The sequence below is a fragment of the Episyrphus balteatus genome, chromosome 1, assembly GCF_945859705.1.
Source record: "Episyrphus balteatus chromosome 1, idEpiBalt1.1, whole genome shotgun sequence".
NCBI lineage: Eukaryota > Metazoa > Arthropoda > Insecta > Diptera > Syrphidae > Episyrphus > Episyrphus balteatus.
Genome location: NC_079134.1, coordinates 47140337 through 47264617, shown reverse-complemented (window position 1 = coordinate 47264617; position 124281 = coordinate 47140337). Strand labels below are relative to the sequence as shown.

General features: G+C 30.0%; 7 protein-coding genes across 12 annotated transcripts; 5 read left to right on the top strand and 2 right to left on the bottom strand.

The window, feature by feature from the left end:
* The first annotated feature begins 2390 nt into the window (after positions 1-2390).
* On the top strand, positions 2391-18134 carry LOC129906716 (neural cell adhesion molecule 2). Its single transcript, XM_055982604.1, has 7 exons — positions 2391-2985; positions 9531-9725; positions 12636-12752; positions 12897-13028; positions 13281-13430; positions 17179-17676; positions 17826-18134. The coding sequence occupies exons 1-7, from the start codon at positions 2925-2927 to the stop codon at positions 18029-18031; spliced, it is 1359 nt and encodes a 452-aa protein (XP_055838579.1). The 5' UTR covers positions 2391-2924; the 3' UTR covers positions 18032-18134.
* Positions 18135-22353: 4219 nt separating this feature from the next.
* Positions 22354-24359, bottom strand: LOC129906387 (uncharacterized). Its single transcript, XM_055982135.1, has 2 exons — positions 22586-24359; positions 22354-22523 (listed from the first exon to the last, which is right to left on the bottom strand). Exons 1-2 carry the CDS (start codon positions 24212-24214, stop codon positions 22428-22430), a joined length of 1725 nt encoding a protein of 574 aa, XP_055838110.1. The 5' UTR covers positions 24215-24359; the 3' UTR covers positions 22354-22427.
* Positions 24360-27011: 2652 nt separating this feature from the next.
* LOC129905078 (transcription termination factor 4, mitochondrial) lies at positions 27012-28054 on the top strand. The gene is made up of 2 exons (XM_055980453.1): positions 27012-27145; positions 27195-28054. The coding sequence occupies exons 1-2, from the start codon at positions 27083-27085 to the stop codon at positions 27993-27995; spliced, it is 864 nt and encodes a 287-aa protein (XP_055836428.1). The 5' UTR covers positions 27012-27082; the 3' UTR covers positions 27996-28054.
* A 12432-nt stretch (positions 28055-40486) lies between these two features.
* On the top strand, positions 40487-47529 carry LOC129905646 (mucin-2). Its single transcript, XM_055981176.1, has 3 exons — positions 40487-40793; positions 45599-45718; positions 45778-47529. Exons 2-3 carry the CDS (start codon positions 45613-45615, stop codon positions 47340-47342), a joined length of 1671 nt encoding a protein of 556 aa, XP_055837151.1. The 5' UTR covers positions 40487-40793; positions 45599-45612; the 3' UTR covers positions 47343-47529.
* A 2939-nt stretch (positions 47530-50468) lies between these two features.
* Positions 50469-79560, top strand: LOC129918116 (diacylglycerol O-acyltransferase 1). 4 transcript variants are annotated; one of them, XM_055998476.1, is made up of 12 exons: positions 50469-50619; positions 56709-56848; positions 56917-57045; positions 57109-57200; positions 57270-57322; positions 77998-78106; positions 78183-78329; positions 78392-78545; positions 78603-78768; positions 78825-78991; positions 79055-79160; positions 79221-79560. In XM_055998476.1, exons 2-12 carry the CDS (start codon positions 56730-56732, stop codon positions 79455-79457), a joined length of 1479 nt encoding a protein of 492 aa, XP_055854451.1. In that variant the 5' UTR covers positions 50469-50619; positions 56709-56729; the 3' UTR covers positions 79458-79560. The 4 variants fall into 4 exon arrangements, with proteins under 4 accessions (XP_055854451.1, XP_055854443.1, XP_055854470.1 ...); XM_055998468.1 differs by having other exon boundaries at positions 56706-56848; XM_055998495.1 differs by lacking the exon at positions 50469-50619 and adding an exon at positions 50626-50753.
* Positions 59529-71363, bottom strand: LOC129918106 (exportin-2). Its single transcript, XM_055998456.1, has 9 exons — positions 71089-71363; positions 70849-71000; positions 64554-65261; positions 64008-64491; positions 63745-63943; positions 63576-63679; positions 60843-60999; positions 60477-60777; positions 59529-60415 (listed from the first exon to the last, which is right to left on the bottom strand). The coding sequence occupies exons 1-9, from the start codon at positions 71171-71173 to the stop codon at positions 59696-59698; spliced, it is 2910 nt and encodes a 969-aa protein (XP_055854431.1). The 5' UTR covers positions 71174-71363; the 3' UTR covers positions 59529-59695.
* A 3239-nt stretch (positions 79561-82799) lies between the features above and the next one.
* On the top strand, positions 82800-98720 carry LOC129921421 (aspartate--tRNA ligase, mitochondrial). 3 transcript variants are annotated; one of them, XM_056003235.1, is made up of 12 exons: positions 82800-82828; positions 82967-83042; positions 83229-83334; positions 83414-83634; positions 88805-89054; positions 89124-89302; positions 89368-89457; positions 91127-91704; positions 91763-92246; positions 92305-92484; positions 92557-92685; positions 97732-98720. In XM_056003235.1, exons 3-12 carry the CDS (start codon positions 83250-83252, stop codon positions 98494-98496), a joined length of 2961 nt encoding a protein of 986 aa, XP_055859210.1. In that variant the 5' UTR covers positions 82800-82828; positions 82967-83042; positions 83229-83249; the 3' UTR covers positions 98497-98720. The 3 variants fall into 3 exon arrangements, with proteins under 3 accessions (XP_055859210.1, XP_055859211.1, XP_055859208.1); XM_056003236.1 differs by having other exon boundaries at positions 82821-82833; XM_056003233.1 differs by lacking the exon at positions 82800-82828 and having other exon boundaries at positions 82892-83042.
* Positions 98721-124281: the final 25561 nt, after the last annotated feature.

The following is a 124281-nucleotide window of genomic DNA, read 5'->3' as shown; positions in this document are numbered from 1 at the left end:
GCAACGTAAACTAATTTTGGTCCATTAATTGGTCTATTTTCTTGATCTATTAATTGATCCTTTATTTCGCTTATCTTTACGTTTGTTATACTAATTATGATTGAAAAAAAGTCAACTGTTTATGAGTAGAAAGGTAAGTCCTAAAAATGTTGAATTGAAAGCGCCTTTTATGGGGGGAAGGTAAATTGATTTTGATTGATATTGGTTTTGAAAAAAAAAATTGAAAGCAAAAGAGATGAAATGTGTATGATCTAAAAAAACTAAAACTTCGAAAAAATCACAGCTTATAGAGTTTGAAAAAAAAAGCACACATACGCCCGAGTGATCCCACCTTTAATTTATCATTACATGTAGAAATATGGATACATTATATGTAGATATTTAAATAAAAGAACACTAAATTTGATTTGCGGATAACGGTATTTGAAAACATAAAAGTAACAAGAGTGTGAGGAATTGGGGTCAAAATTTTGCTGGGTCAAAATTCTTTTTTTTTAATCCTTCTTTACATAATTCTGTTTTACGAAATTTTACAAAAAATTAAAAAAGGGTTTGGAAACTGTTAAAAAGCGCGTGCTTTCTAACATTTTAAAATCGATTTTATAATTTTTTCAAAGAATTTCGTAAAATCATCTTCTTACAAAATTTGCTGCTCATTTGATTACCTACCTACTTTGATAAATTTTTGATTTTTATATTATATTTTATTACAACGGTTGTATATCATGTAAAAATTCGTACTATGCATTTAAAAAAATATTTGACACAGCTAAACAAACAGTTGGGAAAGTTGAATTACCTACACATTAATGAGGTGTAATTTTAATGTCTAGTTAGCGCCTATTCTATAGAAAAAAAAAACCGAATCTTTGTTCTTTGTGCTAGCAGAATTTTGAAAAGCATAATTTTAGAAAGAAAGAATAGAAAAAAAAAAACAGAATTTTGAAAAACAGAATTTTAGTTAATAGAACAGAATTTTCAAAACCAGAATGTGAGATTTACTTAAGAACATTTTTTGTGTAAAACTCTTAAAATAAATAATAAAAAAAATAGTTTTGACTTTTTTTAAAGTCTTCTAATTCTTTTTGATATGATAATAATGTATTTCGAGACGTATTCGGGAAATATTGGGACATGTAAGGGACATGTTTGAGACACATTCAGGACATGTTCGGAACATTTTCTAGACATGTTCGGGAAATTTTCAGGGACATCTTCGGGACACGTAGCGGACATGTGCGGGACATGTTTGGAACATGCTAGGGCTATGCTGCCCATAATTTCGTAAAGGCCCTATCTACAAAATTTTCGATTTTGATTTTTTTGCATATTTGGAGTTAGGGCATTGTCTCTGATTTATCCTCATTTATTTTTTTAGCCTAGGTCTTCAAATACGGCAGAAAATTGAAAATGAACTTTTGATTTTTTTCATTTTTATATGAAATTTGCGATATTACATTTACTATTTCCCTCTATAACTCAGAACTAAGAAAAGTGTAGTTAGGGCCTTTACGATATTATGGGCAGTATGATAGGGACGTGTTCGGGACATATTCGGGAAATATTTGGGACATGTTAGAGACATGCTAGCGATATGTTAGGGACATGTGCGGACAAGTTTGGGACACGTTAGACACATGCTCGGAACAATTTCAGGACACGTTCGGGACACGTAGCGGATATGTTTGATACCTATTTGAGATGGGTATAGGTACAATTATAATAATTATTATAAGTAGGTGGTGCCCGATAACAAATTTTCGAGAAGAAAGTTGCCATAATTTGTCAGTTATAGCACAATTTTCAAGGTTCTAGTTTAAAGTAAATCATCCCATCCTCTTATACCATGCCTGCAGCAAGAATTTAAATAGCACTTTTAGCAAAGTTCTTAGACTTACAAAATTGTAAAAAAAAACGCCTAAGCTCACTTTTCCACAGTTTTCAATTATTGTTTCAAAAGATGCAAAAAACTTCGAAAAATGAGCTTTGCAAAACTTTAGCTAGAACCCATCCGATTCAACAGCATGATGTGTAAATGAAATTTCTCCTCTTACTGTCATTGAGAAACCACTCAAAAGCCCTTTTTAAAGTAATAACCAAAATTATTTTCAGGAAGTTGTTACATTATAACAGTTATTCAAAAGTACTCTTGTTTTTTTTAAAGAAACTTTCACCTCAAAAGCTCAAAGCTTTCAATTTCGAAATTCTTTCAAAATCCTTTCTTGAATCAACATTTTGCTATCAGATACTTTTGTTGATGCAACATTGTTGTTCCTTAAACTCTCTCTTCGATACTCGAAACAATACAGTTTTACTAACTTCTAAAATACATCAACCTACAGGATGCTAAGAATACTTCATTACGATGTCCTTTCAGTGTGATTCAGATTTTCGAGATACTTTAAACGTCCCGATTAAATACTTCCCACAAAACATCCGCATATGAGCAATCCGCACTCGTAAACTAGTTCACGTGATAATAAATTAAATTTCTTTTGTCGTGTGTGCGAAGTTCCAAGAAGAGTTTTCTCATTTCTTTAGTCCTTGCGGGTTTTTTAGAAGCTTTCTTTTTTTTTGGTCGAGTTCTTTTTTTTTTTTTGGCAAGCTAAGTATTATGCCATAGTTTTATTCATCCGTTAGTTAGTAATGTGCGAGATATGATGTCATTTTTCATGAGATTTACTTTACATATTATTTACGCAAAAAATATCATTTTATGAAAAGAAAAAAGAAAAGCCGGATAGTGATTCAAATATTTATTTATCCTTGTGTGTAAGGATAATTAAAAATCTCACAACTTGTTAAATTAAAACAAAATTAAATATAAAATGTTATTTTAAGCTTATAATTAACAAATTGTATGCACAGATTTTAAAGGAAGGATATGAATTGTTCAGAGTAAAAGGATTACTTTTTATGGAATAATGGATACAAATATGGATAATTTACTAAAACTTGTGCTGTTAGTTTTTCTAATATTAATTGGTAAGATAATTTCATGGAGATAGTTACTTGATGTTTAAATTATTTAACTAAAAGAAAATAATTTATTTATGGAACTACATAGGTATTACTTAAAAAAAAAATTAATAAATTTATTTTAGAAGAATTCCCGATTTTATTTGTTATATTGTTTCTTTTTTTTAGTTTTTTAATTTTTATTTTTTTTTTTTAAGTAAAATTTATTTTTTATACGACTTTCGTAAAACTTTTTGTAAAAATAGAATAAAGATAAAGTTAAAACAAAATTGAAATGCTTTTATCTTAAAACATGTTGGTGTTTCGATTGATGGTGTCTTTGAGCAATTTGTGTGGCTGATTACACAATGAAGGGTCATGGCTCGATTTGCTTTTTCAGTTTGTTTTAAAAGTTTAAGGGTGTAGCCTAGAGGCACTCTGGAAACACTTGTACTATTTTCCAAATTAATATACTAAAGAAATACTCGTATCAATGGTTTGAATCGTGTTTTTTGTTTTTTTTTCCTTGGTAAACTATAAATTGTTGTGTTAGGTTCGGCACATAGACCTTATAGTAGGTATATTTTTATTGGCCGATCTTAGGAGATTTGTTATGACCATTGAAATATCAAGAATATAATGAAATAAAATGCACTACTGTGTCGCACGTACTTGCTCTTGCAATTCAAAGCACTTTTATTTTAGTAGATTATAAGAGCTGCCTCCATATATACATTTTAAAGAAATTTCGTTGATGTGGACGTGGATACCAAATTTTTAATAATTTTTTTTTGCTATTTGACTTTTTTGCTTTGAATATTAACGTAGGCAAAATTTAATGAAAATCTTTAGAGTCGTTTTCGAGTAATTAGCTACAGATGGATTCGGGCTTTTCCATCATCGTAATATGGGTTTTGAATAAACCTCAACTTTTTTGACACAAAAGCAATATTTGGCAAGTAAAAATGCAGCATTTGTGATTGAAAAATTAAAAACGTGGGTTAATTCAAGGGGTTAGTTGAAAGTAAAAAATTAAGCATGAATATGAAAAACAAAGTTCATTAAAATATTTACAGTGAAAAAATTTTAGTAAAGCAAAGGTTTAGAATTTAATAAATTGAAGATTAGTTTGTTTAAATGAATAATTTAGGAATTTGTTCTAGCTAAAAAACCATGTTTTAACTTGCGATATAGGTACTGTAAGGCAGGTTTAAGATTATTAAAAAAATGGAACTCGGGATAACAATCAGACATGATAATTACGAATGCCCTATCTCGAACTACTTCCCAAACGACTGAAGCGATTTGGTTCAAACTAAGAAGTTAAATGCTTTAGGTGATTCTTCAAATGGGAAATTGTTTTATTTTTTTTTTGATCAAAATTAATAGTAGGTAGGTAGGCTACCATACGACAAATATAGAAATGCATGGTTTTCTCAAAAACGGCTCCAATAATTTTGATTGATTGATTTGAGCCGGTTCTTTTAATAATTTTTTAATTTTTTCAAAACTTTTATTATTGATTCATATTTATAAAAAATATCAATTAAGACCTTGTCTAAAAAATAAAATTTGATTATGTTAAAAACCCCTCTGGAAAGTCTCTAAAAAACGCTCCATACAAAATTTGTTGCTAATCGATAGACAGATGGACTAGCCGGGCCCACTTTTTTGCATTCTTTATCATTGTAATGTCTGATTGTTACCTCAGCGTTTGTTTTTTTGTGAGTGCATAACTTGATTTTATAGTTCCTATATAATATGTATACCGAAAATAAAAAAATATTTTTGAACCATTATTAGCGCTTGATTTCTGAATTTCTCCTTAATCCAGAAGCGTTTGAGTAGCTGTAATATTAATGTAATATTTTTGGGTTTTTTTAATATTAAAAAAAAAATTGAAAAATGGCCCTGTGATTTTTTCTTAATTTTGTTTTAATGTGTCAGATAATAATTTCTTAAAAATTACGTTCCATAATTTTATTCGAAAATATTTGAAATTTTGTATTTGTAAAAAAATATTTAAAAAAACGGTTCTAACAATTTCCAAAAATAGCTTCTATAAATTCTTTGGTAAACATTTAATCAAATGGCATAATGCGTTCGGAGAGGTCTTAATAGCTCCAAAAGATGATTTTGCAATTTCGAAACCAAGTGCGACCCTGTCGTGCAATTCTGTTTTAATATGCTTTCACAAATCATGCTTTTTTTGGAAACAATTTCTTTGATTCAGTATGCTTTTTGTCTTTTGAGTACCTATAGTTTTTTAAAGTATGTATTTTTCTGTACTTGTACATACTCACTGTTGCATAGAAGTATACCCAAATAAAACCCGATTTTATTGGTGGCACTGAAATGCTTTCAAATTTGAAGTTTTTGAAATAGAATTTGAAAGCATTTCACTGCCACCAGTAAAATTTTATTTAATTATTTTAAAATTTGTATTTTCATGCATTAGGCAACAATTTGGTTATTTTATTGCCAAACGCAGAGAGAATTCTTAGTTGGATTAAAATAAGGATTAAATCGCTCAACAATGTTCCAAAAATTATATGCATTATAATCGTTTTTTAATTCTTTAAACTGAAAATTTAGTTATGAAAAAATCGCTAGTAATTTGCTTAGTTGTAGTTGTTTTTGTATAACAAAGCTGAGTGAATAATTGTTATTGTTGTTTTTGTATAACAAAGCTGAGTGAATAATTTTTATTTTTTATTTTTCATACTACCTATAAATTTATATTTATAAAAGCTGGTTTTATGTTTTTAATTATAATTTTTGGAAGTGGAACGCTTCGTGGGCTTACACAAATTTTATATATCTTTTAGCTTAGGGATCATGCCAACTCTCTCAACTTCGTTTCTCCACAAACGACAATTAAGGCCATTGGGCGTATTTTTTGTACTATTTTGTTTAATTAATTGTAACCATCTTAGTAAGATTAATAAACAGAATAAAGTATAGAAAATAAAAATAAATCCTATTTTATCGCAAAAATATGGAAAAGCATTCGACATGAAATGCCTTTCCGAAAAATAAAACCACGCCATTGTACTTCTTCATGGAGTCAATAAAATAGCACCTCAATCCTAAGAGCGTAAGATCCGGTCGTGAATTTTATTTTTTTGTGTATTGGTGTATGATTAAAAATTGTGCTTAATAATTATGAAAAACATGAAATCAATTCAAAACTAATTCATTGTTTTTTAACAACGTTTTTCTGGGTTTTTCCCGGCTTCATCAGGGGATTCAGATATATTAATACTTAAAAAAAAGCAATTAAAAATAAGGGGTTTGAATAAATAAAATCTAATGATTATTTGTACATTTGATTAAGTTAAAATATTTAACTAAACTGATACACTTACCTTTGCTGTTTTAACATTACATTAAGGAACAAGAATTAGGTATCAATTTTTTTTGATTTGCTTTCACATAATTTTTAAATTTTCTTACGAAGTATACCGACTTTTCAAAATTTATCTACAGACAAGTATTTCAAATAATTTTAAGGGATAATTATTAGGGTGGGTCAAAAAAATCGAATTTTTTTTTTTTGATTTGGTACTCCGAAAAATCGATTGCTAGACCCCTCTAGAATATACACACCAAATATGAGCTCTTTATATTAATGGGAAGGTCCTCCGCTTTGCAATTTTCCATTTTTACATCAAGCTTCTACTTAAAAAAAATAATTTTTTTTATTAATTGACTTTTTAGCAAATTTCTTTTCATATTCTTGTAGGAAATTAAACGCTCTACAAAAAAGGCGTTATACACTTTTTTCGTTTATCTAACCGTTGAATAGATATTTGAGGTCCAAAAATCAAGAAAATCTTTAAAAATTCGTTTTTTGTTCTTAATTTTGTAACAAATTGAAAAATTATAATGATCAAACGCGCAAGACATATTCTTGTTGGAAATTGATTGCTCCACAAAAAAGGTCTTATTAACTTTTTTCATTAATCTAACCATTCTAAAGATATTCGAGGTCAAAGTTAAAAAAAAAATATAAAAACTTTTTATATTTTAAAAAAAATTCCAATTCACTGAAACTTCATTATTTTAAAATTAGCAAGATATATTCTTGTAGGGGCTTAAACGTTCTACAAAAAATTCTTTGGAATGAAATTGATTGCTTTAACCGTTTAGAAGATATTCGTATCCAAACCAATGCTCACTGATTTCAATAGTTTTCTTATGACCCGTATACATTGCGATTTGGATACGAATATCTTCTAAGCGGTTAAAGCAATCAATTTCATTCCAAAGAATTTTTTGTAGAACGTTTAAGCCCCTACAAGAATATATCTTGCTAATTTGAAAATAATGAAGTTTCAGTGAATTAGAACTTTTTTAAAAATATAAAATGTTTTTATATTTTTTTTAAACTTTGACCTCGAATATCTTTAGAATGGTTAAATTAATGAAAAAAGTTAACAAGACCTTTTTTGTGGAGCAATCAATTTCCAACAAGAATATGTCTTGCGCGTTTGATCATTATAATTTTTCAATTTGTTACAAAATTAAGAACAAAAAACGAATTTTTAAAGATTTTCTCGATTTTTGGACCTCAAATATCTATTCAACGGTTAGATAAACGAAAAAAGTGTATAAGGCCTTTTTTGTAGAGCGTTCAATTTCCTACAAGAATATGAAAAGAAATTTGCTAAAAAGTCAATTAATAAAAAAACTATTTTTTTTTAGTAGAAGCTTAATGTAAAAATGGAAAATTGCAAAGCGGAGGACCTTCCCATTAATATAAAGAGCTCATATTTGGTGTGTATATTCTAGAGGGGTCTAGCAATCGATTTTTCGGAGTACCAATTCAAAAAAAAGAATTTCGATTTTTTTGACCCACCCTAATAATTATGTATAATAAAAAATTTTACTTTTTATTTACTTTTTTTATTACTTTTTATTAAACGGCTGGACCGAATAACATCAAACTTTGTGTGTAGCTTTTTCTGGCAACTCTCCAGAGAGGTTTTGGAATTATTTTTTTTTTTACCAATAATAACGGAAGGAACTTGTCACACAACAATTTTTGAAAAGTTTAATTTTCTCAAAAGCTTCTCCAACGATTTTGTTAAAAAAAAACATCATAATGAAGTTTTAAAAAAAGATCTATTTTTGGTGACATTTTCTTTTTTTCAAAAATCATTATTAACGGTAGGTACCCGTCATAGAACTTTTTTTTTAATATAACTTTCTCCCAAACTACTAATTTAAATTCAACGAAATTTTTTATACAAAAGCATTTACATACATATGTATATAATTATTAAAACAAGCCAAAAATAAAATTTTGTAAAAATAAATTTTTGGATTTAATTTTTTTTTTTTTTTTTTGAAAAATTTTGGTTTTATGCGATTAATAATACCTACTTGCTACAAATAGCATACCAACTATATTTTAATTATAGCACTGGCCAACAATTTTTAACTCTTAAAAATTGTCCAGAAAGATTTATATCTAATTTTATGGATTTGGGTCCAGTGAGCTCAAAAATCATATTGGTTTTTTTCTAGCAGGTCTAGTTTTTGAAATATTTTTGAAATATTTAATTTTTCATATTTGGGGAATATTCATACTAATTTTTCGGTTTTCCTTATTTTGAGCGTTTATTAGAGTTTTCCAGAGAAATGTATATTTCTAGGACCTCTATTTTTTTAAATATTTAAGTTTTAAACATTTTGGGGGTAATTTTCGTACTAATTTTAAAGTTATGATTATTTTAACTGTTTGTTAACATTTTCCAGAAAATTTTTTGTTGAACCTAATGCATTTGGGTTCACTAAGCCTAAAAATCACATTGGTTGCTTTCTAGGAGCTCTAGTTTTTTTTTTTTGATATTTTCATTTTTCACATTTTGGGGGTGATTTCATACTATTTTTTTTAGATTTTTTTATTACAAGCGTTCTTAAAGTTTCGTTGGAAAAATTTGTTTCAATTGTTATGTACGGTTCAGTAAGTAAAATAAAAATTAAAAAAAAAATATTTTAAATAAAAAAAAAATTAACAAAAAAAAATTGTACGAATTTCTATGCCTTTTCATATAATAATAATTAAAAAACTAGAGCTGCTAGAAAAAAACTAATGTTATTTTTGGAATCAGCACCCGAAATTTAGTAAGAAATTAAGAAACAACGGTCTGGAAAATTTTTGTGTGTTGGGCAGTGTAATTAGAAATTAATTAATAATAATTAGAAAAATCATAAAACCTAGTTTTGATCCATTGAAGTCGGTTTTGTTTTTGATAAAAATGATTATTAATTTTTTTAATCTTTACATAGGTGCTTTTACCAATTGTGTATAAAAAAGTATTGAACATTTTAGCAATTTCAATTCTAAGAGCAAGTATGTGCGACCCAGTCGTGAATTTTATTTAAATATTGATTTACTTAAAGAAAAAATATTTAAAGGTCCTTTACATACTCGTATACATATTTATACACTTAAAGCCTAGTCAACAGTTTAAAAATATTTATCTTATTAAATAAAATATGTATTTATGTAGATATGTATGTAAATTATTATTGGATGCCATTTCTTTAATTATTAATTTCAGTCTCAACATCTGGATCTGACCAAAGCAACGTACTTACTCTCGCTCCATCTTCCGATGAAATCAGCCATTTTGTAAATTCTTCCTTCATTATATTTTGTAGATCTAATAATACAGATTTAAAACCTCAATGGAAAGGTCCATTGGGTATAGAAATAGATAACTATAAAGGACGAGTACACATTGAAGAGAATCCTGGTAAGTTTTTTTTTTTCTTATTCAAACATATCTTATGCAGGGTGTCATTGAGAATTAAAAAAAAAAAAATATAGTTTTGAGTAGGGGAGAGTGGGGCAGTTTTGAACACGGGGCACATTTGAACACCGCATATAAAATTTTAGTATATCAATCTTTTTTAGAAGTATTTCGATATTTGAACCCGTCAACACGATATCCATAAATGTCAATGACTTTCCATCGTTATCTCGGTTGACTTTCAGATTTATAGGTGGAAGGTGATTTTTATAGTGATTTTGCATTATTTCAGTTTTTTAGTTGTAAGAGTTTAAAAAAAAATTGGTACGTGGTGTTAATGGTTAATGAATTTTAAACTAATTGACGGTGGATTTTTGAATGAATATATTAATGTTAAATTTTATTCAACATTTGTTGTCGTTGACACAGTTGGGGCAGTTTTGAACAAGTATGGTGGGGCACTTTTGAACATGTTCAAAACCGCCCCGAGCAGTTTATATCAGACATTTTAAGGACACTTGAATGTGTTTTATTTAATAAATCGTAATGTTCTTATAAAAAAATATAATGAAACTAGCATTTGTGGGCAAAATTAAAGAAAAAATGGAAATATGTACAACATAATTGAAGATTTAAAAAAATGCCTGAATTCTTCAAGTTCTGCTAGACTGTTCTCGATGAGAACTCGATTATATACCGCTTAAGCGTTATAGAAATTAAAGTCAAGCTACCTACACCAATTAATGCTCCTGGTACATGAAGAACATCCGCTTTGTTAACATTTGGATTTAATGTCTAGAAATATATCTATATATATTGAAAGTAAATCTATTTTACTCTGCGAAGCATAAATGGTATGAATACCATTTTTCTAAGATATATTTTAAATGAATTTTTCTTGGTTTTTGTTTTTCTTTTGAACTTATAAATGTGATAAACTGATAACTATAGTTTAAATTTTAATGTTATTTTTTCTGAGTTTTTATTATTTGTTGTTTAATTGAATATGATATAATAAATCAATTTGGAGTTTTTGTATGTTCTTATTAAAAAACTAATAAAAAGTTAAGTATTATTTATTCATTACAACGAAACTAATACTGCTGTTCAAAAGTGCCCCTTCCATGTTCAAAACTGCCCCATACATGGGGCACTTTTGAACATAAGAGCCTATATTTTTAAAACATCAAAATTCAATATAAATAATTTGTTTAACTAATAATTTGTTTAACTAAATGTTCTTTGAAATCGGAGTTCAATGTTACTGTTCAATGTTAGTTAACTTTACAGATCAAGAAAACGAACATATTTCGTTCAAGCAGTGGCGAAAGCAAAAAGTGTTCAAATGTGCCCCACTCTCCCCTATGTATTTGTTTTTCATTTATTCAATTATTTTGCAATAAATAGTTAAAGCTCCTTGATAGTCATCATGAAGATTGAAAACTTAAGTGTTAAGCTATAAGAAATGACTAGTAAGTTTAAGGGATTGCGTTTTCTTTATTTTATATTTATAAAGTACATACGGTTCTCATAAAAATGTGTAGGATGTACCTAAAAACGAAGGTTATGTGAAGCCCCGTAGAATGGTGAAAATGTCTAAATATAGAATAAAGAAGAGAATCGTCAGCAAAACAAAGGACTTTGCATTCATTAAGGTCTTGTTAGTTTTTAGCGTAATAACCACAAATTTTGACGTTCAGCCTTTAATGTGGAATTATGTCCCATATCCCCTTCAAATACAACAAAAATATTTTAATTTCCCTGAGCGTTATGTCCCTGAATTTCTTTTTATTGTTACTTTTTTATTAACTTAACATGCAGCTTTATTTCTCAATTGAGATTTTGAGACCCAGTGGTATTGTTTCACTTTGACAAAGTGCAATTAGGATGGATTGTAATTCGTAATTTCGGCGTTACTTAGCTTTCATAAAGTGAAATAAGAGCTTATTTAAAAATCTTGCGTTACCTAATCGAAAATCGTCTTCATTCAAAATTCGGCGATATTTCACTGCATCGCCAAACCTATTTAAACCTATTGAAACAGAAAGTCTGTTTTACTTGAGAAATGAAATAATAGTTTAATTCGTGGATAACTTCAAAATATGTACCTAAACACTTTTTACATAACTGTATTCAAGCTCTATCAGAAAGATGGTAAATGTCTCGCTAGTAATGATTAATGCTTTGATTAATTCATTGAGTTTTTTTTCACATTGAAGTTGCATTTTCATAAAAAAAAACTTGAAGAACTTAGTTGGTAAATATTATATAAACTTTACAAACTTCAAGTAGAAAGTCAAGGAGTAGTTTAAAAGAGCATATAACCCTATAGTGTGCGTGCAACTTATTTTGAATTCTTGAGTGACTGAGTAAAAATCTCTGTTATCGACACAAAAACCCAAGACTTTCGCTTGTCAAGCTTTACTTCATATTCTACCCTTAAACACACAAAGAACGCTTCTTTTCACCACTTAAATTTGGACACCCCATTGTTTTTCAGGTACGTATACCTACTGTGAATAAAGCTTGGCTTTAAAAATTTTTGTTTGTAGGTACCATTCAATCTCAATATTACATATTTATTAATATCTGTAGCTAGAAAATATGAATATTTTCTTGAAAACTTTGTTGTCAAGTCCATGGTTATGTAGGTTAACCTCAGCCAGCAAACTTAAACTTATACTGATACCAATTTTGGGAATTGCTCTTTATCAAATTCTGGGTTCAACAATTTATTCTATAGAACTAGGATTCCAATTTATATTTTCCCAGCACCCTTTCTATTTTAAAAAACGAAATAAACAACCCAATGCTCAGTACAGCTTTTATATTCATAGATATATTTCTTAGAAATTGGTCAACCTACAAATTTCTTTATTAAAAATATCTCTGTTTTTTGTCCTTATTCTTTAGGCCAGTTGGCACTCGTTTTTGAACATATCGATGTCATTGACAGAGGTACCTGGGCATGCCGTACTACTGAGAGCGACAATGACTATTATCAAAAGTCCTTCCAACTCCTTGTAAATCGTAAGTTATCTCTTACAAACTATATAAACCTTATTTCAAATGAAAATTTATACCTAGTCCTGTTTTTTTTTGCTGTTCTTTTGAATCCTTGTATATTTACAATAAAAACCTTACTCATCCTACTGAATTACTTTTAACCATCAGAGAAAATATCCTTTGAGGAAACTGAACAAGTGCAATCGGTAATGGAGAACAGAGATGCCACAGTTTCTTGTAAAGTAAGAGGTGACCCAAAACCCACAATATCCTGGTACAGAAATGGTGATCCGATAAAATGTGAGTTATTTGTATTGTGTAAGTTTTTTCCCAGATAACATAGAGTTATTTAATATTAATATGAAAAACAGTGCTGATGTTGACAGGAAGATATTTTTACATTGCGTTTGTTTTTCTGCATTTATTTCCGCATGTTGTTCTTATTTTTGTGTAAAAGAATGTAAAAATACATGCATATAAATTTATCTGACATAAATAAATGACAACAACAAAAATAAAATAAAAAATATATTTCAATAAATATCCTTGCAGTTCCAAGTACGAAATTCAAACAATTGTCTGATGGACTTTTTATTAAATCAGTTACGGAAACAGACGATGGAGAATACACCTGCCGGGCTTTTCAAATCTCAGAAACCGTGACAGATGTTCAGGATAAAACTATTTTACTTCGAATTCAAAGTAAGTATTTTTCATAAATAAAAAAGAAAAAAAAAAAAATAAACAAAAGAAAGTGTTGGGTATTTAGTTGTTCATGTTATAGCTAAAGGGCCTTTGTTAAACCCTCTTCTGCTTTATATTAAATTTGTTGTAAAAGGTTTGGACAAAAGAATTTCTTTTTTAAATTAAGAATCTGATGGATGTACATTGTGCATGTCATATAAGATATTTTTCCTTTCGTTAGTCAAAATGTTTGTGAATAAAAAAGTTGGGATTTTTTCATGGAATTTTATTAAATCCAATAGCTTTGATGAAAATAAATAGCCAGTAGTCTTCAAAGGAAAAAAATATTTTTAATAAATAAAACTTACACTTGCATTTGCAGGTAAAACTCTTTGATTCTAATACTTGGAATGAGTGTTTTTTTTTTTTTTTGAATCTATAAAATTATTTTGAGATAAAATTTGTATTATTTTGAGATAAAAACTTTTTATGATTAATGTGTGAGGAAAAAATTTCATGTCAAAATTTTGAACATTTTTATCAAAGTGGGTATTGAATCGAAATAATCTAAAAAAGGTTATATGTTGGAAGTATGCTGTGTGGGGAAGGTGCTTAGTATTATAAGTTTTTTGTGTTTAACTTCTGGAACTTTGATGTCCTTTATCATCTTGAGCAATTAATACAGAACGTCGATTCTTTGCCATTAAATTTTAAAAATGTTTGCGAGTTTTTCCCTCTGATCAATAGAAATCGAAATATGTATATAAATTTTTATTTGAATTTTAATAATAATTATTGATGGAGGAGGTGAGTAGGTACACTAATTTTCATTTTGTGTGTCTTAGATTTCAAAAAACAATTAACCCTCCGTTGAAGGCCTTGACGAGAGCACTGGTTGAAATTCGGCTTTACAAAATTCTACTTTTCGAAATTCTGCTTTTTCTGTTTTGTCTTACAAAATTTTGCATTTCAAAATTCTCGCATCTCACGAAAAAAATACTTAGTACTTGGGCTATGTGAAGTTGGCAGTTGGCACCCCCAAAAACCTGCCTGGTTCGGTTGATAAAGGATAGCCCAGGATAGCCCAGTGGAGCCCAAGATTTTTTTTCTAAAATTGTAATGGAATTATTTTTTTGCACCTTAAAAATCAAAAAAAAAAAAATTATTTTTGTGTTCAGTGCAAAAATTGTTGGTTTTGAACTATGGTTCGTTTGCCCAACGCAACGTTAGCGCTTGGAGTGCCAAACTTTTTTTTCTTTATTCCACTTTTTTTTCAAAAGATACAACAAAAAACTTTTTTTTTTCAGAAACCGAAAAAAATGTGATTATTTTTCCTCTGAAAAAAATCGTTAGTTTAAACCCGTGGTCTGTTTGCCCAAGGTTAGCACAAGAAAGACCATTTTTTATTTTCGCTATCCTACGCTTAGTAAAAAATTATAGAAGCATTAGTTTTTATTTACCTCACAAAAAAAATAGTACGCATACACCACAGTGACCTTTTTAATTTATAATTTAGAAAAAGTAAATCCACTGGTGTAGGTATTGCGCCTCAAATGTTATTTATTTGACTAAGAATTTTTACTTGATTAATGTAGTCCATTAAAACCAGACATAATTTTGATATTTGTTAATTTTCTCAAAATATAAATAAAGTTACCACAGAAACACTTAACAGTACACTTTTATCAGATGATGACCAAATACACTTAATGTGCACTTAATATACAATTTTCATTATATTTAAAGTCGCCATTAAAAAATTGAAATCCGCCTTATACAAATTTTAAAGTTTTAAAATAGCTACTTTAAATAACTTACTGTCATAAAATTTGGGATAAGAGATTTATTTTACTAGATAATGGTAAATTCTTTAACGTTTTCTAAACCTTTTTCTATTGTGCGCTGAATTTTGTAAAGCAGAATTTTGTTGAAAGAATTTTGACCCCACCCCAATTTGACATATGATTTTTATTAAAAATTCTATTTAAAAAATAAAAACAAAACTTTTTTCTCCGATTTTATTAAATAAATACTTTAATCTTTACTTTAAAACATATAACTTTAAAGGTTTTCGAGGTTGTTAACACATGACATTATTAGGGTTTTCGGATTATCCGCACCAACAAAAATTTTATGGTTTTTAAAGATAATAAATAGGAGAGTTCCAAAATGGTTGCTGGTTGATATAAATCTGAGATATGCCCTAATAAAAGCTTTAAAGTATGTTTTATTAATTTTACAACTTTTGGACTTTCTTTAAAAAAAAATTGATATTTTATAACATTCGTACCTAAATTGAAGATCGAACATCTTTTTGACATCAACCTTGCTAATTTTAGATTATATACTAATTTGAAAAAAAAAAATTATATTTAAACGCTTGTACCGTCCGACATTTTAATGCTGCAATTTTAAACAAAAAAAAAGCTCTCAGCTTCTTCGCATTCGCCATACTAATTATGCTTCTGTGCTGTCTACCACATTTCAGAACTTTTCGTCAATAAATGGTCGTGCAAATGTTTTTTGAAACCAAGCGATTAACTTCAAACTGCGTAAGAGTTTTTGGTTATTCCTGAGAGGGGGAATTGATTTTTGTTAGGACTAAAATTAATGGTATCACTAGTGGAGTAACTAAAGCAAATTATTAATGAACCCGGCCGAACAGCTCTGATTTTAATGATCCTTTTTTTCAAACTTCAGTAATTCAAAATACTTTAAAGTCTTTAGGCTAAAAATTGCCGATGTTGCCGTATTGTATTTTAAAATTAAAACTAAATTTTTTTTGAACAAAACCATTTTTTGCTTAAACTTCATAAAATAAATGATACCAAAAGATTCTTTAGGTAATTTAAGGAAAAAAATGTATGGGAGTAAAAGACAATCTGACTTCAAACACAAAAAAAAATATTTTGGACACAACGGCAACACCTACAATATTTGCATACACGTTCTTTAAAAGTCAGAATCACATCTCTATCTGTAAAATTTAAATCCACTTAATGTAATCAAGAGTTTATGAAAGAATGGTCCTCAACTCAGAATTTTGGGAAAAAACGTTATTAAAAATTTTTAAATGACTTTGGCCATAAATATTATCAGATGAATTCCGAAGAGGAAAAGGTAATATCTATTAGTTTTGAAAAAAAAAAAAAAAAAAAAAATTAGGTACTTCAATTTCATTGGATTTTTTGATAAAAACTGAATTTTTTGCATTGAAATAATTGATTTTCTCAAAGACTCTTGCAAACAAGAACATTAAGTTTTTGCTATTTAACTCTCAACAATGAGGGCTATTGAATGAAGAAAAAATAACTTATATTTAACTGTTGAACTTCAAAAAAAAGGTCTTCGAAAATGAAATACTTTTTAGTTTTTTACATAAACTGTATTACATATTGACATTTCCTTTTATAATTTCAAATCATAATAAATGTGGCCAGAAAAATTTGAAAAATAAATGCATTTTATATTAAAAAAAAATAATTTTTTTTTTTCAAAATCTAAGTTTAATTACCATTTTTTCATAAATCTTTTCCTAAACGGCAACAGCGGCAATTAAGTAAGTAAGTACCTACGTGAGACCCAGTCGTGAATTTTATTTTATTATATTCTACTGACTCCAAGATGATCTGCTTTTAACTTTACATAACAATGCAATTCTCTTCAAATTTCTTCGCTTTCAACTACCAGTCAATTAATTCAAAAAATTTTTCATCCTACAAAAGTTGATAATAGTTTTATTTATTTTAAATAAATTTCTTTTTAGAAAAACCGCATTGGTCTAGCAATGAAACAATAAATAACTATTACGCCTACTTGGGTGGCTTCGTTAATTTATCATGCGAAGCAATTGCCGAGCCACCCGCATCTTTCACTTGGATTTATGACAACAAGGCAATCAGTAGCAACATCAAATCGGATTATAGAATTTTTTATGAATTGCACAGCTCGGTGTTGGAAATCAATGTTAGAAACGAAAACCAATTCGGTGAATATAAATGCAAAGTTGCAAATCCATTGGGCCATCTGGAACGTACAATTCGGCTTAAAAGAGGACACAAGCCAGTTGCACCATCCAAGTTTCAATTACGTCGAGTGTTTTCGGATGCATTTGAATTGGATATACGTTCGGTAAAATACACGGATATTCCAGAAAATATGAATACCATGGGATATAGAGTGGAGTACATGTCGGAGAATGAATTCAAATACGCTGCCGGTAATTGGACCTTTGCTGCAAGGACAGATTTTAATTTTGTTAGAGGTGAGCAATCTGTCATGCACCTATATTGCCTGACAAAGAGTGAAATTGGTTTAGAGATTTTGGGATTTTTTTTTGTTAAGAATCTATGCAATTTAACAAAGAACTTAAAACATCTTTTTATCAAATAATATTTTAATTCAATCTTTTAGGAGTTCGATTTGTAGTCAATGGATTAAACAAAAACACAACATATTACATGAGAGCTGCTTGTATGAATTTGGCTGGTTTAAGTGATTGGACGAAAGTATCGATATTTACAACTTTAGCAAATGGTGCAGCAAAGACAATTGTGTTCACAACAAATATGTCCATTATTTTGAGTATGGTATTGATTTATAATTATTTCAAAATGTGAAATTGAATTTTTATTTCGAATCTTAATTTTTATTTTAAATTTCTGTGATAAATTTTGTACTAATTTATACTGAAAATGTTAATTAAAAAAAAATCAATTGTTAGAGATTTCCTTATTAAATGTATTTATTTAAAATTGATATGTATGCCAAGTTATGTTTAAGCTTCATATTTTATTAAATTTATTTGACATTGTTAAATATCATAATTATATTAGAAATAAATTAATATTAATAATATAAAATAAAAAAGTTTTCTCATCCTTTCGTAATTAATAAAGTTCACTAGATAAATGAAATTCAGAGTGAAACATTTTGCAATTTATTTAAAATTAACAAAAAATAAATTAATAAACATCTTTATAAGAAGTGGTCAATTTTAAAAATGATGTATAGGTTATAGCTTGTTTATACTTAACACAAATAAAACAATGAATTTTTACCTATTACAACAATATTTTCCGATTTATTTTTGTAAAGTAAAAATTTTCTTTAACTGGGATGCCAATTATATATCTATTAAAACACCTCAATTCTTCCGAAACACTATTAAAATAATTAAAAGAGTACTATTAATCAATAGTGTTTAGTGTAAGACTAAATGCTGATATAAAATAAAATTCACGACACGACTTAAAAACAGGAACTTGGTCAGAGTTTAAGTCAATTTTTAAAATTTTTTTATGTACAACTGTACCTACATTAAAGAAATAAAATAGAATTCGTTGTCAAGTTTTACTTTAAAAACGAAAAGAAACAGTGCGTTTATATAAGAAAAAACAAGCACGCAACCTAATTCCTTTTTTTTATGCATTTTTAGAAAAAAAAAATTTCAAAATTTTTCGAGCTGTTTTAAGAAAACATCTTTTTTATAAATAATTTGTGGGAAAAATAGGAATAAAATAAATATGCCCTATTTTAGTAATAAAATTAATCAACATCGTAAACCAATATTTGAAAAAAAAATGATTTTTCAATAATTTGGTACCTATATTAAAATTAAATAAAAGATTTTTAATTAAAAAAAATATCATTGACACTATATTGGTAGATTTAGGGCCAATTTTTCAATAGTCAGATAAACCTCAGTTAAAGCGTATTCCTAGGAATAAAAGATTTTTTATATTGACATTTTATTCTTCTGATAGTCTAACTGACGATTGAAAAATCAGGGCTTAGAGAAAGAGAGAAATTAGGATAAATTATTTTGTAATGAATTTCAGAAAAAAAAATCTGAATACAAAAGTTATGCATTGATGTTTTTTCTTATGAAAATAACTGCTATTAGTTTTTTTTATTATTTTAAAGGTCAGTAAAGGCTGGATAAAAGGCAACTGGCTTTCATATTGGATCAGCTGAAGAAATTTCTTATTTAACAGATTTTTTTTGTCAAATAAAAAAATGTTACGTATACACCACAGTAACTCTAAAAATAAATAAAAAGATATTTTTCACTTTTGCTATATAAAAATAGTTTATCATCTCATATTAACAGCAATTACACTGTGCAGCACTAAAAAAAATACTGAAAATCGAAAAAGCAACCATTTTTACATTGGTTGAAGGTCGAAAATCCGTTTTTGTTGCCCCTTAATTCAGCTTTTGAAGGTATATGGAAGGATTATGTTCAACAACCCCTACAAAACGTACGCAATTTACTTGTGTTTTTGCCAAAACTTCATTTGAAGCACCAACAAATTATGACTTCAAAATCCTGCTTTTCGAAATTGTAGGTACACTTAAACAAAAACTCTGCTTTAAAAAAAAATTCTACTTTTTTGGTGTTCGCAGTTTTTTCCAAATTTTGGCAGTATATTATTATTTAAAACAGAAAAAAATCAATTATTGTTTTGTATTCCTTTTTTTCATAGCTTACATAACTATTTAGTATTTACACATTTCAGTGATGTAGTTCACCTTTGGTACTTTGCCAACTATGTGTTGTTTAATTATTGTAATTATCTAATTATGATTCCAAAACATAGGTAGGTAAGGTACTTATGCTAGCCTGACTGCTTGTAAATAACAGAAAAAGAGATATTTTACTACCAAAGTATTTATATCTTTTTTTTGAGTGATTTTAATCGAATCGGTTAGAAGTGGATGTGGTAAAGGTATAGAAAATGGTGAAATTCGATATTCTTTATGAAATTCTAAAATTAAATACATAAGATATAAATTCGATTCTACTTTATTTTCCTCTAATGTTATTGCAAAAGAAAAATATTTTGCATAAAAAAAAAATTGATTGCGAAATACGTGCGTCATATTCATTGAAATTCATAGATGTTTCACTATTTGACCTCAAATTAGATCTTATTTACACTGAAATAAAATCATCTTCTTCTTCCTTTTTTCGACGCTGGCGCTGTTGTCGAGGGGATCATAACTCTCTGACCTTACTTACTGTGTATTAATCAAGTTAAGCAATTTGAAAGTAGTATTTTTTATATTTATGCCAGCAGTTTGCAATGTTTCTAATCATAAATAAAAAGCATTACAAGACTTGACCAATGACCACACTTGAACGTTGACGTTCCAATTTGGAATATTTTTCATATAAGTATCGGTACCGCTACCGCATATCTTTCCGGTGTTGCCAAGCCTTTAAAATATACCATGAAAAAAACTTTGTATGATTGATTCCAATTTGTAATGTATTGGTGTTTCATTACCCTACTTGCAGGTGATGGCACAAATTAATAAGATGACTGATGTATAGCGACATTGATTGAAAACTTACTTTAACATTCAACTTGAAAACTTTACCAGAGATGAGGCTTCATGTGCCCTCTTCCAAGGCTATCTTAGCATTTAGTAGTTTACTTCCATGTCAAAGACACGATGTTGACGAGCTAGTTTACTTCTCAATTCTAGTTCTTCAACATAGGGTTATTTATTTCGTTTTTAATGGCAGAAAAACTGATACCCTTTTACTTTTGATACTTTGTTACGTTTAAACCATGTCTATTCTATAATAAGAATCATCTACATATGAAGTGCCATTAGAATCGCTTCTGATTCAATAATTTAAATATCGCTTACATCATGATATAAAAAATTTAGTCTGTTTCAAGATTAGATTAGAATAGATTTGATTTAAGTTTACAATTTAAATAAAAGTTTTTTTTTTTCCTAAATCGTTTAAGCATGGCTTTGCCGTCTGCCCGATTGACATTAGGTCTGTTTGGGTACTGCCTAAAACAGAAAAAATTTTCTGCGTTTTTCAACATTTTCAGCCCAATTTCTGTTTGGGTACTCTGAAATGGTGTAGTTTTGTACATTATTTTTGACAAAAGTAGAAATATTTCTGTTTTAAGCCAGATTGTTGGATCGTCGGATGCAAACGGAGGGGAACAGCGCTCGCAACCGCACTCGACGGATGAAAACTTATCGAAAATACAAAGAAAACAACAACAATTGACAGTAGCTTCCGACTCCATCCGCCAATTATAGTTCTGGCTTTAGGCAGTACCCAAACAGACATATTGTTTTGAAAAAAATAAAAAATATGTGTACATATGTAGTTTGATTTAGGTTAACTAATTATTTTGTTGAAGATAATATTTTATTTTTGTATTAAAATTTAAAAAGCTTCGTTTAAAATTTGGTTGCGATAATAAATACATTGCAGTTTGGTAGTAATTGTAGAGGTTGTTTATGTTGCCTTCGCAGTTAAGTAACGCTATTACTTCCTCGTCTGATTTAAAATTGGAGTTCAGCTCTTCTCATTTCGCATAGTATTGTTAGAGTTTGTGATTCTAATAATTTAATAACATTTATACTTGCTGTTTGTACTACTGTGCTTATTTATAATAATCGATTTATTGTTCATTTATATGTTTGTTTGTAAAACAAATTATTTTTATTCCTTTTTGATAAAGTCTTTTAGGTTATTGGCCCAAGACGTTTTGAATAAATAACGTTTTTAGTAATTTATCTTTGAAAAATGAATAACTCATCTTCTTTAATTACAAAAACGGGTATTCCACTTTTCGATGGAACAAATTTTAATAACTGGCGTTTTCGCATCGAAATCGCTCTGGATGAGAAAAATTTGGGAATCTACATTGAAGAAAATCTGGAGGGCATTTTCCGATGAAATGAACAACATCCTTCCGTTCTCTAAGATTACATAAGCTTCAGTAAATAGACAGATCTTTACGATGGGGTATTATATAGTGCAGACTTATAAGCTCCCCTGTCATCTTAAAAATTGACGCAATCAATGGCTGACTATTTTGGCTGTGGTGTTTAATGACGATCACCCATTTTTTTAATAAAAATAGTAATGAATCCCATCAATCAATAAAAACCAAAAGAATGTAATAAAAACAAAGATTTTATTAAATATATTCTAAGAATATACATGTTACTCTCTATAATTAACAATGTTTTTTATACCGCTGCATTCTGCTTCACTTCAGACGACTCTTCTGCACCAGTTATTAACGATTTTATACTATCCAATTTATCCACATCATTAGCACGAACCTTTAAAATAGAATTTTTTTATTTTGATAATCCATCACAGTTAAAACAAAGTTCCATCTTACCGTTACAACATTATAACCCATATGTTTAAGAAGCCTTATTTTCAGCTGAACAATAGCAACTGGTACTTCATTGAATTTAAGATAATGTTCATCTTCCAAAACTTCCAAGTAACATTTTTGATCTTCTCCCAATTTAACCAATATTCCAGCTACATTAATACCATCAATTGGTGACACCAATTCTGCTTCAACTCCTTCTTCTTTCAATTTATCGAATGCTTTTTTCAAACCAACTCTATTGTTTACCAAGTAATCTGGAGCTGCTAATGACTCGACAAAATATTGTTTCTTCCCTCTCATTAGCCACTCAGGTTCTTCAATCGAAACCGAACTTAATAAAACTTTGTGACGACTGTCAAGCTTCGCTCGATCCGGATTATTTGCATTTGGATTCATTCTCAAACTAGTAACTTCAGCAATCAATCCTCTCGACTTATGACCCATCATCCAAAGTGACAAAGCACTATTAATCAGTTGATCGGGATGGTATTTAAACTCATTCCTTTCAATCATTCGCAAAATTATTGAATCAATATGCCTCAAATCGTTTGATGAAAGAAGATCACCTTGTTGAAGTTGTGCACAACACCAAAGGAATGTCGACATATCTTTCGGTCTTTTATAGGCTTTTGACGATTGTATTCTCGACAAAGCCTCTTTGATGAATTTTGAGCATGTTTGCTTTTGATTCCATTGAAATTCCGTAAAATAAGCAAATATATGAGTCAATCCCATAAATTCAAATTTTTTTAATTGCTCTTGACTACAAATAGTGTCCAACTTTTCACAGACACCCTTCGACTTGACTTTATTAAATCGGAGAATCTTTAACAGATTCACGAGGAGTGAATCATCAATTGCTGATGGATCCAATTGCAGAATTTCGGTTGTAATTTTGTCCATAAATTCTGAACTGTTTATTGGTATGCTAGCTTTGTAGGCTGCATTGCCAACAATTGATAGATCCAAGGGTGTCAATTCTGGCAGGTACTGATTAAGATAAGAATGAAGGAACTTTTTTAACAAAACAGTTCCATTTTGGTTTTTCTTATTCAAACCCAGATAGAAACAGACTTTAACAAATTTCTCAGCTGGACAGTCTTTATCGAATTTGCCAACCAATTCATTTAGACATTTGCCATAGAAATTTGTATGAGTGACCTTCCCGGGCAACAAAAACATAAAAGCATACAAAGTTCGAAGAATTGTATCGAGATCCATTTTTGGTAAATTATTTTCGCAATACCAATCGATTTCGTTGATGACACCAACAAATTTTTGTGGATCACCATTGCATTTATAAGTGAATGCAAAAATGATCAAATTTGGAATTTGTGTTATGTCGGTTTTCTTTAATTCCGATTGGAAACTACGTGAATCAGTGACAGGGAAGAAATCAGGATATCGAATGGTTGTAGGAATGAGGGGAGCAAATTGGGATTTTTCCATAGCTAGATATTTCATGAAACGTAACAAAAGGGTGCCAGTATCATCATAGTTTGTATAAAGAAAATCTTTTGTTGTAAAACTAGAGTAATCGAAAGCTATTAGAGCATTTGGTAGGTTGTTAGTTTTGAATATTGAATTGCGCAGATTTCTGGCAGTGTCACGAATTAGAATTGAAAACATTTTGTTGGGGATTTTGTAAATGTTATTATGAATTAAATATTTATAATGAATTATTTAACATAATTTATGATTGCACAATACTTTTCGGAATTTGTTAAAAAACTAGAAGCACCATACCGACACCGCGCACATGTTTGACAGTACACTTGATTATATAGTTTGAAAGTTTAGGTTGGTGCTTTCCAGTTGGACTTCCAATAACCCCATATGATTTTGAAGTTTTTAAGGTGTTGTTATACTAGGTCTGTTTGGGTACTGCCTAAAACAGAAATATTTCTACTTTTTTCAACATTTTTAACCCAATTCCTGTTTGGGTACTCTGAAATTGTGCATTTTTTCACAAAAAAGATGGCCGCGAGAGAGAAAAAAATTTCCCCTTCTTGAAAATTTCTGCCCAAAAAATTTCTTCGGACAAAAATCTGAAATCTGTCAAAGGTAGTGCTTTCTCTGTTTTTCTTTATTTTTTCTTGTCGCACAACATAAACAAAACAAACTTCAAACATGGCGACGTGGCTTTTTTCTTGTTTTTTTTTTTAATTTATTTCGTTTTAGTGGTGTAGTACTCAAAACAAATTAAATATTTTATGAACAAAATAATAAAAAAAAAGAGTTTCAAAAACAATACAAAGTGTTTTTAATATTTTTCAATTCTTTTTTTTTTCAATTTGTGTTTACATTTTTTAAAGAAAAAAAAAAAAAAAAAAGTACAAACATGGCGATGTGGCTATGTTTTGTGTTTTTATTTTTATTTTTATTTATTGTGTTTTAATGGTTAAGTGCTTTATTTTATAAATGATCTATGAAAAAATTAATAAAAATAAAAGTTTGTAAAACAAAACAAAATGTTTTGATATTTTTCGTTTTTTTATTTTTTTTTCAATTGGAGTTTTTGTTTACTTTTTTGTTGTTGTAGAAAAAGTAGCAGAAAATTTTGTGCCAAATGCGTTTGGGTACTTTAACACAATTTTTCTTTCTCTGAGAGAATTTCATCCCCACTCCTCAAAATTTGACAGGTTTCATATTTTTGTGCAAAAAGAACCCAAACAGACCTACTATTTCAATTTCGTTTTTCATTTGCCACTCAGATTTTTCCTCAAAAGGGGGGTTTACATTGACTAATTTACCGGACAGACCAGCCGCCATTTGGTCTGATCTGATGCTGTTTTGATAGTGTGAACACAAATCCGACGGCCTGTCCGGTTTGCTGGATGATTTTCAAAATGGACGGACATGCGTTAGTCAATTGAACGACATGTGTCTGTCCGGCAGACAGTGATAATCCATTCTCTTGAATTTGAGAGCAGAATAGGCGAAAGATACATTAAAAATAAGATGAAAAATGGGTTTTGGTGAAAATTGTCTGATGAGTGTGAACGAAAAATATAGATAATTCGGCCATCAGGCCAAATGACAGTCGGTCTCTCCGGTAAGTTATTCAATGTGAACCCCCTTAATAGGGATGTCAAAGCCAAATCTGACAACCCCCACTTTGATGAACATATGACCGATACAAATTTTAATAATAGATAGTTAGACAGAAAAGTTGTAGATAATAAAAAGAGCTACCTACAACTTTTACTCAAACAATTTTTTTATTTAACCTCAAAAATATTGAGAAAAATGCAAAACTTCGATTTTTTGGTTTTTTATTTTATTTATCTTTTAAAAAATGTTTAGATTTTTAACAAAACCTGCTTAGAAATTACTTTGTTATATTTTTTACTTTGAATTTATCTTACTTTGGATTCGAGCTCAGCCCATAAAAGTCTTTAAAAAATTAGTTTTGTTTTTTTTTTTTAACAAAAGCCCTGTTGAGGAGTGTAATCGAATAGGACAGAAAAATCAATCGGTATAAGAATTGAATATCAAAATATTTAAAAATGATTTCAATTTTATTAAAATGCGATTTAAAAGGGTCATATTTTTTCTAAAAATAAAACCAATTTAAGTTTCCGCCGTGGGAACACTCCTTCGTCGCAACTTCGCCTCCGACTGTCTTGCTTATATCATTTCATACAAAAACGCTGTCAGTAGTGTTTTTGTCGCTAGTCGTAGTTGGTTTGGGAGTGCCTTTTAATCTTTTAAGGTGGATTTACATACGTCTGCATTTCCAGATCTGCATTGAAAGGAGACACGATATTTTAGATTCACAGATATTGGATAGAGAGAGTAGATGAAAATACAGAGATCTTCATAAATAATGCAGATTATAGGAAGATTATGGCGAAGATGAACAAATGGTCTCTTCATCAATGCCTCACTCCTTCATACGCACAGATTTCAGGTACATATATATCTATCGCCCTCTTTTCTTTTTTGCATGCAGAAGTTTATAAATCCAGACTTAATAACGGCCATATTATTCACTAGTTTAAAAAATACATCTGGATGCAAAACTGTCAAATATCAAAAATAAATCAAAATTTAAAATAGTTATCTCGATTTCAACTATGAAAATAGTTAAAAATGACTATTTTTTTCTCTGTGTGATAGTGAATATTATGGATTTGGATTTATTTTTAACATTTCAATTGCTTTACATAGAGATGTATTTTTTAAACTAGCGATTAATATGGCCGAAAATCTTCTTTTCTTTGATATCGATTTAAACTTTTATTTTTATCCGAAAACCAGCTATAATGTTGCCTAGTGTGTATTCGGCCTCAGAATTATTATTTCTTGTTGCTGAATGGCTTCACCTGTGTGGGCATTATTCCAGTCTTTTTAATTTTGCTGAACGTGATCATTTCGGTGGGCATTATTCCAGTCTTGTTTTGACACTGGAACTAATTTGACAGCTGACGGCAAAATTGTTTTTTTTTAAATTTATTCCTAAAATAATTAAAAGATCATTGCCAAAAATTTAAAATGTTTACAAAAATATTAAAATTTCGAACATTTAGCACTATAAATATCTTACCAAAACCATTTGTAAGTAAAGCCAACAAATCAATCTTTTATAAAACAAATTTATTTCTAGGCGACAAAACCAATTGAATATTCTGCCGATACTTCTTTAGAACAAGTCCATATCGATGAAGCTGTAAAATTAGCACCAATTCTTCAAGCGGCTTCATTTGATTTATGGAAACAATCACATGAAATTTTTATTAATCATGGTTTAAAGACAACAAATTTCCTTCGAATTGTCACCGGCAATCCATCAATTCTCTCAAGACAACCAAAAAAAGTTATCGATAGTTTAGAAAATTGGCGCAGTTGTCAATTTGGAGAAACACTTTCTTATTTACTTTTAACAAAATATCCAGAACTTTTAGATATTACCGATGGAAGGAAATTAGTCAAACATGTAACATATTTAAAAGGTTATCTGGGAACCAATAAAAACGTATGGAAACTTTTAATGAATTCTCCAGATTTAATTAAACAATCTGAAGGAAACATTAAAAAGAAAATTGATTACATAAATCAAACAATGAGAATTGAAATCCCAGAAATTGTAAAATCTGAAGCTTTATCTAGATCGCTCTTTGATATTCAATGTAGACATGTATTCCTTGATAGATTGGGTTTATTTAAGCCACGAAATCCTAAAGCAGATCCAGATGAGCCAACAAAGAATCCGCGATTGTATAAAATCACTGACACATCGGATAAAACATTTGCTACGAAAATTGCTCATGTAACATTGGCAGAGTTTGAGGCATTTGAAGATTTGTATAAAAGAGAATTGAGGAGAAAGGATCGGGAGCAGGATGAAGATGATCTTGAAGAAGATGATGATGATGAGGATGACTATGATGATGATCATAAAATTTAAATAAATTATAATTAGAATAAGAATTTGTTAAAAAAAAATGCAATTATTTTCCAACTGTTTGACTTTTTTTGTATTTATTCAGCAAAAGAAAAGAATTTAGAGACAATTGCTCCAAAGTCTCATAAAAATATATCTTTGACCTTTAAGTATCAAAACTGCACATCGAAATTTCAGGAAATTAGTTAAAAAGGGCGCTATTAGGGGCCGGTTATAGCGATCAGAAAAAGGGATCAGGAAAATGTTTATATTTTCCTACATAATCCTGATGGACCTAGACATACTTTGTCCAGCGTTTATCCAATTGTAGAATTCCTTACCTAAGATACTGGTAGGCTTTCAAAATATTCATTAACGGCCCTCTTTAGTTGTTCATTGGACCCGAATTGTCTTTTTGTTATTGTTTAAAATAATACAGTGTTGTAATTGTTTTATCCGGCATAGACGATTGACTGCGGAACCTCAGACTTCTATCCACTGCTACAACTCTTGTTTTGTTTTGTCGTTTTTTGGTGGACTTAAGCTGATCGTTACAAATAGCCACACAAAATCAATCGGATTCGCTTTTAACAGTCTAAACATTCCTCTGAAGTCAAAAACATCCTATCAGCTCCCGTTTTGGAAATATTACCGTTAGAAAATGCAAAAAAAAAGTTTTTTTTTTACCACTTTTGATGTTATGTTTTAATTTGAAGAATTGTTTTTCAAATATAAATCATAACGGTTTCTATAAGAACTATTTTCCTTCTTTCAAAACCTGTTTAAATCTTCGCAATATCTTTTTTACTGCCGGAGATATCTTAAAATGAAGTAAGTGTGTTTCTATCAAGAAGCAGATTAAAACGTGATATCTGTTTTATGCATTACAATAAGCCAAAAATACTGACGATATCTCGAACAATAAAAAAGATATCGAAAAGATTTAAAAAGATCTTAAAAGAAGGAATATAGTTCTTATAGAAACCGTTATAATTTATATTTAAAAAAAAATGTCTTCACATAAAAACATAACCTCAAAAGTAGTTTTTTACATCTTCTAACAGTAATATTTCAAAAACGGGAGCTGATAGGATATTTCTGACTTCAGATTCGAATTCAGCACACCGAAAACCTATAGAAAAGTATATCATAGTCTCGGCACCAAAAACCTTGTAGACCTGTGTAATTATTTAGAATTACACATTTCATAACATCAACATGAGTTTAAATACTCGTATATTCGAAAATCATACAGCCAGCCGTAATGCAATTGTCAACTATCAGTTGATAGTTGATGGTATTTTGATCAATTGGTATCATTGTCTGTTTTCAAAACTTTTGTTAGTTAAATAATAAGATATCGAAATAAATCATAATAAGTGTGAGTATTATTTCAGTAAATGTTACTGCTTGGCATCTTAACCCCTTGTAGCCCCATGTGAAATTTCTGTAACAAACCGAAAAAGATCGCCCAAAAGCTGTAAAAAACATATTTTTATTCTTTTAAAGCTTCTTACATAATCTTTAAGAATTGCTTTATCGAAATAATGCGCCATATTTCTAATAAATAGCACCAATAGTTCTTAATTGGCAGTTAATGTTGAAAGTTCGGCTTTTTTGGAAAACAATCAAATTTATGTAAAAACTACGAAATTCAGAAAAAATATTTTTCGTGCATAAACTAACGGGGTTTTATTTTTGGATTTTAGGAATGCGCCTTAAAAATAAATATTAGAATATTGTTTGAATTTTTGCATTTATATATGTACCAAAATAAATTATTTAAACTTTTTTTTTTTAATGCGTAAATTTCGAAATAACTAAGCAAATAATGAATTTATTGAATTTTTAAAAAATACGTGTTTTATTATAGCTAAAGCCCTTTCGATTTACATTATTAATTTTAAAATTTACGATGTTGGGTTACAAGGGGTTAAAGAGAAAGCTAGCTAGGGTTGTCTATTACCCCTATTACGGATGTCAACTGTCAATAATTGAAATTGAAATTGAGAGAAGATAATACCTCGAGCTACATGCTATGGCCCAAATCACTGAAGCAATTTACTTCAAACTTGAAAACTAGGAATTTTTGGTGATTCCCTAGAGGAGAGACTGATTTTATTTTATAACTTTGTATACTATAGGCGTGTTTTTTCTACAACTCAGTAACTACTCATTTTTTTTTATTTTATTCGAAAAACAATAAAAACAAATACTTACTTTAGTGGAGTAACTAAAGCTCAAAAATTGGCAATATTAGGGAACCCGGCCGAACAGCTTAGATTTTGATGATCTTTTTCTTCAAACGTCGGTAATTAAAAATACTTTAAAGTCTATAGATTAAAAATTGCCGGTGTTGCCGTTTTGATTTTTTAAATTTAATTAAAGATTTTTGTGAACAAAATAAATTTTTTTTCAAAAATTTTTCTTAAATTTCATAAATTAGTTGATGCCAAAAGATTGTCTAGGAAATTCAAGGATAAAAAATATATAGGAGTGAGGGACAATCTTCTATCGTTCAAGCGATAGATGCAATTTTCTTATTAATTGACTTCAAACACAAAAAAAAATATTTGAACACAACAGCAACACCTACAATATTTAAATATACATTTTTAAAAAGCTAGAAGCCTAGTCATATTTGTAAAATTAAAATTAAGTTAATTGAATTAAGGGCTTTTGAAAGAATGGTAACTGAAGTCAGATTTTTGAAAAAAAAATTTTTTTGGAAAAAATTTTAACATGTCGTTTTTTAAACTTGTTCGTAACATAAAATGCATTTATTTTCAATTTTTTTTGGCCACATTTATTATGATTTGAAATTAACAAAGGAAATGTCAATATGTATTACGGTTTATGAAAAATATTAAAAAGTATTTCATTTTCGAAAAACTTTTTTTAATAAAAGTTTTGAAAAAAAATTTAACTTATTTTCTTTTAATGTTCAACATCAACACAAAAAAAAATATTTTTTATTCATTTAATAACTCTTACTGTTGAAAGTTAAAAGCAAAAATTTAAAGTTCTTATTTACCAAAATCTTTGAGAAAATTAATTATTTTTTCAGTTTTTATTAAAAAAAAACCCATTGAAATTGAAGTAATTTTTAATTTTTTTTCAAAAGTGTGATATATATTACCTTTTCTGCTTCGGAATTCAACTGATAGTATTTATGGCCAAAAATTTTTTTAAAATTAATTCACATTTTTTTAGAAAAAGTTTGGAAAAAAGTCATTTTAAATTTTTTTATTAACATTTTTTTTTTTTTTTAATTCTGAGTTTGAGGGCCATTTTTTCAAAAACTCTTAATTAAATTTAGTAGATTTAAATTTAAGAGATAAGAAAGAGCTTCTGGCTTTTAGAAATGTATTTTAAAATATTGTAGGTGTTGCCGTTGTTTTCAAAATATTTTTTTTTGTGTTTGAAGTCAGAATGTTAGAAAATTGCATTTATCGCTTAAACGATGGAAGATTGTCCCTTACTACTTTATATTTTTTTTTTCCTTAAATTCCCTAGAGAATCTTTTGCCATCATTTGTTTTATGAAATTTAAGCAAAAAAAATGGTTTTGTTGAAAAAAAATTTAATTTTAATTTTAAAAAGCAATATGGCAACATCGGCAATTTTTAATCTATAGACTTTAAAGTATTTTTAATTACCTACGTTTGAAAAAAAAAATCGTTAAAATCAGAGCTGTTCGGCCGGGTTCCCTAATAATTTGCTTTAGTTACTCTACTAATGTTTTGTCGAAGTAAACAATGATTTGTATACAGAATTCTTCTACTGGCTTTGTAAGGGAGCGTATCGGAATCCCGCTTTTCAAAATCCCGTTTTTCGAAAATCCCGAAAAAAAAAGTTTCAAAATCCCGTTTACTAAAATACCGCTTTTTTAAATCCCGTTTTCTGAAATCCCGCATTTTAAAATGCCGTCAAATCCCGATTTTTTAACAAAATACATGCTTAATTCACAAATAAAAAAATCATGAGAAATAGACAAAAAATTAGTAAAACTGATTTTTTGCGTTGTAAAGCCCACACAATATGTACCTTCAACACATTATGAAAACGGTATTTCTTTTATAAAAACATTAAATGATTAAAGCCTTAAATTGAGTTCACAAGTAAAAGAAATTTTATTTATTTAAATATAAAAATTGTTGAAATGCATCCAAATATAAGTTGAAATATATTTAAATGAAATTTCTTTTGATTATGTAGTGTGTACTTAATTTAAGGTGTTGTGTTCATTTTATGTTATTATTAATCTAAGGGATTATCACGATTTGATTGTTCTCCTGAAACTTTAAAGTAAATATTAGTTTTTTAATTGATTTATTTTTAGTATCACATTCCTTACTTTTTCTTATTTTTTGTATGTATTATATTTTTTGTTAAAGGTTTTAATAAAATGCGTTTAGAACAATCTCTCATTTTTTAATTTGTTTTAGTATCCCGATTTTGCAAGCAAAACTAGTTGTTTTATTTTAAAAAATCGCGCGATTTTTTAAAATTAATTGAAATAAAATATTTATTAATTCGCGCGCGCGAATTAATAAATATTTTATTTCAATGCGAGATTATAAAACTGCATGATATTACTAGCTTAGCAAAGCCCAGAACCTCCCTCTTCTGTTTCTTAGTTTTGTTTCGAAGAGAATAATAAAAAAGGAAAAGGTTTTTTAACAACGAGGCGCCTATGTCAGTTCTTTATAGTGTTCAAGGTCAACTGTTGGATGTTGGATTCAAAAGTACTTAATGCATCTGAATTTGTTGTATTCGACCTTTTCTCTTAATTTAATCTGCTCCATACACATTTTGCTGCCAAAAAAACAATTTAAATTTAAGGTACCTTACGCTCAAAATTTATTCTTATTAGATGCGAGTTTTTGATATAGCAAGAATTTAATTAACTTGCGAGATTTTTTCTAAAGTGCGAGATTTTAGTATAACTTTTTTTTAAATATTCTAACGATAATATTTCAAAAAACGGGAGCTCATAGAATAATTCTGACTTCGGATTTAAGTTCAGCACACCGAAAGCCTTTAGAAAAGTATAATTTGGTTTCAACAACAACACGCCTCAAAAGTAGTTGTTTTTTGCATTTTCCAAAGGTAATATTTCAAAAAGGAGATCTGATAGAAAACCTTTGGAAAAGTATAATTTAATCCCGTCAACAAATTATTAAAACGGTACACTCAGCGGTGATTGGGTCATCAATTCTCTACCTACCTACCGCCAACAAAAAAAAGTATAATTTTGTAAACTAGTGTTATCTTTACAAATCGCTAACTAACTTCGAATTTTAAAGTAAAAAACTATAGTTCGAAGAATAAGTAGGTAAATGAATAATTGAATGTATTCCTTAAATGTTTCAATTATTCATTTTAAAAATCAGAGGTCGGAGATTTTGTTACAAAAACAGCCACTGTGGTGTATACGTTACTTTTTTTTTTTTGTCTAATCGAAGGGTAATACGAAAATTGTTTTGTTATAAGTAATCTTTAGTAATTATTTTTTTTTATTACTAATTATTCAGTAGGCCATTTGAAAGTTTACTTATGTTGTGGTTAAGCCTCGACGGCTTTGTAATTAATCCTAAAATCAGATCAAAAATGCAAAAATAAACGCTTCCTTTCCCTTATCCTTTTGCATACAAAAATAGATATGTACAGATTCCGTTCCTCTTTAAAAGCTTTAAATATCAGTATTCGTCGCTAATAATTAAGAGCTTAGAGTTAAAAACAGATCTTCTTAATTATTATTGAATGAAATATAGACTTCAGATTGATGTTTTTGGTATTTTTTTTTTCTTTCTAACACCAATCAAATTGATCTAGTTTCACACTATACTTTTTATTTAAGTGTTTCATAACAACAAAAAATAAAAGCCTATCGGTGCAATGGTATTTCTCCCACAATTAAAGACTTCACGTTCTTCACCAAACAAAAAAAAAAAAAAAATAAAATAAAAATATTCTTTAATTTTTTCTTTGATTTTCAACTATCAGATGCATCTCACGTTTCCATAGGAAAGCACTATTGAATTGTGAGTCACGTACCGATGTCGCAGACTTTCCATACGACATATTTTTGATCAATGCACAATAGATATGGTGTGCCTTCTTAGGCAGGTAGGTTAGTATACTTTTTGTGTGTTGGAAAATATACTTCCTTTTCTAATTTAACTTTTTTTCTTAATTCTTCTCTTAGAGTAATATTGTTTTTTTGCAAAGCCTCAATATTTTATTGACTTCCAATTTATTTTTAAATAATAAGAAAAATTTGGTTACTTTTACTCAGTCAACAAGGTTCATTCGCAAAACACGATGCCCAACAGATACGAAATGGAAATTGTGTATAAAATTTCTTTTGCACACAAAATTAGCATTCCAATCGCATGAAATCGACACGAAAATGATAATTTCGGTGGATCTCTAAAGAAGTCTTACGAAATAGTTCGTGTTCGTATTTAAAAACACACATTATTACGTATCTCTTTGAACAATAAGTAAGTAATAAAGGTCTAGAAACATGGGCACTAAAACAATTAATTTTATTACCGATTATGAAATTATTGGCTTGAAGAACGAGGAAAACATTGTGAAAATGCAAGTGTTTCTATTGATTGTTAAACATGAATATTAATTAAATTTACTTTCTGCGACATAATGCATAAGTTGAAAACCCTTCTATAGAGATTTTTTGTCATATCTAAACAAAAACAAAAAGGACCAACACATTAGGAAGGTATATTTCGTTCAGTGTATTTCAGTGTTATAGCTCTTTTCAAAGCAGTAACTTTGAGCCAGGTTGTATATATTAGACACATTTTAAAGTAAAGTACTATACAAACCGCAAGAATTAATATCTATCTTCGCACTTTTCTTGGACAATTTGGAATGGCAAAAATATTTGCGTGAGAGACAAGTGAAAATATTGCGGTCTGTTTTGAATATTAAAATTGATTTTTTTTTTATTTTAACTTATATTGACTTTATGGCGGGGGTGAAGAAAAAGTTGTGATTGGAATTTCTGTTTACCTTTTATAATGAGACATTGGTTACACGGTTGAATGCGGTTCAATGAAAGTGATCACTGGTCACTGTAGTTGAACTTGAAGAAAGTGTTGAGTTTTGAGCTTGAGTTCCTATAAACAAATTGTCTTGATTATGATTATCTTGTAATTTTAACAGAAGATAAAAAACATTATTAAATAATTATGTTTTTTGCTTAATATAAACTTCAAACCACATCATGGTTAATAAATAGTTCATTAAACGAAGAATCAAAATTATTGCAATATAAATGCAAAAAATAGTGTATTGAGTCATTTTTTTTTTTTATTGTTAGAGGTGAACCTGAATTATTTAGGCGAATTGTCCTTGGCAAGGTCCTTAAAATCTTATTTATGTGAATAATATACAATCTGCAAAATTGTTATTTTGAGAAAAACGGCTTCAAAGTTTTTGAAACTCATGCAATCTGATGGAAACTCGTGCAATGATAATATTGATAGGAGTTTAAGCTTCTAGGCAACAGATGGAGGATTGGAATCGACGACGCAGTGAATAGAGGGACCGATAACAAGTAAAATGACGCATTAAAGTGAAAATGTCCAAAAATGCAGATACGAGGTTTGGCGTTGTGCCGACGCGTCGACTCGTCGCACTGTGGGCTAGAACGCTATTTTAGCTGGAATTAATTATAGAAATTCTCGAAATAGTCTAAAATTGCAATTAAAGGCATTAAAATGATGTCGAATGATATTATAATGATAATTTTATGGCACAACAGACACTAATGATAAGAAGAACAACAAAAAAAAACGAATTATGATGTAAAATAAGCTTTTCAAATTTACAACACATATTTTTGGTCTAAAATAACAAAAAAAATGGGGTCTTAGTTTGAACGCACCAAATTTGAAAATGGTATCATTGAAGCGAACAAAAGTTGTTTTTACTTGATATGGAATGTAAAATGTTAATGCAAATAAAAAAACCGTTATATGATAACATTCAACTCGTTTTCTTTTAATCTTAAGTGAGTTTTCTGAATATTTTGCTCCCTATACTTTCGGAGTTACAGCGAAAAAAGTTTGCTCTTGTAGGACATAGTTTTATATAAAACATAAAGCCATATAGACTAGCTACTTTTTAAAATTATTTTTAGAGTGTGCCTACGCGTGCCTTTTTTTTAAAGCTTAGGAACATTCGTTTTATATAAAATCGGTGCTAGTAACATACTTTACTTTAAGATTTATATACAAAAGTTCAATATAATAACAATTTATTAGCAAATACTATATTTGGACACATCACTCATTCATAAACTAGCAAAATTTTCACAATCAATCCGTTAAAACAAACTTAGTAAACGAATATCTGGATAGAGGAAAAAGTGGCCTTTTTTGGTTTTTTTTCGAAAAATGGCTTTCGATTGTGTTTTTTATGTAGCCAATGAATGTTTTGACCTCAACTTTGAATGAGAAATTATAGCTAGTACATTTATCTATCGAATGAGACCAAAATTATCAATTTTGGAAGAAGTTGACATTTTTAATTAATTCCAGCTAAAATAGCTTTCTAGCCCACAGTGCGTCGGGACGATATTATATTTTCGTCCGTTGAAAAATAAAACCCATTGAGTGTGATACATACTCATAATCATATTTTAAATTTAAGTCTAAATTTTTACTTGCGATATAGGTACTATAGGGCAAGTTTAGGATTCGTAAAAAAAATCGAACTCGAGATAACAATTTTACATGACATTACGATGATGGAGAATGCCAAAAAAGTGGGTCCGGCAATTCTGTCTGTCTGTCTGTCTGTCTGTCTGTCTGTCTGTCTCTATCTGGAGCTGCAGCCTAAACGAGTGAAGTGATTTTCTTCAAACTTGGTAGTTAGCAGTTTTTGGTGATTCCCTAGAGGGGAAATTGAAATTTTTTTTTATGACCAAAACTAACGGTACCTGCCATATAACGGAAATAGAAAAGTTAATTTTTTTCAAAAACGGCTCTAACGATTTTGATTAAAATTTTTGTGTGTAGTAGGTACTACACATAAGAGCCAACTTTTTAAATAAAAAAAATATTTTTTGTACCGTTATTTTAGAAAATTTTCAAAAAACGCATTTTTGGTTTTTTTAAAAAATATTTCAAAATATTTTTTTGAAAAATCAATTTTTTGAAAACGGATCAATGAAAAATTTTGGAATTTAGTTTTTATGTGTAAATTAATTATTTCTTCAAAATGGCATACCAATTTTTTTTTTTGAAAAATGTTAAAAAATTTTTATACATAAAAAATTATTTTTTTAAAAAACGGCTCCTACAATTTTCGAAAATTTTTTTCTAAAAATACCTTTTTATACAAGAAATAAAATGGCATATTTATTTTTTTTTTTTTAAGATAATTTAAAACGGAGTTTTATTAATTAATAAAACAGATTTAATTTTTTTATACTACTTATGAAATTTCTTCAAAATATCAAATTTTAAATTTCTTGTATAAAAAGCTTTAACATTATAGTTACTTTAAGCATAAGAGCAAGTACGTGCGACCCCAGTCGTGCAATTTATTTTATCTAACACAGCTAATAGTACAGTCAAATTTGGCAAAATTTTCCAAAAGGACGAAGAGAAGTTTATCCTGAGTATAAAAAGATTAGTTTGTGTATTTTTGGTCTTGTGGGGCGCATTTTCTCAATATCTCGAGAACGACTGGTCGGATAGAAAATTTCCAAGAATTTTTTAGATTGGAAATATAATTATCTTTCTTTCTCTGCTACATCATTTTTCTCTATGATATATACTTTCAGAGTTATGGTACCGCAAATAGTGGATTTTTTTTTATTTTAAACTCTCAGGAGTTAAGTGGAAAATAATAACTGAAAATAAGACACTTTGCGGTTCTCTTACTCTGAAAGTATAGCTAGTCTTTGACTTCCGAAAAGATTGTATTATATGTATTATAAAGTATATCTTCAAAGGAGAATGGGCAAGTTTGTATGAAACGTGGACGTTACGCGGCCAGGAATGAATTTGTTATTTTTTGATGTAATTAAGGTTTACATATATTGTGCAGAAGTTTTATCCCTGTGACGTATTTCAATAACAGATAAAATGCATTTTTGCATTTAACACTTCATATATGTCTCAATGTTATAACTCAATTGTGTATTTTAAGTGCAAAATATTATTTTCTGTCATTCCCTGAGTCTGAAGACCTTTATCTTGAATATCCAACCACTAGAACCCAAACTATAAGCATTTTAAAACAACAAATTCAAGCCTATTTTTAGAGTTTTGTTGTTCAATTTTTTGTTACTTTGAATTGTTTGAAAACTTTCGAACCTAAAATGGTTGTCTTAAAAATCTTATATTATGAGTTCTATTGCTTGGATTTTCAAGATTAATGTCTTCATGCTCAGGGAAAATGACAGAGCATCATATTTTATATTCCATTTAAAAATATAAATCAGTTTTTCCTTCATAAATTAAAAACAATGCATTAACAATACTAATACTGCATTATCTTGCACTCTTAACGCAATACAAGTCAAGTCAAAAATTTTCTCAAGTGATCGTTGAAGCTGGCTTATGGCCAATTGAGTTGCTCGTAACGTTTAGAACCTGAAAGAGTTTGCTTAGATTTGTTCCTATGAATACAACAGGGCCACCTAAAAACAAGCGGATTTCTGCATGGTTTTATGCCAAACTGATTTTCGTCTTAAATTAAATTTTAGATGAAAATCTTCTAATCTGGTAATAAGAACACTTTATCTAAAATTAAGTGGTTTTCCGCTTAATTTAAGACGGAAGTCGTCTTGGTAAGAAACCATAAATAACCCGGTTATTTTGTAAAAACCGAGCAAATCCTGAGATGCACTTGAAAATTCTCTTATAAAAATCTCCTCAGGATAGAACTTGAAAATAAATTAGACATGATTGATATGATGACCATTAATTTTCAAAATCTTCTATGTACAAAATTAAACACAAAAAAGATTTTAACCCCTACCTAAACACAATTTCGTTCATCACCGTCTACAAACTGTTGCAATTTAACGAGACGATATATCCATCTTAATCAGAAAAATCATTAAAGCATCAATAACACTTGCTATGTTACTAAGTAACCAAAACAGTAGTAAAACTTAATGTTTGAACTTGTTTTAAAAATTTCTTATTATCATTAATAGAGCTCAAAGCCAAAAGCCGAAGCCGTAGCAGAACCATAATCGGTATTTTTATCAATGAAAATCATATCCCGAAAGTAGGAGTAAAACAGCTTTAATATACCAAGCCGCGCACAGACGCATCGCAAATAAAATACTCGTAAAATAATTACATTATGATCAGAGATGGCAGAGTAGATTACGTCAGGTAATCAACTCGGTTAACTACGCGTAGTTAATCGAATAAACTACTCGCTTGATTTGTTTCATGTACTACCTACATTTGCTACGTGCAATAACTACATAAAAAACGTTATATTTCAAAAATATTAAAAAATAAATAGCTGTGTTTTCGTGAGAATTTGGTTTAGTAAAGTAAAACCTTTTCAAAGAAACCACCCCAAATCCATCTGGTTTCAAATATTCTATTCAAATTCACACTATCACAGCTATGTATTTCGATTTGAATAAGACTTTGACAATTTGGTGGTAAAATTGGCATTTCAAACTACATTTTGACGTCTAGCGCTACGTCTGCTACATTTAACTACGTTAACTACATTAAACTACGTTAACTACCTCATTTATGTAGTAGACGTAACAAATGTAGGAAATCAAAAAAAATCCCATTTTTGCCATCTCTGATTATGATCGTTGTGTGTGAGCGCACGCACGAAATTAAAACTTGTCGCGCAACTTAAATTTATCAATGAAATTAAAATTTAAATGGATACTTGGCGGAAAAAACCGCCACCGCTACCGCACCGAACCTAATGCCTACCTATATTCGCCAACCGCGATTTTACGTATACAAGTTTATTTATTGGCAAATACTATATGTCTGCAGCAGGTAATGGTGGTGTTTAACCATATATTCTTAGCAGTAGAAAAAATATAGACGGATGGAACCATGGAGGTGGCTATAAGCTAGGCAAAGACAGGCTATATGCCAAGTAGCCCAGCGTCAACACACTAGCCTCCTATAACCATAGCCAACAAAACAATCAAGAAAGTTGGCACTGCCATAACAGACCCGCATGCTGGAATTCGATTGCTTTTCTTTTCAATAAGCCATCAGGCATTGAGCCATCAGCAGAAGCCACCGTTTAGGCTCATAACATAACCCCTCGGATTTGTTGTTACCACTCAATCCATCCATCCATCCAATCCACCATCGCAAAAAAAAACGTTTCTTCTTCTTTGTGTTGGCTCGGTCTTCGGTCTTTGGTCTTCTTAGAGGTTGTCTTGTCTTGTCGTTGTCGGCTAACTGGTATCGGAGCACGATTTAAGTGGCTTGAATTCAGTTTTTCTTATAGCGTTGTATTGTACGGACGTTTGACGGGCGAAAAACAAAAGTGAAATTATTCCCAAAAGGATATGAGTGCAAGTTTAGTTCTTCTTCTTGTTGTTGTTGGTGTTTGTTGTGTTTAATGTGGCGGTACTGCTGTATCTTGTGAAATTTTTTTTTCCAAATAAAAAAATTTACAAAGCAAACACACTTTAATATTAACAAAAGAAACAGAAGCTAAGTGAATCACAAAATATTATCAGTGTTATTATTTGAAAGAAAATAATAAAATAAAAAAAAAATAAGGAACTAGTTGTCAACTTTGTGGATTTCCATCTAACCGGAAGTGTATGGTAAATTTCTAATGTGAATTGTCTCTTTCTTTGGAAAAAAACTCTTGAAATGTGATTTATTCGAAAAGCATAAAATTGAGAGTAAAACCTTTAGGACTGGTTATTGTCAAGATCCTTCAAGTTCAATTTACTTGCACCTTTTTATGTATATGGGATGAATGTATGTGCAAGATTTAGTAGTTGTATTGCCGGCATATAGGCACGTTTTTTAAGTGCATTTCGTGAGAAACTTGATTGTTTCATTTGATACAGATTAACTTACATGTTTTATTTTATTTTAAATATAAAAGTTAGAGACTGGAAATAATTTAATAAACGCTAAATACTGTGTTATAAAGTTTTTGAACATAACGTGTCTGTTTCGAAAAAGAAAAGTTTCAAATCCATGAACGAAATACTGAAATGAAATTTCTTGTTGGATTTTCATCATCCAAGGTGAATTGCGTAATTTGTATCAGAATTATGACCATTTAAACAAGATTTTGATTGTATCAATCAGTCCTTGATGATTAATGGCTGAGATAAGCTCAAACTACTTATCTTATTTGTGATGATGGTCTTCATTTGTTTCTGTAATAATTACATCTATTAAAAATGTCAATCATGAAATGAACGTAGATTTTTAGCTTCTTTCTTACAACGAATATTACTTTCACCGTCCACCCGTATAAGAAAACATTAGATTTTATGTTTATCTACAGAGTTGATTCACTTTATTTTGAGTAGAATCATCAATTTGCTGTTTTCACGTTTCTGATATTTTACAATTAGAAGAATTTGAAAATGAATTTTTTGATAATACTGTTTTTTATTTTGTCCGCGGCTTCTGTGAGCATTATTTCAACCAAATTCCCGTTTAATATATTTTCCAACTGCTTATAGAAAGTTAATTTTAAAAAATTCATAGCATAATAGTAATTTGTAAGTTTTTTCGGATTTATAGCGATTTAATTTAATTTTAAACCACATGAATGTATTAAAATTTCCCAAAGTTTGAAATGATTTCAATTGACATTCAGCATTATAAAATAATTTGAAATAATGTTTAATATGGCCAGGGGGCTGTTTCTCGACAAGCTACATCAACTACATCAGTTGATGGTTTTCATTTCAAAAATGAAATGAAAACCAATAGTAAAGCTCCATTAAATATTGGTAAATATTGTTTGTGGTCGGAATAATTCAAAAATACTAAAATTTTATGCTGAGGCCCGATGTGACGGAGATATTGAAGTTTAAAGTCGTTGATGTAGCTGATGTAGTTGATGTAGCTCGTCGAGAAATAGGCCCCAGATTGCATAAGCCCAAATTTTCTAGCTGTGTCAACCATCTTTTCTTGCATATGCGGTTTGAAATAAAGCCAATATAAAAAGAACACGTATACGCCACAGTGCATATGTGGGCAACGTGCAAATAATTTGATTAAGAACTTTAGATTCACTCAATAATTCAACAAAACAATAAAAAATATGTGTGCAGTTCACACGTGGTAAAAGTGAAACCTTAAAAAATCATTTTTCTTGAAAAAAAAAATTAAAATCGAAAAAATTTAACTTTCTTCCGTCACCTTTAAGTCCATTTTTTTTTGTATATGACAACATATAATAAATTTTAAATCATATGAAAGGTTGTTTAAGCTTAAAAAAATTTCTTCAATCATGACTGTCCGACATCTCTAAGAAGAGCTAGAATTTTTTTAAGCCAATCAATTTTCATCCAAAAAAGCAAAAAAATCAATCTTTTTTCTCTTCTTACACCATTGAATCCATTTTTTTAAAATACAACCTATAATAAATTTTATATCATCTGAAATTTTATTATTTCACCTTTCAATCATATTTCTACGATACCTACAAAAAAAGTAAGACTTTTTTAAAGCCGTGGTTACGATAATTCCTACACTGACTAGGGGCTGGCCATCTCTCCACAGGTGTTTTTCAAGTTAAGATTGTGTAACTTTTAGAGCACGTAGCGTTATGTGTGATATATCAAATGAAAGGTAATATTATCAACATGCGTATTAAAGTTGAATCAAATTTGTAAATACTCTAGATCAAAAGATATAACGTGTTTAGAAAATAATATCTTTTCACCGTTATCTCAGGATTTTTAATAAATAAATGTACAATTATAGTTTATTCTATTACCTATCTTCAGTATAAATTTCGTTTATCTATTAAAACAAAAAAGTTATAATCAATTGATTTTTCCTGTCGCTTTTTCGTTTCATTGTGTTTCAAATCACTACGATACTAAAGAAGTTTTCACTTCAAAAACTTACAAAAATATAAATTTACTATGTAAATTCTGCTTAGTTTTTAAAATTTTACAAAGCCAAAATATAAATACATACATACAAACCTAATACAAAATAAAACTTTTACAAATAGAAACAATATAAATAGAATTTGTTATTATATTTTTGGTTATATGTATGTACTTAGTAACCAAAAAGTTCTTTTCAGGGATTTATTTGCTATAGAATACATAATCATGTAAAATGGTTGTAACGCTTTACAACATTCATATCGGATTTTTTTTCTCGGCGGCACTTTTTTTATATAACTTAACACTGGCAAACAGTTAGAAAAAGTATATAAAATGATATTTACATATATACAAATAATTTAAAATATTTATGCTATTTATGCTATTCATATTTGAGATAATTTTAATTTGTTTTAAGAATCTCAACATAGACAAAATTCTTTTGTTCTTATACTTCTTTAAGTTTTTTATGTTTTTTTATAACAGCATTTTTTATCACTTTTATATTGGGATTTTTTTGTATGCAATATTTTGGAAAACAAATTCGTATATGTAGTTAATAAAGAAAATACTTTAAATAAAGTAAATGCTATTGCATTTAAATGTTATAAAATTAAAAGGTTAGTTTTAATTAATCTATTATTTATCCAAAATTAAAATTTATAATATAATTTTAGATTATAAGAACTGTCCCAATATAAATTTTGAACACATTTAGTTTTTATACAAAAAGAGCCTTAGTGCAGGACAAATATTTGTTCAATGAAACATTTTTTTCGTTATTTGACTTTTTTTGAGAAAAAAATAAAAATGCAGTTCCATTTCATTGAATATTACGTGCGCAAAGTTTAATCAAAATCGCTGAAGTTATTTTCTAGAAATTTGAAATAATTTAAAAATGTAGGCATTATAGGCTATAGGAAGAGTTTGAGATTCGAAAAAAAACACAACTCGATATGAATGCGAAAAAAGTGGCTCCCTGTCTTGTGTGTGTCTGTCAGTGTGTCTGGATGTAATCTTGAACTACAGCTTAAATTACCGAAGCGATTTTCTTCGAACTTGGTAGTTATGAAAATTGCTAGAAGCGTAATTGAAATTTCATTTTTAGGACCAAAGTCCGAAGTTAACGATAGCTGCCATATAACCAAAATGAAAAAAAAAAACTGAATTTTCTGAAAAACCACTTCAACGATTTTGATAAAAAATTTCGGTTTAATGTGTTAACAAATATTTTTTGAGCCGTTGTCAAAGGAACATGTAACAGAATCGTTTTCTTCATTTCTGAATTACTCGTAAGTGCACAATCGCTTTCAAAGAAAAAATGTGTGCAAAAGTGTTTTATTGAAAATTGAAAAACAACTTTTGGATTTTGTAAAATATCTCAAAATTTTTGTTTAAAGATTAATTTTTTGTATCTCCAGAGACTATTATTTCTAATAAGAAAACATTTTCTGCTCTAATTTTCAACAATTTTTAATAATGAAGCTTCAATACACCTTTTGTTTTTGTATGAAATAGTTTACAAAAAACAGTGAGTCTAAAAATTAAGAAAAAAGAAATCTTATCCACTCATACGGATTTAAACAAGCTTAAACATAAAGGCGTTAATCTAACTGAAATGTGTAGGTGGCTAAAGAAAGTGATTACCTATATTAATTAAAACAATGTCAATCCCATATCAATCACAAGAAATTGATATTTAAATTGTATTGTCTGTCCGCCTTCTGCAAAAACTTGTTGCCAATACTCGTACATACAATTGAAAATTATTAATTTCACTTATGCCAATTAAATGTCAATGTCTATCAAAAAACAACAATTAATAATGAAAGCATTAACATTTATTACCACTATCGCACCTCAACACAGGAATTAATTTGTATTTGGTATGAATGAAAAAATACTTATGTACATACTTTATGTCGAAAAACCTTTAGCTAAACTTGAATACATAAATTACTCATTAACATGACTAATTACAACATTGAACGTGCAAAGAAACAAGTATTGACTGCTTCTATATTGATTTACAAGTGTAAATTTGAGGTAAAAAAAAAGCTGCCTGTTGTATCTAGATAAATCTGCAATCTTAACGGTTAAATTAATTTTCTTCCAAGGTTTACGAAGGATTCAAAGTCTTTTACTTAATATATTAGTAACTTGTAGGGAATTCTGTCTTTTGCATAGTAGACAAAATTATCATTTCGGTATCTCACTTCTTAATTCGTTCTTAAATTAATCTTAAATTGGTATGCAAATAATGACTTCTTTACTTAATCTTTATTTTTTCTTTATTAGAAATCCTTTCTTAATTTCTTCCTTCTACCTGAGCGCTCAGTTGCGCCTTTTATCTACTTTAAAGGAGCTTAAAATGTTCTTTAAGAAGAATGTCAGAAGAAGTTTAGAGCGTCAAAGCGTTTTGTCCTACTTGTACAAAGTTCAAGTTGTTTAGTTTACAAATAAAACTTAAACAAATCAAAAATTTTAACCACGTTCTTTTTAGTCTAATCTTACGAGTTTTTACTTCTCAATTACAGATTGTTACATCCAAATGATACCCAATCAGTACAAGATACTCCTGCTGTGGTTACGATTCTTAACAATCGTAATCAGCGGAGTTAAAGGAGATGATCATGTCGATAATTTCCCACCTGAAGGTAAGATTAATATCGAACAAAAAAAAAAGTTTCCTAACTAAAACGTAATCTATTTTAAGGCTTCGAAGGAAGACTTATGAATCCAAAGTTAGATCGTAACGGATGGAAACCATTAGGTCAAGGTGATCCTTTGAAAAACGATCCAACATTCGATTACAGTCCACCAGCCCTGGAAAGAGTTCGTTATTGGGCTGAAAATAATAAAACCAAAGACGATTCTGGCAGCAAAAGAAACAAATCTGACATACTACTCCTTGGAGTTCCGTCAAAACGAGAAAACATGAAGAAAGAACAAAAGTATACATCAATCCGTAGAAGCTACTATGGAGGAGGAGGAGGAGGAGGAAATCTTCCAACTCGACTTATGCCACCACCAATGCAAACTCTTCAGCCCCAAAGAATGAAAACTACTACAACTGAAATGCATCACTACCAAACTCAATATCCATCTACAAAAAGTTACTTTTCTTCCTCTGGCTCAGGGTCTGGTTCGGGTCCAGGCGGAAGTTATCGCACCAAATCCCCTTATGATACAAAATACGCAGAATCAAATAACTATGTGAGTTTTACACGACCCGATACAAAGTATTCAAATATTCGAATAGGTCCGAATGATTTTATCGGAATGCAATCTCCCCGAAAACCTTGGGTTCATGAACTTCTTCAAAAGGAACTCATCAAACCAAAGCCAAGTCCGGCCAAACCAATTCAAACAACTTCGATGAAAAGTGTTTTTGAAACACATAGGCCGGAAGTTTTCATAACAACCACATCAACACCAGTTTATAACCCACCAACAACCATGCCATTTGTGCCCACAACAACTACCAGTCAGAAGCCGGTATATCCTTCTTACATGGCACCGGCTGCTTACGACACTTTCTATCCAACTATTGCACCAATTGACATTACAACCGAAGAACCTCCCCCGGTCAAACAGACCATGAATGGACATTTTGAAGTTTCAATGTATCAAATTATTGAAGGTCATTCTAAGGTCAAGACATACGGTCAAAGTGACAATGACACATCGACTCATGAGCCTAAAATTGTTCCAATCACTCCTCGTCAAGAATCTGTTGTGCGTCATGTCACTTCTTCCGATGATTTGCGCTTTACACATCAGGTAAAACATCTTCACACGAAAAAGAGTACCACGACAACAACAACCACTTCGACAACTACCACCACAACTGCCAAACCCTATACAATGAACATGCCTAAGGATGAAGTATCTACCAGACCTCCATCAGCTCCAGCTCAACAAAAAGCTCCAATGCAAGGTTTGCTAAGTCTGCTCGATTCTTCACTAGGAAACTTTTTCATCGATGAACCAACTGGAGATGAAATGGGAACCCTATTTTCAGGACCAGCCTTAGACGATACTGAGCCGACAATTTTTGTCACAACAACAACTTCATATCCACCAACTGCTATTGAATTAGGTTCTCCACGAAGTTCTCGACAAATTTTTGACTATGATCAATTGCCAGAATCTCGACTTAAAGATTTAAATGGAGAGGAAATTGATGATGAAAGTGACATAGTGCCCAAAAATTGGCTAAGATCATCGGTTAGTGAAGTTAAGGCAGAAGAGGGTGAACAAAAATTAGAAACAGATTAAGAGAGCAAAGAATTATTACAAATATTTTAACAACTAAAAGACTTCTTTTTATTATATTTTATGCTCTAAACCAAATCTATTTTCATAAACTTTAAAGTTTGTGGGGCACTTCATTTTTTTTTTCTCATTTATATTATTAAAAATTAATATTGAAGAGTACAAGAACAAATTAATGAAACAAAAATGAAGTATGACATGAACTTACATAAATAATATTTATTTTATTTTTTAAGTCTAAGAATTTTTTCATAGAAGAGTTGGTGCTAAAATATTTTATATCTCTAAAATATTTTATATCTTTGCTATCAAAATAAATTTTTTTTAACTTAAATAACGTTTGCTTTAACGAAATTAGTCATTTTAATGCTTGACAACATTCTTTAAAATATTTTGTGTAACAATTGCTTTTAATTCGTAAACTTTCTCAAGTTCAAAAAGTGAGTTTTTCAAATAATAATGAAAGTTGCCGTTAAATAACTTGCTATTTTTAAAGTAAATTTTTTTTTAAATTTTTCAGTATATTTTGTAATAAGTAAAATGAAAATTTCATTAATCGTCAGTTTAAAATCTTTTGCCGCACATTATTAAAAAAAAACAGCAGATATGTCAATTTTTTTGAAATTTATTTATTAAAATTAGAAAAAGTTATAAGTTTTTTTCATGTGACATTTTATTTGTAAATAGAATTAAATTAGTTTTTTAAGATTTATTTATTGATTAATTTATTTATTTTTTAAAATTAAGTCATATTAAACTGATATACAAATAATGTGTGTGTATTTAATTTTTTTTTTTAATATTTTTACTTTAATTTTTTTTTTGCGAAAGCATCATGGTAGGTACACGGAGAAAAAGACCACTTAAAAAAAGCGGTTTGTGCACTATGACTTCAGTCTTAAATTAAGTGGACAAATCCTTTTTTATTTCTTGAATGTGCAGATCTTAATTCAAGCGGAAAATCATTTTATTTGTATGTGGAAAATTTTTAATTAAAAGAAACTTGCAGCCACAACAGCTGAACCATTAGGCGAGTGCTTCTCCTCTGTGCCACGTGATTCTATTTTATATTGTTGGAAGGTGACTTTCAAAATGTGTCTTTTTGGGGCAAAATTCCAAACCGCATTAACTCAAAACTACGCATCTAAAACTTATAAAACATACATTTTTGTCCTCTGCTACTTAATCCCCTTCTCATTGCATATATGTATTTTTGTTTGTATAGATAAAACAAAAAAAATATCTCAGAATCTCATCCGTACAGTTTTGTATTTAAGCCTTTAATAATTTTTTACAGCAGAGCCAATTTTGAAAATTTTCTAAATTTTATAACTTAAAGGGTTACTGTGGCGTATGCGGAACATATTTGAAGTTATACGATTTATTCGACTAGAAATCTTATTGCTAAAATATTGTCATTAATTCATAAATGTAACTTCAAAAACTCAACTGAAGATGCCATCTTGAAGATTTGTGATGAAATATTATAGTTCGTTGAATGAATCTGAAATTTAAGTTATTTAATAGTTCAATATGTTTTTTTGTTTTTTTTGCTATCAGTTCTACGCTACATCCGTTTTTGCCAGTTCATTTTTATTATTTTTCCACTTAATTAAAAATTTAATTTGGAATTATTTTAAATTTTAAACATTACTTTTATTTGTAAAAATCAAATAACAGTTAAAGCCATAGCAGTGCAAATTTTATATCAATTGTCAAACTTAACGGTCACTATGGGGTATGAGCAATATTTTTGAAGTTATACGAGTTTAAATGTTACCTACTTATCTTGCCGAGTAGAATTTTTCACCATTCATATTGAAAGATTTTTTATTTGCAGGAATAATCATCTGTGCGTTCTTTTATGTGAATTGTAATAAGTGCCTTCTTTATTGCCCCAATGTTCTGAAGTAGTGCGTTCCTTTATTTTTTTTAGCGTTTACATAAGCTAGTTTTAGGCGTTTTTTCTTTTTTAGCCCCGAGCGGGGAACAGAGCCGCCCTGAGCGAGCGGAGCCGAGTAAGAAAATTACACATAAACCAGGTTAAAACTACCAAATTAAACGCACGTTTTTCTCTACCGAAACGACAAGGTAACTGGACTATAAAAAATATGTCCCAAACTATAAATAAAAATCATTTATTCATTTATTCAATTTATACTTAATATTTTAGTTTTATAAAATCTTATATCGGCCGACAGCACTGTTCCAAGTTTTTTTTTTTTTTTTAATTAAAGCCACTCTCTTTAAAAAGATCACTTAAGAAAAATGATTAGTTTGAATAAGAGAATCATTCTCTTTACATTGTCAACCAAACAAGAATTGAATTAGTGACGAATGGCGATAAGAACAACACGGAGACGGACACGGAGTGACATTGATAATAAACATGGTTGCCACTTACATTTTACTAACTAAACCAACAACCATTCAATTGTAGGGTTTTCTCTACTTTTTTCTCAACCAGGAACTTTTTATTTAACATTGAAAATAGCGACTCGCTGGCGAGTGATTTTTTTTAAATATATAGTTGGTAGTACTACATTATATTTTTTGATTTTATTTATTTTATATTTTTTGATATTTGAAAAGGGATAATTTAAATTTGACTTTAATAATATTTGGAATCAAGAAGAGTCACACCCGAAACAGCAAAAAACGAATTCTTTTGATAATTTTTCATTGTTCTAGGTAGAAAAAGAATTACCTACTGAAAATCAAAATTCAGATATAAATTGGGAAAGACAGAAGATAGCTATCAAATAGTCTGTAATTTATGTCACGCCTGTAATACAACTCTATTCTATATTGGAAAGTTTTCAAGTTTATATTCAAATAATTTACACTTGTTACTTTTAAAAAATACCAAGCGTTCATTATATTTTCCTAGTTAGATTATAAGCAAAAAGTGTCACACCCGAAACTCTAAAAACATCCAAAGCAAGATAAAACTACGTGTATTTTAGTTCATCATAGAAATCTTATAGGCAAACAATGTTTTCTTTGATTGGCAACCATGATCATGAGTCAAATCAAATACGGACAAACAAAAATCTCCAGAGTCTTCATCTAGACCTGATCTGCTTATGCTTTGCTAACTGAATACTGACTACTTCTGCACTGCCTATTCCCTGTGAGTGCCTGCAGTTGACTCTCTCGTGTCAACCTGTTCAGTAGCATACTAGCGCGTAAAAGTCAAAGATCCGAATTTCCAGACCCGAAAAGCGCGTGTCGCGTTTATAGAGTAAACGTAGATATCAAATATATTCAACTGATCAAAGTGAGTGAGATCTTCTTCTTAAGAGTGAAACAACTGTTGCCTCTTATAAACAAATAAAATAGTGCATAATTGAGAATTATTAAATTTTTGCATTTTTTCCATTTTGGGTCTTTTAAAAATCTATTTAGGGAGAGGTAAGCTCAAATTATTTTACAGTCAGCGTTGTTTAACAAAAAAAAAAATCAGTCATCCGTTCTTATCAAATTGTGATATTGTGATTTGTGAACCTAAAAATCAACTTTTCACCCTCCCCCCCACTCTTCTTCAATTGAATCTTGAATATATGTACTTTATTTATATGTGAGCCAAGTGTAGTGAAAAGAACCAGAGCTGAACATAAAATGCATGACAACAATAACAAAAAAAAAAAAATTGATTTCACTTATCTTTTCCATGAACCGGAATACCGGCAAGTTTTACCAAAATTTGTTTAATCACAAAATTTTTGATTACCCATCTTGTTTGTTATTTAAAAATAACTAAATACATATCGTGTGGTTTGATTGGGTGGTTTTGTAAAGAGAATTTGTTTTTAAATTTAATTCATTCATGGAACAACAAATTAAGGCATTTTATTTGTAGGCATGCAGTGTTTGAACTTTCACTTTTCTTTTTGGGAAGATCGAAAAAAAAAAATTTTTTTTGTTTGTTTTCAATTAGTTCAAATGATCAACTGGTGTTCGTTTTATTAAAAGCACACACTTTGATTTTAAGAGCAAGTGCTATTGCATAACATATTAGGTATTTTCTTAATATCTATTGAAATCGAAGTTCTCTCTTAGAAATAATTATATGTCTACGTTAGGTAGTTTTTATTCATTATTCCTATTTCCTACCTTCTATTATAATTGCTATATTTTTAATAAACATTTATTGTTTATAATAAATTTAAGTGGTTAAATGTGATTATGAAAATGACTAAGCTCTCTGTCTTAAACAATTTTGTTGCAAGTTAACAGCAGTTTACATTTCCATTGACCAAGGCAATATTGTTTGTTTGTTTTTATAAATATTTTTAGCCGGTGTAGGTCAGATCATTCAGTTCAAGTTCAATGACATTTAATGGCCTCAATAAAAATTTTCAAAAAAAAAAACAATGATTAAGCATTATGGAGTATTCAAACAAAATTAAAATAGGTATAGGTACATATGTATTTTTAAGAGATTTTTATACGAGGGGTAGTAGTTCGATTTCAAAAATGGTATTTCTTGATGTGATATTTTCTTCACATATTAAAAAATACGCATTTATATAAACAATTTTGTTTTATTAGTTCTAGTAGAGTAACTAAAGCTCAAAAAATGACAATATTAGGGAACCCAGCCGAACAGCTCTGATTTTGATGATCTTTTTTTCAAACGTCGGTAATTAAAAATACTTTAAAGTCTATAGATTAAAATTTGCCGCTGTTGCCGTTTCGATTTTTTAAATTTAATTGAAGATTCTTGTGAACAATACAAAATTTTCCAAAAATTTTGATTAAATTTCATAAATTTATTAAAGCCAAAAGATTGTCTAGGCAATTAAAGGAAAACAATTATATGGAAACGAAGGACAATCTTCCATCGTTTAGGCGATAACTGCAAATTTCTCACAAATTGACTTCAAACACAAAAAAAAATATTTGAACACAACGACAACACCTACAATGTTTAAATATAGGTACATTTTTTAACAAGCTAGAAGGTTATTTATATTTGTAAAATTAAAATTAAGTAAATTCAGGAAAGGGTTTTTGAAAAAATTAAACTCAGATTTTTGAAGAAAAAAAAAATTATTGAAAAAATTTTAACATGATCTTTTAAAACTTTTTCGCAACATAAAATGCATTTATTTTTCAAATTCTTTAGGCCACATTTATTATTATTTGAAATTATAAAAAAAATGTCAATATGTATTAAAATTTATGAAAAAAATTAAAGCGTATTTCATTTTCGAAGAACTTTTTTAATAGAAGTTTTGAAAAAAAAAATTAACTAATTTTTTTTTTAAGTTCAATATTTAAATATAAAGTTATTTTTTCTTCATTCAATGAGCTTTTGGCTTTTTTAAAATTTTTAACTACCGACGTTTGTTAAAAAAAAGATCATCAAAATCAGAGCTGTTCGGCCGGGTTCCCTAATAATTTGCTTTAGTTACAGTATTGTAAAAAAGAAAATTCCATATGGTAGGTATTCTCAGCTAAGGGTAATTTAAAATATTTAAAATGGGAAAGACATGGTAATGAGAGGCGGGAAAAAGTAAATCTACCAATTTTTTAAGTAAATGGGTTAGCAAAGACTTAAATAGATGTTTAAAAAATATTTTTTTTTAAATTTTGAAAAAAAAAAAAAAATAAAAGAACAAAGTTTGTACATATCCAATTTGTAGTAAACCATATTTAAAAAGAAAATCAATGTCCCGTTATTGAAACTTTATTTTCAAACCAAAAAAAAAATAAATAATTTTTTTTATTTACATTTAGGGCCAATTTTTCAATAGTCAGTTAAACAGTCATTTAGTACTTATTCCTAAGGATAGAGAAGAAATCAGTTTTTCAACAAGCAGATATAGCTTATTCCTTAAAATAAAACTATCTGCTTCTTTCAGAGACGAATAAAAATTATTCTAAGGAATAAACTCAACAAAAATATTGTGTCAGTTGTCAAAGCTGTTTTGAAAGAATTTTGAAAAAAATACAGTGGAACACAAGAAAACAAAAACAATCATGAATAAAAATGACGTTTAATTTTAAATATTTTTGAATTTGACAATTTTTTTTTGTTATTCTGTAGAATAAATTATTCTTGATTGAAAAATTCAATATTTTTATCTGATTGTTTATGAGCCTAATACCTTTATTCGTCGAACAGTTAACTGATCTTTTATTAGAAGATTGAAAAATTGGCTCTTATTTTTTAAAATTTTATTTAAAGGTTAAAAAACGTTCTTCTAATTGGTAATGGTTTTCAAAAAAAAAAAAACTTTTTTCACAGATAGCTAGTCAAATTTTTCTTTCAAATTGTTGAAGTTTTCGAAATAATTTTATAAACATTATCTTTTAACAAATTCAAGAAATTCCGTCCACTCGTTTAGCAAGTGGAAAAACTAAATATTCTGAAAGACTAACTTAAGGACTCAGAATTTGGTTGGTTATTTGAGCTTCGAATAAATGCAATTTTTGTAAATTTCTAAAAACCTCTACTTTAAACTAGTATATTTATCTTCCCTTGACTATAATAGATTTTTGGTTTTCCCCTGATAACGTCTTATAAATCGATGAACACTGGCTGCATACACATAAGAGTGCGACTCATACTCATCATCCCATTAGCAGTGTGGTACCTATATTAGTTCAGTCAATGGGTAAAAATCCGAAAAAAGTTGTGACGTCAGCTAATTTTGGATGCAGTATTAAAGATGGGTTTATCCTAAGTATAAATCTCAGTTTGCGTATTGATTGGTCTTGTGGGGCGTCCGCCATTTTGAAAAAACGCATTAGTCTCAACATCTCGAGAACGACTGGTCGACAGAAAATTTGCAAGGAATTTTTAGATTGGAAATATAATTTATCTTTCTTTCTTAAGTACATCATTTTTCTCTAGGAGATTTTTAAATCTATAATTGTTTGGTTATTTCCATGCATTTTTATTACAAAATCTCAAGTTTTCGATATTTCCTATATGCTTCTTAAAGCTGTTGTGAGATTGTATTATTCACATAAGAGTGTTGCCATTGAATAATTACAAATAGAATTGACACCTCTAGATTACCTAGCTACTTATGCGCCAACGGCAGCGGAAGATAGATGAACTACATTATAGAGCGTCTCAACTAATCATATTTTTAAACTCATTAATCTATTTATACGTTTTTTTTTTAAATCTATTTAATACACAAACCTCATCGGGTGATACTAACGCCAAAGGCATAAATAGCGGCCGTTTTGCAGCGTGTCTACGTGTATTTTTGTAACTATTCAATGGTGTTACATGTATGTAATTCATACATAACATATGGAACTGTTTCAAATTAGTATTTCGCAGGGGCGTACACTCCCTTGGGGCAAGCGGGGCATTGCCCCGGGGCCCCCGACCGACCCCAGAGCCCCCACTGGAGACAATGCAGAGAAGGAAACTGTTAGCATAAATTGAGTTACGAAGTAACCAGGGAGACAAATTATGTCATTCAGTGTAATGTATAATGCATTAGTAGCCACACAATATATGTATATTGATTTTAAAAAAAACTTTACCCCAGGGGCCCTAAAAAAAAAAAAACTACTTATTTAAAAGAAAAATTATAATTTTATCTTAGGGCCCTAAAAAATATTACTTGAAAAATCTTTGCCACCACAAATAATACAAAAATATTATTTGAGGATCCTCAAAAGTGGTTCAAAACAATCAAATGGAAAATTAAATATAAATTCAGGGGGCCCAACATAAATACATCAGGGCCCAAAATAAAAACATTATGTTATTGGTGGCATTCCCAATATTACTTCAGAACAGAGGCCCAATACCTATTAATTCTTGGCTCCAAGAAAATTATATTATATTTTAGGGGCCTCTAAGCACTTAATTTTGAGGCTCTAAAAATAAAGAAAAATATGTCTGATGATGGAAAATAAAATATGTTTTTATTACTTCAGAACAGAGGCCCCAAGAACTATCAATCCTAAGCTAAAAAAAATTTATTTTAGGGGTAAATATTTAATTTTGGGGGCCCCTAGTACAAGTGCTTACTACTTTAATGAGATGCATTTTAAGTAAGTATAGAAAAGTGCATTACGAACATATTAAAACATTAAAATAAACCTAAAAATAAATAAGCCATACAAAAAAAAAAAAACGTATGGTGTATACGTAATTTTTTTTTGTAACTAAAGGGCCCCCAAATATCAAAGGGGCCCCAAAATTTAGTCTTACCCCGGGGCCCCGGCGATTCAACGTACGCCACTGGTATTTCGTATTTATTTATGCTTCTGCTCCTAAAAGAAAAATGCAAATAATGAAGGTGCAGACCCTTAGGGGTATTCTTTATATCTCCTTACTTCTTAGGAAAAAAACACTGGTCAACAGACATAGACTTTTTTGTCACAAAAGCCAAAATATACTTTTCTGCAGGTTTTAGGGGTGCTAAAATCGATTCGGAAAATTCTTTATGGCCTCCGTTTTTTTAAGTGTTACCGTTATAAAACCCAGAAAAAAACGTTATTTTTTACTGTTTTTGAGGTTATGCTTTAATGTGTAGATACTGTTATAGTAACTATATCAACTGTGGTAATATCTTTCAACATAATTTGTAACAGTATCTATAAGAACTGTTTTTTTTCTTCTTCCTGTTTTAATCTTTTTTTTTCTGAAGGTTTTTAGTGTGGTGAACTCGAATCCGAAGTTAGAAATATTCTATTAGCCTTCGTTACGGTAATATTAAGCTATTGCATATTTCAAAAACGGAGGCTAATAGAATATTTCTGACTTCGGATTCCGATTAAAATATCAGAAAAGTATAATATTTTGGTTTTTGTGGCAAAACCGCAAAACAAAAATCTTGTTTATCAGAATATGCTCTCTAATATTTGATCATAGTTCAGGAATGGAAAACCTCAAATTTTTTACTTTTTTTGTATTACCACAAGAACAAAATCTTAAATGTAGCAACGACATTTTTTAGTCATTTTTAACATTTTCACATGGAATACTCGTATCTCTTTATCCATAAAATTTAATTTTAAAAAACACACTCAGCGTTATTTTAATAATATTTTTAAATCAAACGATTTCCTCGGAATCAGTTCTTCTTTATCTGTTTCCTAAAATTAGCCCTAAGAATATTCATTCCTTCCGTTCAAACTTCAAAGTATCATTCAATTCACCTCAGAGTTTATTATTTATACACAGAAAATCTATTTTCTACTAAATTTGTACTGGGCAATCATATTTTGTCACACCATTCCTTAAAATTACGGATAAGATAAATGCAATCAACAACAGATAACATTGAGTAATAATTTTCGATAATCAATTTTGTCTACATTCTTTACAAATATGTTTACTCTTATCGATAATAACTTAGATAATATAATGTCATTCAATTTCAGTAGTTCAAACATAAAAGGTCTAAAATGCCCCAATCTGAGAGTGAGGAAAACAAATTGCGTTACCGGCGAACTCAAAGTGTAACACGCGCTGAAGAAATAACAACTAAAGAAGAAAAACAAAGAAGAGTTCAACCTGATAAACCGTAAGTTTGGCTTTTCTTTTAATTAATTATTGAAATAATAAATTAATGAATTTTAAATTGCAATATAGGTGTCACAGGCCAAGAGACTCACTTTTCTCATGGAGTTCTGGGTTCGACAATTTCACTGGACTGGTCAATTGGGGTTTCCTCTTGTTGACCATTGGAGGATTCCGTTTGTGTTTGGAGAATTTACTTAAGTAAGAAAAGACTTTACAATGATGAAAATTAAGTACAAATCATTTTTTTCTACTCTTTGTAAGGTATGGAATTAGAATAAATCCAGTACAATGGTATAATGTACTAAGTGGCAAAAATGAAGGTGAAGGACACCCTACTCTTATGCTTGTTGCATGTAAGTTAATCCGAAATAATACATAAATTGAGTGCTTTAATTTAAACAAATTATTTAAACATTTTCTAGATTCTATTGTACCTATGAGCATGTGTCTATTGTTGGAAAAAGGATTAGCTGCGGTAAGTTATTGAATATAATTTGTTTGTTAAGTTAACAATATACGGAATAGATAGTGCAGAATTTATTAAGGGCTAGCTGCCCATTTTCTTGAAGTAGGTATGTTCAAGTAGGTACATGGTACATGTTACATTAGTGTATGGGTATTATTTCGTAGTTCTTTTAGTAATCGAAATATTACAAAAAAACAATAGCATGTAATATAGCGGTTAAAGTGGCTTATATAATATCGACAAGAGAGACCATTTTAATGGAATTAATATTGAGCTCGAAATATAAAAAAGCAGGATATTTAGAGGATTTAAATGATTTGAAAATGGATATTTCAATGATTGTTGAGTTTTCTTCGGTTAAAAGATTATAAATTTCCATTTGCGGGAAAAAAAAGTTCAACAAAAATGATAAATTTGAGAGCTTTGTCAATTCCCTGCAAGAGACAATATTCTTGAAAAGATATCAAGATTGAAATCCTGTCCTGGCAAGGACAATCCAATACACTAATCATTAATTACAATAGGATACTTGTATAGAACTGATACTAAACCACAGCTGGACCCCTATTCCTGTTTTATGATAAACTGTAATGATGAATTAATCATCATTAAATTAAAATTGTGAAATTTTTTTTTCATCGAACATACATATCACAAACCAGAATAGCAAAATAATACTCGTTTATGTCTGGAAAATTATAAATATTAAGTATACGCCATAGTGTACACATGGGAACTGTTTTCATTATACACCTTTACTTCAATTTGTCCGTTTCTTTAATCTCAATAAAAATTATTCGACCTTCGTGAAATCATATAACTTTTTCGAACAAAAATTACAAAAAAAAAATAAAAACACTTTATTGTTTCACGCTAATAAATGGCTTACACGTGAATGCATTTCGATCGCCTCGGTGGCGCTCATCATCAGCACTAACTCAATTAATTCACTAACTAACTCAAGTAATTCCAGAGCTAAGAAGAGCAGTTAGATTTTATAAGTAGGTAGCAACGAGTGATAACAAACGTGCTGGTGATTCGTTTTCGATGAAATAGCCTCCATAAGTAGTATCAAGTCTTTTAAGGGCCAGTTGCACAAACGTGGGTAACTCTCGGTTCAGGAATTTAACTCTTAGATTTCGGCGTATTAGCTGTGGATCAAGTTTGGTTCAAGCATGACTTTTTTAACATAAATGGACCTTGAACCAGTACTAAACTGCATCTTTAACACCGATTTCAGAAGAAACACCTAAAGGTGTTTACGTGTTTTTTAATTCAATGATGATCTTTGTCATCCGAACCATGACCTTCCCTAATTATTATGATCGACAAAAGCCGATTCGTTTTATTTTTTTCTTCTTCAAATGGGTTTAATTTGTAAATTCTCCAAATAAATTTCCAAAATATAGTAGATACATACGTCACTTCTAGTTAACACGGCATATTAAATCCAGTCAAAAAGGATTCACTTCGAAATTGTTTCCAAGTATAAAAACTTTGTAGATATGTATATGTATTTAATTGGACATTCTTTACCTATCCCCAAAAATCTTAGAAAGCCGATGTTTATGAAATTAATGAAAAGCATATTGGCCTTTTATAGGAAAGCGTAACCAAGTTAAAACGATGATATAATCATAAGAAAACTTATTCCTCTTTTTTAATAATCTTATCGCGTTATCATAGCCAAGTCGGAATATTCATTTAGAATTCCAAAAATTAATTCACTCCAGGTTAATTTAATAAAACTTTGAGAAATCAACACATGGCGTGCGGTTCAGGGCACGTTTTCGGTCAGTCACACATACCGTTTCTATATTAGGCCATGCAGACTCATGCCTTTTATAAGTGGGCCTTAAAAGTAATGTCGTTTTCGATAGGTTTCACTCAAAAACTGACTCATTCTGAAATCGAATAAAATCGTTTCTACAAAATTCGAAAATTTTGTATCTGTGCTGGTAAATAATCAAATTAAAAACACTTGAATACCCCTACATCATTAACATCCCTTTTGAAAAATATTTTCTCACATTCAAATTCAAAATACGTGTTTTTTTAGACATGAAGCAAGTCAATTTGGTTATGTTTTTTATACTGTCACTATCACTTATTCGTGTGGATACAAAAAAAGCACCTCTCACTTTTCTCATACTTAATGAAAACCAAAATTGACTCCACAAAGGCAACCACTCTTCATAAACAATAAAAAAGTAAATTGTGTATTTTTAAATATAATTTACTGGTTTAACTTTAGCAAATACAAAAATAAACAATCACATAGTCTGACTATGGACAAAAATTAACAAGATCGAAATTAATAAGTATTTTAACTTGAAACATTAAATGAAAAATGATAAAAAAAAAAAAAACATAAATTGCATCTTAACCATTTCGAACACTTTGAGTATATTTCTGTAAAGCTTGCTTATGGTTATCTCCTATGGATGCAATCAATCCGGGTACATCTGGACGAGACTGCGATAACTTAGCCAACGATATTGCAAGGAACTTTCTTCCATCTGGAATATCGGCCAAGAAATCCTGACTCTTTGGCTGGGCAAAGTTCAACTGTGAGAAAGCTGCTTGATATCCAGGTGTGTCATCTACTTCTACAAAATGATCGCCATCGTAGGTCGACTGATCTGGCGGCAATTCAAACATTTCCACCAAAGCCGCCAAAAGTCGTGACCAATTTTGGACATAAGGCGCTCCCAACATCGCTGGACATTCGCATAGTATTTTAGATATGCCAACGGCTACAATTTTACGATCCATTTCCGAGCAGACTTTTGCCATATCTGGAATGAAGACTCGATCGACTACCATGCCGAACATGGCATTTTGAATTTGATCAACCAATTCGACAAGTGATGGTGCACCCAACTTGGATGTGTAGTAGCAAAAGAACACAATGAGACCGCGAACGTATTTTGTGGTCTTAGAAAGTGACAGACGTTGGAAGAGTAGAGCGAAGATTTGACGCATTCTTTCTTGAAGTTCTGGAAGCGGGTAATATGTCAGAAGATTTTGCATCAAATAAAATCCTTCGTGATCGTTTGATTTGGATGCAATCATTTTTTGGAAAACTCCCAAAACTGCATTCTAAAAAAAATTCACAAATCATTATAATGCAAAGCAAGTGTTGTTTTATGTAGTTTCTTACCAATTTACCCAAGGAACTGATTTGTTGAGATCCCTGTCTGATAAATGCACAAATAAGACGAATCAAAGGTGTAACATTGCCAGGTCTGTCCCAAAGTGCTGGAGCTAGCAAACATGGGAATAGAGCCCAATATGGCTCTGGAATGGAACCAATACCTTCGCGAATTTCCAACAGAAGAGAGAGCATTTGAAAAACGTATGGCATAAATTCTAAAATATCCTGTTGAAGAATGCCTTGGAAAACTGGGAAGAGAGCTTCTTCAAATGAACTCACAGCAGCTGCTTCAGTTTTGCAAACAATTCTGAAAAAAAAACAATGATTTTTGGTAAAAGGAAATTTTCGAATACAAATTAAATGATAACTTACATGATAGCCAATGATAATGTTTCAAACAGATAATGATTGAAATGTGGTTTCGATGGATTCTTGGCCACTTGTGTAAGTATTTCTGTGAGTCGGGGAAGTGCGACAGCCATGTAAGGCATAGTTGCGCCTTGGAGAGTATTGAAACTTCTCATTATTGCTGAAATAAAAAAATAATATATTACAGATATAGGAAAAAAGATGTAACCAATAGAGAAATGAACTCACGCACACAAACACACACAATCATTTTGCAATTGACTTAAATTTTAAACCACATGTACAATGCTTGATGGAAATTGAAAAGAAATTAAGACAGGGATGTCCTTTAAAAATACAAATCACTGCGATTATTTTTCGTTATGGCGATAACGTAAGAAAAGGTGAACTAAATGACGGATAGTCTTCTTTTTTTTCGGTAAACTTCAATATTCGGAGGGATATGGATATATTAAAATAGTCGCTACAGATAGAGATCATTCTTAACATAAATTGAACGCGGAAAAGGAAATTTAAGCATTCATTTCAAAAACCGACAAAAAAAAATGTCTCCCAGATTTAGGCGCAATATAGCAGACAAACTTTTGTTTTTAGTGTCGCAAAAGTATGATGCACGCATATGAAAACAAAAATTCACTTTTAAAGATTGGTGTGAGGAATTGGAAAGTATAGCTTTCTTTAAAAATAAAACACAAGAAATCTGATGGGATTACCAAAATGTTGGCTCACGAAATTTGATGTTTATTAACCCATCCTGCCGCTTATTATTAAGTCAATAGTGCGTCGAATATTGGTTTCTAAATTATTAATAATACTGGTTTATCAGAATATTCAGAGACTTCTCGTACCCCCACAAAAAGTAGTCTAAAATTTTTAAATTACACGAACGAAAATTTTCAAATTCACAGGAACATTTTATTACATATGTACATGTCTTGGTAGCCAAATGTTTGGCTCAACAGAGTGATGGTTGCACGTGCTGTATGGCATGCTGAGACTTCTTTTTGGAACAATTTCTCAGCCAAACGTTTTGCATTGAAATAAAAAATCACGAATCATTTGCATGAACCGTTCAATATTCACAGTAATGTTGGCACAGTTTTCGGATTTAAAGTCAAATGAACGACTTTTACATGTTATTTCCATCCATCCAGTTTGTATTTATTATTATTTTTTTTTTGTTGATGTAGTTGATTTTCGATTACTTCAAAAACTGCAATTCTGTTTAAATTTTGGAAATAAATTTCTACAATTTCTAAACTTTGTTCTAGTGTGAGTCTTTGCAAAGTGATTTGCCAATGTATGCTTAGAAACAAACAAGCTTCATTCATATGACAGCTAGTTTGACAGATATCCCTATAAGAAGTTCTATATCTCTAAAAAAAAAACACCCTTTATAAAATATCGAATTACAGAATACTAGCTAAATTGAACGTTGGCAATTAATATAAGTCTAACATTCAATTCACTATTCAAAACGAGGGCCGATTTTTTTTTTAATGTAATGTTCCGAAGAATATTGATTATGTTAACAAGTACATAAGTACATATGGGTTCATTGAAATTAAGTTCCATTTTTGTTTTTCAAGGAATTGCAATGAGTGCCGCTTTTCTCCTAAACTCTTCTACAAATTATTTTAAATTTTCTGTACGAAATTTAAGAAGAAAAGCAACTAATTACACACATTTATTATAAATACATAAAATCATGATTGAAACCTTAAAACGTTAATGAAATGATGAAGGAGATAAAATATCTATGGAAATGTAACACTAGACAAGAAACTGATATCTAAAAGATACATATTTCAAAATTACAGAGAATTCACAACGAAGAAAGGTAACCCTTAAAAATACCTGGTACAAGCAAATGCAAAAAGACCAGAATTTAGTTGGCTTCAGAAATGGAACAATAGAAAACTGAGAGGCTCACGCCGTTTTCTGTGGTCAACTCAAAAGCGGATCACTAGTGTGTGGCAGATACGTGGGAGGGTTATGAACTCCTCGACATCGAGAAAAAAGAAGAAATTCTCAAAAACCTGTTATGACATAAGGTTACAATCCAAATATTCGAAGACGAACATAAAAGTGAAATGAGATACCAAGAAGACAGAATCGCTCTTAAGGTCTACAAATTATACCTTCATATCGAAAAGTGATTGTATCATAATCAATAAACACAATTTTAATAAAAGGTTTTGAATCGAGAAAAAAGAAGAAATTCTCAAAAACCTGTTATGACATAAGGTTACAACCCAAATATTCGAAGACCAACTTGCATCGAACATTAAAGTGAAATGAGATGCCAAGAAGACAGAATCGCTCTCAAGGTCTATAAATTACACCTTCATATCGGAAAGTGATTGTATCATAATCAATAAATACAATTTCAATTAAAGGTTTTGAATAAAGTAAAAAACGAAACAGAAGGGATAGGCTTATCAACAGAGTGTTGTTTCCATCGCCATCAAGTTGCATACTGACGGATCGATGAGATTTGTTCAAATATATTTGAGCTCGGAATCAACGTTAAGTTTTGTTTTCAGCAAACGAAAAAGCATAGGAATATCAAAGTAGCACCCGTTGGTCAGAAATTTTGTTTCTTTTTTAGAAAAAAATATTTTACTAATTTTAACTGATTTCTGTTGAATTAATTGGCATATTAGATGGCATGATTAAGATTAACTTTATCTTTACTCCCTCAATAAGAAAACTAAAAAAATGTTATTGACTTACCCTTCATTACATATTCATTTTCTTGTGAACCAGGTAAGCTCAATGTGCCAAATAATGCTCCAAGTAAATCATTTGTATATGGTGCCAAAACAGCCGATGAAACCCTATAATAATAAACAAAAATTAAAAAAATGTCCATCGATCTTGACATCCAAAGTCATAAACTTACAAAAGACTATTACTTTCATCTCTCATAATAAGTATTTTCTCAATAGCACAAGCTGCATAGCTATGCACAACAACACTTTCGGCTTGCAAATGACGAATCAAATGAGGAATGCACGCGACAATTGTCTGTGGTCCCAACAGACTGCGGAATATCATAACAAATTTCAAGGCATCCGATTTGAGTACAGGCAATTCATTTACTAAAATTTAAAAATATTTTAATTGGTTTCCAAACATACTTTTTTGTTTAAATAATTATCTTACTATTTTGCCTTTCGAGTTCTGGAATTATATGCTGTTGACAGAACTGCGGTAGAGGCACCAACTCTGAAGCTTGTGTTATTCCATGTTTCTGAGTTCCACCTCTTGAGGCAAGCGATGTTACCAAATATATCGCTGTGTCCTTAGCACGCCAATTGGCTGTAGGATTTTCAGCATATTTTGCCAGCAAAATTTCCAAATATTGGCCAAAAATACCAAAGATCTTCAATTCGAAATTCTGACTGAGTGTTTTGACAAGATCACAAGCTGCACGACGACGTGTTTCAATATCAGAACCCTCAATATCACGACGAATGTATTCATCGGGATTATCTTCGAATAATTCCTCGTCGGAGGTACGAAAGTCCAAATTGGGAATAACAACTTTCTCACAAATACTAGCCAGAATTTTGGGATCCTCAAAGAGAGTTCTGTAATGATTGCGTTCGGCAACAACTGAGAGGAATTGAAGAGCATTTGAAACCAACTGAAAGAAAGAAAAGAAATTTTATTTAACTTGTTTAAGTAAGAGAGGTCTCAAAAACTCACAGCATCATATTTAGTTTGTATTCCAGTTTTGACAAGCAACTCCCAAACATCAGTTACAAACTGTTGCATATAAGTGCCAAATTCCTCATCATATTTCTGTGCGTATAGACCCAAATTCTCACAAACTTGTGATCTCAAATGTTCCAAAACACCAGCTTCTTCGTCATCGCCAGTATGCAAGCAAGCTACATCAGTTATTAACAACTCATGAAAAGCATTCATCCAAGTTTGCATATTATCCTCAAAGAATTCGGGTAAATCTTGTGAATTTAGAGAATAGAAAACTTTGCAAACCAACACCAAACTGCCATAAATTACTTTTAAAGCTTCAACATTATTCTCATGGACTTTAGTTAAATTCATTGTGGCAAGTAGAAGATCTGTAAGTGGCTTGGCCATACGATCTAATACCAATTTGATTTCTTCCCACAACGACTGAGATTTAAATTCAAAACGATAACGTTTGAATAAAGAGTGAGCTGTTTGTAAGACTCCATTGATGACATTAAAGTCGCCAGTGGAGAATTTATCAACCATTTCATCAATCAGCTGAGGCCATTTTTTAGGGAAATCATATTTCCCAATGATACTGACGGCATCACTCAATTGTTTTTGCAATGCAGTTGGTGAACGTAACATCAGAGTGACAATGAGTGATTTGATTGCATTGCGGTCAGCTTCGTGGATTTTATCTGGTCCGCCGGTATCCTAGGTTTAAAAAATAAAAAACAAACATTGACATATTAAATTGATACCTCAAAATTGGTAGTGGCATTAATACTTGAATCAAAGCAATAGATTTCATTCTTTTTAAGAGATTTTGCAGATTTTTTTAATTTCTTGGGTGTTGTTTCGTTTTTTTAAGTAAGATTTGTTCACTTTAATAAGTAGGAAAATTTTTTTTAATATTTTGCCAAAGGACACTTCTTGATGAAGAAGTATTTCTTTCGAAAAGTTGCAATCAAGTCAAGAAAGACACTTTTTACGAAGACATTCTACATTCCAAGGCCGACATCTACATATCGCACGTTGAGAAAGATAGTTTTACAACTCAAAAAGTGGCGATTTTGAATTAAGTCGATATTCGAGTTGGCTAGCTCAAGTTCATCCCGAATGGGCATGACTTTATCTGCAAAACTAAGAAAGACAAAAACGCTAAAAATTTCTATGTGGTGGTCAAATTTTCAAAGCTTTGAAAAGTTTAATACCTCAATTGACATTCCAAGTGTTAATATTGATTATTATAATATACAAATCCGTAGCCTATTTAAATTATAGCGGTTTTGGTCTCACGTTAGAAAAAAATAAAAAAATCACTTATGTTGTTTTAACAATCATCGATTCAAGTTTTGTTTCATTTGTTTTATAAGTAAAATTAATTTTATGATTTCCCTATTTTACTTCTCCAGGAAAACCGTGTTTTTTGGAGTTGTTATCTTTCCCAACGTGTGGTATCTTCCAACTTCAAGCATTAAATATGTTAAAAACGTTAGAAATCATCGCCTACAAATCATTATGATAATACCAGTTGCATCGTAGTAAAAAAGCATAGTCACAAGACGGCCGTTTTTTAAACAATTCTTTTTATTAAAATAAATTTTGCAGGTATAAAAGTTTATCAGAAACTTTCGTTAAGTCAATATGGCACTGCTGCATTAAGGTCGACGTTTCGTGTATACCTCTGGTACTAGAATGACACCTTAGCCGTATCGGGTAAAAATAAAACTTCATATAACTTAACCAATAAATCGTTTTGGTTTAGTTTTTTAAAGAATCTGGCCTCTGTTTCTATGTTTACATTTACCAGATCAAAGTATTCAGAATCATGAATTAATTACCGACTATGAAAATTCTTAACAAAACTCATTGAATTTTTTTTTGCTTGTTGGCTTCATGTTAAGTTTCACCATATTTTGTTCTTTTTTTTATTTTTTTTTTTTTTTTGTTTGTAATTTAATTTGGATTTAACTGAATTTGGTTATTCAGAGCAAAAAATAAACAGAAATAGATACTTTTGTTCAAATAAAATATCTGTTGTTCGAGTGTGTTTATTTTTGTTTGTTTTTTTTTTTTACTCTGAAAAATCCTCTTGTTAGATTCAAATTGCAATATCATCTTTCGTTAAATTCAACTTTGGGAACTTTTATACTTTTTGGAAACTACAATAACAGACCAAGTTTCTAAAATAATAAACTACGAATTTTTTACAGTGTTCTAAAATAAAAGTTGGAAATTGAGTTTTATTTAAACTTCAAACAGTTACTTAATTTGTAGAAATGAAATATTTTCCAATTATATATTTTAGTTTTTCAATGAATGAATTGTAAAAAACAAAAATTAATTCTGTGGCAATAAGACAGAGTAGCTTATGTCGACTTAAGAAATTTTTGAAATTTTTTTTTTCAGTCTTATTTTTTTATGGTTTTTAATTTTAATTGAACTGAAATTTTTGTCTCTCTACAAATGCAGATAAGAGTTGACTAATTTTTTTTTGCCTAATAAATTAATTTATCAACCGAAGAAACTATTTTCAGTCTTAGCTTCAAATGAAGCCTCAAAAGTCCCTAGATAGTCCCGAAACTCATGCGCTCCAAACCTACCATAGTACGAAAACGAAAAATTTAAAGGCAATTTTCTCGAAACGCGATTTTTTTTCGCGCCGTGCAACGTACCTTAAACACTAATGAAGCTATCGACTTGAAATAAATTGCAAATTACTCGTTGCCATTGCATGAACCTAAAAGTTCAATAAAATTTTTACAATAAATATTTTTTTTTTCAACAATTTGTTTATAAAAAAACATCGTGTTTTTTCGTTTTTTTTTTGGTCTCTAATTTTTATTTTACACTTTTTCTTACTAAATTTAGGTTCATGCAATGCCTATAAATATATTTTATTGGAAGAAAATTTCTTTTTTGATTATAAATATGTACTTTTCTGAACTTGGCCATTGCACGGCAATTTTGTTTTTTTACTTAAAAAAATTGTATCAATATCTCATAATATAATAAATTTTTCCAAATTTCAATAAATGCTTTCGGTTTTCCAAAAATGTTGAGAGCTCTTTAGTTTTTCATTCAAAAAAATTTTTGTTGGACCATTACTTTTGGGACACCCTGCATATCTCATGCGCGGAGATCTATCACATTCTGAAGAGCTTCTTGCCTTGACTATACAAAATTCCTTAACACTCCCAAAACTGGACTTAGGGTATCCAACGGTTTTTTGCACCTTCAAATATTTCTAAAAAATATGTCAAATTTTCAGCAATTTTAGATTTTTGTACTTCTTTTAGAAATAATGCAATTAAGTGAAAATGTTCAAAAATGCAGATTCGCGGTTTTGGCTTTGTGCCTATGATATTTGGGAAATCCTACTGCAGATAGCTTTGCCAAAAAAAAAAAAAAACACCCCATCATTTTCAACTACCTCACAAAAATTTCTAATATTGTTAAATATCAGATATCACATAGAGATTTCAGTCGCGTTCAGTTCAAGAGCTTGACCTCAATCTGAGAATATATTAAAAATTTTAAAGCAATTTTGAGGGCAGTATGAAAATTATTTATTCACAATTTGATTTTATTTGACAATTTTTAATCATCTTATGTTAAGCAAGCGAGCAAATATCATTCGTCCAACTGAGGGACATGAATTATGATGTAGTTTTTAAGTCAAAATTAAAAATTGCAAAATCTGTATATAAGAGCGCTAAAAATACATACATATGCATGTTCTATGGCTTAAGTGAAAGTGGAATCAGCCTCCACTGCAGCCATATCTGTTTGCTACATATTTTTTGCGCTACTATGTCTGTAAATTGAGTTCCATAAGCAACACCATTCTGATGTTACGAGAAAGCTCCCATAATACTTAAGCAACTGTAGTCAAAACATCATTATCAGCCCTATTCTATATGTTTCACGTGAATCAGAAGATTTACTCTATTAACCACGTTTACCTTTGAAAGAACTCTATCTTTTGATGGCAAAGCTTTGTTTCCGTCTGTCTTAGAGAGTCTCAAGAACAAAATTATGCTTTAATTCATCTTTAGCGCCATTTATGCTTTGTATTTTAAAAGCGAATTTAAAGTGATTTTTTTTTTAATAAATCATGTTCGACACATTAGGCGCGTACCACAAAGAAAAAATCTCTCAATGCTCAATGTCATTTTAAAAGAGAGCAAAATAATTTGATGGGACAAGTTTCTCACATGAATCCAATTTTTTTTTTCAAATTCAACAACGAACATTCAATTGTGAAAAAACAAAAATAATTTTTAAATTAATTATTTCGTGAAGCAAGCTACTTCAAATTTTCATTAAATTTTTCATGTTTTTAGCACTATTATGTATTAGTTCACGCCACCAATTTCAATGTCGAACATACAGCTGTTTTATCAAACAAGTGTCAAAACAATAAGAAAAAGAAAGAAAACTGAGAAATGCATCCAAAAAATGTTCGTCTTAGAAATCTCAGAAAAAAAAGTGAGCGCTCAACGGAGATTTTTTGTCTCACTTAAAAAATCTCTGAGCCCTCAGAAATCTCTTTTGTTGGGTCGCACCTATTGTCTATAAAGCCTAGTACGCAGCTGAATCGGAACGAAAAATTTTGAAATCTCCAAAGTCAACAGCGAACATGTTGACTGAAAAATTCCATATGGGTATAATGAGAAAGTCACAATAATAGCTGTGTTCCTTTGGCCTTAAGTATCTACTGCTAAGCAGGGATGCCATTCTAGCGACTTTGTCGCTAGATCTAGCGACATTTCAACTTCTTCCGCGACAAAAAATATTTTGATGTCGCTAGATTATTTCTAGCGACTTTTCTAGTGACTTTTGAAGCCAAGCATTTCTGAGATCTGAGATCTTAAAGCAGTGGACAAATATTTACTTTGTGCAATGAAAAGAACTGCATGATAGTTTTAAATTTGGGGAGAAGTTTCAAAGTACAAAGATGAAGCCGGTGTCAATACTTATCAAGAATTATTTGAGCTAGCTGGAACTGTGATGTCACTTCCCCATTCTAATGCTGAAGTTGAGCGCATTTTTAGTACGATGAACCTTGTGAACAATAAAACCAAAAATAAATTGTCAACAAAAAATTTAAATTCTATTATTCTTATTCGAAATCAGCTTAAATTACTTAACAAAAACTGTCATACCTATGAACTACCAGAAATCGTTTTAAAAACAAATGTATTTAAAAATAATTCTGTTGAAGTTATTGCAACTGAGAATATTGAAGAAATCGATAGTGATCTTTTTGTATGTGTAATACTAAGTATTTTATTCCAAAAGATTTAAGAAATATCTAGATATCTAAGTACCTATTAACAATGAGACTGAATTTTTTTTGTTTTACCTTTATTTGTTTTTTGGATCTAGCCCTAAGTTCGTTTGTTAAATAACTTTGAATTTTTGAAAAAAAAAAAAAAAATTAAGTTATTCAAAATTAAATTTTTGTTGAGCTTTATTTTACAACTTTTTCTAGCGACTTTTTGTCTCCAGAATTTCGCCCAATCTAGCGACTTTTCATTTCAGCTTGTGGCAACACTGCTGCTAAGTACTGCTGGTTGTATTCAACTCCATTTCTTCTATAGAAAAAATGTCTTTGAATGGATTCAGATGTACTAAAAATAAAAAGTACTTTGCTGAGCCCAAAGGAATACAGCCAATAAAAATACAAATCAAAAATTTAAAAAAAAAACATCAGAAAACATGTTTTAAAACATAAACCAATAAAATTAAATTTCGTTCAAGATTTTGTTGTGCTATTTTTGTATGGAAAATTTCGTTTCGCTTTACAAAAAAATTGCCTCGAGATTACTTGAAGTTCAATTTTGTATTTGAAAGGAATTCTATATAAATTTCTTTCTGTGGAATAATTGACATGTTCTATTGAACAAACTTAAGTAGACTATTTTAGCTATGCAATCTAAATAACAGGAATAATCTACCTAAAATAATAATTAAGAATCATTTTGTCCATACTGAGTTAACTCAGAACTACATTCTTCATATAAATGTAACTCATCAGAATTTTACTGTATTAACTTAAAAATCGGACCGAAAAATTAGTCATAAATGCCCTAACAGGAGCTAACATGCTGACAAAATGATGCAGTTCTTTGTTGACCTTCAAATGGTCCCGCACAACTATTAAATTGTTCTAGAAAATTAACAGTCCACTTATAAAATAACCTTGTAGGTTAATTAATTTGAACGTGAACTAAATTTGATTAAAAATCTTATTTTAAGTTAAAATGAATCCAACTCAATTTGGAATACTCACCTCATGTGCAACCCAATTTCGTTTGATGTAGTTTTTAAATGCTATTGCCCCGGCAACTCGAATAGTTATATCGACTTCTTGTTTGTCGATCAAATTCAACAATAAAACAGCATAATTTTGATTGACTTCAATCGATTCGAGCATTTTTTCCGCTAAAAAATAAAATTTCATAAAATTTATAAGAACGGGATTTTTTTTTTGGGAATTTGCAAAAAAAATCTTTTCTTTATCTTTTCTTACCCGGTCTTCTGACAGCTGGATCTGGACTTAATGTTTGCTGCAAATATCCTCCCAATTGTTGTAAATTTGCTTCATTGATCTCCATTTCGATTAAATATTTTTTTAATTATACTCCAAGAAAATGAAATTGATAAATGAGTGAACTTAATTAGAACACTGGGACACTTTTCTTTCTTCTTACAACAAGGAAAGCAATTTTCTTTTTTTTTTTTTGCAGCAATGGAATGCAGCTTGCCGCCTTGCTTGTCGTTTGCGATTTAAATTTCGAGTGAAGTTAGCTACGGTTGAGATTAGATTAGAGCGAATGTCAAAATGAAAATCAGGGATGGTTGTGAAAAAATGAGGTCATATTCGATGGGTGTGTTTCGTGAAATAAAAAGAAATAATGGGAAGGTTACACTATTACAAATGCATTTTACGAACAATTTTTTTTTTTCCGAAGTTTTTTTTTCGATTTTGTACTTCTCCTTTCATTCTAGAATGGCTTTTTTGCCATGATACAACTACTAAAGATATGGAATTGCTCATGTTTTGGTGTTGGTTTTCACACTTTTATGCGCCTCGCTGACTTCACTGAGTTGAGGCAAGTAGGTATTTTTGGCGGGATTTCTTTCTAATTTCTGTTGTTATTGCATTTGGTATTTACTTTAAGGTGACATTTATTGATGAAAACAACATCAAATTGCTTTAATCGACAAAAAAAAAAAACAATTTTTTAAACTTTTAAATCGATTTGTGAAAAAATAAATGTACATTAACATTTTAATATAAAAAAGAAAACTGCAAACCAAAATACAGACATGATTTACTTTGAATTCCTATGCTGAAGGAGGAATGTCAAACTCTTTGAGAGTCTGTGACGTAGATGCGCAGAACGAAACAAAATTATAAACGCGACCCAACCCCAACTAGCACAACAGCTTCTATAAATTTAAATCTCGCAGGATCTACTTTCTATACAGCTTGTATTGAGCTTGCTTCTGAATTTAACTGCTTATAGAAGTTCGGACTTGTTTAAAAACTTCTAATAAGTTGTTTAAATACTGTTAAAGAAACTTAAACGAAAAAAACTTGTTTTTCGTATAAGCCTGTTTAATGAATTTATAGAAGCTTTACAGAAGTTACCAAGTTTTGTATTTGATTTTTGGTTTTGATATTAAATAATCTAGCTCGTACACTTTTTGGTTTTGACATTGAATAATTTAGCTCGGACATTTTTTTGCTATTTGAACTGATAAGTTTTTGATTTCATTATTGAATATACTAGGATGGCCGAGTGGGTAGAGTGATGGACTACCACCAAGCAGATACGAAGTTCGATTCCTGGGTGTGGTAAAAAAATTATATACTTTTAAAATTATTATTAATAGATATACTAAAAACGAAAGGAATGTTATATATAATATCAGATCAAAAGATAAAATTCATGATTTAAAACCAGTTAAAAAAGAATTCTTTTTTGTTTTTGTAGTTGTTTTTTTTTTTTTAATTTCGATAAGACATGTATTAAAGAGCTATACAAGCTCTTCCGAAGCTATCTGTCAAACCTCAAAGCTTCTGTAGAGCTTCGGTAAAGCTTCGTTTAAGATTCTTATAGAGGGTCAAACTTGTATAACGTTCTCCTTTTTCCATGCCCAACAACCTTACTAAAGTTTAAAAGAAGCTGAAATGTAGCTTTTGTAATACCTTAACCGAAGCTGAAATGTTAGTTGGGGAGTGCGCTATCTGTTTAGTTGTATCATGATTTTTGCCTCTTTCAAATCAAACTCTACGAGCACAAGTGCCCATATGAGTATTCAACCTAAATTGCTGATCAAAAGTTAAAAAATAAAAACTTTTGGAATTTATTATTTTAAGCCCAGTATGCTGCTGAAGCGAAACGAAAACATTTTTCTTAGCCAAAATGAGTTTTTATTTCGTTTCACTTCAGCTGCGTACTATGCTTTAAAGCTTTGTACGCTGCTGAAGCGAAACGGAAAAAATCCTAAAGCCTTAAAACCTATAGTACGCAGCTGAATTGAAACGATAACTTTCCATAAAAAAATAGCACAGTGAAATCTTGAACGAAAAGGTTAAAATTTCGTTTTTCGAGTTGCGTACTGTGAATCGATAAGTTTATCAAATTTTTGACATTTTAAAAGGGACAAAAGCCAGAAGTTTGAAATGATTTTTTTTTCGAAATAAATCTAGAAATAAGATATTAAATTTTATCCAAGCTTACTTCCTTTTTCGTTTCCAACATTTCTATAGAGTGAAAATTTAATTTTTGACAAAAAATGTCAAAGACAGTAACGGGTGATATCTTAGCACCGTCTAATTTTCATAATTGTAAAACAGTTTTGTTTGTTATGATTTGAACCCACTAACATATGGAAGTATAATTCAAAAAAAGAATTTCATAATTTCTATTTTGTCCAATATCCACTTTTTTGGATGTTTTGTTCATGAGTATGAACTTCCCTCATGTCTATTTTGTTATTTTTTTTTTATTATTTTTATTAAATGTGTTTACTGTTATAAAGTTCAAAATTAGAACTTAAGCTTAAGAAAACGAATTTCTGATTTGTTTAACGTTCATAAAAAATTAATATATATAATTTTTTTTTAACTTTTTGAAAAAATAAAGATTTGAATTTAGAAACAAATCGTCGCCCGAGAGTTGTTTTGTCGTAAACGCCAAAATGGACTTTTTTAAACTGGATATGTAGTAATAGGTTTTAGAACGTTCTCTTTTCATTTCTGTTATCAGATTTGTCCTATCGTTTACCGTTACTGAGATAATTAGTGTGCATTTTGTCGTATATCCACAAAATAAGCATTGGATTAGCGTTGGTTTGTCGTAAGCGCCAACTTTTGGCGTTTACGACAAAAATTCTATGTATTTTTCAGCTTTTTTTTCTTCAGTATTGGTTTGTCGTACGTCGTACAAAACCGATACGGTAGAAAATTTCGAAAGAAATTTTAAAATTGTTTTTTCTTACATGTATGTAAAAGTAGGTATATATCCGAAATAGAACAGATATAATATACCTACTAGAAAAGTATTTATTGAAAATAAGGACTTCATGTGCTATAGGGACAACGACTTTAAAAACTATGGGCTGCATTAAGCTCTGCGCTACTTGAGGTTTTGCTTTATTCCTAGAGGTGCAAGGAAGAAAAAAGTGCATTTCAGAGACATCTCAAATGTTGTGTTTAATTAATGGTTCTTGTCGTTTGTTCCTGCCGCAAGTATCTTGACCTCATCCTCGGTCGCAAGAAATGATCTGACACAATATGGAAGTGGGTGTGGCTCATAAATATGTACACTTGTTGATCTTCTATCAAAAACACAAGATCACTTCGTTCAAGCGCGCTGTCTTGAAAGAAGTGAAAAAAGGTTGCGGTTTTATTGTTTTATTTTTGTACACTTATTGATCTTGTCGCTTCGTTCACGAGCGCTGTCTTCAACGAAGTGAAGTGAAAAAAATGTCGCTGTTTTATTGCTCTTTTATCGATCACACAAGATCAACAAGTCGACTGTAGTCATGGGCGCCTCGCCGTGGCGCCTCTTTGTTCACGCGCGCTGTCGTGAACGAAGCGAAAAAGGGTTGCTGTGAGTTTTGTTATTGCACCCGCTCGCAAAAACACCTTTTTCGCGAAAAAAAGGTCGCTGTTTTATTGTTTTATTGCTGTACACTTATTGATCTTGTATCGAGCACAAAAGAACAACAAGTCGACGGTCGGTCGCGGGCGGCGCTTCGTTCAAGCGCGCTGTCTTGAAGTGAAAAAAGTTCGCGGTTTTATTGTTTTATTTGTTGTTTCTTTCATGTTTCATAGTCATAGAATGGCTTTTAGTTTTTGTTAAAAAATTGTTTTTTTAATTTTTTTTCCATGTTTATTGTCATATTTATTGTTTTATTCTTGGTTTTTAATGTATTTATTTTACTAATATGTAATAAGACACTATTTTTTAAATGTTTAATTAATAAATAAAAACGAACTGTGAAAATTGAAAATTTACTTTTTTATGTATGTTTTGGTACCTATTGGAATGTCGTACGTGCGTCTACTTTGTCGTACGTGTATGGGATGGAAAAAAAGTTGATTTTGGTGGCGTTTACGACAAACTGATTTTGGGTAAAAACCCCGATAATTTGAAAGCCAAACTAGATGTGATAATTTTGACAACATAAATATAAAGAAGATATCGCACAAAATATTCTATTAAAAATTGAAAAAAATCTATCGGCCAGTTTTTTTTTTATAGAAGCTCAAACCTTAAAATGCGATTTCCCAAAATTCCAAAATTGGCGTATACGACAAAACAATTCTCAGGCGACGAAATAGCCTTTTTATTTAAACACATATTATTTTGATTCGAACCAAAAGAAAACAGGGGTCGAATTACGGCATACGTTCGTTAACGTATGGTCTCTATGCGTCCCTATCTTTTTCTACTAATTAAATAGAGACAGAAATAGTCAAAACGCTTACGTATGATCGTAATCGTGTGCGATAATTCGACCCCAGTGTTTGACATTTAAGTGTTCTCGAAATTTCTTTTTAACTTTAAATCATAAAACCATTATTTGTTCTATATTACTCAATCCACTTTATGTTCTTTTTTTTGTTTGTGTTTTCTTCTATGCTGTTCAATATTGAGTTTTTTTTTAATCAATATCCAACATATTTTGAAAAATTTTTGTCACTATATATGTCATTGTATAATATCCAAAATGATTTCTTTTTTATTTTAATTTATAACTAATTCAAAATAATAGAAAAACTATTTCTATTACATGTTTTAAAAATAAAATTGTCAATGGTTGCAGAAAAAAAATCATTTAAAAACAAAAATTTTCTAATATCTACAAAAATTTTCATTCTGAACTTTAAAAATTGATTTCCCAAAATTTTGAAAAATGGACATTGAACAAGAAGCATCGAAGCGACGAAGGGTCTGAAAAGAATTTTAATAAGATTATTGAACTATTTTAAACACAAAATTGCCAAAGTTTTTTTCGAAAAATTGAGAAAAAATACAAGGAGGTTTTCATGTTAAATTTAATAAAATCAAAATAAAAAATCAAAATGGCTGTCTCCAAACGCTAATAACAAAACAACGCCAAAATTAATGTAAAAGTTTATGGTCCTAAAGTATAGATTTGGTTTTTGTTTTTGTTTTTTCAAAGAAAAAACAATTTTCCACCCACCACTGCTAAAGCAAAATTTTTTAAACAAATTGTTCGAAGAAAGAACAAAAAGATACTTATCGAAACGTTTTTTTTTTTTAGTTCAAGTTACAGAGAACTGTTTTGTTGAATAGAGGCTTTTACAACGGTTTATTATTTCGTTTTTGTTCAATAAATTCTTTTTTGTATTACATTGAATACTGGGAATTATATTTCCTACTTTCTATATTGTTCAATATCCTTAATCCAAAATAACTTCCTCTTTGATTTTTATAAATAATAATAACTAAATCAAAATATAATAGCTGCGTTCCTTTGGAAATATTTATCTACTTTTTAGTACTTAAAACTACTTTGATCTACTTTGCTATACTGAAAAAGTAGTTCAAAGCAACTTTAAGTACTAAAAAGTAGATAAATATTTCCAAAGGAACGCAGCTAATAGAAACAAAAGTTCTGTTTCGTGTTTTAAAAACAAAATTATCAAGGTTTTCAGCAAAAAATCAATACCAATCAAAAATTTTCAATCTGAGCTTAAAAAATCGATTTTCCAACATTTTGAAAAAATGGGCATTGAACAAGTCGCCGTTGAAATATCAGGGGAGTAATCAGAGATTTCATTCCGCTGACTCACTCACTCACTTTTAGCAACTAAATCGATTTTTGGCGAAAAGTGACTCGTATTTTTCACTCGCTTCGATTTCGAATAAGCTAAAACTTTGTCTGCTTTGTCAGGTACCACTGTGGCGTATGAGTAACTTTTTTTTTATTTTGTCAGGTATCACTGTGGTGAATGAATAACTATTTTTTTTTTAATTGTTCGCTCTGTCTTTTTTCAAACAATTTCACTTTAGTAAAGTCAAATAAAGTTTTTACATTACAAAAAATATCTATAGGACTTTTACTTTGTATTTTATTTTGACTTGAAATCTTAGAAGATAGTCCAGTTCAGAGACGGAAGAAGAAAAAGCTAAAATTTTGAAATTTGAAACATTTCTAACATTACACAATAAAGAAGCTATTTTCTTCAAAATTGGCTTTAATTATGTTAAGCTTTTTTTAACTTATGTTCAAATCAACTAAACTGTTTTGTCATATTCTTCAAAATATGACGAGGAACCATATAGTTGACATATAGCCGCATAATGCAGAACTAGCCTAAATCACATTTTCAAAAATATTCAGGAGATTGATTTAATACACAGGCAGGCGCAGAACGCAATTGGCTTTCGTCTCAAAAGGAAAAAAAACGAAAATTCGAAATTTTGGACTAAGGGTATAGTTCTGCATTCATGAGACTATATGCACTTTCCGTCATGATATACATTTTTATTTAATAGAAAATCTTACTGTGATATGCTTAATATAAACCATTTTACTATTAAAGCCTGGTACGCTGCTCGCGCTAAATTTTAGCTCCCATACAAATTATCGAAAAATTTTAGCCGAGCTAAAATGAGTCCCATACAAATTATCGATAACTTGTAAGGGAATTTTATCTCAGCTAAAATTTAGCGCGAGCAGCGTACCAGGCTTAAACAAAAAATAATGAAAATTATTCTTTGTTAACATTTTTCTTTCTTTATCATACATATACTATTAAGGGTTATTTAAAGCTATAAACTTACTGTCTTCACGAACAATATGAATTCACTAGCTGTATTTTTAACCAGTCTTTTTGAATAACATTACAGACAAAAAAGACATTTAAAATATTTTTTTATTCTATTCACAGGATATAATTCCAGAAACTGCTGGAATGTTCTCACAGATTGTTAACATTTTAGTTCTTATCTTGCTGCCAATGGTTATTTTGCATGTCAAGGGTCATGCATTTAGTATAAGTAAGTTGATTTTTTAAAATAATTTCTTTCTGCCTATAATAATGTTAAAAAACAATTATCTTTAATTCATCATTAGTTGGAGCTACAACAGTCTGTTTTCTATACTCAATATTATTTTTAAAAACCTGGAGTTATGTTCAAGTCAACATGTGGTGTCGAAAAAGTTTCCGTGAACAACAAAAGCCCCGTAAACGGCGCCCAAGTATCTCAATTGCTGAGTTACGTAAGTAGTACTTTGTTAAAATACCATTTATTTAGTAAAATATCATTTAAATTTTTTTTTAGAAAACCATGCCGGACATTCCGATGATTCCAAACAGACTGACAAAGATGTCCCCAAATTAGTACAATATCCTAACAATCTTAACTACAAAGATCTTTTTTACTTCCTTGGTGCTCCAACACTTTGTTACGAACTGAATTTCCCAAGGACTACGAGGTATTAATCATAAGTTGAGTAGTTAAAAGATCTTAAAACTAATAATTTTGTTTTTAGAATTCGAAAGCGTTTCCTTTTGAAACGTCTCTTGGAAGTTATCTTTGGAGTAAATGTTCTAATGGCACTCTTTCAACAATGGATCATTCCATCAGTTCGAAACTCATTAATTCCATTCTCGAATATGGATGTAGTTTTGGCAACTGAAAGGCTACTTAAACTTGCTGTAGGTCTTTTTAAAATGAGTCTTATTTAATTATATTTCTTATGATAACTTTTTAGGTTCCTAACCATCTTGTGTGGTTGTGCTTCTTTTATTTAACATTTCACTCATTTCTAAATTTGTGCGGTGAGCTTTTACACTTTGCCGATAGAAATTTCTACTGTGATTGGTGGAATGCTAATAATATTGACACCTTTTGGAGGACATGGAATATGCCCGTCCACAGGTACTTTTTCCTTGAATTATAACGGATAGTTATGATTTTATTTGTCTTTTAATTTTCTAACAGATGGTGTGTAAGACATTTATACATTCCTGTTGTCCAAATGGGTTACTCTTCACGTAAAGCATCTGTTATTGTTTTCTTTATTAGTGCTTTCTTCCATGAATACTTGGTAAGTTCTTTAATAAATCCTCAATTGTCTGTACTCTATTGTGATTTTATTTATTTTTAGGTAAGTGTACCTCTACAAACTTACAAAATTTGGGCATTTATGGGTATGATGGGTCAAATTCCCTTATCATCTTTCTCGAAAACCATGCAAAGAACATTTGGTCCTCGTATGGGTAATATTGTGGTTTGGGCATCGATTATACTGGGACAACCACTTTGTATTATGATGTACTATCACGATTACGTGGTAACACATTTCAAAGATGCCCTTACAAGTGAAGAATACAATGATAGTTAGTATTGAAAGAGTTCCTGTAGAAAAGTGTATTTAACATAATTTATAAGTTGGTGACTTTTTTGCTTGTGCTAACACACTCATAATAAAGAATTTATACTTTGTATTTCTTTTAATTTTATTTAAATTGAACAAAAAAAAGGTTGATTTTGATTTGCACTAGTTGATATTAAAAGCAAAGTTTCGTGTAACAACATAAGATACCAATTTGTTAATTTGTTAAGTCTAGTACGCAGCTGAAGCGAAACGAAATTTTCCATACAAAATTTCGGTAACGAAATCTTGAACGAAATTAAATTTGTTTTGTTTTTGCTTTTAAACTTATTTTCTGATGTTTTTTCTTGAATTTTTTTATTTGAAGTTTTATTATTCTTACTCTGCTAAAACCCGATGGAATCATTTTGTTAACATGTTCGCTGTTGACTTTGGAGACATCAATTTTTTTCGTTTCGCTTCAGCTACGTACTAGGCTTTTCGAAAGGTAAGCTAAGGAATTCATTGTCAGGTAGAGCAGGTTAATCCTAGATAAAGCCTAGTTTGCAGCTGAAATGAAACGAATTTTTTTTATTCTCCGAGGTAAAAAAACTCTTTTGGAGCAAGAAAAAAAATTGGACAATCAACTGTGAAAAAAATGATTCAAAATTCCAGCACAGGCAAGAATTTCATTGAATTTCAACTCAGCTGAAATTGTTTTCCAATAAAAAAAATATTTCGCATTAAAACTAATTTAAATTTTTTAAATTTTATTTGAAAAACCTTTTTTTCAATGCTTTTTTTTTTGTATATCCAAAAGTTTTACTATCCATTCAATTTTGTTTAATTTGCTATAACATTTATGTTTTTATATTTGCAAAACCTGGTAAAACTGTAAAAGTGGTAAACGAATTGTCAAATCCATAAAAAAAATTGACACATTTACCATTATACCACGTTTACCAGGTTACACCGTTTCTTGAATACCTCTTTTATTTGTACTTCCTCTATAGCGCAAGTATTGGTTTCGTGTCGAAAAAAAATTTGAGGTTTTAATCAAAGCCAACATTAAGATGAAGGAGAATTCCAAAAAAAGTGGGTCTCACCATTCCGCGTCTGTGCGTCCATCTGTACACATTTCCACAGCCTAAACGGGTGGATTGATTTTCTTTAGATTTGGTACAGATGATTTTTATGAATGATGATTAAAAAAAAAATTTTTTTCATTTTTTTTTTGAAAAAAATTGTTTTAATTTTTTTTCAGTGCAGATTTCATATTTAAGAGGATAATAAATAACACTAGTCGGCAAAAAACAAAAAAATGTCAGGAGCAAGAACTTTAAATTCAAAACTATTTACAGATTTATTCTATCACGTCTAGTTTTTGGGCTATAAAGCCTCAAAAACTAATTTTCAATTAAGTTCTTGTTGATGTTTAAGCCTATAGAGTGCAGCTGAAGCAAAACGAAATTCTATGTTTTGCTTTTCGTTTTTCAGTACGCAGCTCTAGCGAAAGATTAAAGAGTTTTCACTCATTTGTCACTTACTTTTTATTGCACTGTGCATTTTTCTTGACTCCAAAAGCAATGGGTTGACGATTTTTACACTTTTAATTCATTTATTTTTTGTTTTAAAAATTATTTTCTGTTGTTTTTCTTAAGTTTTAAATTAATTTGGAATTTTTTTATGTTGACTTTGACGGAATACTCGATGGTATTTTTTCGTATTCACGATTCGATGCAAATGGTCTTGTATCGTTGCAAAAGTGTAGCATTTTCTTAAACTTAAACAGCCAAATACTACATTTTTTTTTACACTCTTGCACTTTTTTGCTATACCCTAACCCTATTGCAAAAATAAAATACAATGATGCAAAATTTGTTTGTTGTAGTTGTAGTAGTAGGTAAATAAAATTTAGCAATTTTACACCTTTTCGTTGCACCGGATCGTGAATACCCCTAATAAAAAAAAAATGCAAGATGTGTTTAAAAAGCCCAATTTGTTCAATGCGAGTTCGCGACCGAACATTTTAAAAACTTTAATAAAATTTTTGCGAGGTATGTTTTTGTTTTTATTTTTCAATTTTATTTTTTCCCCATACCTGCAACGTGTTCTATACAATCAATTTTTTTCTTACTAAGGCCTGGTACGCTGTTCGCGCTAAATTTTAGCCGAGATAAAAAAGTTGTCGATAATTTGTATGGGATAGATTTTAGCTCGGCTAAAATTTTTCGATAATTTGTAGAGGATCTAAAATTTAGCGCTAGCTGCGTACCAGGCTTAACGTAGTTTGCTGGTTAATATTAAAGGCTTGGCCACACCGAAGGGTACATGCAGTAGCGGTACGGGTAATTGTATGAAAACAATTCCACATCTGAACGTTGATGTGTCAGTTTGGGATTTTTTTCATACAAGTACCCGTAACGCTACCGCATGTACCCTTCGGTGTGGCCAAGCCTTTAAGATATAAATTTCAAAATTTTGTTTGGCCATTTAGCCTGGTATACGCTGCTATGTTGCTCGCGCTAAATTTTAGCTCCCATACAAATTATCCAACAATTTTAGCCGAGCTAAAATGGATCCCATACAAATTATCGATAACTTGTATGGGAATTTTATCTCTATTGGAAAAGAAAAACGACATACGAAATAAACTTAAAATATTCAAATGAATCCTCCTAGTGCTTTGTATATAAAATCTATAGTACTATGTCAGCTATTACATGAAGCCTCAAGAGGCGCGCCTCTTTTCAAACGTAATGAGTGCAAAAGAGAAAAAAGATGAAACAAAAAATTATCCGACCAGAGAGTCGTGGCCGTGGGTCGGAATTCTAAGACTCTTTTTTGACGTTTCTTTTTCCACTTTTCCTTTTTTCAACATTCTCTTTCATTTCTTTTTGCTTCTTGGTGCAATACAACAACAAATTTTAAATCAAAAGAGAAATGTCAAATTTGAGTCCTGGACTCAAGAGGCATCGTGTAATAGTACGCGCCTCACAGAATGATTATCAAAAGAAAATTAGAAAAAAGAGTCAAGCCTCTTGAGGCTTCATGTAATAGCTGACTATCATGAAAAAAAACAGCGCCACCAAAAAAGTAAGCTAGCGAACGAACTAAAAAATATGTCAAATTTCAAACAGAAATGTATATCTCATCTTCTTACTCCCATTATTAATTCGATCTAAGCGCCCTCGCGACCACTCAGGTAACGAACAAACTAAAAAATTGCACTTCATGATAGTACTATAGATTTTATATACAAAGTCCTAGTGTGTTGGTGGTCTAAGAATTTTTGCATCACCTGAATGCGTTCATTTTCTTTCTCTTCGGCCATTTTTCTTCTTTCGTTTATTTTTATTGACATTTATGTTTTTTTTTTTTTTGTAAAGAAAAACAAGCCGGTGAGGTTATTACACAAATTCCATTAATAATCTTATCAGTTTTTTTAAGCACAAAGATTTTTCATTCTTTTTTTTTAAATTGCTTCAAAGTTTGCAATTATTTATTATTTTATATAAAATTATGTATTTAATTTCTAGGTCTTTAAATAAACGTGCAATTTTCGGAGTTAGTTCTTCGATTCAGCAAATCTACAAGACGCCATTTCCATATCCAGTAAGTAGAAAAAAAAAAACTATTCATGTAGATAAATAAAATACAAAATTTTTCCTTAAAATTGTATTATCTTGAAAAATTGACAAAATATTTATACTTTTGTTATGTTAGTGCAACAACTTATGTTTCACAAAACATTCATATATTTAAAAATCAATAATAACAAAAACTTAATTCTGATAACAGAGCAAAAAGGAAGAAAATATAATGTGGAACAATAATCATCAGAATAACAACAGAGGAGGTCCTTCTCCTTGGATTAATAATGGCAATAATAACAACAATAGCATGTGTAAGTTTTTTTTTTTTTTTTTAATTCCATTAAATATGTTCTTTCACTACTTAAAGAAATTATACTTTTTTTTTTAAAGATGACAATTTTTCGATTGGAAACTTGCCATTCTTTTCAAATAACTTGAATACAAATCCTCCTCCACCACCTCCATTGGTGGTAAATTGTGGTGAACTCCGTCCCGTTCACGAAGGCAAATATGTTGAAATGACTGGCAAGTTTATTAAAAAACGTATTGGACGATTTGGTGAATTAAGAGATAGAAATGGAGCAACACAATTGGTCATATCTGATGATAGGGTAAGTATTGCTATAAAATTGATTTACTTACTTACTCAGGGTGACTAAGGCCAAAACAGCGCTATAATGCGTTGTGGATTCGGGCCTCAATCAATAAGCTTCTTCTTCTATCTTTAGCTAGCTGCTTTAAGTTCCGCACGCAGATTTGATGATGTCTTTCTTTTCGCAGGGTAGTCATTTGGGCCTGTTGCTATTCGTCTTGTTTATTTATGATGTTGGGAAAATAATTAACAATTCTGACTTTTCCATTTATGCTGATAATATGAAGCTGTTCAAAACCATTGCCACTCTTTTAGATTCCCATTCTTTCCTAATTAACTTAAACTTATTTCTTATATGGTGCACGTAAAACTTTCTATTTCTATTTCTCCCATAAGCGTCTTTCCCAATCTACAAGAATTTACTACTTTCATGATTTAGGGATCATTTGTTATGATTTTATTGTTCAACTTGTACGTTATGTATATTGTATACATTTATCACTAGTATTTCACTAAAGGATGTATCTTTTGTATTCCCAATCAAGTGTATGTAATATTACTTGAATGCTACTCCAGCCAAAGGGTCATTTGACCTTGCGCTGAGAGGCACTGTCAGTTTTTATTTCATGGATCGATAGGGGTATATTTAAAAGCCTTAAACCCAATTTCTCACCACCTGATCATTCTTTTTAGCGGAGTTATTCACAAAAATGCATTTTTTGGGATATTTTACTTCTAAGCTAATATCTTTGCTCCAGATTGTCGTAGACCAAAAAATAAACATACATTCTCTTTCTATAATATTTTCTATCGTTATATGTAATTTCATTGTATTTGAGTGAGTAAATATAAAATGGCAGCCATTTAAAGTCAAATTCTTGTTGTTAAAAAACACATTTTTGTCATTATTTCGAAAAAAAGCTTATATCGTGATTGACATTTTTCTAACCAATTTTGTAGCCCTGTTCATGTCCTGCATTTTAAAGAAAAAATGAGCTCTTTATCACCAAAGATGGCCGAGCAATTGATAAATGAACGCATGCAAAACCGGTGCGAAAACACCCAAAAATATCGTTTTTTGGGAATAACTCGACTTCAGAATGTCCTACGGCAAAAAATAAAGCAATGAATTATTCGTTTCAACATTTTCTATCAATTTAGTGCACATTATTTTTGTTGAAACAAATAAAAAATAAGTAATATTAAGTCAAAGTCGTTTTTTTGTTTAGCAAACTCTTGCCTTATTATTATTATTAAAATAAAATATTATTGTAGTCCTTTAAATTATCTACAATTAAAAAAAAAAATTAGCACTCTACGACCCACACGAGCCGAGAAATTAATTTTTTAAAAAAGGTCCAAATGACCAACGAAAAAACATAAGACAAATTCTCTTATAACAAGAAACAATGAAAACAACCCCTCTCACTGAGAACTAGTATTCGAATCATAAACAAGGGAAATTTTTTTGAATTTTCTTACGGATTAATGCTTTCTTAAAATTATAATAACTCGGCTCCCGTGGGTCGTAGAAAGCTAATTTTTTTTTTGAATTGTAGATAATTTAAAGGACTGCAATAATATTTTATTTTCTTAGCCAATACTTGCACCGTTTGCAAAATAATAAGGCAAGAGTTTGCTAAACAAAAAAACGACTTTGACTTAATATTACTTATTTTATATTTGTTTCAACAAAAAGAATGTGCACTAAATTGATAGAAAATGTTGTAACGAACAATTCATTGCTTTATTTTTTGCCGTAGGACATTCTGAAGTCGAGTTATTCCCAAAAAACGATATTTTTGGGTGTTTTCGCACCGGTTTTGCATGCGTTCATTTATCAATTGCTCGGCCATCTTTGGTGATAAAGAGCTCATTTTTTCTTTAAAATGCAGGACATGAACAGGGCTACAAAATTGGTTAGAAAAATGTCAATCATGATATAAGCTTTTTTTCGAAATAATGACAAAAATGTGTTTTTTAACAACAAGAATTTGACTTTAAATGGCTGCCATTTTATATTTACTCACTCAAATACAATGAAATTACATATAACGATAGAAAATATTATAGAAAGAGAATGTATGTTTATTTTTTGGTCTACGACAATCTGGAGCAAAGATATTAGCTTAGAAGTAAAATATCCCAAAAAATGCATTTTTGTGAATAACTCCGCTAAAAAGAATGATCAGGTGGTGAGAAATTGGGTTTAAGGCTTTTAAATATACCCCTATCGATCCATGAAATAAAAACTGACAGTGCCTCTCTGCGCAAGGTGAGGCCTTTTTTTCCGACGCTTTGACTGGAGTATGCTTGTGTTGGATGAATATGAAACGAAAATTAACGTTTGACGCTATGACTTTTATTTTTAAAATGGGCAGCCTAATATTTTGAGAAATGCTACCAACATCAGACCTGAGTGTTGTAGGTTAAGTAGTACCCAAAGTTTAATCTTCTATGATGGCATTACCTATTTTAATTACTTACCAAATGAAGTGAAGAGTGAAAATAATTTAAATACATTAAATTGTGTGAATTTATTAAAATCAATAGGTAAAAACTAAACTTGTACAAATGATCAAATGCTTATAAAATATTAACAAATAATAGTACTATCAAAATTTTTAAGTAATCTCGTTTTTAATCAAAAACTCTATTATTCTATTATTCATGGTGTCAGGGAACACAATTTTGGTCAGGGAAAGTCATAGAATTGGGAATTTTTCTGTTCCATTTTTTAAACATCCGCTGGGATAAAAATGTTATGTTATCAATCACGTCATCGCAACTTCTATGATAAAACCCTTGTAAATAAATCTGAAGAATTGTATATGTTTCGATAAATATACATAATAAAGTAGCTCAAAAATGACAAATGCATTTCGGTACTTCGATGAAACGAAAGGCATGGTCTATAATCGATACTTAGAGAGCGAATCTGCTAGTTTTGTAAAATCCAAAGATTATTTAAAACACTTTTCGAACAGGATCCAGTTTTTAAACAAACATAAACTTCTTCAAGTGTCTATGAACGGGCCAAATGTTAATTTTTCATTTAAAAACAAACTGAAGCAAGAGTTGAAAGAGACGGGCCAAGATACCATGCTACTCCTTGATATTACGGTATGTGGACTTCATGTTCTTCATGGATCCATGTTGAGACCTTTTTTCTTAAGACTTGTTTATTACATTTTTAAAGACACTGCTGCAAGGAATAGTTTGTTAACATTCGAAACGAGATGTACTTAAATTAATTTAAATTATTGCTGGGTTCGATGATTGGAGAACAAAAAATGTTGAGAGATGCCTCAACATATTTAATGAGCTCAAACATTTTTTCACATTGCAAAAAAATCTTCCAAAAACGAAGTCTATTGAAAACCTCAAACTTTTTTTTAAAACGAGCTCCTGGAGTCCAAGCTTACATTTTACAAAAAAAAAAAAAAAAAAAAATAAAAGGCACTACAGTAGAAAAAGAAATTTTAAAGTTTAAACTCAAATGCCGCAAATTAATTACACTGGTCAACAAAATTTGACTTTTTTTTGCCACAAGAACCAAAATATACTTTTCTAGTAGTTTTTTGGGTGCTGAATCTGAATCTGAAGTCAGAAAAATTTGATTGGCCTCCGTGTTTGAAATATTACCGTTATTAAATGCTAAAAAACGTAATTTTGGCTGTTTTCGAGGTTCTGTTTTTATGTGGGGTAATTCATTAAAAACAAATTTTTAACGGTGATTATAACAACAGATATTCTTCTTTCAAAAACTGTTTAAATTTTCCCGATATCTCTTTTATTGCTCGAGATATCTTAAGTTTCAGTTAATAAGCCAAAGAGAAACTAAACTTAATCTAAAGATTAAGTCTCTGGTCACAGAATTTTTGCCACAAGAACCAAAATATACTTTTCTAAAGTTTTTTGGTTAACTGAACTCGAATCCGCAATCAGAAAAATTCGATTAGCCTCCGTTCTTGAATTATAACCGTTCTAAAAAAAAACCTTTTTTGGCATTTTATAACGGTAATATTTCAAGAACAAAGGCTAATAAAATTTTTCTGATTGCGGATTCGAGCTAAGCAACTCAAAAACCTTCAGAAAAATATATTTTGGTTCATGTGGCAAAAAAAGTTTAATTTGGTTGGCCAGTGTGTTGCTTCTGATTCAAAGACCGCTGCGTAAATTTTAAATATCTCGGGCAGTAAAAGAGATATCGGAAAGATTTAAACCAGTTCTTATAGCTACCGTTACAAATTTATTCATAATGAATTACCCCGCATAAAAACATAACCTCGAAAGCAGCCAAAATGACGTTTTTTGACATTTTCTAATGGTAATACTGAAAAAAGGGAGGCCAATAACCATTTTTTGACTTCAGATTCGAGTTCAGCACATCAAAAACTACTAGAAAAGTATATTTTGGTTGTAGTGGGTAAGTTATTAAATTTTTAGATTTGTACATAAAAATCCGTTAAATTGTTTTTGATTAAATAAATTGATACTTGTTAAAACAATGCAAAATGTGTATGCATTGCGATTTGGATACAAATATCTTCTGTACGATTAAAGCAATCAATTTGATGTCAAGGAATTATTTGTAGAACGTTTAACAGATTATAAAAGAAAGTTATTCTAAGTGGAATATTGTACATTTTAAAAAATCTCAATTTTTACGAAAATGTGAATTTTTTTTGAAGACTCAAAAAAGGGGATCAGATTTACACATCACAGAAACCACTAAGAAAAAGTCATTAGCAGCACGTAGTGAATTGAAAAATAATTAAGCAATTCAGATGATTTCTAAAGTCTCATAGAATGTTGTTTTCCTTTAAAAACGAGCATTCTTCAGATGCTTCCCGATTTTAATTTTTACATTATCGAATTAAAAAGAAATATCAAAATGAGTTCAGAAGACCATAACGCCACATAAACCATGAGTTGAATGCATTGATCTGAAAGAAAAGTCCAAAAACGCTCCACTCTATGGTACATACTCCCAAACGGTCATCTCCTGCTGCTTTAAAACCTCTGTGTGTAAGTTCTACGTAAGCTGATTCCAAAATTTGTATTGCATGTCTAATTGACAATGATTTTATTCAATTTTTAAACTGGTTACTGTCATATTCTATTATCACATTCATTTAATGACTAGTATAAATTATTTTTTTCTTTTATTAATTTTTCCATTTTAGAATCCTCGAATTTCTCGCCGATTCCAAAACATGCCATCTGAATGTATTCTGACAATTGTTGGAACAGTTCTAACTAGACCATTTGGCTCTCGAAATGTAACAATGCCTACTGGAGAAATTGAAGTTGAAGTCGAAGATGTATTGAATTTAGCACGAGTGCCTGGTCGTCGCGGAGCAGAAAAACGATCCTACAGTACAATGTCAGATAACAAAAAATCTATTACAAGCACGGAATATAAAATGGCAGGAAGTAAGAAAACACAAAAACAAAACACAAATATTTTCTTTTTTTCAATTCAACGCTTTATTTACTTTTCAGAAACTGAAAATATTTTAAAACATTTTGAAAATCGTGAATACACTTGCAATGATTTGCGTAAAAATCATGTGGGACAAAATGTCACATTGGTTGGTTGGGTTTCAAATACAACCAAGACAAAATTTCAACATTTAAAAGATGGTTATGGACAGACTCAAATTATTATTGAAGAAAAAGAAGTAAGATTTTTATTTTGTCTTAATTATTTACCATTTATTAACCATCATCGTCATTTTTTTTTCAGTTACTTGATACTTTTTCTTCAGCTACACCTACCTGTATTGTACAAGTTAAGGGAAAAGTTTTGGCTAGACCTGCAACTAATATTAACATGGTGAGTTTTTAATATGTATTTGAATTTTCTTTTGGTTTTTTTTTTTAAATTAAGTTAAATTTGTGTTAGAACAGTCACAAGAAAAAATTAAAGTTAACATGCTATAAACCTTGGATGAATTTTTCAATATATTCCCGATATTCTAAGCTTAATTTTTATTCTCAGCTTGCAAAAGAGAATTTTCCTTAAAAATGCTCTAGTTATACTACTTCATAAAAAAGTCCTAACTTAAACTAAAAATTACCGTCTGATATCTGATGAAGTATAGAGTGTTATGTTATGTGTTATGTTATAGATATTTAAAGAAATTTCTAACAGCTTGAACTTTCTGAGGTACCATCATCTCTGTTCATTTACATAACTAAGCTTTCAATACGTTACGTTTTTATACTAGATATAACATGTTAGTGTTATTCGTAGAACTCCAATTTTTAACATATTCAAGAATCTTAATATTCTGCCATTTAAGCACTTATATTTCTTTATAGTATTATTATTATATTCATCGAAAATTCTGGATATACGGCTGCTATATCAAATTAATCTAAAAGTTGGTGTGTTAACAGCATGAATTAGGTGACTTACACATTTTTCTCACTATTATTTGAGTTGTTATAATTGAAAATGGTATAAGTCCATGTAAAATAAAATGCACGACTGGGTCGCACTGACTTGCTCTTGTAGTTCAAAGAGTATTTATCTTAAATATTAATTGCAAATTTAAGATTTTGTTAAGTTTCTAGAAAAAAAAAAAAAAATGAAAGTTAAAAAAATTAAATTTAAATTAAAAAAAAAAAATTTTACATTTTACACTTTAAAATGATAAGAAATACCTGTCTGTAAATTTAGAATAAAGTTGGCTTATGCTTTGATAAAATATATACATATATAAGCGGCAACTCCGTTTACCGAATTTTTTGAGAAAAACTAAAAACGCAGTTTTGTTAGGATTAATAAGACTATAACGTACACCAAATTTAATCTAAATTGTTAAAGCCGTATTCGAGAAAATTGCAATACCTCGAAAACGGTATGCCTTAAAAAAGAGATATTAAAAAAAATATTAAAAAAAAAAACGGGTCTAGGAAATAACCTCGAATTTTGCACTATAGAGCAAGTGAAAAAAACCATTAAATTGACTTTTAAACAAACCGCAATTTAACGGTATCTCTTTTCCAAATGAAAAATTGATGCAGTGGGTAAGTTATTAAATTTTTAGATTTGTACATAAAAATCCGTTAAATTGTTTTTGATTAAATAAATTGATATTTGTTAAAACAATGCAAAATGTGTATGCATTGCGATTTGGATACGAATATCTTCTGTACGGTTAAAGCAATCAATTTGATGTCAAGGAATTATTTGTAGAACGTTTAATCCTCTACAAGAATATATCTTGCTAATTTGAAAATAATGAATTTTCAGTGAATAGGAAATTTTTAAAAGTATAATTTAAAAAAAAAAAACAAAGCAAAAGCATCACTGCGTAATGAATTCAGCCCTTTGGGTTTATTGCTTTTATTATTTTGACTGCATTGCGAAGTTCGACATTTGCAAAAGTTATAACAGGGCAATAGACTTTTTAAGATCGTTTAAAAATACTTATGTTTTTAGTTTCTTTCATATTGATATCTGTTCGTGATTTTTTGTTTTTTATATCTTCCAATAGAAATTTGAGACCGGCGACATTGAAATAAAAGTAGAATCGGTAAAAATTCTCAACGCTGATGAACCATACGATGGACCAGTTAAAGAGAAAGTACAAAAAATACCAATTGGAAAAGTTAAAGATACCGACGACGGCTCCACGGACACATCTGCACCAGTTTCCGGAATAGCCGACACAAACAAATTTACAATACGAACTCATAATTGTGGTGAATTGAGTGGTGCAAATGTTGCAGAAAAAGTCAATATTGCTGGTTGGCTGGAGTTTCAGCGTATGGGCAAATTTCTTGTGTTACGCGATGGCTATGGCCAAACACAAGTTTTACTCTCGGATAAATGTAATATTACAGAAAAATATCCTGATGGCATTCCATTGGAATCAATTGTTCGTGTTGAAGGAACTGTAATTCCAAGACCTTCGAATATGCTTAATCTGGCTATGAAAACCGGTGAAATTGAGATCGAAGCAACTGATATTGAAGTACTGAATCCATCTAAGAAGAATTTGCCTTTTGAAGTAAGAGGACATCAGAGAGCGAATGAAACACTACGTATGACGCATCGGTATCTTGATTTAAGGTTGGCAATTTCTTAGTCTTTGAAGGAGATGAGAATAATTTCTTTTAATTTTTTTTAGATTTTCAGATATGCAAAAGAACTTACGCCTTCGATCATCAATTCTCATGAAAATGCGTGAATTTCTTATCAACTATTTAGGTTTCGTTGAAGTCGAAACACCAACGTTGTTTCGCAGAACGCCTGGAGGAGCTCAGGAATTTGTTGTTCCCACGCGAAAGCCAGGGCATTTTTATTCGTTGGTACAAAGCCCACAACAGTTCAAACAGATGCTTATGGCTGGAGCCATAGATCGATACTTCCAAGTAGCACGTTGCTATCGTGATGAAGCGACGCGACAAGATCGTCAACCGGAATTCACTCAATTGGACATAGAAATGTCATTTACAACACAAAAAGACGTAATGTCAATGATTGAAGAGACTTTAAAGTTTTGCTGGCCCAAAGAACGTGGAACTATTGAAACACCGTTTGAAATAATTTCTTACGATGAAGCTATGTCTAAGTATGGTTGCGATCAGCCCGATGCTCGTTTTGAACTTTTGGTAAAAAATCAATCAAACCTACTAAATGAATGAATAAAAAATTTCCTTCTGCTTTCAGTTAAATGACATAACAGAAATTGTTAAAGATTCTGAAACAATTCAAAACAAATTTAAAGATCTCGGTGTTTGTTTAATTCATGTTGACAAATCTATATCATTACTTGATGCTCCAACCAGAAAACATTTAGAACAAATTGGCAATGATTTTGATGGTACATTCTATTTCCGAAAATTTAATGTAAATTTATATAAATTTTGTTATATTTGGTATTTTTATTGACGTTTATTTTTTTTTTTTTTGTAATTGTAGAGTAGAAAAGATGCTAAAGATAGACTGACTAAATATTTGGGAGCAGATGGAGCGAAGAACACAGTCGAAAAGTGCAATATACATGCAGACGATCTGGTTTTCCTAGCGATCGGCGAAAAAGTTAATACAGTAAGTTAAAACAATAGTCTTTAATCTTCACAAAAATTAGAGTTTCATGCTTTTGGACATTATTTGGTACAAATATAATCAACTAATTATATAGAGACGTATCAGCAAGCGTATTAGTGGAGTTTGCAAATTAATCGGTGATTGGAATAAATAAATAAACACTTTAAAAAAATCAAATATTGCATCCAAAAACGAATAAATTCTCCAAAAACGATACCTATTAGCTATCGTTTATTTATTGACGATTATTGAGAAAATAAAAAAAAAAAACAATTTCGATTTCTGGAATCGAACTTCGGACACCCGAGTAAGAGGCAACTACTAAATCACCTAGACTAATACGACTTCTAAGGATACGAAAACTTTTATTTATATTAAACTATTTAGGAAATATTGAATTGACGGACCCAAATTGCATCAGTTATTCTTTGCTGACGATGGAGCCATCATAAGTAAAGACCCGATATCCCTGCAACGAGCACTTGATGTATGGGTGGATGTTCTAGAAGGTAGTGGGTACCGCATAAGCGCGAAAAAGACAGAATACCTATGCTGCCCATTTTCTGATCCACACAGGCCTATTCCTGACATTTATTTGAATGGTGTAGTGCTTCCCAAGTGTGAAAAGTTTAAATATCTGGGGTCTATGATAAATAACGAAGGTACTTGTGATGACGATATCAATCATCGCGTAAGCGTAGAGTGGATGAAGTGGCGGGAAAATTCTGCTATCTTCTGTGATCGAAAAATGCCCCCTAAGCTGAAAGGAAGGCTCTACACCGCAGTTGTGCGTCCAGCACTCACATACGGTTCACAATGTTGGACAATGTACAAAAAGTATGAGAGTAAGTTAACGGCAGCTGAGATGAAGATGCTTCGCATGACAGCAGGAGTAACAAAGCTTGATAGAATTAGAAGTACAAAGATCCGAGGAAGCCTTCATGTTAAAAATACCATCTCCCAAAAAATTGAACACGACCGACTCAGTTGGTATTGCCATGTTCAAAGGAGAGATCCTGAGAACCCCGTCAAAAAAGCAATATCATACGACGTTCCAACACGAAATAAAAAGAAAGGTAGGCCTTAAAACTCCTGGTACAAGCAAATGCAAAAACACCAGCATTCAGTTGGCCTCAGAAACGGAACAATACAAAACCGGGAGGCTTGCCGCCGATTTCTGAGGTCAACCCGGCGAACCCCACAGGCGGATCACTAGTGTGAAGCAGTAACGTGGGAAGGTTATGATCCCCTCGACATCGAGATCATAACAGCGCCGAGAAAAAGGAAGAAGAAGAAGGAAATATTGAATCAGAATTGACTTAAAATAGCTTTAAAGATTCTCAAACTGTAAAACGATTATCATCGATTCGATTATCGTTTTCAAAATTACGGAATGACCCCCCAGGAAATCAAACAAAACAAAATAGACAAAAAACGTTTAATGGGCACGTTCAGAAAATATTAGAGACTAGATATTTAGGCAACCTCATTTTCTGAACGGAAATTTGATTAAATTGACTAAATTAGTTTGGATCTGATGTTATTGGGCACGTTCAGGAAATATTAGGGACTAGATATTAAGGCAACGTCATTTTCTAGACGGAAATAAAGGTGAATTGACTAAATTTGTTTGGATGTTTCATTATTGTCAAATATCGAAATTTACTTAAGATTTTTACAGATCGCATGGGTCAGACACCAAATTTCACTATTCTTTAATAAATAAATAATATTAATTATAACCGATAAAGCACTTTTTACTCGTTTTTAAAACAAATAGATTTAATTTTGCTAACGTTATTCATTTATTAAAAATATTCAGCTGTCAGGTTGACAAAAAAAGCTTTCCTAAATGTTTAATTAAAATTTTCTTGCTTAACTTTCCAGCCAGCTTTCCAATAAAATTACCTAAATTGGAAGGATTTTTTTGACAGTTGACCAATCAGAGAGCGCGAAATTACCTAAATATTTAGGCCCTAACTTGAAGAAAGGTGCCGACTTTTTGTTAAAAAAGTCTACCCACAACTTTTTTAATTGCGGCTTGCGGGACAGATGTCGTTTACCAATTCTGCATCAAAAATTAAATCCATTTTCTTCAAGAAAAAAAAAAAAAAATTACAAAATGCACAATTTCGACAAAAAATAAAATTACAAAATCAGAATAAAAATCAATTAAAGCAAAAAGTATCTCTTTGAAAAGACACCAAATCTCTAAGCTGCTAATTAAATTTTGAAATAAATGCAAAAAATCCACCCAAATCAAGTATTATCGTCGCTAGACTGTCGATTTTTAGTTTCTAACTTTTAGGAAGTCCTAAGCAAAAATCGGTAAAACAATTTCGATTTCTGGAATCGAACTTCGGACACCCGAGTAAGAGGCAACTACTAAATCACCTAGACTAATACGACTTCTAAGGATACGAAAACTTTTATTTATATTAAACTATTTAGGAAATATTGAATTGACGGACCCAAATTGCATCAGTTATTCTTTGCTGACGATGGAGCCATCATAAGTAAAGACCCGATATCCCTGCAACGAGCACTTGATGTATGGGTGGATGTTCTAGAAGGTAGTGGGTACCGCATAAGCGCGAAAAAGACAGAATACCTATGCTGCCCATTTTCTGATCCACACAGGCCTATTCCTAACATTTATTTGAATGGTGTAGTGCTTCCCAAGTGTGAAAAGTTTAAATATCTGGGGTCTATGATAAATAACGAAGGTACTTGTGATGACGATATCAATCATCGCGTAAGCGTAGAGTGGATGAAGTGGCGGGAAAATTCTGCTATCTTCTGTGATCGAAAAATGCCCCCTAAGCTGAAAGGAAGGCTCTACACCGCAGTTGTGCGTCCAGCACTCACATACGGTTCACAATGTTGGACAATGTACAAAAAGTATGAGAGTAAGTTAACGGCAGCTGAGATGAAGATGCTTCGCATGACAGCAGGAGTAACAAAGCTTGATAGAATTAGAAGTACAAAGATCCGAGGAAGCCTTCATGTTAAAAATACCATCTCCCAAAAAATTGAACACGACCGACTCAGTTGGTATTGCCATGTTCAAAGGAGAGATCCTGAGAACCCCGTCAAAAAAGCAATATCATACGACGTTCCAACACGAAATAAAAAGAAAGGTAGGCCTAAAAACTCCTGGTACAAGCAAATGCAAAAACACCAGCATTCAGTTGGCCTCAGAAACGGAACAATACAAAACCGGGAGGCTTGCCGCCGATTTCTGAGGTCAACCCGGCGAACCCCACAGGCGGATCACTAGTGTGAAGCAGTAACGTGGGAAGGTTATGATCCCCTCGACATCGAGATCATAACAGCGCCGAGAAAAAGGAAGAAGAAGAAGGAAATATTGAATCAGAATTGACTTAAAATAGCTTTAAAGATTCTCAAACTGTAAAACGATTATCATCGATTCGATTATCGTTTTCAAAATTACGGAATGACCCCCCAGGAAATCAAACAAAACAAAATAGACAAAAAACGTTTAATGGGCACGTTCAGAAAATATTAGAGACTAGATATTTAGGCAACGTCATTTTCTGAACGGAAATTTGATTAAATTGACTAAATTAGTTTGGATCTGATGTTATTGGGCACGTTCAGGAAATATTAGGGACTAGATATTAAGGCAACGTCATTTTCTAGACGGAAATAAAGGTGAATTGACTAAATTTGTTTGGATGTTTCATTATTGTCAAATATCGAAATTTACTTAAGATTTTTACAGATCGCATGGGTCAGACACCAAATTTCACTATTCTTTAATAAATAAATAATATTAATTATAACCGATAAAGCACTTTTTACTCGTTTTTAAAACAAATAGATTTAATTTTGCTAACGTTATTCATTTATTAAAAATATTCAGCTGTCAGGTTGACAAAAAAAGCTTTCCTAAATGTTTAATTAAAATTTTCTTGCCTAACTTTCCAGCCAGCTTTCCAATAAAATTACCTAAATTGGAAGGATTTTTTTGACAGTTGACCAATCAGAGAGCGCGAAATTACCTAAATATTTAGGCCCTAACTTGAAGAAAGGTGCCGACTTTTTGTTAAAAAAGTCTACCCACAACTTTTTTAATTGCGGCTTGCGGGACAGATGTCGTTTACCAATTCTGCATCAAAAATTAAATCCATTTTCTTCAAGAAAAAAAAAAAAATTACAAAATGCACAATTTCGACAAAAAATAAAATTACAAAATCAGAATAAAAATCAATTAAAGCAAAAAGTATCTCTTTGAAAAGACACAAAATCTCTAAGCTGCTAATTAAATTTTGAAATAAATGCAAAAAATCCACCCAAATCAAGTATTATCGTCGCTAGACTGTCGATTTTTAGTTTCTAACTTTTAGGAAGTCCTAAGCAAAAATCGGTATCAATTTGGCAGTACTAGGGCTTAGTACTTGTGTGCGCGTGATGTTATTTTTGAGGAACTTAGTTTTATTACTTCAAGGCCAAATTTGATTTTTAATTAAGAAGTTGATTTAGAATACTACTGCATTGAATTAAAAATGCTTAAATTTTCTTAATTTTATGACACTTACGGCCGATTTCTTTACAGAGCCCTAGCGGTAGTACCGGTCCTAGTCCTAAAGTTAGTACTCAAATCGGTATCAACTCATTTATTCACTCAAGTACTAAGCTTTAGAACTGTCAATTAAGGACAGTACTATTAGGACTCGGTACTAGCTAGCTCCTCAAAATCAGCTAGGACCTGGTTATTATACCAATCGTTAGTACTCAAATCGGTCCCGAGTAATTTCTTCACACAAGTACTAAGCCCTAGTACTGCCAAATTGATACCGAATTTTGCTTAGGACTTCCTAAAAGTTAAAAACTAAAAATCGACAGTCTAGCGACGATAATACTTGTTGTTTTAGGATTACAAATTTTATAACCATTAAGTTCATAACCCACAAATATGCAAATATTTGAGTGCTTTTAGGGTGATTAAATTCTGTGCATTTATGAAAGCCTTTACTTGAGCCTTTATTCATTTTCTCAAAATTTGTCCTTTTTTACTTTCAGCGAACTTTAATGGGCCGCCTTCGTCTGGATTATGCTGACTTGTTAGAAGAAAATGAACTTTTGCCTCGACGTAAAAAAATGAACAAATTCCTTTGGGTAGTAGATTTCCCAATGTTTTTCAAAACCGAAGATGGCGGTTACGAGAGTGCCCATCATCCATTCACAGCTCCACAGGATGAATATCTTGAACAGCTGAAGAATAAAGAAAATTTGGAAAACATTAAATCACAAGCCTACGATTTAGTACTTAATGGAAATGAAGTAGGTGGCGGTTCAATTCGTATTCATAACAAAGACTTGCAGAAATTTGTTTTAGAAGAAATTTTGAAAATTCCACATGAACATCTCAATCATTTGCTTAGTGCACTTGAAAGTGGATGTCCACCTCATGGAGGTATTGCATTGGGTATCGACAGACTGATGGCATTTATTTGCCAAGCTAGATCAATTCGTGATGTGATTGCTTTCCCCAAATCTCTAAACGGAAGAGATCCCCTCTCGAAAGCACCTGTTCCAATTTCTGATGAAGAAAAGAAATTATATCATTTAGTTATTGATGGTGATGTGGACAAAGATGAAGAACCTGAACAAATGGAAATTGAAGATGTAGAAAAACATAGTGAAAGTGTTAAGGCAGATAAAAAAGAAGAAGTCATAGTTAGTGATAATAACGAGGAAGAAGTTGAAGAATCAAAGAAAATTGTTGAAAAGAAGCAAAAAGTTGAACCAATTAAAAAAACCCTCAGAAAAGGCATTTTAAAATAATAAAACAACAATATGCATTTTTTTATTGTTTAATTTATATATTAAAAAAAAAAACAACACAAAACATTATAATATCCTAGATTCAATAGAAATTGTATTTTAAAATTTATTGTCATGTGTGTGTTCTGTTTGACATTTTTATTTTACATTATCATTACATGCATCTATGTAATGATTTATTGAAATGTATTTGTAATAAAACGCATATAATTGTTTACATCTCATTTGTTGCATTTACTTTACAAGAGAAGACTTATTATTTAGCACAAGGAAGGGATGATCTATTTTTGTCCTATTTTAATACAGATTGGATCTTGGAGTCGCCTCCAGCAACCCGAACTGCCTTAAGCTTTTCCATTTGTGTCGTATGGCAAGTACAGTTAATTTTAATCCTAAAAATAAAATTTCAATTTACAGTCTAGGGAAGCACCTAAGACTCGGCTACAAAGTTTGAAGTAAACCGCTTCAATGACCTAGCTGCAGATCGAGATAGAGACATATCCAAACTAGGGATGTGGATTTTTTCACATCGCGGATGCTTCCTGGGAACACTGCCTTGTGGAGTGCGTTGAAATTGTAGTTGAGGTCTTCTTTATGAAGAGGGCTTTCATCAATATTGGCTCTTTTTTTGTCCGGAAAGAAATGGGGTTAACAGCCCAAATTTGATAACTGATAACTAATTTGGGAAATTATCTCATTTCGTTTCAAGTGAATTTGGGCTACTCGGTGTGACTCTCATTGGTATGCGCCATTCGCCGACTCCTCCCAACTTCTTTTTTGTCGCAACTTCTTTGCATCAAAACAAAAATCCGCGGATGTGGATGTCCTTATTCATGCGGATGTCATGCATTTGCGGATGTGGATGCGAATATTCGCAACACCCCTTATCCAAACACACCAGACATATCAGACACACACACAGACATACGGACTGAAAAAAATGCGCATTTTTTATCATCGTAATATTTTGTGATTGGGCACGTTCAGGAAAAAATTAAGAGATCAAAAAACAACAATCCGAATTGTTTGAGGTTTTTCAAGTGACTGTAAAAACTGTAAAAATGGTCGTACTGGAATTAAATAAATAAAAGGATGTTAAAGCTCCAACTTTGAACACCAAACGATTTTTTTTTTTCGAATTTTTTAAGTTTCTTTTTTTTACGTACTTGGAAAAACGACCAAATCCACGTTGGAATATCGAACTTTGATATTATAACAAAAACAAAAAAAGTTATGGAGGGTTTTTAAATCTTGAATTATTTTTCCCACAAAAATCAAAAAAAGGTTTTTTTTTAATCTTTAAAATAATTTTTCAAATTAAGAAGAAAGGGCTGTTGTTGGCTTTTGGGACGATTTTTGGATTTAAAATGTTTGAATTTATTCGGCCTTATCACGAATTCCATTCGTATCGGAAATTTTCTACGTTTTCCGAAAAAACAATCACAAACTCGGATCGTAGGAATCGTAGCAAACTTCCGATACGAATGGAATTCGTGACAAGACTGAATGAATTCAAACATTTTTAACAATTTTGATGCTTTAATTTTTATGCAAATGTTACAAAAAAAAAAACTAAAAATTATTTTTGTTCACAAAAATTTTGGAAATTGTTTTTAACGACTCCAAAAAATTAAAATAAAAACTAAAGCCGGAATCAACGTTATTCAAAGCAGGTTGCACGGTCGGATTTATGCTTCTTGTATGTGTGTATGTTATGAGACCCGGAGGCGTGCGTTGCCCTGTTGCTCTGTCCCCATGCATCTTTGTCGTTTTGTAAAGACATTTTGTTATTTTGGGAGGTGACAAGGCACTACTATTAGTTTATAAGCGATTTTAAATGGAATTCACTTTCAACGAACAATGCAATTCCCATCTACTCGAGAAAAAGATCATGAGTAGTTCTAGTAGTAAATTTACTAGAAACAAGATCATTATATTCATAAGTAAACTCCCACCTTCAATGGAACGAGGCTGTTATCACATTTAAATAGTAGATATTTGGCTTAATTTAAAAAAATTGTAAATCATTAAATAAGATGGTGTAGTCCGAAAAGAATAAAAGAAAACAAATACTCGTAACTCATCAATGTTAATGCTTACAAGATTGTTATCACTTGCTGTTAAGATATCAATAATATGATAAAAAAATAACCCTCGAAAAAATTAATGTTTGTAAACAAAACCATTTTGATGGTAATGAATTTCATATTGCTGATGGTTATGGCCAAAACTCAAGGTTATAAATAAAATAAAAAAATAATTAAAAGTATCTTGTTTCTTATTTTGCAATGCAGTCCGTTCCAGACGGTTTATTGTCTTGTTTTTTTTTTTTGCAATTTCAATGGGGGGGTTTGTTTTCACTTTATCATTGACAACGATCACAATATCATCTTGATTTTAATGAATAATTGAAACAATAAGTGGTACAATGTTAATTACTCTTATGAGAAGAGAGGTACTTGTTTAATAACTGACAATTTGAAGGTATCCAATCCATAAAATGCATTTTTTGTTTTCTTGCATTCATGAACACTCGCTATGGATAATTGCAGGTTGCCCTGAAATGGTGTGGTAGTTAGTATAGGATGAAGAAAAGGTGTCATAACAAAGTAGACTCACTCATTGATATGGAGAACTAGTTTTTTTTTTTTCTTTTGACAGATGGCGAACATGTTCTTATCTTATGGTATCAAATGTTTCGCAATTGTGATTGAGTAAATCACCAACGAACACGCACCTCAGCTGGAGCTCTGAGCTGTATTTGTAAACTAGGCATAGTCATTGAAGATTCATATGCAATGATCGTATCTCTGCACGACACAATACTTTAGATGTCATGTTAGAATACAAAAGATTTCTATTTAGGTTAGGTACCTTCCGTGTCCGTGTGATGTGGATGTGGGATAGAAATGGAAATTAAATGCATAACACCGGTAGGTATTACTTTTTAAAATTTTTGTTTATATTACTTATTGAATTAAATTTTTTTTTTGTTTTATGTTAAAGAAATTTGGAACTAAACAAAATGTATACATAGTATGTATCCATAAAGGCAAGATTAGACAAACTAAAATTGCGGAAAAAGCATTCATATTAATGTTCTTTTCAATTTCACTGGATTTAATTACGATCGTAAATTTGCTATATAATTAGTTAATTGATAACATTTTATTGTTTTTTTTGACGATGTTTTATGATGCCATAAGTGAAGTTCTAATATCTCTCTCACATAGACAGAAAAAACAATTGAAAAATTAATAAGATTTGATAAAAAACTAAATCCGTAGACCAAAAACTAACTTCTTTAGAAAAAATTTAAAACGTTTCTTTGATTTGTAAATCTAAGTTAAAAGTTGCTCCTAGGATTATCAAAACCAAATCAATATGCTCTTAATACTATTCATCTATCAAGGAGTAGTATAATTTGGAGTTAAAACAAAAATTTGTTTACACAATTTGGTGATAATGAGCGAAACGAAAGAGTTGACGTTAGAACCTTAAAATAACCAATCAAAATAATTTTTGATTTATTTTCAAAGGATAACCTTTGAATCACATGTGTGTATATTATTATGTATCATACAGTAAATATGTTTTATTTTACTAAAACTTTATTTTCACTAACTTAACATTATACATATTTTTGTAATATCGGGTGTCCCGTTAGTATTTAAGGATGATTTAAGAGGTGAATTTTGAGAAAAAAACATAATGCTCATATATTCCGACATAAAATCTAGCTTTTGAAATAGTAAAAACTGTTATTTTTCCCAATACCCAAGCTTAGCTAATTTTTTTGTGTCCATAAGAAAAGTTATTAAATTTATCATTCATAAGCACATCTAATAAAATGTAGGCATTTTTCTAAGAATCGTTATCGTATACAGAACGCTTTTATGTAGAGCTTAGCAATATAGCGTAACAGGTACAATGGTTGGCACTCTCGAATTACTCTCGCATTTAAAGAGTTAGGAATACGTTTTATATGTCAAATTAAAGTTTAGAGAATCTGACTTGAATGTTATTAGAAAAAAATGTTTAAAAAACAAAGACTATTTTTAAAATATTAAAATAGGAAAAGCTACCCAAAAGGTACAATCATTGGCACCCAGGTACAATTGTTGGCACCCGAGGGTACAGTTATTGGCATCCTCAAAATTGAAAGAAATACAAGAAATGATAGTTTTTATCAAAGTTTAGTTAAAAACAGTTTAATATAACAACAGATCTTCATTTAACGCAATTAAAAAAGAAAAGTAACTAAAATGTACGACTGGGTCGTACGTACTGGCTCTTGCATTTCAAATCCTACATACCTTCATCTCAGATAATTTTTGGAAGTTAAATCTTTTTTAAGATTAAATTTATCTAAAAATTCTGTCTTTTTGGCAAAAAAGAGAAACGTTATATTTCTGCTTTACAATTTTTTTGAGAAAAACTAAACACGCTTTTTTGTTAGAATTTTTAAGGACATTGCGTACCTACGCCAAATTGAATCGAAATCGTTGGAGCCGTTTTCGAGAAAATTGCAATATCTCGAAAACTTTATATATGTAGGAGATATCCTTTATGAGTATCATATATATGAGTATATGAGTTATCAAAAACGAGATATTAAAATAAAATAAAAATGGGTCTTGGAAATCACGTACAAATTGTCTGTAACGAGTTTTTGGCAAATCTATCAATCTTTTTGAGCTCTTTTTTCCCCATTTTTCAAACATAAACTTATAACGGATATACACAGTATAATTATTGGCAGTCTAAAAGTGCGAATGATTGATGTCCCAAAGCACGCATTATTTACTTTACTTTATATGGGACCAATTATTGACACCCCTTTTTAATTAATTTGAACATATTTTTTTATAAAAAAACAACTAAAAACATTTCATTTATTATATTGTTAAGCTAAAAAAAAAATAAATCTTCATCCAAAAACTCAAAAAATAATCAAAAACGGACAGTTATCAAATTCAGTGTCCTTAGCGGGAACACTGTACTTTTTGTACTTTTTTCATGAACTTAGAAAGGCTTTACTTTTTTACTAATTAAAAGGAACTGAAAATGAAATAAACCTAAATAAAAATCCAGAATTGTTGAGAATTTATACAGTTTATGAAAATAAACATGATTTTTGTTCTTGGGCATAGTAGTTTTTGTGAAATGCTTTATTGCATGAAGGGTGAAAATAATTGGTACCAAAATCGGGGGTGCCAACCATTATACCCCTTACGCTATTTCAATTGAGTACCATTTTAGGTCAAATTATTATTATTAAACTTTTTGCAAAATAAGAAAACATTTTTGCAAAAAGTGCAAAATTGAGTATTCTTGAAATTACCATAACAAAGCTAATGTTTCAGCCCTATACATTAGGACGGTGTTTATTTTATAAAAAATGCTCCCAGATCCTTATATGATGGTTGAAAAAAAAGTTTCAAGTTCCTAATTTAATTCTATTCTTATATACCTGTGAATCCAACAAACTGAAGTTTTTTTTATTGGAATACCAGACAGTTGTGATCCTCAAACAATACATTAAAAAAAAGTCAACAAAATGGCAAACTTACGTTTTTATTTAGTGCCAATTTTTCAATAGTCAGTTAAACAGTCAGTTAGTACTTATTCCCCAGATAGGGACAAAATCAATTTTTCAACAGTCAGATATAGCTTATTCCTAAGAATAAGACATTTATTAGAAGAATAAAACTATCTGCTTCTTTCACAGACGAATACAAATTTTTCTAAGGAATAATCTCAACAAAAATAGTGTGGCAATTTTCAACGCTGTTTTGAAGAAAATATTGATAAAATGGATTTCTTTGAGATTATAAATTATAAAGATACTTTTTTTCACAAATTTAAAGACCAATGAGTTTAAAAAATACAAGGGAACACAAGAAAATAAAAATAATTATGAACAAAAATGAAGTTTAATTTTGAATATTTTTGAATTTGTCATTTTTTTGGTATTCTGTAGAATAAATTTTTCTTGATTGAAAAACTCTGATCTGATTATTTATGTTATGAGCCTAATAACTTTATTCGTCGAACAGTTAACTGACTGTTTATTAGAAGATTGAAAAATCAGCTCTTAGTCAAATAGAAAAAAAGAGAAAAAAAAAATAAACAAACTGAGTGAATTAAAAAAAAATAATTTTTAAATAAATATTAATTTATATGAACTAAAAACTTTTTCTGAGCTATTGTGGTTAAGAAAAGAACAAATAGATAAAGCTCAGAAAAAGTTTAAATTCATTTAAATTAATTTTTTATTTAAAAATTATTATTTTTTTTTTAATTCACTCAGTTTGTTATTTTTTTTTATTACTTTTAATAGCATTTTTTATGAAATAAAACTTATTTTTTTTATGAAAATCAAAAAAAGCACAAAAAATCAATACTCATCAACGTGTTTTTTTGACTTAAATGATATGAAAGTGTAAGAAACAACTTAAGAAACGAAGAAAATTGTGTTTGATGCAAAATTGTGAAGAAACGGTTGTCCGCAGAAAAAAAAGTTTTGAGACAAACTAAAATTGTAATAAATTCTTGATTGGTTGTAAAAAAAATCTTTCAAATCAAACGTAGTTTAACAAAGATAAGGCCAGTTAAAGGACAAGAGAGCAAAAATCATTAAAACCGTGGTAACTCGAAAACGGGAGGAAAACGAGAAAATGACCTCAGGAATCCATGGTTTTCATTTGGGGCGGTGACTGTGGAACACCCTGTATATGTAGTCAAAAACAAAACATTCCATTTTGAATTATTTTCTGCCTTTATTCTTAAATGTTTCAATTTTTTAACTTAGAAATATCAAGACAGTACTTAGTTGTTACATTTTGCATGAGGGCCTAAATTTGTTCATTATTTTGTCTAAACAACGAAAAGAAAAATTAAAATGAGAAGTACTTTATGACTTTTACTATCCACAAACAAATTTTTATCAGTATCCGGTTCACTAGTTTTTCGAGATATTTGGGCACACATTTTAGACCAAAAGGTGGGAGCTAAATAAATCAATTTTCAGAAAAAAAAAACGCATTTAAGTTGCCTGATTTTTCAAAAGTTGCATTCTTTAAAATGCATTCTATAAAACTTTAGGACTAAATATTTTGAAAAATCTGACGTCACAAGATAGGTAAATTTTTGGCCTATTACCTACTTGGTTTTTTTAAAAGCTCACAAAACTTAACACAAAAGAGTCATCAATAGATACAGAACTCCTTTAGAACAAAAATTTTAAAGAATGCTACTTTTGAAAAATCAGTCCAACTTTACTGAAATTTTTACATTTTTTTAATAATTTTATTTCGTTAAATTAAGGTTTTTTGCGTAAACGACTGTTGTAGTATGAATTTTTATCAAAATTAGGAAAACCAATTTATTAAAAAAATTTTTCATTGCACTTCGTGTTCTAAAATATCAATTAACCTGCAACCTGCTTAAAAAAACTTTATATAAATGTTGAACTGTTGAGGGATTACAACCCCGTGACGCCACCGGTATTATCACTCATTAGAAGAGTTTTATTTTACTTACTAATTTTATTTATTAATGTTACTATTACAAGCTCAATTAATTTAAAATGTAAATGCACCCAATCGTATATTTCTTTATTTTCGCTAAACATCACTTACAAGCTAGCCATTTTTCCTAATTATGCCAAAGATGTATAACTTTAAACGTGCGTACATGAATATACCTCTACTCAATACATCGTCTTGCTTCAGCATTCAGATTAACTTCAAATTAACCGCATCTATAGAGCGACTAACAGGATTGCTATATCCAGAACAAATTAAATGAAAGTCTTGAGGTCTACTTTTTCAAGTTCTTTCTATGTCAAAACTCCCTCCTTTCTTCAATAAAATTCATATATATGAATGACGTAATATTTTTATTTTTTTTTTCATCTTCATATTTTGTATGCACTTTTATCTTAAGTATAACTGAACTATAAAAATATACCATCACCTGTGCCTTTTTCCAGTTACCATTTATCTACAAATTCAAGTTATCTTTCCTTAAAATACACTCTGAATCAGTCGATTGGTTTTCGAATATTGCCCTGAAAGAATGGTTTTCAATATTTCAAACTTTAACTTTTATCCAAAAAAACCTAAAATCTCAAGGTTTCCAACTTTGTTTGGAACGTTTTAAACTCTTATCGACAAAAATCCAAAAACACAGCTAGATTTTTTAATTTTTATTTTTTAAAGCCCTGACTTTCATCAAATTACACTGAGTGTACTGTACACAAACACCTTTAAGGTTCATTCATTAATTCAAAAGAAAAGAAAAAAAAGAAGAAGGAAATACTGCAGCACAGACATTCTGATACGCATAGTGTATCAAATGCATAAAATACTTTTAGTTTCCTTTTCCTTTCAGCAACTTGTTGAGTGTATAGTTTAACTTGATGGTCTTGTGTGCTTCTGCACTTGAATCTTTAAGAACCACGCTCCAATGATTCTTTGATATAACATCATCACCAACAACATCATCCTCATCATCGTGTGCACCATCAAGAAGACCATCGTAAGGAAGGTATCACACAAACCAACAACGCGCGTCGTTCGTTACCGCCAACCAAATGCGAAACCTCATTTTACAATTTCATTCGCGATCGTGCACTTGTAATATGAACATTTAAATTTTCATTGCGCGCCAAATACAAAAAAAAAAGAGTAAAATATTATACAAAGTAAAAAAATAAATAAAAAAAGTGATGATATGTTTGAAAAGTGGAAATCTAAATTGAAAAAGTTAAATCATAACTTTTTAGTACAAATTGAAATTTTTTAGTACAAAATATATAATTTGGGTAGTTTTTTTTTTGAGAACCACTTAACGGATTACAATGAAATGTATATTATTTTTTTTTTCAATGCTTTTATGTATCGGAGGTAAAAGTGCAAAATTTTTAACGATTTAGTAAAATGCTAAAGCTTTTTTAGTAATTGACTAAGTCAAAAAAAGACTGATTTTTAGATAAGTTAATTACTAAAATGGCTTAACCATTTTACTAAATCGTTTAAAATTTTGCCCCAAAGTGTTTAAATAATTTTGTTAAATTTTGTGAAAAAATCCAAAAAAAATTTGTGAATGTGCATTTTTTCAGGGCCCAATGGAATAATTTTCGACAAAAGTTCATTAAAAAATCTATTCACAAGTGGAGTTCTAGATTTGAATATATTGCGATGCATTGTTCAAAATACAAATGTCTGTCCACATCCGGATGTGAATTTTCGAATTTATACACCGTAAGTTAAATTTTTTTTTTTTTTATGTTGTTAAAAAAAAATACTCAAAGTAGGTATTGATTAATTGAACCATTAAAATAATTATACCAACTCCACACATAAAAGAGCACCAATACTTATGAACTTACTTATTCCTTTTTATTGGTTATTTCGAAAGTAAAAGAAGTATCGTTTTTTTTGCACATTTTCCTTTGGAATAGTTCGGTTACGTTTAGCTTGCAACTTGGTGAGGTACATCAATTTAACAATTTATTAAATGGCCTTTTACTTTCCTTCCACCTGATTGGTATTTTTTTGTTCAAATGGAAAAATCGTGATCCCACTGAAATTCCTTCAGATTCAGATTGTGGATGGCTATTATGGCTATGGGTAAACAATAAATTGTCCCTTAAGGTAGAATGGTGTATGCAGCTGGGTTTCAGGTTTTTTTTTTTTTGGTTACTGTTTAAGGAGGAATGTTTGCATCACTGTTGGTTAAGGAATAAAATTTGCATCTCATCATAGCAGCATAGCATTTACTAGACAAGTACTTTTCTACATATTTGGTCTATAGGTACGGTGACCATATTTCTAGGAGCGAAACCCGGGACAGATAAAAATTGATTGGATCGTTTGAAAAATATTAATTTTTCAAAAAAAAATTACTCTTCTTAATTATTCCTTATTTTGAGGTCTAGATTTCTTATTGTGGAGTAACTAAAGCAAATTATTGGGGTACCCGGCCGAACAGCTCTGATTTTGAAGATCTTTTTTTTCAAACGTTGGTAATAAAAAAATACTTTAAAGTCTATAGATTAAAAATTGCCGATGCTGCCGTATTGTTTTTCAAAATTAAAATTAATTTAATTAATAAATAATTCCAAAAGATTATCGAGGTAATTAAATTACCTTAAATTTTAAGGACAAAAAAAATATTCTGGAGTAAAATACAATCTTCCATAGATGCAATTTTCTCACAAAATGACTTCAAACACAAAAAAAATATTTTGAACACAACGGCAACACCTACAATATTTACATACACGTTCTTAAAAAGCCAAAATCACATTTCTATCCGTAAAATTTAAATCCACTAAATTTAATCAAGAGTTTTTGAAAGAATGGTCCTCAACTCAGAATTTTGGAAAAAAATGTTATTAAAAATTTTAAATTAGGTACTTTTTTCAAACTTTTTCGTAGTAAAATATGAATTTGTTTAAAAAATTTCTTTGGTTATAAATATTATCAGTTGATTTCCGAAGAGGAAAAGGTAATATTATACATATATTACAGTAAAAAAAAATTAAAAATTACTTTAATTTCATTGGATTTTTTTGATAAAAAATTAATTTTTGCATTGAAATAATTGATTTTCTCAATGACTTTGGCAAATAAGAACTTTAAACTTTTGCATTTAACTTTCAACAATAAGGGCTATTGAATGAAGAAAAAATAACTTGATATTTACCGAAATGTTGAATTAAAAAAAAAAAAAAAAATAAGTTAATTTTTTTTTAAAACTTCTATTAAAAAAAGTTCTTCGAAAATGAAATACTTTTGAATTTTTTTCATAAACTGTAATACATATTGACATTTCCTTTTATAATTTCAAATCATAACACTGGTTAACAAAATTAAAATTTTTTTTTGTTGCCGAAACAAAAATATACTTTTCTGAAGGTTTTCGGTGTGCTGAACTCGAATCCGAAGTAAAAAAAAAATTAATCAGCTCCCGTTTTTTGAAATATTACCGTTAGAAAATGCAGTACTTCGGGCCTTATTTTTTATATAAGGAAAATTGTTTGAGCATATTTAGTAACGGTTTTTATAAGAACTATTTCCACCTTTTTAAATCTGTTTAAATCTTTCCGATATCTTTTTTACTGCCCGAGATATCCTCAGTATTGTCATATTTAAATTTTATAACGTCATTATCTCCTTTATGATATATGAAGCCAAACCCACTAACTTCATTTTAAGATATTTCGGGCAATACAAACGATATTGAAAAGATTTAAATAGGTATCGAAAGATGGAAAACAGTTTTTATAGAAACCGTTACTAAATATGCTCTAACAATTTTCTATTTTCTTTATACAAAATAATAAAGTCCGAAGAACTCAAAAAAACGTTTTTTTTGCATTTTCTAATGGTAATATCTCAAAAACGGATTCGAGTTCAGCACACCGAAAACCTTCAGAAAAGTATATTTTTGTTTCGGCAACAAAACAATTGTAAATCAGTGTAATAATTGTGGCTAAGATAATTTGAAAATTAATGCATTTTATATTACGAAAAAAAATTTAAAACGGACATGTTAAAATTTTTTCAATAATTTTTTTTTCTTCAAAAATTACCATTTTCTCAAAAATCCTTTCTTCAATTTATTACTTTTAATTTTACAAATATGAATAAGCTTTTAGCTTTTTAAAAATATTTTTTTTGTGTTTGAAGTCAATTCTTTAAAAAAATTGCATTTATCGCCTAAGCGATGGAAGATTGTCCTTCACTTAGATAAAGTTGTTTTCCTTTAATTGCCTAGACAATCTTTTGGCATTATAGTAAATTTATGAAATTTAAGAACAATTTTTTTGTTTACAAAAATCTTCAATTAAATTAAAAAAATCAAAACGGCAACAGCGTCAATTTTTAATCTATAGACTTTAAAGTATTTTTAATTACCGACGCGAGGTTTGAAAAAAATAAAGATCAGAGCTGTCCGGCCGGGTTCCCTAATATTGCCATTTTTTAAGCTGTACTTAAATATTCAACTGCAACATAAAATCTTATTCCCTACTTTCAAATATTGTTCCTTTTTCGAAAAAAAAACTTTTTCTGGTATAGCTTTTCAACTTGGAACTATAAATAGTTGACGAAAAATCTTAAAAACTAATGCTTTTATCTGGAAAATTAGAAAAAAACTTTAATTTTGAATACAAAAATCAGAGAAGTATCAAATACGGGACAATTATGGCACAATTTTCAAAATAGATACATAGATAGACAGATAATATTTTTTATTTTTTCATCATATAATTTTACAATTTGTAAAAGGTAGGAACTTAAGAATAAGGACATGACAATACTACCGTCTCACACAGGTAAATTTTCCCAAATTCATGGCCAAAACTACAAAAAAAAAATTTGCGATTTGTTGTTTTTTTTTAATGCCAAGTTGTTTACAAATAACATAAGCTTAGAACCTGATTGATTATGCGATGCAAATTGTAACTGTTTAATCAGTAGATGCTTTCAAAGTAGAACATTTTAATTAACGAGTGCAGTAGCAAGGTTGGTTTCTTATAAGAAGTAGTTTGCTTTATTTTTTATTTAATTTTTTTTGGCGATTTTAAAAATAATTAACATGGATTCTGTTGCTAGTGGTATGTTAAAAAAAGATAATGACAAAGATAATGCAAAATTTTAAGTCTAAAGTAAATTTTAAAGCTTCTTAAGATAATGTGTTTGAGCAGTAAAAACAAACAAATTTTTTTTCTTTGATAATGAAAAAGTTAAGTTGATTTGCGTTTTTCTGTACTGAAAATAGTGTTGAAAAATAGTTAAATGTTTCCTTTATGGGAAACAATCCTAAAACATTGCGGTTTTTTGCGACTTTTTATAATATTGGCTTCAAAAGGTGTTGGGGACGGTGATTTTTTTTTTTTTTTTTTTAATTAGATTTTTCTTTTTTGACACAGGATCGTAATTAACTTTCATTTTTCTTTCAAGAAATAAGCTTTCTGAATTTTTAAAAAGCTGTTCGTCACGTGACATTACAGAAAAAATTAATTTTTTTGGTGCCAAAGGTTGAAATATTGAAATTTCGGAGCAAATAGAGAAAAATTTAACGGATTTTGATTTTGCATATATGAACATAGAAGAAGATGGCTGAGTGCCTCCAGAAATAACAACACCTTCTTAAAACAAAATATAAATTGGTTGCAATATGAAATATCGTTTCCATGCTGAGCCCGTGGCTTTGTTGGACGGCCTCAAATGGATTTTTCAGACCTAAGCGAACGGTCAAAGAGACGTAAAACAGAAGATTTACGTTCTAACTATAATGCCGAAGAATTAAGCTATGCTGCGCCATGCAACTGCGGCGAGAAAAAGGGAAACTTGTTCATCAAATGTAATGAAAAATATAATATTTTCAACTCCTTCACGTGCTGAAAAATATCAAAAGCTTTGAAAAAAATTGACCAGAAAATTATTCCATATACAGCAGAAGAAGCACTTTCAATAGTTGTTGAAGGAAAATTAACTTAGTTTCATAATAACCATAAAATGTATTCATTCATTGGACAGCTCGGCGAAGAAGCCCAAGAATCACGAAACAAAGATATAAAGCGTTTCGAGAAAGTTTCCCAAGAAAATTTTCGAGGCAGCAAAATATGGAAGATGTGTTTTATAATCTCTTGGTGTCTTCTGACCCATTAATAAGTGGTTTGAGAAAACTAAATCCTAAAACAAAAAATGCGTTTCCCTCTGAAATACTTCAGTTTCTAATAGAACCAGAGATCGAGCAAGCAGACTTATAGTTACAGTTTCACAACTCACAAGTCATTGAATGATGTACACACATACAAACTCACACTCATGTTTATTTATGTATATAGTTGTTATCTATGCCTGCATTATTTATTTATTTATAATAACGACTGTTCAACTGTTTTTTTCAATCTATTGAATGTATAAATATTGTATTATTAAATGTCAAATGAAAGAAACCCTATGGCGTAAAGTAAAAAAAACGACTTTTTTCATTTTTTGCTTCTTTTTTGTGAATTTTCGTGTAAATTTACTTAAAAATGGTGAATTTTATGGAAATTATCTTATTTTGATATAATCATGCAATAATAAATTGAATAAAAACAAAAAATAATTTTGGCCATGTTTTTGGGAAAATTTACCTGTGTGCGTCTGTCTGAAATTTCAAAATACGGGACACTTATATGTAAGTTCCGGGTTTCTTAAATAAAAACCCGGGACAAGCTATAGAAATACGGCAAGTATTGGTTTCTTCACAAAATAATTTTTCGCGGTTCTCTTCGGGTTGCCTTCTTCTTCTTTGATGAAGTTTAAAAATCTTCACCTTATTTAAAAAGTAACACTAATGTATTCAGCCTGTTAACCGGCAGCTGTAGGGTTAAAGGTTTGTCAACGTATAAATCCGGGAAGTGCATAGGAATTATCTTAAATATTAAAGGCAAAGAGAATTGGGCTTGAAATGCTTCTTTGTGTAATGCTTGTTGTCGTTTCAAGCTAATCTGAAAAACCAAGTTACAATTTTGTAAGAAATGCGATTTTTTTAAGGTCTTTTATCGAATACAAGAGGCTTATGGTTTTCGACATTTCAATCACGTAGCCAGTAAATTAAAATATATATCTATTTCAATGTTTTCACTTATAATATTATGTGTACACTGAGGGAAAAAACGCTAAGAGTTTTTTTTATTTTTTGTCGGACTTCAGCTTTTGTTGCATTTATTTGAAACAACTTTGATTTAAAGATGTTTTATAACGGTTAACCACTTTAAACTAACGATGTTCTACTTTGATTTTAAAATTTTCTTCTTAAACGCAAAATCATTCCGAAAAATAGTTGAATCAACGTGGTTTTCGTTGATTTTAAGTTGTTTTTTCCCTCAGTGTATGTATGTTATAAATACAAATATTTATAAATATTTGTATGTAATAAATACAAATATTTATAAGTGCCAAGTTTTTCCTAAATCTTTCTTGCTATCAAATATTGTCGGTTCAAAAGGTAATCATTAAATACCAAATGAATTAAAAAAAAAGACCTTCCATTGATGACCATTTTGATTCCTAACGTTTTTGACCCCAACATTAACAATCTGATCTTTTTTTTCACAATGAATCACAAACAAAATGATAAACATTGAACCCATGATGGCTAGGTTTTGTCATTGTTTTGAAGATTTTTAGTTAGTTTTTAGTTTAGTTGAAGATTTTTAGTTAGTTTAAGTTCAAAATTCTTCAAAAAAAAAAAGAAAATACATTTTCTGGTCAACCTTACACATTTATATCTGTATATGTTTTGTAGAAAAACGGATAAACTTTTTAAATCACATCATAATTTACAAGAAAAAATTTAGAATGCGCAAAAGATATAAAAATAATTTATTAAAAACAGTAATTTTTTTATGAAAAAAGCGAAAAAATCAAACTTTTTTTTCCATCACTTAAAAATCCATTTTTTATATGACAAACTATGAAAAATTTTTTTTAAAAATTGTTTGATACCTTTGTCAGCCTAGCAATAAGTTTATCTATCGTTTAAAAGAAATTCAACTTTCTACAACGTCACGTTTAAAAAAAGGCACATTTTTGCAATTGTGTTTTACCCCTATTTACCCTACTTAATGATTGAATTTTTAAAAATCCTTTATTATTACTCACCTTTATGTTATTTCCTTTCAAATAAATTATAGATTTTTTTTTTACATATGTAGGTAGGTAGTTTATTTTTAATTTTGAATTACAATTTATGCCACACTGCTAAAAATTTCACGCGGAATGGGAGAAAATGGCGTCACTTTTTCGTGGATGCTGCTATGGTTCATCGATTTATAAGACGTTATCACGTCAAATTTAGTGCACAGGGCCAAACTTTATTAAGGATTGTAAAGGGCTGTGTCGAAAAGTATTTCGTTTCTAAGATAACGATAAAAATATAAAGTCATTGAGATTTTGCAATCTGCATAAAAATAAAAACCCAAGGATTTAATATGTTTTATATTTAGTTAAAGAAAATTAGTCTTTTATTAAATAATGCTATTTACCTTTATATTTTCTTTATGGATTAATCTTGCACCACAGTACACATAATTAGGTAATAATTTCCGAGATTAAGACCTATCTATCTACTCCAGTCAAAGCGTCATTTGACCTTGCGCACAGAGGCACTATCAGTTTTTATTTCATGGATCGATAGGAGTATATTTAAAAGGCTTAAACCCAATTTCTCACCACCTGATCATTCTTTTTAGCGGAGTTATTCACAAAAATGCATTTTTTGGGATATTTTACTTCTAAGCTAATATCTTCGCTCCAGTTTGTCATAGACCAAAAAATAAACATACATTCTCTTCCTTATAATATTTTATATTGTTGTATGTAATTTCATTGTATTAAAGTGAGTTACAACAAAATGGCAGCCAGTTAAAGTCAAATTCTAGGTGTTAAAAAACACATTTTCATCTACAATCTGGTTCATCTATAATCCGAAAGATTTTGATCCATGCATTCGTTAACAGGAGTTTCATTTGTCGGTGAGGGGAATCTGAAGATTTTTTATTGCGCAAATAAGGATGGATGAAGAACATTGTTTCGAAATAACGTCCAACACTGTTTTAATTTTTTTTCTTGGAAATTCGCATATTTTGTTCGAAATGTTGTCCGGAGATTCGTCTATTTAGTCAAACTAGTACCAGAATTCTTTCCCAATCGCAAATCCATTTTACGCCAAAAATTCTCAACGTACAGCCGACAAGAATAATATTTGTGTCTTGGATTGTAAATGGCCCAATCGTTCCTCACCGAATCGATTAATTTTAAAACGCCTTCGGTCGACCATCGACTTTATGATGGTTGTATATGACTTTGATTCATGTTGATTTTTTTTTTTAATTTTTATTGTTTTAGATATACAAGATTTTGCTCAAAAAATTATTTTATTTATTATTTTCGAGCAAACAAAAATTTGAAGTAATTTGAAAGAAAAAAAAATACACAAAAATAAACATAAACGCACAGTGTTCTTGCGTAGGTACAGTGATGATTGATGAAGTATTGAAATGAAAGAGCTTTTTCCACTAACGTCTAAAGATGTTTTATTCTGAATAGTATATTCCGATAAAACTATTTATATAAATTATCTTATTTTCAAAAAAATTACAAAAAAGAATATTGTTAATTAAGATTAGAAATTACAAATTTGTTTTTAATTTATGATTGGCTATTCTGCTATCTCAGGGAAACGATAAGGTCCTTTTTATATTGTAGTAAACACCATAACGCAGAATCAATGCATAAAGGAGCTTGATTCTATACGAGTTCGGAATAGGTTTTTGGGGCTCGTAGCTTCTATATTTATGCAATATGGGGTTCTTGCCATGAAGTTAAGAGTGGAAAGTTATTCCTTAATGTATTGGACCGGTCTGGTAGTTTCCCAAACATGAATTCCATAGAAAATGACGTTTGATCTTCTCAAGAGAAAAGTTGCCAAATGACTTATAACAGTCAAAAATTAGCTGCTGAAAAAATTTACTGGTAGTTTAAGATTGATAACAAGCTCAAAACTAAGATTAAACCATGTTTAAAAGGTGTGTTCTAAAAAATGAAGGCGCTTATTGAAGCAAAAAGGGAAACAAACAAAATTTCAAAAAAAAAAAGTGGTTTCCCCTTTTGTATATAATTTTTATCCTAATGTGTACATTTTTTAGTGTTTTTTTTAGTTAATCCGTATTTACATAATAAGATAAGCAAATGAGACCAAAAAAAGTTTTCATATTTTAAAGATAATTTAAAGTGCTATTATTCATTCTACAAGAATTACCCAAATAAATTAAAAGTTCGTCAGATATTAAAAAAAAAAATTCATTTTGTCCTAACCTGGGACTTTGATTAACTATAAAATTGAATGTAATTAACTCACGAAATTAATTTGTATATATCAATTTTTAGATAATTTTATTGTGAATAAGTCTGTTCTGACATTTTTATTTAAAATGGTTAGAAATGGAGATATTAAATAAAAAAGTTACCTATCTCTTTTTCAAGATGGTGGCTGCTCGAGCACATTCCATGAACAAAATTTTGTCGCGAAAAATGCGATTTGATTTACTAATTTCCCAGGGCTATAAATCGATAAATTAAAAAAAAATTACTCTTGCAACGATGACGTTGTTGCTTTGTTTATCTTATAATTTTGTCACAACTGGTAGGGGGAAGTGGTACCCTTCGTAAACGGTCATCCTTCGTACAATGATTATAAAACAAAAACTAAACGGTATTCAAACACGTGCTTACTAGTGTACATAGACATAGTACGCGCCGAGCTGCTAGATAAATTTTGAATCCTAAGTGCAACGGATTCGGTCGCCACAAGACTTTTAGTGTTTTTAGTGCTCTGAGTAATTTTTTTATGTACATTTGATGTCATGTTGTGTTTAAGTTAAGTATTATTTTGGCTAAACAGTAATGAAGAATTGTTGATTAAAGTGTTAAATTTGTGTTTTAATTATAAATATTGCAAAATCTCAGTACATTTTTTCAAAAATCAATTTTTCTGCATTATGTACAGCTTGGGGAGCATTCGTACAGTCAAACATCGGGCACATTCGTACGCATACGTATGCCCGCCAGTAAATTTTCTTGAGCAGATAACAATCAAAACACGGAGTTAGAGTTTTATTGAAATGAAATTTAAACCTCTATAATAAGTTTTTCGCGTTCTATAGTAAATTAAGGTTGGTATTTTTATATATGTACGCATAAATAATAATTTGTTTCAGAATCATCGAATCACGAAAAATTAAGTTTTTTATTTGTTTTTGTTTTTTTATGAGTCAAGTTCAATTAATTAATAAATTAATAAGTAATTGGGCAGGTTCAGAAACGTTAGGGACTAAATATTTAGGTAATTTCTCGTTCTCTGATTGGTCAGCTGTCAAAAAAAATCCTTAAAATTTAGGTAATTTTATTGGAAAGCTGACTGGAAAGTTAGGCAAGAAAATTTTCCCTAAACATTTAGGAAAGTTTTTTTTGTCAACATGACAGCTGATTGTTTTTAATTATTGAATTATGTTAGCAAAATTGAATCTTTTTGTGTGAAAAACAAGCAAAAAGTGTATTATCGGTTGTAATTAATTAAAGAAAAGTGAAATTTGGTGTCTGCCCCATGCGATGTCTCTAAAAATTCTTAAATAAATTTCGAAATTTGACAATAACATCAGATCCAAACTAATTTAGTGAATTAATTCAAATTTCCGTTCAGAAAATGACGTTGCCTAAATATTTAGTCCCTAATATTTCCTGAACGTGCCCATTAAATGTTTTAAAACTCAAATTTGGCATTTGACAAATCAAAAGTTAGTCAAATTAACGTTTTAAATATCCTGTACGAATGTACCCCATGTGCTGTACGAAGGTACCCCACGGCTGGGGAGGATTCGTACAAAAATCTAATCCCAGTAAAATGGCTATAACTATTTAAGCCTTTGACTTAGAAGTGTCAAATTTTGTTGTAAAGTGTAATAATAAACATATTACAAATAAAGTCCATTTTCTCGAAGCTGGAGTGAGTAAATAAATAACTAAAAAAAAAATAAGTAAAAACTGTACGAAGGGTGACCACTTCCCCCTATCTGAAACTGGTATTATGAAATCTTCTTTGAGAATTATGAAAATAAAAGAGTTGACGTTCGAACTCTAAGAAACTCATCTGAAATATATGTCTAATTTGCTTCCATTCAACTATGTATTTTCAACTATTACAAGCTACTGATAAATTCGGCATTTTTGCAGTTTTGAAAACTTGAGTCCAAAAACAAAATCGACAAGGTTAATTTTATTATTGACTTTATGATCAAAGCCAAAAAATGCTTGAGAAAAAAAAAACATTCGTTTTGAAATATTGATTATTTTAGATGATAATTCGTTAAGTCACAACGTCAGATTATGGCAAAAGCTTTAATGTCAACGATACATTGTAAGCATAGAAAAAATATTTAATTTCTGTGCCACCCCGTTCTTAAATACCTAACATATAGAGTAATAGACTTGATCCACTATTATTCAGAATGCATTTTTTTTAAATTCTTTTGTTTGTTGTTTTTTTCTTTTTTTTTAATAATTTTTCAATATAAGTAAATTTCTTTGAAATGAGCATCATTTAATATCAAAAGAAGATACATAATCAATGTTTGCCTGTTTTTCATGCAAGAAAGTTTTCTTACGCACCAAACATTGTCAGCAACAAAATTGTTTACTCACTGGAAACAAATTTCTATGATTACTGTCAACAGAACTTATTCATTACATACCTATTACTTACCTACTTCTTCGGTTAGCTGTTCAGCAATGACATAATAATAAATATTAAAGTTACGTTATGATCGCGTTAATTGTATCAAAATAAAGTCATGACTCTGATTTATTGAACTACAAATCTGAAACAAGTAATTTAACCCACTAACGAGATTTAATTAATGCAGAAAAAAGATGATCAAGATATAAAAGTCAATAATTTTCATTGATGCATAATTTTGTTATTCTGTGATAAAAATTATTTCTTAGTTTTTGATATATTGTTGAAAATTTGTTTGCCATAGAAAACAATCTGAAAATGAAATTGAATGAGCTATTGTTGCAACAATGAGAAAATTTCCTTTCAATTGTAATTATTATTACTAAGGGTTGTCACTTACAACTTGACGAACAATTTTAAAACCAAATTATGAGAAACTTTTATCTTGAATGAATTTCATTTCATAGTAACACAAACATGTAAAGGTTATTGATCCATCTTATCATTATTTTGAAAGTAGGTATAAGTACCTTAAGACTTTTTTTTTCAATTGTTCATGGGCGAAAAGTAAACACGTTTATCCCCTTTTTGATCTTTAAATTAACTCTGTGCAAACTTTCATGGCTGCATTCATTGCTTCTTGACATCCCGCCAACAGCAGCACTCTACAGTCTACACAGGATACCAGTTTTCATTGACCTAATGCTTGCAACCAGTTTACCTATATTCCTCCAACTTAAAGTGGGTAATCTTTGAGCCAGATGTTAAATGCGTCGCCGAAGACGTTAGTCGACGACACGACTACGTTGTTACTTTTCGTCTTCAATATGCAACATTATTAGGAGGATGACACTTCCACGTACATTTTTATATGTGAGAGTGAGAAGTGAAATTTTTTTTTCCCGCGCGGATTTGGAATGTCCTCAGGTTTGGTGAAGACCTAGAATGCACATTGCAATTGCATATCTTTATAAGTAGGTAGAGGTATAGGCGCAATAGCTATTAATTCACTTGTCACAACAACTGTCTTTGTCATATTGTATATTTTTTTTTGTTTGTTGACTACCATATTTTTAAGTAGGTAAACAAAAGTATCGTTAACGTCGCTGTCGCACCATACTTTTATTGCATCAATTTTGAAATTGAAAATAAAAAAAAAAAAATAAACAAAAAAGGTGAATGGTGAATAAATGCTCTGTTGTTGGTTTATCAGTATTATTGATGAAAGTTGCATCAGAAGACTGTCTTTATTGATTGTAAAAAATATTTTACGAACATTTTGCAGTAAGCCAGAAGGTAGTCAGTAGTCACCACCTGCATATTGAAGGTTCTTGTAAATATTTCTTCAATTACTAAGGAACAACTTTTACTTTTAAGACTTTTTGTTGGTATTGAACTTACTCTTCTTTTCATTTTCATCAAATTCATAAAAAAAAAAAACAAAACAAAATACATGAATTATTTATGCTCTAGATGTTTTTCCTGTCAAGTCGTTGACGTATGTACGCTTTTTACTTCCGTCGCAATCAAATCTTCAATACCAATATTGAATATATCTTCACAATATCTTCCTATTGTGTAACTCGTTCCAAATGAATTCATACAAACCTTCTCCACCTTCTTCTTTTATGCTCGTTAGTTACTTACTTTACTAACAAGACGTATAAACCTAACACTCTTATAGAAATGAGCCATCAATTGCTGGCTGCAACAGTCTTGAAAGCACAATCAATAAAATCAACTTGTATGCCAGACAACAGACGGCAAAATAACTGATGCAAAACCAAAAACCATGACCACGACCACGATAATAATATCAACTCTCATCAACTTGACCTTTCAGCGAATCTGACGCTTCTTCTTCGATTGCGTAGCACGCACTTACTTAATAGTCTGAGGGATATTGTTGCAGATGAAACAAAGCTATTTGCAATATTTTGAAAGTCTATTTTTTTTAATTTTAAATACTTGAAAGTTTCATTTAATTAAAATAAGGGGCATCGTCATGGGTAGGAAGGACACTTTTACAATAACTTTATTGTCTCTTGTGTCATAACGAGTGTAGAATAATTTGTTATTCACAAAAATGTGCAAAGAAAAACATGTGCACATAATTATTTTTTAATATTGGCGTAAAACGCTTAAGAATTTAAGTATACCTATAAACGTTCATTTGTCATCAAAACCAAAAATTAAATGAATCATTGCCTTTTTGGGACCAATTACAGATTACATTGTCTCTTCTTTCTCCAAATTAGTTTATTAGGGTGGCAGATCAATTTCGTTTTCACTTGAAAAAACACCCTTTTAACCATGGTATTCTTATAGACTTCAGATTCTTGTTTCCAATTTCAAAAGTTACATAATTTCAATTACCACTATCCACTGCTATTACTTAGTTTTTCCAATAAGCCCACATTATCTCTACACCTAAAAAAACATCTTTAGACTTATTTTATAGCTAATTCCTATGGCAAAGACAACATTTTCAATAAATAACGTAAGTTTTCCTTATATACCACTGATTTTATTGGACTTATCGCAGATTTTCCTTATTTACAAAAAAAAAAACATATACTTTCACTTAAAATATTTGTATAGACTGCTAAGATTGGTTTTCATTATATGTGCCCTTAATTTATGAAAGTGGACTAAGCCGCTCCTAAAAAAATGATCAAATCTAGCATAAAAATAATATTACCTATTCAAGGGGTAAAGTGTATTTGAAAGTGTAATTTCAGAAAATAAACTTCTATATTGCTCCTTCAGTGGTTTAAAAAAAGAAATACAGTTTAATCGTTATAGTAAAACTATTAAGTAAGTTTTTGAATGAAACATTTCTACGAATTTTTAATTGGGGTACCCTTTTTGTCCCAGTTTTTGACGTAGGTACTAATTCTGAATTTCTTAAAAAAAAAAACTTTTAAAAAAATTTTTAAAAAATAATGTCAGCTTTTTTGCAACCTTTCTTACTCAACCCATCAAAAAACACCCTTTCACTAAAAATATTTTTAAGAACGTAATGCCTTTTTCCCTGTTTTATTTAAAACCTTCATCCCGAATTTTATCACTGTATCATATTTTTCACGTGGGTTTCTATTATATTTTACCTGTTGAAGTAAAAAAACAAGCACCCTTGTTTTTAATCGGCAATAACTTCTCTTAGATTCAGCATCAAAAAATACCTTCAGAACATACATATATGTCATATTAATATAATCCACAAACAATTTGTTTTAACTTTACCATTGACCTTCACCCCCTCCCTGTTGTCAGAAAAAAAAAACAGTCTTTCCATTAGTGCAGATTTATCTGCATTTTGCAGATTTTCAACCCATTCCCAGACTTTTAAGAATTATAAATTTTATCTGCAACTGAAACTTAACTTAAACATCCAGTAAAATGGTAATTATTTAAGTAAGGCCAAGGACGAATTAAGACATCATTTATTTTGCCAAACTATCAATTTTTACTTGCGATATAGGTACTATATATCAAGTTATGTATTCGTACAAAAAAAAAAAGTTGAGATAACATTTTTCCATAACATTACGATGGTAGAGAATGCCAAAAAAGTGGGTCCCGGAAGTCCGTCTGTCTGTCTGTCTGTCTGTCTGTCAGTCTGTCTGTCAGTCTGTCTGTCTGTCTGTATAAGGAGCTACAGCCAAAACGGATGGACCGATTAATGTCAAACTTGGTGTGTAGCGTTATTTGGCGACTCTCCAGAGGGGTTTTTGGAATTAATTTTTTTGGACCAAAAATAACGGTACTTGTCATATACCGATTTTAGTAAAGTTGAAATTGCTCAAAAACGGCTCCAACGATTTTGTTTAAAAAATTCAAATGTAAGTTTTAAGACAAGGTCTATCTTCTAATGAAAATTTTTTTTTTTGAAAATCATTATTAACGGTACCTGCCATAAAACCGTTTTTTTTTAAATCCGATTATCTCCGAAAGTGCTTATTCTATTTCAACGAAACTTTTTGTGATGAAGAATTTATATAATTTAAATATAAGCCAAAAGCAAAATTTTGAAAAAAATACTTTTTGGATTTTTAAAAAAATTTTGAAATTTTTTTTTTGAAAAATCCAATTTTCGAAAACGGGACATTAAATTTTTTTGAAATTTTGTGTTTAGATGTTGATCAGTGATTTCTACAAAATGGCATACCAATTTTATTTTAAAACTTTTTTTCCAAGAAATTATTTATAAAAAATTAGTTTTTTAAAAAACGGCTCTAACGATTTTGAAATTTTTTTTTCTAAAAATGCATGTTAGTATATCAGTCAAAACTGTATACTTGTTTTGGGGGGCAATTTGATTTCAGATTTTATATTATTTTTTTAAAAAACGAATTTCCTTTTTTTTTTCTTTCCCATATATTTAGATTTTCCAAATTTCTATATAAAAAGTCTTTAAAATTTAAGCAACTTGAACTCTAAGAGCAAGTACGTGCGACCCCAGTCGTGCAATTTATTTCTATTATTTTACTTTAGTTTTCAAATCAGCATGGACTTCGTTTATAACGTTCTATTTTCCTTTTTGACTTCTAGATTTCATTTTCTCAAATTACAATAAAAAAATCTGTATTGCAGATTTTTTTATTGTTATCGGAAATAAATTTTCCAGGGAAATTTATTTGCCACTTCATATGATTTTTTTTCCTAGAAATAAAGAAATAAATTCAAAAGGAGATCAATAATAATTGGGGATGGTTTTTTTTCAAAACTCAACAATTGCCAAAAAAGCAAAAATGAGATACTGGTATCAAAATTTTTGGCATTGCCAGGCTCACAAAATGACGAAATAAAAACATTATAAAAGCTAATAGTTTTTATTTAAAAAAATATTTAAGAAAATGGTTTTTTTCAAAACTCAACAAAACCAATACAAAATACTACGAGGTTTTGCAAAACTAAACAAAATTGAGATAGACATTTTTGTGGTGTAATCAGGCCGGGACTTTTGTTATTTGGATTCGTACAAACAAAAATAAAAAAAAATTATCGATGAAACCAACATTACTCACATTCACATAATTGCTGTAAGTCCTTAATCTAGTGAATTTTTCTTTAAAAAAACGATCTAAGCTCATGGCAGATGATCGTGATTTAAGATGTTCGAAGGGTATGTTCGATAGTGAATCTCATGGCATTAAAACCCAAGGCAATCTGACTTCCCTTATAATCATTTTTACCAAAAAAAAAAACAAAAAACAAAACCGACTTCCATGGACCAAAACTGGGTTTTATGGTTGTTCTCATAGTTTCTATAGCCAAAACTGAACAAAATTGGAATGGGACCACACTGCAGACACCAATACAAAAAGAATTATTAAAAATGGTTCACTCAGTCCAAAGTTATGAGGTAACAAACATAAAAATACCTCCTCCTTTTTGGAAGTCGGTGAAAATATTTTTGTTTAAAAAAAAACACTTAATTTGAAATTAAGAATTTTCATACCAAGGCATGTGTTTCTA

Excerpts from the sequence above, each read along its gene's own strand:
- LOC129906716 (XM_055982604.1), top strand. The coding sequence starts at position 2,925 with ATGGATACAAATATGGATAATTTACTAAAACTTGTGCTGTTAGTTTTT. Across the intron at positions 9,726-12,635 it reads ACACATTGAAGAGAATCCTG|GCCAGTTGGCACTCGTTTTT; the intron begins GTAAGTTTTTTT and ends CTTATTCTTTAG. Across the intron at positions 12,753-12,896 it reads CTTCCAACTCCTTGTAAATC|AGAAAATATCCTTTGAGGAA; the intron begins GTAAGTTATCTC and ends TTTAACCATCAG.
- LOC129906387 (XM_055982135.1), bottom strand. The coding sequence starts at position 24,214 with ATGTTTTCAATTCTAATTCGTGACACTGCCAGAAATCTGCGCAATTCA. Across the intron at positions 22,524-22,585 it reads TGGGTTATAATGTTGTAACG|GTTCGTGCTAATGATGTGGA; the intron begins GTAAGATGGAAC and ends TCTATTTTAAAG.
- LOC129905078 (XM_055980453.1), top strand. The coding sequence starts at position 27,083 with ATGTTTACAAAAATATTAAAATTTCGAACATTTAGCACTATAAATATC. Across the intron at positions 27,146-27,194 it reads ATATCTTACCAAAACCATTT|GCGACAAAACCAATTGAATA; the intron begins GTAAGTAAAGCC and ends ATTTATTTCTAG.
- LOC129905646 (XM_055981176.1), top strand. The coding sequence starts at position 45,613 with ATGATACCCAATCAGTACAAGATACTCCTGCTGTGGTTACGATTCTTA. Across the intron at positions 45,719-45,777 it reads CGATAATTTCCCACCTGAAG|GCTTCGAAGGAAGACTTATG; the intron begins GTAAGATTAATA and ends ATCTATTTTAAG.
- LOC129918116 (XM_055998476.1), top strand. The coding sequence starts at position 56,730 with ATGCCCCAATCTGAGAGTGAGGAAAACAAATTGCGTTACCGGCGAACT. Across the intron at positions 57,323-77,997 it reads TGGAAAAAGGATTAGCTGCG|GATATAATTCCAGAAACTGC; the intron begins GTAAGTTATTGA and ends TTCTATTCACAG. Across the intron at positions 78,330-78,391 it reads TATCTCAATTGCTGAGTTAC|AAAACCATGCCGGACATTCC; the intron begins GTAAGTAGTACT and ends ATTTTTTTTTAG.
- LOC129918106 (XM_055998456.1), bottom strand. The coding sequence starts at position 71,173 with ATGGAGATCAATGAAGCAAATTTACAACAATTGGGAGGATATTTGCAG. Across the intron at positions 63,944-64,007 it reads AGAACTCGAAAGGCAAAATA|TAAATGAATTGCCTGTACTC; the intron begins GTAAGATAATTA and ends TTTAAATTTTAG. Across the intron at positions 60,778-60,842 it reads ACATTATCATTGGCTATCAT|AATTGTTTGCAAAACTGAAG; the intron begins GTAAGTTATCAT and ends TTTTTTTTTCAG.
- LOC129921421 (XM_056003233.1), top strand. The coding sequence starts at position 82,950 with ATGTATTTAATTTCTAGGTCTTTAAATAAACGTGCAATTTTCGGAGTT. Across the intron at positions 89,303-89,367 it reads TTATTATTGAAGAAAAAGAA|TTACTTGATACTTTTTCTTC; the intron begins GTAAGATTTTTA and ends TTTTTTTTTCAG. Across the intron at positions 92,485-92,556 it reads TCTATTTCCGAAAATTTAAT|AGTAGAAAAGATGCTAAAGA; the intron begins GTAAATTTATAT and ends TTGTAATTGTAG.